Here is a 143,494-nt window from a genome sequence, read left to right on the forward strand (position 1 = left end):
GATTGGGGTGGGGGGGGAGAGAGCAGAAAGGTTTTTAGGGAATTCCAGGAGGCATACAAATTTGAAATCAGATCTGCAGAGAGACAGAGAGTGCAGTATGAGGGAGGTAGAGAAACAGAGTGCAGTATGAGATATCCAGGGAGGACAGGAAAGACAGGAAGGGAAGACTGCAGGAAGACGCTGGAGAAGGCAAGTGTTTTTACAGACAAAGGAGATAGAGGAGATAGAGTGTTTCCTTACAAACGCTGTCAGAGAATGGAAGGAAACTAAAGGCAGGAGTCCCTCTTCCATTTTGCACTCTGTTTCCCTGATGGAAAATACCATGGGTGCATCTGAAATCGCACCCTATTCCCTATGTAGTGCACACATTTTGACCTGAGCCCATAGCGTCAAGAGAAGTGGCCTATAGGGTGCCATTTAGCAGACTGAAGTCTTACAATGATAACGTCAGGTATGCTAATTGCAATATAATAAACCCATTACAAAGCTTACCTTATTGTAAAGTGTTGTCTAACTGAGTTCTGTGTGACAATAATTCATCCTATCATCTTTAAATGAGAGAGCTAAGGGACAGATTGAAATGTACTCGGGGGAGGGGCTGGTCCAACTCAAGGTGTGCTGAAGAAATGCATCCCCCGCCCCAACATTAAAAGATTTTCACATGACCCTCCCACTGAACTGTAAAATAAATTGAACCCCCCCCCATAGAATTAACTCAAAATAATGTTTACGACCGAAAATAACAATAACTGTAGCGACCCTGTGTTTATGAACGTGGATATCGACTTTGCCACTATTTGTGGCACAGTCGATGCCAAGCAGGGCTACGAGTAAGAAGGTTGAGGGTTCGCCGACCAGCACAGACGAGCTCAGTCTCCCTACCTGTTTAATTACACTACGATCAGAGCCGGCTGCAGGCAAAGATCAGCTAGGGGGGAAATCACATTTTCAGCATTTTGATACCATATTTTTTATTATATGAAATATATGCAACACATTTTCCACCAACAGGTTTCTGTGCCAATGCACCACACAACCAATAAACAAAGCATAACTTCGGGCACTTCAATATCATGGTTTGCGTTTTCAACACCACCGTGAATAGACTATGTCAATCTGGACAAACAGAAAATGCATTCCTCTCTACCTTGTAGGTTTACCCAGTATCAAAGGCTTGGTTTGACAATCTCCAAATGTCACCGTAACAGATGTTTTGTAACAGATGTCTCTTTCCATTCATCAAATGGCTGCTGCACAGTTTGGAATGATTGATTTGATTTGATTTGTCCGTTCAAAAGATAAATGAATACACAAAGATTTTTAAAAGCGACTGGGACTGCACAATAAAGTCAAAAACATTCTCAACCTCCAGATGAGTATGAAAGGGGAGTTTAGGTACAATTCTTACAAGCTTGTTTGGCTGGTAGCTTATTCTTTAGATGTTTGGAGCTGCTGGTGAACCACGATGTGCAGCCATAATAAAGTGACACTGGACCAGCGCACTTGCCAGAGTCTTTAGGGTGTCTATAGCTAGGTTTTCATGTGAATATTCAAAGAATCTTCATAAAAATAATATGCCATTTCAGAGTTTCCTTTAGAAAAAGTTACCGCCGGACAACATGACGGGGAAGATTTTAATTTACCGGACGTTTGCGAAATTTAACGGACGTCCATATGCATTCAGATCCGACCTGGCGCAGCCTGCGCCACCAATAAACGAGGGATGTTGGCCAAATGAGCCACATTTACGTGTCCTTAAAAGATAAGCAAGATATTGTTCGATTATAGGAGTAATTCTGGTAGGCCTGAAACAGACTTCCTCAACTCAGGTTCAAATGTCGGTGTCAGTTGGAGCGCCGGGGCGCGCTGTCTTCATATCATAGACCCGCAGTAGCTTAATAATAACCCCACCAAACCTTATCAAATGTTTCTAAACTTTATTAGGGTAGTATCAAAAGTAGGTCAAATCATTGTTTATTAGGAAAATACGAGCAGAAGAACAAATGTAAAACGGGGGGAAAAAACGTACTATCCTTCCCTGTACCCAGTAAAAAAACACCCAACTCTCCCCAAAGCAAGAATAAAAAGTTTGACAGCCCTCCTTTTAATATTTTTTTTTAACCTTTATTTAACTAGGGCGACGCTGGGCCAATTGTGCGCTGCCCTATAGAACGCCCGATCACGGGCCAGTTGTGATACAGCCTGGAATCGAACCAGGGTGTCTGTAGTGACGCCTCTAGCACTGAGATGCAGTGCCTTGGACCCCTGCGCCACTTGGGAGCCCCCTTTTGGACTAACCCTCCCCCTGAGTAAATTTCGATCTGTCCCTAAGGGGGATCGAATGACAGCAGGTGTCAAATTGAGTCATTGAAAGCACAATGCATACCTCATTATTTTAATGCTATTCAAAACATTATCTCAGAGGAAACAGGCTATTATATGAACAGGAGGCCTCAGTGTTTTGTGATGCACACCTGCAGGGACTGCAGCTCAGGGGCTCTGCATTACATTAGCATGTAAACAGTGCTCTCTTTGGCATGGAGATCCCATGGCCTGATATAGGCTTAATTCAATTGTCTAGGAAAATGTCTATTGTTTTCTCTCTATCCACTTAAGGGATAGCGAGGGGGCAGGGAATGGTGCTAGGCACAACTCAAAGTACCTGATTCAAATTTGAGCCAGGGTAAGATATTATTTTGTAAGTTCTTAAAAATGATTCCGTGTTTATTGCACTTTAGCTGGGCTTTCTGGAGACGGATAGAGGAGAGGTAGCATGGGGCGGATGGTGTCACTCATTCACTCTCTCGTTCTCTCTCGCAGAGCTGGAATGAACGGCCGGGTGGCTGTGGATGTTTGACTGTGTTTGTCATTCACGCTCAACTTCTACCTCTGTCACAGCAGATGGGAGGCGAAGGGGGAGGAGCACTTTGAGAGGGGGGACCAAAGGAATCTCATTTCCCACCTGTGTGTGTGTGTGTGTGTGTGTGTGTGTGTGTGTGTGTGTGTGTGTGTGTGTGTGTGTGTGTGTGTGTGTGTGTGTGTGTGTGTGTGTGTGTGTGTGTGTGTGTGTGTGTGTGTGTGTGTGACCACCCCCACCCACTACTACCCTTCCCTGTAGCTTCTCACCCCTCCCACCATTAGCATAACACCTCTAGCCTGAGCCTGGTGTTGGTCCTCCCCCCAAGTGAGAACACACACACACACACACACACACACACACACACACACACACACACACACACACACACACACACACACACACTAGCCACGAGGAGCCCCCACAGCAACAGACGTCATCTGACTGAGAGACGGTAAATAAACACAACTAGATAAACAGGACTCTGTGGAGACGCCAGAAAGAGAGAAAGAGACAGAGAGAGACGAAAGAGAGAGGGCCAGACCATACAGACATGTTATAAATAAGAAGATGGCTACTCATTTTCCAACGCAGAGTTGAAGGAGTTTATGGAGACTGATTTCGATAAACTGTAAGAAAACCTGCTGGCCTTGTCAGTCCAAGTGGAGCAGCAGCCTTCTCGTTAGAATGCCAGGGATATTAGCTGATCATTTAGAGAGACTCGCGGTTTCCCTGTCTCCTCTTTGGGACTGGTTATGATTGTTCTCAGCAGACAGAGAGTGATGCGTCCCAAATGGCTCTCTACATCCTATTTAGTGTATAACTTTGCCATTTGGGACATTGTTAGTGTTGTCCTTAGCCTATGGGGCTGAAAGCAGCTGAGGCAGGGCAATGTGGTACATCCATATCGTGTGTCAGCCCTCAGGCCATGGAAGGCTACTGTGCCAGCTGCATGGAACTCTATCCTGTACACCTGTGGTTCTAGCAGTTCTATATCAGCACAGGTGTCTGAGCCAGGTGTGAGAATATTGATATCAATGTTGCTTTATCTCTCTCTCTCTCTCTCTCTCTCTCTCTCTCTCTCTCTCTCTCTCTCTCTCTCTCTCTCTCTCTCTCTCTCTCTCTCTCTCTCTCTTCAATTCAAGGGCTTTATTGGCATGGGAACCATATGTTTACATTGACAAAGCAAGTGAAATAAATATTTAAACAACAGTGAAATAAACAACAAAAAAAGGAACAGTAAACATCACACAAACAAAAGTTCCAAAGGAATAGAGACATTTCAAATGTCATATTATGACTATGTACAGTGTTATAACAATGTGCAAATAGTGGAAGTACAAAAGGGAAAAATAAATAAACATAAATATGAGCTGTATTTACAGTGGCGTTTGTTCTTCACTGGTTGCCCTTTTCTTGTGGCAGCACATCTTGCTGCTGTGAAGGCACATTGTGACATTCCACTCAATATATATGGGAGTTGATCAAAATTGGATTTGTTTTTGAATTCTTTGTGGGTCTGTGTAATCTGAGGGAAATATGTGTCTCTAATATGGCAATACATTTGGCAGGAGGTTAGGAAGTGCAGATCAGTTTCCACCTAATTGTGTAGGCAGTGTGCACATAGCCTGTCTTCTCTTGAGAGCCAGGTCTGCCTATGGGGGGGCTCTCTCAATAGCAAGACTATGCTCACTGAGTCTGTACATAGTCAAAGCTTTCCTTAATTTTGAGTCAGTCACAGTGATCAGGTATTCTGCCACAGTGTACTCTCTGTTTAGGGCCAAATAGCATTCTAGTTTGCTCTGTTTTATTGTAAATTCTTTCCAATGTGTCAAGTAATTCTCTTTTTGTTTTATCATGATTTAGTTGGGTCTAATTATGTCGCTGTCCTGGAGCTCTGGGGGGTCTGTTTGTGTTTTTGAAAAGAGCCCCAGGACCAGCTTGCTTAGGGGACTCTTCTCCAGGCTAATGTCTCTGTAGGTGATGGCTTTGTTATGGAAGGTTTGGGAATTGCTTTGTTTTAGGTGGTTGTACTTTAACAGATCTTTTCTGACTTTTGATCATTAGCGGGTATCGGCCTAATGCTCTGCAAGCATTATTTGGTGTTTTACGTTGTACACTGAGGATATTTTTGCAGAATTCTGCTGCAGTCTCATTTTGGTGTTTGTCCTGTTTTATGAATTCTTGGTTGGTGAGCGGACCCCAGACTTCACAACCATAAAGGGCAATGGGTTCTATAACTGATTCAAGTATTTTTAGCCAGATCATAATTGGTAGGTTGAATGTTATGTTCCTTTTGATGGCATAGAAGGCCCTCCTTGCCTTTTCTCTCAGCTCATTCACAGCTTTTTGGAAGTTACCTGTGGCGGACGCTGATGTTAAGGCCGATGTATGTCGATTTTTCTGTGTGCTCTAGGGTAACAGTGTCTAGATGGAATTTGTATGTGTGGTCCTGGTAACTGGACCTTTTTTGGAACACCATTATTTTGTCTTACTGTGATTTACTGTCAGGGCCCAGGTCTGTCAGGGCCCAGGTCTGACAGAATCTGTGCAGAAGATCTAGATGCTGCTGTAGGCCCCTCCTTGGTTGGGGACAGAAGCACCAGATCATCAGCAAACAGTAGACATTTGACTTCAGTGAGGCTGGGTGCTGCAGACTGTTCTAGTGCCCTCACCAATTCGTTGATATATATGTTGAAGAGGGTGGGGCTAAAACTGCATCCCTGTCTCCCCCCACGGCCCTGTGGGAAGAAATGTGTGTTTTTTGCCAATTTTAACCGGATACTTGTTGTTTGTGTACATGGATTTTATAATGTGGTATGTTTTCCTACAACACCACTTTCCATCCATTTGTATATCAGACCCTCGTGCCAAATTGAGTCAGAAGCTTTTTTGAAATCAACAAAGCATGAGAAGACTTTGTCTTTGTTTTGGTTTGTTTGTCAATTAAGGTGTGCAGGGTGAATACGTAGTCTGTCGTATGGTAATTTGGTAAAAAGCCAATTTGACAGTTGCTCAGTACATTGTTTTCACTGAGGAAATATACAAGTCTGCTGTTAATGATAATGCAGAGGATTTTCCCAAGGTTGCTGTTGAACGCATATCCCACGGTATTGTGCATTCAAGTAAATATATGTGCATGCTCTGGGCATGATGTCCCATCCGGAGTGGTGCAGCGGTCCAAGGCACTACATCTCAGTGCTAGAGGCGTCACCTCAGACCCTGGTTCGATTCCAGGCTGTATCACAACCGGCCGTGATTGGGAGTCCCATAGGGCGGTGCACAGTTGGTCGGGTTAGGGTTTTTCCGGGGTAGGCCGTCATTGTAAATAAGAATTTGTTGTTAACTGACTTGCCTAGTTAAGTAAAGGTTCCATTTTTTTTTTAAAGAACTGAACACACACTAGGCTGATGCTGACACAGTCGAGGTATTTATGACTCCAGGCCTGTGAACGCCATGGCATCCCGTTCCAGCAGGCTACTCTTCTCTTCTCTCTCAGTGGAGCAGTGGGGATCCACAATAGCTCCCTGGGAGAGAGGGCTAGAGGGAGGGATGGAAGGAGGGAGGGAGACAGGGATGTAGGGAAGTAGAGAGGGATGGAGGATGGGAGAGCGGGATGTAGAGAGGAAGTGAAAGAGGGAGGATTGTAAGGGGAAGCCACACACACACACACTCTCTCTCTCTCTCTCTCTCTCTCTCTCTCACACTCTCTCACATTCTCTCACACTCTCTCACACTCTCTCACACTCTCTCACTCTCCTGTGACCGGTAGTTGAACCTACTGTTTCTATACCCAGCACGTGTTGCCATAACACAGGAGCAAAGCCTTGATCTGCCTGTCAAGCTGACTAAATAAGAAGGTCTGGGGTCAAAGCTTTGCCATTTAAAGGGTTTCATTCCATTAGGCCTTTCTTGTGTGAACCGTTGAATTCCAGGCTTTATTGAGTATTAATTTAGAGCTCATTCAATTCGAAATTCAGCGTTCCAGCTTCATTTGAAATTGATTTGATTCGAAATGTTCCTGTTTAGCGGAGACTACATTCACGGTAAGCGTAGTCTCTCGGCTCAATAGGAAATGACCTTTACATTTCTGGTGAGCTATCTGTAACACTTCAGCAGTACAGATTGAATAGAGCCCTTTCTGTTCCAGAGATCAAGCTGTTCTAAGCCTTTCACAGCCACAGTGAGGTGCCTCGAGTGAGTCTCTGAAATCACTCTGCTCAAACACACTGACATGGAGCACACCATTTAGAATGCAACTTCTGGTAAGAACAGGGGAGCTTATGTGTGTGCCTGCTTGTCTGCCTGCCTGCCTGTCAGAAAAAGAGAGAGAGAGATCAACCAAAGATGCCATGTCCAGATGATGTCTTTACTGAAGCCTGCCTGGTAGTATCTCTGTGTGTCTTCTGCCCTAATCTCTAATCCCATCTCTGTCTTCTGGGGGAGGTGGAGAAGGTGGGAAGTTCCTGGGCGTACACATCACACACAAACTGAAATGGTCCACCCACACAGACAGCGTGGTGAAGAAGGCTCAACAGGGCCTCTTCAACCTCAGGAGGCTGAAGATATTTGGCTTGTCACCCAACACACTCACAAACCTTTACAGATGCACAATCGAGAGCATCCTGTCGGGCTGCATCACAGCCTGGTACGGCAACTGCTCCGCCCACAACCGTAAGGCTCTCCAGAGGGTGGTGAGGTCTGCACAACGCATCACCGGGGGCAAACTACCTGCCCTCCAGGACACCTACACCACCCTATGTCACAGGAAGGCCAAAAAGATAATCAAGGACAACAACCACCCGAGCCACTGCCTGTTCACCCCGTTATCATCCAGAAGGCGAGGCCAGTACAGGTGCATCAAAGCTGGGACCGAGAGACTGAAAAACAGCTTCTATCTCAAGGCCATCAGACTGTTAAACAGCCATCACTAACACAGAGAGGCTGCTGTCAACATACTGACTCAATCTCTAGCCACTTTAACAATAACAAATTGGATGTAATAAATGTATCACTAGTCACTTTAAACAATGCCACTTTATGTAATGATTACATACTCTACATTACTCACCTCATATGTACAGTTGAAGTCGGAAGTTTACATACACCTTAGCCAAATACATTTAAACTCAGATTTTCACAAATCCTGACATTTAATCCTAGTAAAAATTCCATGTCTTAGGTCAGTTAGGATCACCACTTTATTTTAAGAATGTGAAATTGCAGAATAATAGTAGAGAGAATGATTTATTTCAGCTTTTATTTCTTTCATCACATTCCCAGTGGGTCAGAAGTTTACATACACTCAATTAGTATTTGGTAGCATTGCCTTGAATTGTTTAACTTGGGTCAAACGTTTCTGGTAGCCTTCCACAAGCTTCCCACAATAAATTGGGTGAATTTTGGCCCATTCCTCCTGACAGAGCTGGTGTAACTGAGTCAGGTTTGTAGGCCTCCTTGCTCGCACATGCTTTTTCAGTTCTGCCCACAAATTTTCTATTGGATTGAGGTCAGGGCTTTGTGATGGCCACTCCAATACCTTGACTTTGTTGTCCTTAAGCCATTTTGCCACAACTTTGGAAGTATGCATGGGGTCAATGTCCATTTGGAAGACCCATTTGGGACCAAGCTCCTGCAGCAAATCACCCCCACAACATGATGCTGCACCCCCGTGCTTCACAGTTGGGATGGTGTTCTTCAGCTTGCAAGCATCCTCCTTTTTCCTCCAAATATAACGATGGTCATTATGGCCAAACAGTTCTATTTTTTTTCTCCAAAAAGTACAATCTTTGTCACCATGTGCAGTTGCAAACCTTAGTCTGGCTTTATTATGGCGGTATTGGAGCAGTGGCTTCTTCCTTGCTGAGCGACCTTTCAGGTTATGTCGATATAGGACTTGTTTTGCTGTGGATATAGATACTTTTGTACCCGTTTCCTCTAGTATCTTCAAAAGGTCCTTTGCTGTTGTTCTGAGATTGATTTGCACTTTTCGCACCAAAGTACGTTCATCTCTAGGAGACAGAGCGCGTCTCCTTCCTGAGCGGAATGACGGCTGCGTGGTCCCATGGTGTTTATACTTGCGTACTATTGTTTGTACAGATGAATGTGGTACCTTCAGGAGTTTGGAATTTGCTCCCAAGGATGAACCAGACTCTGGTTTTTTTTTCTGAGGTCTTGGCTGATTTCTTTTGATTTTCCCATGATGTCAAGCAAAGAGGCACTGAGTTTGAAGGTAGGCCTTGAAATACATCCACAGGTACACCTCCAATTGACTCAAATGATGTCAATTAGCCTATCAGAAGCTTCTAAAGCTATGACATCATTGTCTGGAATTTTCCAAGCTGTTTAAAGGCACAGTCAACTTAGTGTATGTAAACTTCTGAACCACTGGAATTGTGATACAGTGAATTATAAGTGAAATAATCTGTCTGTAAACAATTGTTGGAAAAATTACTTGTGTCATGCACAAAGTAGATGTCCTAACCGACTTGCCAAAACTATAGTTTGTTAACAAGAAATTTGTGGAGTGGTTGAAAAACAAGTTTTAATGACTCCAACCTAAGTGTATGTAAACTTCCGACTTCAACTGTATATACTGTACTCTATACCATCTACTGCATCTTGCCTATGCCGCACAGCTGTCACTCATCCATATATTTATGTGTACATATTCTTATTCATTCCTTTACACTTCTGTGTATAAGGTAGTTGTTGTGAATTTGTTAGATATAATAATTTTTTTAATCTTTATTTAACTAGGCAAGTCAGTTAAGAACAAATTCTTATTTTCAATGACAGCCTAGGAACAATGAGTTAACTGCCTTGTTCAGGGGCAGAACGACAGATTTTTACCTTACTGCACGGTCGGAACTAGAAGCATAAGCATTTCGCTACACTTTCATTAACATCTGCTAACCATGTCTATGTGACCAATAACATTTGATTTGATTTGGATCCCAACCCCTGCAGCTCAGAGGCCCGACACCCTGCAATCAGCCCTGTCTCATCCTCCAAACATCTCCTTCTCCACCTCCACCATGAAGGTAGTGATGGAAAGGTATGGTAATCTCATTGGTAAAGGAATGAGCCAGTCATATTTCTTCTCTCAAGGGAATCACATCCCTGTGTGACTTTCACACCAAATAAATGCCACTGCAGTATGTGTTTTATATAAACACATGTAAACTCAGCTAAAAAAGAGATGTCCCCTTTTCAGGACCCTGTCTTTCAAAGATAATTCGTAAAAATCCAAATAACTTCACAGGTCTTCATTGTAAAGGGTTTAAACACTGTTTCCCATGCTTGTTCAATGAACCATGAACAATTAATGAACATGCACCTGTGGAACGGTCGTTAAGACACTAACAGCTTTCAGACGGTAGGCAATTAAGGTCACAGTTAGGAAAACTTAGGACACTAAAGAGACCATTCTACTGACTCTGAAAAACACCAAAAGAAAGATGCCCAGGGTCCCTGCTCATCTGCGTGAACGTGCCTTAGGCATGCTGCAAGGAGGCAAGAGGACTGCAGATGTGGCCAGGGCAATAAATTGAAATGTTCGTACTGTGAGACGCCTAAGACAGCGCTACAGGGAGACAGGACAGACAGCTGATCGTCCTCGCAGTGGCAGACCACGTGTAACAACACCTGCACAGGATCGGTACATCCGAACATCACACCTGCGGGACAGGTACAGGATGGCAACAACAACTCCCGAGTTACACCAGGAATGCACAATCCCTCCATCAGTGCTCAGACTGTTCGCAATAGGCTGAGAGAGGCTGGATTGAGGGCTTGTAGGCCTGTTGTAAGGCAGGTCTTCACCAGACATCACCGGCAACAACGTCGCCTATGGGCACAAACCCACCGTCGCTGGACCAGACAGGACTGGCAAAAAGTGCTCTTCACTGACGAGTTGCGGTTTAGTCTCACCAGGGGTGATGTTCGGATTTGCGTTTATCGTTGAAGGAATGAGCGTTACACCGAGGCCTGTACTCTGGAGTGGGATCGATTTGGAGGTGGAGAGTCCGTCATGGTCTGGGGCGGTGTGTCACAGCATCATCGGACCGAGCTTGTTGTCATTGCAGGCAATCTGAACGCTGTGCGTTACAGGGAAGACATCCTCCTCCCTCATGTGGTACCCTTCCTGCAGGCTCATCCTGACATGACCCTCCAGCATGACAATGCCACCAGCCATGCTGCTCGTTCTGTGCGTGATTTCCTGCAAGACAGGAATGTCAGTGTTCTGCCATGGCCAGCGAAGAGCCCGGATCTCAATCCCATTTAGCACGTCTGGGACCTGTTGGATCGGAGGGTGAGGGCTAGGGCTATTCCCCCAGAAATGTCCGGGAAGTTGCAGGTGCCTTGGTGGAAGAGTGGGGTAACATCTCACAGCAAGAACTGGCAAATCTGGTGCAGTCCATGAGGAGGAGATGCACTGCAGTACTTAATGCAGCTGGTGGCCACACCAGATACTGACTGTTACTTTTGAATTTGACCCCCCCCCCTTTGTTCAGGGACACATTATTCAATCTCTGTTAGTCACATGTCTGTGGAACTTGTTCAGTTCATGTCTCAGTTGTTGAATCTTGTTATGTTCATACAAATATTTACACATGTTAAGTTTGCTGAAAATAAACGCATTTGACAGTGACAGGACGTTTCTTTTTTTGCTGAGTTTATGTGTGTGTCTGCGTGCATCTCTCTCTGTGTGTAATGAATAGCCAGGGAGAAAAAGGTGTAGATTCACACGCAGATCGCGGCAGATGTTTATTAAGCCTTCGCAGAAGGCAGGAATCGTGGTCACAGGCAATGGTTAAACACAGGTAGGCAGTGAAAAAAAAAACAATACCTCACAACCATACAAACAGAAAGAACTGGACTAAAGAGGGAGCTGATGAGACCAGGTGAGAAATGAACACAGGTGAAATCAATGAACAAAAATGGAAGACAGGACTACGTTCCAGAACACAAAGAAACAGGGCTACGTTCCAGAACACAAAGAAACAGGGCTACGTTCCAGAACACAAAGAAACAGGGCTACGTTCCAGAACACAAAGAAACAGGGCTACGTTCCAGAACACAAAGAAACAGGGCTACGTTCCAGAACACAAAGAAACAGGGCTACGTTCCAGAACACAAAGAAACAGGGCTACGTTCCAGAACACAAAGAAACAGGGCTACGTTCCAGAACACAAAGAAAAAGAACACATGGTTGACTAAGAAAAGAAAAGCAGAACCTTACACTGTGTGAGGTGTGTGTGTGTGTCGCTCTCTCTCTTTGGTGTGTGTGTACGTGTGTGTATGTGTGTGTGTGTTTATGTCCACATTCTCGCTTGAACTGCATGTAAGGGTGGGTGCTTACATATCTGTGCATCCTCAGTCCATCAGCCCAGAGCAGCACAGAGAAGCCCAGAGAAGCCCAGCGCAGGCCAGAGGAGCCCAGAGCAGGTCAGAGAAGCCCAGAGCAGGTCAGAGCAGGCCAGAGCAGGCCAGAGTAGCCCAGAGCAGGCCAGAGCAGCCCAGAGCAGGCCAGAGCAGCACAGAGAAGCCCAGAGCAGCACAGAGAAGCCCAGAGCAGCACAGAGGAGCAGCACAGAGAAGCCCAGAGCAGCACAGAAAAGCCCAGAGCAGGCCAGAGAATCCCAGAGTAGCCCAGAGCAGCACAGAGAAGCCCAGAGGAGCAGCACAGAGAAGCCCAGAGCAGGCCAGAGAATCCCAGAGTAGCCCAGAGCAGCACAGAGCGAAAACTGTCCAATTAATAACCCTGTAATTGTCCTAACCTTGTGTTCCTCTTCACTAGATGTGTGACCACTTTCCTAGCGGAGGCTAGCTGTTGTCCTTGCTAGTCCATGTCTGCAGCTCAGACAGTTCACACACTTCACATACTTACAGTTTATGTATCATTCTTCCTAAAGTAGAGTAGTGACTTGGGAAATGTTGTTAGCTGCGGCATTGTTAGCTGCTGTCATGTGCTCTTCTCTATTTCTGACCCCAACTAAAGACGAGTACTCATCACCACAGATGTGTGTACTCATCATCACCATGACAGTTCAGTGCAGAGATTTACAGCAGTGTTTAGGTTGACTCCGACCGGACACATCCTCTACTCCCACTGAGCTTTATCATGCCACTAATGACCATGTGGTCAAGTTGCTTGTATAGAAACAATTGGCCGTTTGAACATCCTCCACACCCCCTTACCCCTCTCCCCTCCCCCCAGCCAGAGGTCTATGTTTAGGTTGCCCTACCCTTTTGAGCCCCAAGCCTCTACCCCTCTGTGCCTGTGGGAGGATGAGGGGAGAGGGGAGCGGGGAGCGGGGAAGAGGGGAAGAGGGGAAGCGGGGGCAGCTAGTAATGAACCCAGGGCTATTTCTGGGAGGACAGCTCATGTGTTTTGCCTAATGGCGCGTTGCGTCTGCTTAGACTGTGATTGGCTGCACTCAGGGCTCCCTGGCACATTCCTCTGTCCATCCACTAGACAGACAGACAGACAGACAGACAGACAGACAGACAGACAGACAGACAGACAGACAGACAGACAGACAGACAGACAGACAGACAGACAGACAGACAGACAGAAAGGGAGACAGACAGGGAGAAAGGGAGACAGACAGGGAGAAAGGGAGACAGACAGAGAGGTAGGGAGACAGACAGAGAGGTAGGGAGAAAGGGAGGGAGGGAGAGAGGGAGACAGACAGAGAGGTAGGGAGAAAGGGAGACAGACAGAGAGGTAGGGAGAAAGGGAGGGAGGGAGGGGGAGAGGTTTAGGAGGGTCCTGAAACTGCCCCATAGCAATATGGGTTACAGTTAAACATAGAGCGATACAAGGCTTATTTTGCAATGGCAGCTGAAACTTTAAAATGGATTCTCAATTCCTCCCTCCCTCTCTAAAACTCAAACCACTCGAATTCCAGCCCCTTCCTCTCTCTCTCCTCCTCTGGCATCTCTCTTGGTGTGCTGAGTGTGTTGCTCTGCTCTCTGCTTTCTCACACAGGGGCGTCTCAGTGCCATGACTAGACTCACACTGCGAGTGATCAGGCGTCAGGAAGCCTCTCGTGTTCCCTCTCCACTCAGAGCTTAACCCAGTCACTCACACAGGAGGAGACTGTGCCTCCGGGAGTCATAGACACATACATGGCAGCCACACACTGATAAGCCGTCTAGACACACATTCGTATCAGATAGAAATGATTTGCATGTGTTACCTCCCAAGGACTAACTCCCTCCCAATAGAAAATACATACCGGTACATCAAGGCACCAAATTGAAAAAGAATAGGGATGGAAGAAGTAAAAATGAAGGCCTGAATTCAGTTGGAACATGAACCCTGTTCAACTGAGGAAGTAACAAAGATTTATTGAGAAGGGAGGACACATCTCCGATTTCAGAAGACGGAGGAGAACAGAGAAGAAAGAGAGAAGAAAGAGAAAAGGCTGCTCTGCTCTCCCTCCAAAATGGCCACTGCACAATTCAGTCAAAGCCTCTACCCATGACCCTTTGACCCCCAGTGACCTCTGCGGGTCAGCAAATGATGCAAAAATCGAGAAGTGTTTTGTCGTGCATGAACTGTGGCCATTGCCTTGGGGCAAACATCTATAAAGAAAACAGAGGGGGGAAAGAGAGAGGAGGCGGGGAGAGAGAGAGCGAGTGAGAGAGGACGGGGTTTGGCTACAAAATTTGCCAGAATCTGAACTTCAATGGGAGAGGGTGTTGACTGATAAATATTGATGAATTTGGGGACACTTGTGGTGTTGTGAGAGACTGAGGTTTGTTTGTGTAAGATGAGTCAGTAGGATAAGTGGAGAACTGAACAGAGGAAAAATACAATTAAAATCTCTGTGATTTACATGAGACTTTACAGTATCCTTATTACTATTACTAATTAATTACATACATTTCATTCAAGAGATATTAGCAATACTAGTTGTATTAGCGACTCTTGAAATCAAGTAAAGATGGTCTGTCATTTGAGTTTGTGTGTAAACAGTGCACGTGAATGCATATACAGTTGGACCAGTTGGCAACTTTCTCCATAGAACCGTAGTTTATGTAACACAATCTCAGGGTGCTATAGCTCTAGATGCCTTTCAGACCACTTTTCAGTCTGCGTCTCTCCCTCAAGTTAGTCCGCCCACTCAAACTCCTCTTTTTTGTATCCCCTGCACTTTCTCTTTGTCCTGCTCTACCCTTTTCCCTTACACCAGCCCTACTTCTTTCTCCCTCTTTCTCTCTTCTCTCTCTCTTTTTTTTCCTTCTCCTCTCTATTTTTCTCTCCTCCTCCCTGTGACTGACCTGTGGGAGGAGCTCTATTGTCCGGGGTATCCCAGGGTGCACTGGGCCCCCCTTCAGGCAGCTTGTCATGTTAATGTGTGTGAATGGGATGGTAATGGGATGTTAATATCATGTGCTCTTTAACATACCATCAACAGTGCAGGAATCCCCAGTACCCTTCCTGCCCTTGTTACAGAATATCTTTTATTTAATTTCAAAGACTTCGTGGCATAAAAGGTGCTCTCTGAAAATCTGACAATAGAGAATCTTAGAATGTCTAGAGAGGGTGTTGGGTGGATGTTTGTAGCTGGGGGTGTTGTTGTCACTTTCACCCACGAGGCACTCTGTTTAATTCCTCAATATGTGAAGGTTAATGGAGCCAATGTGTGGGTTGAAAGCACAACTTTCTCCATATTCTTTCATCTTATGAAATCAGAGATCAACGATGAATAAAGCCAGAAAATAAAAGTCCCCTCTGCGATCGTATAAGTCATTATGAGATTGACTGATCTGTGATCGTGTCGCAGGGTCTTGTCTTTGATTATATTATCTTTGGTAATTGAACTCCGGTGATGTCATGTCAGTGTCACAGTCTACTGGCTTCATTTCAGCTCGTTGCATCAGCTTCTCCGACAGGGCCAAGAGCCTCACACATTGTCTGTGACAGCAGTTGATTCTGTACACGCACTACATTCCGTATCCACTACACCACGGTCTGTAATACAACAGTCCAGTCAGATGACATCAGAGGGCCACAATCAGATGCACCCTTTCCACCCTAATGAAAGCTGGATGTATAATTACCAGCAAGCAAGTAACCCCGTTATTAGTGTAATCATCGGAATACGACCATGTCACTGCTACAGCATTGTAGCAATGGTGGGGATGAATAAATTGGGTAAATGTGTCAGAAAATAGAGATCTAGATTCTAGGGGATCATCCAAATCACACGTGACACAGATCATTCAGAAGCCTTGTTTAAGCCGGTTACAATATGGTTCATATCAGTGGATAAACCCATTTCTGAAGACAAAAGCCCTGACTTTAAGTGGTTGTTTGAAGCGGTGGTTATCAGATTTGAGACGTACTGCTGTTTCTTCCTCAGAGCCACTCTCCCATATCTAAGCTCTCCTCCTGAAACAGTCCCCTGGGAACCTTCACAGAGCGGGGCATCAAGGGGATGAAGAATGGGCTAAAAGAGGAGATAAAGGTTGACTCTTTCTTTCACTTCATCCATCTGTCTGAGGCGGTCGACGATATCATGTGACCAAGCAAGACCTGTGGAACGGCAGGAAAACACATCATCAGCTGAGCAACACCGACACAGCCGGACCATAGCGCTGCTGTGCTGGGAAACCAGTCCACTTCTCCCATAGGTAAATCATCCTCTGGTTCTTGTAGACCTCTGGGTCACTGCATTGCACTAGCAAATCCAAAGAGATGCTCGTTGACTTTTCCAGGATCTCTACCAATTTCACATAGAATGCTGTATCAGTCCTGAGTTACACTTCATAGAGTTACTCGAGTCTTCTGGATGTGTATTTAATATCATGAAATTGGCGAAAGCCATTATCTATCTGAGATCTTTATGTTGGCTCATCTCTGGGATCTTTATGTTGGCTCATCTCTGGCTGTCGTTATGGGAATATTAGCTGTGAAAGAGCTTTGTGGCTCAGGGGCCCTTCGCTCTCACATCTGGCAAACGAATCAGAGAGACAATGGATAGCATACATCCCAGTCTGATATGTGATCCAGCAAAGGGAGCCTACAACTCCCATTAAACAACTATTATAAACCGGGTAGTTTCAGTCCTGGATACTGAAACAGCATTCCAGCCGTGTGTATACCAGACAACATACCATGGTATGACACAACTTGTTTACTGTTATATTCGATATATAATAGCAATATGGCACCTCGTGGGTTTGTGACATATGGCCAATAAACCACTGCTAAATGCTGTATCGAGGCACTCCGCTTCGCATCATACCACCCTTAGGCTTGGTATATTTAACCAATAAGGCACGGGAGGGGGTGTGGTAGATGGCCAATATACCACGGTTAAAGGCTGTTCTGCGTCGTGCCTAAGAACAGCCCTTAGCCATGGTATATTTGTATTTGTACTTATTATGGATCCCCAATGGCTGCAGCCGAAGCAGCAGCTACTCTTCCTGGGGTCCTGCAAAACTAAGGTAGTTTATACAATTTTAAAACATTACAATACATTCACAGATTTCACAACACACTGTGTGCCCTCAGGCCCCTACTCCACCACTACCACATATCTACAGTACTAAATCCATGTGTATGTATAGTGTGTGTGTGTGTGTGTGTGTGTGTGTGTGTGTGTGTGTGTGTGTGTGTGTGTGTGTGTGTGTGTGTGTGTGTGTGTGTGTGTGTGTGTGTGTGTGTGTGTGTGTGTGTGTGTGTGTGTGTGTGTGTGTGTGTGTGTGTGTGTGTGTGTGTGTGTGTGTTGTGTTTGTGTTGCTTCACAGTCCCCGCTGTTCCATAAGGTGTTTTTTTAGTCTGTTTTTTAAATATAATTTTACTGCTTGCGTCAGTTACTTGATGTGGAATAGAGTTCCATGTAGTCATGGCTCTACGTAGTACTGTGTGCCTCCCATAGTCTGTTCTGGACTTGGGAACTGTGAAGAGACCTCTTGTGGAACATCTTGTGGGGTATGCATGGGTGTCCAAGCTGTGCACCAGGAGTTTAGACAGACAACTTGGTGCATTCAACATGTCAATACCTCTCATAAATAAAAGTAGTGATGAAGTCAATCTCTCCTCCACTTTTATTAGCCATATACCACACCACCTCGGGCCTTATCGCTTAAATATACCACACCACCTCGGGCCTTATCGCTTAAATATACCACACCACCTCGGGCCTTATCGCTTAAATATACCACACCACCTCGGGCCTTATCGCTTAAATATACCACACCACCTCGGGCCTTATCGCTTAAATATACCACACCACCTCGGGCCTTATCGCTTAAATATACCACACCACCTCGGGCCTTATCGCTTAAATATACCACACCACCTCGGGCCTTATCGCTTAAATATACCACACCACCTCGGGCCTTATCGCCCAAATATACCACACCACCTCGGGCCTTATCGCTTAAATATACCACACCACCTCGGGCCTTATCGCTTAAATATACCACACCACCTCGGGCCTTATCGCTCAAATATACCACACCACCTCGGGCCTTATCGCTCAAATATACCACACCACCTCGGGCCTTATCGCTTAAATATACCACACCACCTCGGGCCTTATCGCTTAAATATACCACACCACCTCGGGCCTTATCGCTTAAATATACCACACCACCTCGGGCCTTATCGCTTAAATATACAACACCACCTCGGGCCTTATCGCTTAAATATACCACACCACCTCGGGCCTTATCGCTTAAATATACCACACCACCTCGGGCCTTGTCGCTTAAATATACCACACCACCTCGAGCCTTATCGCTTAAATATACCACACCACCTCGGGCCTTATCGCTTAAATATACCACACCACCTCGGGCCTTGTCGCTTAAATATACCACACCACCTCGGCCCTTATCGCTTAAATATAACATCTATACAGATCCTACGTAATCTGTGAGGTTATGGTATCTCTGAGGTGGGCAATAACATAGGCCTGATGACCTCCAATGTGTGTGTAGGTGTGTGTGTGTATCAGAGGGAGGAGAAGGGGAGATGGAGACACAGAGAGAATGAGGGCGAGAGAGGGACAGAGGGCAAGGCAGAGAGAGGGAAAGGGAGATAGAGAGAGATCTGTTGGAGAGGAGAGGCCTGGTTTTTCTCAACACCACTTTCTCTGGAATTCGGATGACGGGAGGATAATAGAGTGGGGGAGATGAAAAGATGGAAAGAAGGGAGAGAGAGAGAGAGACTGAAAGAGTGAATGAGAAGGAGAGATATGCTTACTGGCAGGAGGAACGCAGGTTACAGGGGTCCAGTTTGTGGGAGTAAGAGAAGCACTAATTAACAATGATTACTGACTTTAGTTTAAATAGTATCTGTCACTATGACTGAGTAGTAACAGGCTGAATTCAACATGAGCCAGCCAGAGCGGTGTGGCTGCTAGTGCTGCCTCAGAATATAAATGTATTTTCATTCGCTTTTATCTTCCATACTGAGAGTGGTGAGTAAGTAATCGCAAGACTCCCCTAGAGACTGACCCCCCCTTAGCCCCCTCCCTCCACCTCCTCCCCCCCCCCCGCCCATCCCCCCATTCAGTTATTTAATCCCTGTTCTCTACCCTTGTCACTCCATCGCCCTTGTAACTTGTTTTAGCGTTCTCTCGCGGTTTCTTCTACTAGTATGTTTCACACATACTGTACATGTGTGCATGGACACACACACACACACACACACACACACACACACACACACACACACACACACACACACACACACACACACACACACACACACACACACACACACACACACACACACACACACACACACCACCTTGTTGCTGAACCCATGGGGTGCACTGGATTGATGTTCACAGGTGTTAACCCACAGACATACTGTACAGTACATCACAGTATGAGCTGGATAACACACATTTAACACAGACACACAATCTATCATCCCCAGGTTAATGTAAGCTTAAATCCTCAGCTGTCTCAAGCAACCCTATGTTTATAAAATCCTCCATCTAGACCCGAGGCACAGCTAGTTTTAACAGAGCCAAACTCAAGAACCTCAGTGGGGGTTTCTCTCTTCATTTTGTTGTGATGAATCCAAGATGGCTGCCTGACATACCACTTAGTTTACACAAGGATTGTAAGACATCCAGTCACTGCCCTCTGCACCTCACACCCACGTACATTTCCAGTCGGAAATATCACTCATTTTTTCAGCTTTTAAAATGTTTTATTTTATAAATGGGGTTAATGCGTGGAGCATTGTGTGTGTGTGTGTGTGTGTGTGTGTGTGTGTGTGTGTGTGTGTGTGTGTGTGTGTGTGTGTGTGTGTGTGTGTGTGTGTGTGTGTGTAAATGGGGTTCATGCATGGAGCAGCCATGCTTCATATTTGTTAGTAATAAATCATTCTGTCATCACCACTTTTTCCCGGGCCCCTGGTTGTTCCCAAGTGTGTCCCAAATGACACCAAATTCCTTATTTAGTGTACTACATTTGAGCAGGACCCATAGGGCTCTGGTCACAAGTAGTGCACTATATAGGGAATAGAGTGCTATTTGGGATTCAACCCTGTGCTTTGGGAAGGAGATGTACACCCTTGCCCCTGTACTGCATGGGCTCTGTACACTGTAGAGGGATTTGGGCCAGCTGCACTGAACCCACCACTCTCTTCTACATTCTCAACTCAATCAATTCATCACTACCAACACTCTACTAACCAGTCCTATGAAGCATGTACAGTGAGGGAAAAAAGTATTTGATCCCCTGCTGATTTTGTACGTTTGCCCACTGACAAAGAAACGATCAGTCTATAATTTTAATGGTAGGTTTATTTGAACAGTGAAAGACAGAATAACAACAAAAAAATCCAGAAAAACGCATATCAAAAATGTTATAAATTGATTTGCATTTTAATGAGGGAAATAAGTATTTGACCCCTCTGCAAAACATGACTTAGTACTTGGTGGCAAAACCCTTGTTGGCAATCACAGAGGTCAGACGTTTCTTGTAGTTGGCCACCAGGTTTGCATACATCTCAGGAGGGATTTTGTCCCACTCCTCTTTGCAGATCTTCTCCAAGTCATTGTTTCGAGGCTGACGTTTGGCAACTCGAACCTTCAGCTCCCTCCACAGATTTTATATGGGATTAAGGTCTGGAGACTGGCTAGGCCACTCCAGGACCTTAATGTGCTTCTTCTTGAGCCACTCCTTTGTTGCCTTGGCCGTGTGTTTTGGGTCATTGTCATGCTGGAATACCCATCCACGACCCATTTTCAATGCCCTGGCTGAGGGAAGGAGGTTCTCACTCAAGATTTGACGGTACATGGCCCCGTCCATTGTCCCTTTGATGCGGTGAAGTTGTCCTGTCCCCTTAGCAGAAAAACACCCCCAAAGCATAATGTTTCCACCTCCATGTTTGACGGTGGAGATGGTGTTCTTGGGGCATTCCTCCTCCTCCAAACACGGCGAGTTGAGTTGATGCCAAAGAGCTCCATTTTGGTCTCATCTGACCACAACACTTTCACCCAGTTGTCCTCTGAATCATTCAGATGTTCATTGGCAAACTTCAGACAGGCATGTATATGTGCTTTCTTGAGCAGGGGGACCTTGCGGGTGCTGCAGGATTTCAGTCCTTCACGGCGTAGTGTGTTACCAATTGTTTTCTTGGTGACTATGGTCCCAGCTGCCTTGAGATCATTGACAAGATCCTCCCGTGTAGTTCTAGGCTGATTCCTCACCGTTCTCATGATCATTGCAACTCCACGAGGTGAGATCTTGCATGGAGCCCCAGGGCGAGGGAGATTGACAGTTCTTTTGTGTTTCTTCCATTTGCGAATAATCGCACCAACTGTTGTCACCTTCTTACCAAGCTGCTTGGCGATGGTCTTGTAGCCCATTCCAGCCTTGTGTAGGTCTACAATTTTGTCCCTGACATCCTTGGAGAGCTCTTTGGTCTTGGCCATGGTGGAGAGTTTGGAATCTGATTGATTGATTGCTTCTGTGGACAGGTGTCTTTTATACAGGTAACAAGCTGAGATTAGGAGCACTCCCTTTAAGAGTGTGCTCCTAATCTCAGCTCGTTACCTGTATAAAAGACACCTGGGAGCCAGAAATCTTTCTGATTGAGAGGGGGTCAAATACTTATTTCCCTCATTAAAATGCAAATCAATTTATAACATTTTTGACATGCGTTTTTCTGGATTTTTGTTGTTGTTATTCTGTCTCTTACTGTTCAAATAAACCTACCATTAAAATTATAGACTGATCATTTCTTTGTCAGTGGGCAAACGTACAAAATCAGCAGGGGATCAAATACAGTTACAAAACCATGTAGCTGTATATGGTTTTGTAACTGTATATGCTTGAATTTGTGTTTATGCTTGTATTGTATGCTGATATGTTTAAGCTAGATATAAGGAGAGAGAGAAATTGAGAGAGAAACAGAAAGAGAGAGGGAGGGAAAGCTAGAGATAGTAATTGAGGGAGATATTGAAAGAGAGAGAGAGAGGTTGACAGATCCGCACCAGCCTGCTGCCTCTATGCGCTTGATGCTGCAGAGCCTTCCACAATGTTTTGCCTAAAAAGGTCCTTTGCGGTGGGGTGTGTTTGGGTTAGTGGCATGGTGTGTTTACGTTCCCCGCACATCTCCAGCGGTGAAACAACGGCAGGGTTGTGAGATATCCAGGGTCAGACGTGTCCTGCCGACAGCTGGCCTCTTGAGTTAAAAAAACAACTGGAGAGAGAGAGAGGCAGAGGATAAAGAGAACGAGAGAGAGAGAGTGAGAGGGAGAGAGAAAGAGCGTGTGTGTGTGTGTGGAGAGAGAGAGAGAGAGAGAGAGAGAGAGAGAGAGAGAGAGAGAGAGAGAGACTGTACAGCAACACAATTAAACCCAACCAAATTACGAGAAAGCAAAACGATAATTATTTGGCACACTGAAAATAATGAACAAAAAAACTTAGCAAACTATAATACTATCTGGCCCCAAACAGAGAGTACACAGTGACAGAATACCTGACCACTGTGACTGACCCAAAAGCCTTGACTATGTACAGTCTCAGTGAGCATAGCCTTGCTATTAAGGGAGGCTGCCAATGGCAGACCTGGCTCTCGAGAGAAGACAGGCTATGTGCACACTGCCCACAAAATTATGTGGAAACTGATCTGCACTTCCTAACCTCCTGCCAAATGTATGACCACAGTAGATATACATATTTCCCACAGATCCCACAGACCCACAAATAATTAGAAAACAAATCAAACATTGATAAACTCCCATATCTGTTAGGCGAAATACCGCAGTGTGCAATCACAGCAGCAAGATGTGTGGCCCGTTACCATGAGAAAAGGGTAACCTGTGGAGCACGAACAACAATGTAAATACCACTAATATTTGTCTGTTTATTTATCTTCCCCTACTTTTCATAACAACACAATGTCTTTATCTTTTTGAAACCTTTGTGAGTGCAATATTTACTGTTAATTTCTAATCGTTTTTTGTTGATGTTGTTTTGTATCTTTTCACTTTTGTTTATTGTTTATTTCACTTGCTTTCTCAATGTAAACACATGATTCCCAATAAAGCCCCATTGAAGAGAGAGCGAGAGAGAGAGAGAGAGAGAGAGAGAGAGAGAGAGAGAGAGAGAGAGGAGTGCTAAGAGTGAATCCCAATACAAAGACTGATGGCATGACACCCCCTGAAAAAATGTTCCATCCCGTTTTTCAGCTGCATACGAAGCAGTATTTGTGGACGTGCCATGAGTTAGATCAATAAAGCAGGAGGATGAGGAGGCAACGTTGGTTCAAAACATTCCAGATGTCCATTCGAGAGCCCTGACCAGGTTATCAGTAGAGTGAGGGAAGCAGTGTGACCCCATGACCCTTCCATGACCCTACATACCCCAGATTCCCCCTGGCCACAGGTTGGGTCTGAGAGGAGCCCTGCCGCTGGTGAAAGAAGCGAGGGAAGAGTGGGAAGAGTGGGGGGTGGGTAGGGTGTTGTCTTAATTCGCTAATTAAAGCCAGAGTTGAGTCCCTAACCCCCATCCTACCACAAGGATAAGCAAAGATACTCTCCCCCGACAGCGGACCCTTGGTAGCATTTGCAAAGGAGAATTCTAATAAGGGAATATAATATTTAGGCCAGAGCATCAATAATTGTGCTATGACACAGGTGGAAAGAGAATTATCAGTCAAAGGTCAATGGAATTTGTGAGCAAATCAAGGTCAAATGTTCTCTAGTACGCCTCAGTGTTATCATCTAATATACCGTACCATGAAGACAATCAGATTGAATAGGAACGGACTGTTTCACAGATCTATTTCAGTGGGCCAGAGTGAGACACACAACTGTCTTATGTATGAGACATTAGGGAGTCATCCTCCTCCTGAACAACTGCCATCTCCGATGAAGCTCCAAGCTGCTCCTTCAGTTGAAACCTTGGTGACCCAACTCGGTGCAGTACTCTGTATGCAGTTCAGATACATCTATCAGGACCACTGGAAACGAGTCAGTGTCTTATATTGTACATAGCTACCTCACTGAAGTGTTGATCTCAGGAGGTATGCTAAACCTATTTGAGCAAGGGCTGAGAGAAAACTGAAAGAAACAAAAGGCAAGAAAATGGAACTGGTAGAGAGAAAGAGAAAGAGTCAGAGAGAGAGAGAGAGTCAGAGAGAGAGAGTCAGAGAGTCAGAGAGAGAGAGAGAGAGAGAGAGTCAGAGAGAGAGAGAGAGAGAGTCAGAGAGAGAGAGAGTCAGAGAGAGTCAGAGAGAGAGAGAGAGAGAGTCAGAGAGAGAGAGAGTCAGAGAGAGTCAGAGAGAGAGAGAGAGAGAGAGAGAGAGAGAGAGAGAGAGAGAGAGAGTCAGAGAGTCAGAGAGAGAGAGAGAGAGAGAGAGAGTCAGAGAGAGAGAGAGAGAGAGAGAGAGAGAGTCAGAGAGAGTCAGAGAGAGAGAGAGAGAGAGTCAGAGAGAGAGAGAGAGAGTCAGAGAGAGAGAGAGAGAGAGAGAGAGAGAGAGAGAGTCAGAGAGTCAGAGAGAGAGAGAAAGAGAAAGAGTCAGAGAGAGAGAGAGAGTCAGAGAGAGAGAGAGTCAGAGAGTCAGAGAGAGAGAGAGAGAGAGAGTCAGAGAGAGTCAGAGAGAGAGAGAGAGAGAGAGTCGAGAGAGAGAGAGAGAGAGAGAGAGAGAGTCAGGAGAGAGAGAGAGAGAGAGTCAGAGAGAGAGAGAGTCAGAGAGAGTCAGAGAGAGAGAGAGAGAGAGAGAGAGAGAGAGTCAGAGAGAGAGAGAGAGAGAGAGTCAGAGAGTCAGAGAGAGAGAGAAAGAGAAAGAGTCAGAGAGAGAGAGAGAGTCAGAGAGAGAGAGAGTCAGAGAGTCAGAGAGAGAGAGAGAGAGAGAGAGTCAGAGAGAGTCAGAGAGAGAGAGAGAGAGTCAGAGAGAGAGAGAGAGAGAGAGAGAGAGAGAGAGTCAGAGAGAGAGAGAGAGAGAGAGAGAGTCAGAGAGAGAGAGAGAGAGAGAGAGAGAGAGAGAGAGAGAGAGAGAGAGAGCAAGCCCCGGGACAGCAACACAATTAGACCCAAATTATGAGAAAGCAAAAAGATAACTATTTGACCCAGTGAAAAGAATCAAGCAAAACATTTAGCAAATTGGAATGAGTTCAAATGGCCATTCCCTTTTTGGCCCCCTAGGCTCTGTATGATTGATGTTGGGAGCTCAGAGTGAAGTATACTCACCTCTCTCCGTCTCCAAATTTACATGGAGAACGCAAACGTGCTGCTGCTATACTAACTATGATCTATTTTTTAAAACCCACTCCAGAGGTAGGCCGGGAAAGGTTTTTAATTCATGGAATACTGTAAATTAATCAATAACCGAACAGCATCAGTCATTGATGATGAGATCTAAGACATGATTAATTGATTGATGGGTTAGATTTGCATAGATATCTTGCTGTGATGAAACCCTGCATGGTTTGAAGTGCAGATAGTGTTGCATACTTCCTTAACGAAGTCTCCTCTCTGTGAAACTTCAGTTAGTGTCATCAGTTCTTCAGTTCAGCTAAACTTAATCTCTCCATTTCATCAGATGGCTATTTCTTTTTCAGTTTACTTTTTTCATAACTACACTACTGGTCAAAAGTCTTAGAACACCTACTCATTCAAGGGTTTTTCTTTATTTGTACTATTTTCTACATTGTAGAATAATAGTGTAGAAGTCAAAACTATGAAATAACACATATGGAATCATGTAGTAACCAAAAAAGTGTTAAATAAATCAAAATATATTTAATATTTGAGATTCTTCAAATCGCCACCCTTTGCCTTCATGACAGCTTTGCACACTCTTGGCATTCTCTCAACCAGCTTCACCTGGAATGCTTTTCCAACAGTCTTGAAGGAGTTCCCACATTTGTTGAGCACTTGTTGGCTGCTTTTCCTTCACTCTGCGGTCCGACTCATTCCAAACCATCTCAATTTGGTTGAGGTTGGGGGATTGTGGAGGCCAGGTCATCTGATGCAGAACTCCATCACTCTCCTTCTTGGTCAAATAGCCCTTACACTGCCTGGAGGTGTGTTGGGTCATTGTCCTGTTGAAAATCAAATGATTGTCCCACTAAGCGCAAACCAGATGGGATGGCGTATCGTTGTAGAATTCTGTGGTAGCAATGCTGGTTAAGTGTGCCTTGAATTGTAAATAAATCACAGACAGTGTCACCAGCAAAACACCGCCACACCATCACATCTCCTCCTCCATGCTTTACGGTGGGAAATACACATGCGGAGATCATCCGTTCACCTACTCTGCGTCTCACAAAGACACGGCGGTTGGAACCAATAATCTCAAATTTGGACTCCAGACCAAAGGACAAATGTCCACCAGTCTAATGTCTATTACTCGTGTTTCTTGGCCCAAGCAAGTCTCTCCTTCTAATTGGTGTCCTTTAGTAGTGTGTTTTTGCAGCAATTCGACCATGAAGGCCTGATTCACGTAGTCTCCTCCAAGATGTGTCTCTTACTTGAACTATGTGAATCATTTATTTGTGCTGCAATTTCCGAGGCTGGTTACTAATGAACTTATCCCTTGCAGCAGGGGTAACTCTTCCTTTCCTGTGGCGGTCCTCATGAGAGCCAGTTTCATCATTGCTCTTGATGGTTTTTGCGACTGCATTTGAAGAAACGTTCAAAGTTCTTGAAATTTTCCGTATTGACTGACCTTCATGTCTTAAAGTAATGATGGACTGTCGTTTCTCTTTGCTTATTTGCGCTGTTCTTGCCATAATATGGACTTGGTATTTTACCAAATAGGGATGTATACCCCCCTACCTTGTCACAACACAACTGATTGGCTCTAACGCATTAAAATTAAAGACATTTCACAAATTATATTTTAAGGCACAACTGTTAATTGAAATGCATTCCAGGTGATTACCTCATGAAGCTGGTTGAGAGAATGCCAAGATTGTGCAAAGCTCTCATCAAGGAAAAGGGTGGCTATTTGAAGAATCTCAAATATAAAATATATTTTGATTTGTTTAACACTCTTTTGGTTACTACATGATTCCATATGTGTTATTTCATAGTTTTGATGTCTTCACTATTATTCTACAATGTAGAAAATAGTACAAATAAAGAAAAACCCTGGAATGAGTAGGTGTTTTAAAATGTTTGACGAGTAGTGTATGTATTGTTGTGGTTGAATGGAATTAAAATACACTGCTTGAACAGTGCGCAAGAAAAACTATTGGCAAGCTCTGACATACTCTACATTGATCAATAGAGACAAAGGCACTCTCACCAACATTTCCCATCAATGTTTCAAGATTTAGCAGCGAGATATTCATTCTCACTCCCTGGTAATAATCAACAGTCACAGGGTGGCAAAAAGGAGAGGCCACCTACTTAGGTTCTGTAGCAGCCACAGCGATGTGTTAAGTATAACACACTGTTGCCAGTAAAGCAGAGCAAAAACAGAGCTTTCTAAAGAAACCCATCACCCAGACCTGGAGTCTGCATCACAAATGGGCCCTGGTCAAAAGTAGTGCACTATATAAGGAATAGTGGTGTAGCAATTAGATATCATTATAATGACACCCAGCATTAGATTATCTGGTGAATAAAACCCAATAGATTGACCTTCCACAGAGTGAATCAGCATGCGTGTGTCCCTAGATATGGCGTATTATGCAGGTCCCAATGACTGTATCTGTATAGTCATTCATAACAGATTACAAAGACTGTATCTGTATAGTCATTCATAACAGATGGAGATTGGTGTTAAGGTCTATAATGTGTTCATATAGGAGAGGGAACAGTGGTAGTCTTTAGGCTAGTAGGGCCCATTGAGAAACTGCAGTGACAGTTGAGGTATAAACACACACACACGTCCGCCCACCGCGCCCGCATGCGCACACACACACACACACACACACACACACACACACACACACACACACACACACACACACACACACACACACACACACACACACACACACACGTCCGCCCACCCGCCTGCACGTACACACACACACACACACACACACACACACACACACACACACACACACACACACACACACACACACACACACACACACACACACACACACACACACACACACACACACACACAGAGCTCTCTCTTTTTCAACGCAGCTTGCTTTCAGCCCTGAGTCAAAAACATTCCCATATGGTTTGCTGCATAGATTCAGGGGGATGGTATAAATACATAGCTGTACTTGCAGACCTCGGGGGTTGTGTTCTGCTGGTCTCTCTGAGGGGAACGGTGGGAGGATGGGAGGGGTAGTACGGTATGGCTTTCTCTGCTCTGGGAGCCTCGATTGAAAAACAGAATGTAGAAGAAATAAAGGAGAGAGAGAGAGAGAGAGAGAGAGAGAGAGAGAGAGAGAGAGAGAGAGCAACAGCGAATCCATATGCTGGATGGGAAACATCAAGCCATTTCCTCCCTATAAGCTCTCCCAATGCAGTGGACCACCATCTCTACAGAAAACACACAGTCATTATATTACACACACATTACAAAACAGTAAGCTTCATGAAAACCATGTAGAGAAAATCTAGACCCACACTCTTAGAAAAAAAAGATTATATCTTGAACTTAAAAGGGTTCTTTGGATGTCCCCATAGGAGAACCCTTTGAAGAACTCTTTTGGGTTCCATGTAGAACCCTCTGTGGAAAGGGTTCTACATGGAACCCAAAAGAGTTATCCTATGGGGACAGCTGAGGAACCCCTTTCAAACCCTTTTTTCTAAGAGTATAGACTACTACTATGTAACTACATAAATGATACATCACATGGTTACATCATATAGGCTATGTGCTGCTATCTCATGATAATCACTGTTGTGGGTGTGAAGGTGACCAATCAATAGGAAAATATGAAAAATGTTTAGGAATAAGGAGAGGCTACTGTTTTTATAAACAATTAATACATTACCATACAATAGGGTACAATTGTCACGCCTGCTCCCGCTCCCCCTACCTGGCGCTCGAAGGCGCCAGGCTCCCCAGCATTACTCACCCCTGCCACCATCATTACGCACACCTGCCTTCCCCCCGTCAAGCACGTCAGCGATCACTGGACTCACGTGGACTCAGTCACCTCTGTCATTACCTCCCCTATATCTGTCTGGTTTCCCGCTCTGTTCCCGGCTTCAGCATTAACTGTCGTTTGTCGCTGTTTACCCATGTGCTGACGCTGTTCCTGTTTTGTTACCTGTCTGTTCCTGAATAAATGTTGAATCCCCCGTACCTGCTTCTCATCTCCAGCGTCGTTCATTACAACAATAGCAGCCCATTAGTTTGACTCACTGGCATGCAAGGCCAGTGATAACACCATCCAGAAAACGACCTGACATCCATCCTTCATTATAAGGACATGTTTGTTTTGAAAAACTCAACAAACAAACAACTTAAAATTATATTTGATGAATAAGCCATGGGCAAAATTCTATAACATACTTAATGGAGATTCAAGTCATGAGTAAAATGCTCTTGGCTGCCTAACAGTTTCTGCAGTCCACAAACCAAGATGATTTACCAGAAACTATAGGCTCCACTCTGAAATTAACAATACCATAAATATAACAATTATTGCTCTACTTTGTCACAGGCCTGGCTTACGAGTTTAACCCTGGACACTTTCCTGACAAACAGAATGAGATATAAGGCATGCAAAATAACATAAATTACTTCATGTAGGTCTAAGAAGCTGTAAAGAGTAGGATAGGTGGTCTTATGTTATTTTTCAACTTTTAATGCTTGAATGTCTCCTAAATTATCTATAGCCCGCTCCCAACATAGAATATGAAACATTTACATTCTACACCATTTTAATTGAGTAACAAATCAGCTTAGAAAAAAACTCATCCAGGTTATCGCTGAATATAGCGTAAAACTCCACCCTTTTCACTTCACTCCAATCAATGACGAGATGGGAGAGAAAACAAATCATTCAATTGGTGGAGAAAGTGTGGTTTCAAGGCGCCCCTAAAAAGACGCATGTGTGGGCACCAAGAAACCGATCAAACTCAGTATGGTGTGGGGAATCAATCTTGCAAGTTTCTCCAGACAGGCAGATCACGGTCTTAGCGGTGTGGGAATAATTAGTTTGACGAGTAGTATACATTTTTTTTTAAGAGATTTGACTTTTACTACAGACTTTGAGCCGGGTTAATTGTAGTACATAGCCTACTAATGCGCCTCGAGCAGAACATTGGCTGAGTTGTAAGGCGAGATGGAAAACCATGAGGTTTTGCAGACTTCAACTTTGCTTCAACCTATAATGTGATGTAACAAAGATTTGTGGGAATCTGGAAGAAATTAGTCTACGCATTACAGTTTCAAGTCATACGGTTGTTTCCAATACGAAGACGCAGGTCAGTAAATGAACGAACTGCAAAAAAAACGACTCGTTATTGGAATTTCCCAGGTTCTCAGTGGTTTGATTGGTATAAAAAAAATCCCTCACCAGCAATCCTCCATTTTCTTGGAGAGTTCTGTGAACACTGGAATAAGGAATGTGGGGAGAGCGACCGAGGGCATTTTTCAAGCATTTCACTTTGTTTTAACTTCAGGCTCCTCTCCCATTTTATATAGACGGAGAAGAGAGGACATTTCAACCTTTTTGTGGACTGAGTTTGATTTTGGCTTTTTGCAGCTCCGGAGTAATATTCTTAAAACACTTTTTGTTGTTGTTCTGAACACAGGGGCTGCTGTCATGGCGGTAAGGATAACCTGTGAGTGGATTTGGATAACGGGGTGCGCGCTGGTGACTGTTTGCCTTCTGCTGGAGCCGTGTACCGGTCAGTATCATGGCGAGAAAGGCATTTCTATACCAGAACACGGTTTTTGTCAGCCAATTTCCATTCCCCTCTGCACGGACATTGCCTATAATCAAACCATCATGCCGAATCTTTTGGGACACGCAACCCAGGAGGATGCGGGGCTGGAGGTCCATCAGTTTTACCCGCTCGTGAAGGTCCAGTGTTCCATGGACCTTAAGTTTTTCTTGTGTTCCATGTACGCACCGGTGTGCACAGTTCTAGAACAGGCCATCCCCCCATGCCGATCACTGTGCGAGCGCGCACGCCAGGGCTGCGAGGCGCTCATGAACAAGTTCGGGTTTCAATGGCCAGAGAGACTCCGCTGCGAGAACTTCCCCGTCCACGGCGCTGGGGAGATCTGTGTGGGTCAAAACACTTCAGACACGGACATCGCTACCTCGGACCCCACTCTCAACCTGCCAGAGCTCATGACCTTACCCCCAAACATTGGTCGCCCTGCTGCCCAGCCCTTCTCCTGTCCCCTACAACTTCAGGTCCCAACCTACCTCAACTACAAATTCCTGGGGGTGAAAGACTGTGGTGCTCCATGCGAGTCCACCAAGCCCAATGGACTAATGTATTTCCGCGAGGAGGAACTGAAATTCGGCAAACTCTGGGTGGGCATCTGGTCTATCTTGTGTTGTGTGAGTACACTGTTCACTGTGCTCACATACTTGGTAGACATGAGGAGGTTTCGCTACCCGGAGAGGCCCATCATATTCCTCTCAGGCTGCTACTTCATGGTGGCGGTGGCCTATACAGCAGGCTTCTTCCTGGAGGATAAAGTGGTCTGCATAGACAAGTTTAAAGAGGACGGTTACAAGACAGTGGCCCAGGGCACCAAGAAAGAGGGCTGCACCATCCTGTTCATGATCCTCTACTTTTTTGGCATGGCTAGCTCCATATGGTGGGTCATCCTGTCCCTCACCTGGTTCCTGTCTGCTGGTATGAAGTGGGGTCACGAGGCCATCGAGGCCAACTCGCAATACTTCCACCTAGCGGCTTGGGCGGTACCGGCTGTCAAAACCATCACTATCCTGGCCATGGGGCAAGTGGATGGGGACCTTCTCACAGGGGTGTGCTACGTCGGCATCTACAATGTGGATTCATTACGGGGGTTCGTCTTGGCCCCCCTGTTCGTCTACCTCTTCATCGGAACCTCGTTCCTCCTGGCCGGTTTCGTGTCTCTGTTCCGCATCAGAACCATCATGAAGCACGACGGCACCAAGACGGAGAAACTAGAGAAGCTGATGGTGAGAATCGGAGTGTTCAGCGTCTTGTACACCGTCCCCGCCACCATCGTCATCGCCTGCTACTTCTACGAGCAGGCCTTCCGCGACCAATGGGAGAAGACCTGGCACATGCAGACGTGTAAACGCTTCGCAGTGCCGTGCCCGGCCAACAACTTTGCCCCGATGACTCCGGACTTCACGGTGTTCATGATCAAGTACCTGATGACGATGATCGTGGGCATCACGTCTGGGTTCTGGATCTGGTCAGGGAAAACATTACAGAGCTGGTGCAGGTTTTACAAACGGCTTAGTAACAGCAACCAAGGAGAGACGACCGTATGAACTTTCTAGAAGGTTAACGTGGAGGAGTTATACATGTTTTTTTTATGAAACCGACTGAGCATATCCCTTCCCATCTCCTATTGGACATAGGACATTTTGAACTCTGAAAGAAGTACTTTTATTTTGAGAATGTCCCTCCTGACAACGTTATGAGCCATTGACTGAACATTTGTTCATTATTTGGGGGGGGTTTAACTTTTCAGTAACCCCCATAATTTTTAAACATTCTATAATCTCATTTAAACCACAATGTGCCACCCAGTGATGTAACAGCAGCAACAATGATAGTGTCTGTTTTGCCATGACCTTTTCAATGTCTTCAACTATTTTGTATTATGAAGTGAGTTTCTCATCCAAGGAGCAACAAGGATACAGGGCTAATGTCTGACAAGACCAATGTATGTTTTGCAAGGAATTACAAAGGTTTCTGGAATCTGCATTCCATTCCTTGCTTCTGTACTTAAAAAAAATATATGTATGCGCCCGTTTTTGTTACGTGTGGCTGATGTTACTTTTAGACTAACTTGCAGACATCTGAGAACATTCATCCTGGCACAGAGAGAAATGTCTAACACACTCACTTTTTTGTTGTGTATGGTGTTATATGTCCCAAATGGCACCCTATTCCCTATATAGTGCACTGCTTTTGACCAGAGCCCTGGTCAAAAGTAGTGAACTACATAGGGAAGAGGGTGCCGTTTGGGACGTGGTCTAGCTGTAAGCTGTTGCTATTAAATTGCCATGTTACAGGCCACATTTTGTAATTATTCACTCTTTTTCAAAAGAACATATGTATTTATAAGAATTATAATCTTGCTGTTTCTACTTGATGTTTCTTAATGCAACATGGCTTGTATCTTGTACAGTTTCACAGAATAAAATTATGTTTTTAACCTGCTGTCACTTGAAGGTCATTGCTGTTCATTTTGGATGCTTTAAGCATATGTTTGTCTAAAACAAATCCTTGAACGAGGCAATGTAAAACCAGCGAGATTGTGATGACTTCCTAAAACGTATCCAATGAGTTGAAAGAAGGGTATACTCTAAATGAAGGCCTTGAGATTCTGTTTTATCATTTGGAATATCAACAATTCCACACCTAACGTCCTCAATTACTTTTAACATCTGCTTGCACAATAAGGCTGTAGTGTGGACACATTACCATGTTATACAGTATGTTGCTATTTAGTTTCTCTGGTCGTCTCCTGTTCTATCCTCCAGGTCTAACTTCTACTCACTCTGCCTGCATGAGGAATAGTATCTCTCCAATGGTGTCAGGTCAATATATCAGAGCCAGTGATAAAGATATGGTATTTCTGTAGAAAAAAAAAAAAAAACTAGCACGATGAGTTAAAGGGGGATTTGCCCTTAAAGCTAACGAACAGGAAATCTCAACACACTGCCTTGAGCGGATCTCCTTTCCTGCTGAAATGTGAGATCTCCTTTTTGGCTTTTCTTGTTTTGAGTTCACCTCTCCCCTTTTTGTTTTGGTTGTGTGTCCTAGACAGGGCGGAGTGTAACAAAGAAATTTTTTCTAGACAACATTTTGTGTATATATTACGTGTTGTGTTCAACTGGAGTGGCAGTAGGCCTCCAATAATGACCTGCACGTGCGTTGTACCGATTTACTGTTGCATTTGTTCAACGGAAACGAGAGTACTTAATCCAACAAGCGGACATGATTTTGTTGAACAATATGAAGAATGTTTGGGGGAAAAACATACTATCGCTATCTTATTTGCTTTAAAACTGTTGCAAAGACCAAAATGATATTGCAGTCTCCAATCAAGGACAGATGCCTGCAGTCAACGTAATCTGATTGAAAGAGTATGGACTTTTTGCACATTAACCTGACAAAACATTAAGCTAATTATAGGTCATTATCTCTTGCTGTGTTTCACATTTTTATAAGGTGATGTAACTGGTCAGGGTTGGGTGTGTCAGGATCCACAAATTTGAGTAACTTTCAGTGTTCTGCAAGCACAAGCACAATGGCATAAGCATAAGGCTGTAACTGAGTTGATATTGCATTGAGAAACGTTCACTCTTCATATCGTGAGTTCACACACCATCCCCTCCCCCCAGTCTCCTGGCTGGCCCACATCTGGTAGTGTTTTGCCACTGTGAGGTATCCCAGGTTTAGAAACCAGATCTCCTCCAGGCAGTCTTAACCCAGGGCCTGGACCCTGGGACTGATACACACACAGTTTACTGACCTGACCCTTAGTCTCTCTCTGCCTGCCCCCCCGCACTCTCTCTGCTTGCCCCCCCTGCACTCTCTCTGCTGTTTCTCTTACCCTGTCACTGGTCAATGACTCTACTCCCCCACCTCTTCCTTTCCCCCCTTCAAACTCCACGCCATCCTCCCTTCCCTGGGCCTCCATGAAATCGGACGCTTTACAAATAAATATTCGCTCCGTCTGCAGCGCAGTGATGTACACATGAGGAACCTCCCTCTCTACAGTTCCACACTTGCCTTTTCCAGTTAAGATAGTGAGTAAACATACATTGAGAAGCATTACTGCTACATATTGGAGTAAAAGTAACATTTCCAACCAACATTCATTTAATAAAAAAAATCACAACCAACCCCACACTGGACATTTCTTTTAAGACTATCGTTTCGCTTTTCCATTGTCCAAGGCCTTGAATGGAGGACAGGCAGCGCTGTAAATTCCCTCTGCATGTGACTATGTACATGGCCAAAGTTGTTTTCATAATGTATCACAATGTGAGATGTCAAATAAATACTCACTCACTCAAACATGGCGAGAGTGCACTCTGGTGGACAGGAACCCAACCTGCAGTCCTAATTCAGAACATTCTTGCTTGGTCTGCAATGGTAGACACGTGTCAAAATTGGAAACTAATCAGTCCTGTTTTTGTTAAACATTTTATTCAAAAAAAGAAACGTTATCTGCTTCATACCATCCGGATCAATGCCTCCATAAGGAGTCATTTGTTGCATTGACATTACTATGTGTGGCTACTGTTGTGGTTCAACACAGCAAGACATATCTTGATAAAAAGGACAGACAAGAAAAAAATATAGTCCAATTAGAGGCCAGAGATTAAACAGAGTGAAACTTTAACCCCTTAATTATCTGAACTTGAACATAATTCAAATAGAAATAAAAAGAACACCTAGGAAAGGCATCAACTAGATTCAGCCGCGGGTCGATTTATTTTCTTGGGACGGGTGTTCAAGGGGCCAGAACATAATTACAAATCATTTGTAGACTGCAAATTGACCCCAAGAAGCCCAGATATATTTGACTAAAACAATCATTTCAAGCCTTGCTTACATTTGTATATGATCACATATCTCTCTTTGAAACAGATATCCAAAATTAAAAATCACTTGTAGCAGGCTTGCTGGTGTTTTTACAGTCTTATGTCCGAACAATTAAAAATGTTTTTGGCCCGCGGGCAAATAAAATCACCCGCAGTCCAAATTCATCCCACCAGTTGGGGGACCCCGACATGAATAATTATTACACACGTACTGGATGCAAAATATACATCATGATGATAAAAACATTTTATATTTTAAATATCATCAGACCATATCCATCAATGGTAGGAAACTGGGATTGTTGAACAGATTCAAAACAATGCTTTAGCATTCATAGGTGGTATATTCCAACTTTAGGTGCGAAAGAGGCATGTGTAGCAGAGTCTAGAGAAAACCAGACATTGTATGCGTGTCATCTCTCAATAGGGGACATTCAGCTATGACACTGTCTGCACTACAATGTTACCTGCATTGTAAAGGAGGGAGAAGAAATGATTGTGCGAGGTGTTTAAAAGGAGAAAGAACAGATCGTCTATCTATTCTAACACAGTCGTTCTTTGTGCCCTCACACATGGAAGCCCCAATAGAGTGTGTGATCCAGATGGTGCAAAGCACAAAAGCAAAATACATACAAAATTCAAAATGAGAAAAAAAATATAGCAAGTCTAATCATTCCAAAGTCCACCGGTCTGTTCCTGATACACTTCAATGACATCCTCATCTTCCATTCCAAGCTGGGGAGGGAGAGAAAGTCAGACAAAGATGCAGGGGAAAGTTTATCTGCAAGCATGTTCAAGGTTCACAGAAAGCAAATTGAAATGTCACCTCAAAAAAATGTAATAAATTAGAAAATGATTATTTTAAGAAACAGTGGTGGTTGTATAACCTGGGTGCCAGTCTGTTCATGTTTAGAATTCCCATTCCATAAGGGTTTGGCAAGAGAAACAGCCTGGCACCCAGGCTAGTGGTTGTATGGATGATACAAGGGAAGAGGGATGGGTTGGGTACCTCTTTGGGGGTTTGGTTGTCTGAGATTCTCTGTCCTTCAAAAAGAAACCTTAGGGTGTTCATTGGTACACCCTGCAGGAAGGAATCACACATGGTTGCATCAGATACTGGGAACATGATGATATTCATTCTGAAGTTCTGACCCGCATTGTCAAAATGAGATGGGACAATCGTTTGGCTTCATAACTATACCACTCTACCTGTCTTTGACTGTACGATTCCTTTAGCTTCTTTAGATGTGTTGTCATCTTCACTTTGAAGTGAATTTCGCTGTTGTCCTGAAAGTAAAGATAGAATTCAGCCTTTTTTTCTGCCTAACTGGTGAACACAACTCCCAGTCTTGTGTGTCAGGCTTCTAGGGGCACTTTCCCCAGACACTATCAGGGGTGGGCAATTCCAGTCTTCGAGGACCTGATTGGTGTCACAGTTTTGCCCCAGCCAACACACCTGACTCCAATCACCTAATCATGATCTTCAGTTTAGAATGCAATTTGATTAATCAGCTGTGTTGGCTTTGGATGGAGAAAAGGTGTGACACCAATCAGGCTCTCGAGGACTGGATTTGCCCACTCCTTCACTAGATCCTAGTACACTAGTCCCAGACTAAATAGCAAGATCAATGTAGAATTCCCATTTTAAAATGCTTTTAAGTCCAGGATATGGCCTTATCTCAATTGGTTTTACTCAACTCCTGCATCCTCTCCTCCGTCCTCCTTTTGAAAAAGGTCAAAGGTAATCGAGGAGAGGCGGCGAGGAGATGGAAAGTGGACGAAAATGCACTTGTATGAAATGAGACTTCTCCAATGGTGTGTCATCAGGCAAATTACATTTACAGCGCGGAATCCCAAAATAAATGTATAAAGTCATAAAAAATTTTTTTTTAGCTAGTTGTGAAATACCTTTTATAGATAAGGATAAGTAGCATATGGTTTAGCTAGTTGTGTAATACCTTTTATAGATATAAGGATAAGTAGCATATGGTTTTTAAATGTTCGCATGATTTTCTCCTTTGAGAAAACAATAGCTGATTCAAAGGGGGTGTGGCAGATTTCAAAACTCGTCCTCGAAGGACTCAGGTAGGATACACTTGCCACAGAAAGAACAATGAGCTAATTATAAAAAATCTTTGCTTGCGCTTACTTGACAAAAGGAGGCTATCGAGGAAGGGAGGACTAACAACTAACAAATTGACACTCTCCTAAACCACATCAGTTTCCGAGGAGAGAGGGCGGAGGAGAGAGGAAGTACAGAATTTTGCCCAAATGAGAAAAGGCCTATGGCTCCCCCAGTGTCCTTTCATATTAAACACATATAGCAAAGGAATAGAGGCAAGGAAGAGAACTCTCCTGTCTGAGATGCATCCACACTTCTCCATATTCTCTTACCTGACCAATCACCTTCAGTTTAATGTACTCCCCATCCTTCTTCTCACTTCCATCTCCACTTGAGGGTTTTGTCTCCTGGAATATACATAAATGAACAACTTTAGACTCCTGTAAGAAAAGTATCCCATTGACATGTACATACAACATTACATCAGCAGCCAGCCTACTCCACTGCACTGTCAACATGTCATGAATCCCTCCATGGTTGCCAAATAGAATAAGTTGTATTACATTTTTTTTCTTCCTTTATTTAACTAGGCAAGTCAGTTAAGAACAAATTCTTATTTACAATGACGGCCTACCAGGGAACAGTGGGTAAACTGCCTTGTTCAGGAGCAGAACGACAGAGTTTTACCTTGTCCGCTAGCTAGATAGCTTGTGTTAGCAAACAATACAGTTCTTGGCCCACATAGCGGCTAACGTAGCTAGCAAGCATTACTCAACCATTATTGTCTCTTCAACCAATTCAGACACGCAAGACGTTAGTTAAACCGTGCCCCTACCGTGTCTGACATGGTATTGCTCTTCTGAGTTTATTTTATTCCACAAAACGTTTAGTTAAAAATGTAAACACTGCCTCGGGATTCTTGCTGTTTTGAGAAGCAGGTACCATTAATAAACTGACCCGGAAAGTGAATAGTCTTCTTTGTCTGTGGTTTTTATATGGCGGTTGGGAACCAACTTTAAGGTGCTTTACCGCCCCCAGCTGGACTGGAGTGTGGACCAAAGACAGGGAAGTGCTCAATTCTACCAATTATTCTCGTCTCCTTAATTTTAAGGAAACTAAGTACATAATTAAACACTACACCTCTGAAGATTTTCTTAGCAGTTCACTTAAGCTTGGCTCTTCAACACCATTACTCCTTAAATATAATTACTCCCCTTTCCCTCCCATATTGCTGGCACTGAAATAGCATGTGTTCCACTGTCTCCATGTTTTCCTGACTGTGTTTACACCTCCCAGTTGGATGTTTTCCTACCAATTTCAATGTACTGTTGAGCCTTGTGTGTCCCAGTCTCAGCTTTGTGATTACACTTTCCTCCCTTCTTCTCAACCTGAGGACATACCTGCCCTACCTTTTCCTGGATCTTATACAGGTTTCTTCCCTTTCCCTCCCTGTTCCACATTGCTTGCCATTTCTTTTTATCCACTGTTCTTATTAACACGTATCTTCTGCTTTACTGATTGACATGTCCATATGAACATTAGGATGTCAGAGAGCCTGCTTGGTGAGAACATCCACCTCCTCATTCCCCGCTACTCCTACATGAGCTGGTACCCAGAGGAACCTCACATATAACCCCCTCTGTCTCACCCTAACAGGCACTGCAAAATCTCATACAATACATCTTGTCTGCTTTGTGACAGAAATTAATTTCAACTCATCAGTGCTGTACGAGTCAGAGCAGTTGACTACCCTGTCTGGCCTCACGTCCTCCACCCACTCTGCAGCCAAGGGTATGGCCAGCAACTCCATTGTCTATACGGATAAATGATCCGTTGCTCTTTTTGTCACTGCCACCTGAAACTCAGGAACACTAAAATCTGCACCTGTCCTCCCTGTTTTAGGGTCCTTAGATCCATTAGTAAATAGAGTATATTCAAGGCAGTATAGTACCCCCAACAGGGGGGCTGAACTCCTTCCCAAACAGTCCCACCTCCTCTCACTTTGCCCTTACCTAACCACTCAAAACTTGTATTCAGATCAGGTTTACCTTCTTTTCCAGCAGGATGTGTGACCTTATGTCGTTGAGGATTTACCCAATATGTCATGGTTAGTTGTTGTCTTCTCAACTTTAAAGGCATCTCTCAAATCAAATCAAATGTTATTGGTCACATGCACATATTTAGCAGACGTTATTGCGGGTGGTTGTGTTCCTAGCTCCAACAGTGCAGTAATATCTAACAATTCACAACAATACCCATGTATCTAAAGTCAAAGAATGGAGTTAAGAAATATAGAAATATTAGGACGAGCAATGTCTGACTGCTCCACAACATATTCTTAGAGCTTGAGCCTGGATTACATCTAGCTTTTTTTTAAAGATGTCAGAGCTGCTGATGCATATGCTACACTACCATAGTCCAGTGATAACCTTGATATTGCTATATATAACGTTTTTAACGCCATTCTATCCGACCCCCCCACACCATTCCTGACAGACAACGCATCACATTCAATATTTTATTTCCTTTGATAACTTCTGTGTTAATATGTTCCGCCCATGTCATTTGAGTGTTAAATCAGACCCTCAGGAACCTAATCACTTCCACCGTCTCCACCTTCCTCCTGTAGAGCTTCAGGTATATTTCCTCCTGAACATTCCTTCTAGTAGAAAACCCAGTCTGTGTTTTCTCAACGGAGAACTTGAAGCCCCACCTGAGAGACCACTGCTCAACTTCTCTGATCGCTTCTTGAACTCTCTCGGCTGTATGGGGAATTTTTCTCCCTCTCCTCCACAGCGCCCGTCATCCGCAAACAATCACTTCCCAATATCTGATCTCACCTGATGAATACATCATCAATCATAATGGAGAACAACAAAAGACTAATCACACTTCCCTGGGGGGTACCATTATCTACCTCATAGCTTTCTGACATGCAGCTCACCACCCTCACTTGTATTGATTGTCCAAAAAGAAAGTTCTTCATCCAGTTAAAAACCCTTCCTCCAACCCCCATGCTATCCAGTTTGATAAGCAACAATTACACACATTTCACATTATTTAAGTACTGTAGTTAATTTGTATTGCCCAAGTGTGAATGCCAGTGTTAAATTGCAAAAACGTTGGGAGATTGAGATTGGAGGTCCATAGCAATGCATTCTGACCTATTATGAATCAAAACTGAATAATGTGAGATTTCTATAATTATTGTATGGACATTTTAACTATGAAGTGCAGGACTAGGAGTGCAAGTTATTAACAAAGATATATATTCAAGGGGTAACCTTGAAAAAGAAGAATAGAGTATATATATATATATATATATATATATATATATATATATACTCTATTCTTCTTTTTCAAGGTTACCCCTTCTGCCTGTGTTATTAATCTGACAGCCAAATCGAACGACCACATATTTTGATGACGAAACCAGAAGCACACACACATTTCTCTGACATCAACAAACTTGTGTTGTGGTTGGACTCTTCCAACTAGGCTTGCTGTTATTATTGGGGTAAGATTGCAGCTGAGCTGTGTTGGTAGAACCGTTTTCACGTAGCTAGCTTTATAAATCAAACAGAAGTGTGGATTAAGTTTTTGTCAACGGATAGATATTCAAATGCTTGTTTTAATTAGTTCACATCGCTATCGTCAGTTTTCACGTCGAAGAACATCTTGCACAACACAAGCGTTAGTGATATCTTGGCCTGAAACTCCGGGCCTTGGACTCAAGTAAAGTTCGAAGCGGACTCTAAACTTCTGCTTTCTCAAAGACCGCTATCCGCGGGGCCGGGGCTCTTGTCGCTGGCCCTGTGGATGAGGAAGTGAAGATACAGAATCCACCCAGGTAAATTAGAAACATTTTTGTTAACCGTTACAATTTACAGAAAGAAAGTACTTGACGAATTGATTTGCACGATGTGTGTGGCTCACGTCACGTAGCTAACTAGCTACGTACCGGTAGCAAGCAAGTTAATCGAGGAAAACATTAGCTAGCTAACGTTAACCAGCTAACTCGACAACTTCCCTGTCAGGCGATGTAATCTAACGTTAGCCATCCTAGTTAGCTGTCGTTTGCAAACTGTTGATTTATCAAATAATCAGTTTGCTAGCACAGATGCATGTCTCCGTCGATAACCAACTAACACGTTTGCTAGCTGTCAACTTCTGTCATGAACCGACTAGTTAGCTGTGCACGCTAGTAATTTAGGGTGTCATGTGTTGATTTGGATCGCAGTGTTTAGTTAACTAATGACCATAGGCATAAATCCGAATGTTATAGCTCAATTAGCTAGATAAGCTTGCATTACTAAATAGCTTGAACGACAGCCTCATATGGGTTCGTTCCATTTGATTTCAATCACTTTTTGACCGCACCCCATTTGGTTTGAATGACACTTTCTATATTTGCCAATGGTAGAGGTGGTTTAATGCTAAAACATTTAGTAGGTAGAGGGGTGCTCAAAATGGACAAATGTTGCATACGGGCAATTACACTGTAACAGTGACACCGAGACTCAGATTTGTCTGACTCAGAAAGGACTAACGTTAGCAACTTTTAACAATTTCCACTGAACGTTTTACAAAAACACATTCACTTAAAAAACAGTGCAGATGCAAAGTTTAGTAACAGAATGGTGGCACAAACCGTCATTCTGTTACCAAAGTTTACATATGCACTGTTCTTCAAGTAAATATGTTTTTGTAAAATGTTAAGTGAAAATTAAAAGTAGTCATTGTGCATAAAGTTCTATGGTTTGTTTAGCTTTGCAATTATTGTTTTTTGTTTGACATTTTTAATGTGAAAAAGTCTGTCACATTGTTATTGTGGAATTACACATACCCCTACATTGCCTAATAAATCAGACTGATACCAATTATTGGTATACAGTCTGAAACAAAGTACTGCAAAATTGTGTACATTTTCCTTACAAGCCAGAATGTTGAACAAAATTATATTTGAACTTACTCAACCGGTTATCTGTGTGGTTGGACTTTCAGCTGCTCAAATTTTTTGTTAAAATATCCACATGAAAGTATTGTTTACCAAACTTACTGAAGTTGAATTTTCTATAACCTGCCACGTGCAAGACCATGTAAAGACCTGTTAGTATGAATGAGTGCATGTGCTTCCGTCTAGTGCACGTGCCTTCGGTCATAAGCAAACACATTTTGATTGCCACACACATAGACCCATGTTTTGAAGTCTGTTTAATAGTACTTTCCTGTGGATATTTTGTCAAATTTTGACCAGCTGAAGGACCAACACCACTGGACAATCGGCAGAGAATGTAATGAAATATAATTTTATTCAACATTTGTTGGCAGAGAATATAATGTTAATTTCTCTATCATAAGCCGCCTCCAACATCAATTTAGAGAATTTGGCAGTATCTCCAACCGGCCTCACAACCTCAAACCATGTGTATGGCGTCGTCTGGGTGAGCGGTTTGTTGATGTCAACATGGTGGGGATATGGTATGGGCAGGCATAAGCTACGGACAACGAACACAATTGCATTTGATTTTTAATTTGAATGCACAAAAATACCGCTACGAGATCCTGAGGCCCATTTTTTATATATATATTTTTTAATTTATTTATTAAGGTATATGTCACCAACAGATGCATATCTGTATTTCCAGTCATGTGAAATCCATAGATTATGGCCTGATGAATTTCTACTGCAGAAAAATATAAACCCAAAATGCAACAATTTCTAAGATTTTACTGAGTTACAGTTAGTTCATTTAAGGAAATCAGTTAATTGAAATAAATTCATTAGGCCCTAATCTATGGATTTTGCATGACTGGGCAGGTGGCTTGGAGGGCATAGGTCCACCCGCTGTGGAGCCAGGCCCAGCCAATCAGAATGAGACCGATACTCCCCAGTTTTATCAGCCAGTCCGGATGGCTGGTCTCAGACGATCCTGCAGTTGAAGAAGCTGGATGTGGAGGTCCTGGGCTGGCGTGAATACACATGGTGTGCAGTTGTGAGGCTGGTTGGATGTACTGCCAAATTCTCTAAAATGATGTTGGAGGTGGCTTATGGTAGAGAAATGAACATTAAATTCTCTGGTAATGGCTCTGGTTGACATTCCTGCAGCCAGCATGCCAATTGCATGGTCCTTCAACTTGAGAAATCTGTGGCATTGTGTTGTGACAAAACTGGTTGATATGCCACACCTGTCAGGTGGATGGATTATCTACGCAAAGGAGGAATGCTCACTAGCAAGGATGTAAACAAATTTGTGCACAACATTTGAGAGAAATGTTTTTTGTGTGTATGGAACATTTCTGGGATTTCTTATTTCAGCTCACTTTACATGTTGCGTTTATATTTTTGTTCAGTATATTTCAATTGACTGATTTCCTCATATGAACTGTAACTCAGTAAAATCTTAATTGTTGCATGTTGCTATTTTTTTTGCATATTTAGAAATTAATTTAATCTTTGAATTAAAAATTAAAAATATTTTTAACCTTGAACATCAATGATCAAAAAACAAGTAAAATCTTTTTTTTTTCTTTTCTCCCCATTTTCACATATGTTGTAGCTTAGACCCTATTTTACATTTGAGGTGTTTGTGTTGTGCCTGCCTTCGGTTGATACACAACTTACTCTTGAATACAGGGTGGGTGTCATGTCAATCATACATTTATAATTCATACCCCTTCAGACCACTGCAATTTAACTGGTGCATCATTGGTATTTAAATTGAAATTACATTTTTACTTCCATTTACTGCCACAAAGATGGTAGCTGGTCCACCCACCGTCGAATGTCGGTTCTATTATCTATATTTCTGTGATTTCAATAGGTTTCCTATGGAGGACTGACAGTATAATTTAAAAACAAATTATATTTCCATTAAAGTCAACATTCTTTGATGTGTGGACCTCCAATCATCTTTCTGCTACCATTTTGAAACTTGAAAATAAAATGTTATTCCCATTTTAGTACATTTTATCACACCCACCCTGTATTCAAGAGCATGCTGTGCCTCACCTGATGGCGGGCACAACACAAACATCACAGATGATGTAAAATACAAGTTTTTAGATAATTGACATTAAAGTACGTACATTTTATTAAACTAGTTTGACAACCCTGTTTGTAAGCTTTAAAATGTATATCAAACTGAACCGTTTATCTTTTCCGGTGATGAAGAAATGGATGTCTCATGGTAGGGTGGGGATGTGCAAAATGGCTCATCTTTAAGCACCTTTATCTCCTCAATGTTTCGGCATTCAGGTCCAAAAAGTTACTTTCTGACCACTTCTACCATGGGCAAATATGTATAGAAAGTTTCATTCAAATGAAAAAGAGTGCGGTGAAAAAGTGAATGAAATCAAATGGCACGACCCAATGTAAACAATATTTAGCAAGCAATGCAGAATGATTCTAGTTTGTATCAGTTTGCTAGTGAGTGACTAATTCTGTTTGTGTGCAATACTCAGATTTTACAGGAGAAAGGAACCCCTTTGATGGGAGAATCCTCTATCCTGGACTCCTGGGTGAATCAACGTGTCAAAATGAGTATGTGTACTTTCTCCCAACACATACACATAGTTGTAATACATAGGAACTGTCATGACATTAGGCCATATCTGATCATTTAAGGTGCCCTGGGAATGCTTTGCAATACTGTCTGTTCTATGGCTAAGAACAGAACATCAAACAACAGAGAATATTCTATGGCTTCTATTCTGTGTTTTCTGTTCTGAGCTTTCTACCTGCCCCAAACAGATGAACAGGAGGCGCTGAACTCTATAATGCAGGACCTGGCCGAACTGCACCGCTCTAGCCGCCCTGCCATGACCCTATCTGACCTGGGAAAACCCAAGGCCTCTTCACCCAAAAATCAGGTCTGTCCACCTGCCTCCACTTGGCACTCATTAGAGAATAGTCTCAATACAATGAATGGCATTTCTCTTTCTCATCCCCTTTCCTCTCGTGGATGCTGGTGTGTTGTGTGTGTTTTACAGAACGATGTGCGAGTGAAGTTTGAGTTCAAAGGGGAGAAGAGGATCTTGCAGTTCTTTCGCCCAGTCAGGCTGGATGACCTGGGGAACAAAGCCAAAGTGGCCTTTGGTCAGGCCATGGATCTGCATTACACCAACAATGAGGTACTTATCACGATAACATCATCACCAAGTCACAGTGGGGCTGGGTGGTATACCGTATTTTACGATGTACTTGTATTGATGCACAGACTAGTTTGGGTTTTAACTTGACCTTCTATAACGGTATTTGAATGTTTGGTTTGTGATACGCCGTGTGTAACGCCCATCGTTATAGTTTGCTACTTGAGTCATCTCTCTCTGCCGCTTTCCACACAGAGCTAGCCCCTGTCACTGAAGGAGCGCATTTGTTGTTCCTCAACCACAAGACACTTGCATGTGTATTTGTTTTGTTCATAATAATAATACAATAAAATGCAAAAAATAATACAATAAATCATGAGACACTTGCGTTCAGTCTGCATGGTCAATGCAGCACATGCTACAATCATGTTGATGACAGCTATGATGTTTTCACTTCGCTTCTTAATATAAATCCACTAGTGTTCTATAATTACACTATTGGTTTGTGTTTCTTACATCTGCAAACAGCTAGTTTCTTTTGTTAGCAAGTTGGGCCTAAATCGTGTTTGCTGCTAATGGCTAGTTAGCTGGCTAGTACATTTATTATGTTTGCCGCTAATGGCTAGTTAGCTGATTCAGTACATTTATTCGCTAGCTAGCGAATAAATGTACTGAGTCAGAGCAAACGTAACTAGCTATACAGCCTGATAATACTAGTGACGGTGTAGACCTAAATTAGCATGGTTGTGCAATAGTATCTTCTAAATAAAGAGGAATACCCAAAGCATGAATGTTAGCTACATGAAGTAGCGAAGAGGGAACATTTAATGTAGCCAAAGATTATAGGGTCCCGTAGAAAACACTTCGGTTCCTACCCTGTCACAATTACTTCTCCGTGGCATTTTGTCACGTCAAACACTGTATTCAAAGTGCCAACTTTGCGGCAGGTAGCCTAGTGGTTAGAGCGTAGGGCCAGTAACCGAAAGGTTGCTAGATTGAATCCCCGAGCTGCCAAGGAAGAAAACTGTCGTTCTGCCTCTGAGCAAGGCAGTTAACCCACTGTTCCTAGGCCGTCATTGTAAATAACAATTTGTTCTTAACTGACTTGCCTAGAAAGGTTAAATCAAATTAAAAAAAATGTTACTCTAAAATTAGAATGATCATTCTATTTCCATGATTCCAACAGTTCACACAAGTGTTTGGCTTTAAATTGCAAATCAGATCACAATTGCAACATTTGGTTAAAAATAAAGCCTAGATTGTTTGTCCATATTGTGCAGCCCTACGTGGCAGTGTGGAGATCTCAAATGAGGGCAGGAAATGCAGAAATTGATTAAAATGCAGGAAATAATTTTTGGTTGAATTGAACAGATTGGAGAAAAACAAATTGAAATCACTTAGAATGTATGTGTTGCCACTCTAGGGTCATAAAGAAAATGTAGAACTTTTATTGTTCATAACATAAAATACCATCCAATATTTTTTTTAAATACAGTGATATGATATTTGGGCCATATAGCCCAGCCCCTAGTCACAGTGTTGGTCTCTGGTAGTCAAATAAGCACCAAAAGCCAATCATCAACATGTGTGAGCGAGAGAATGAATTGTTCTGTGAGAAACTACCAATACCTTTCTTTTCTATTTCACTTCCTTCTCTTGCTGCCGTTTCTTCCTCTTCTTCCAAGCTGATCTGTCTGTTTCCTTCTCTGTGGTTCTCTCCCCTCCTCCCTCTCAGCTGGTGATTCCTCTGACCACTCAGGATGACCTGGACAAGGCCGTGGAGCTGCTGGATCGCAGCGTCCACATGAAGAGCCTGAAGATCCTCCTGGTGCTCCAGGCCTCCTCTCAGGTTAGGACCAGGCAGTTCACGGCCCATATTCACAAAGCACCACAGAGTTAGGAGTGCTGATCTAGGATCAGTTTAGCCTTTTGGATAATAATGAATAAGATTACTTGGACAGATCCTAGATCATTACTTCTACTCTGAGAGGCTTGGCGGATATGGGCCCAGACCATATCACAGCACAGTGACTGTAGGGAATCACACACAATCCATAGCATACTACTGTACTGGCTGATTGACCCATCAACAGCTCACTATGTTCAGCACACTTTCTCGAGTATTTACTTTAATGAATCATCTTGAGACCTTTGTTTAAGCTGACATAAAAGCATTGTTTTATTCTGTAAAAGAAACGGCTGTATAGTAAAACTGTTTTGATATGGATGGATGGTGTTTACTTTCTCCTCTCAGACCTCCACGTCCAGCATGGACCTGCTGCCCCCACACGAAGACCTGGACAACACCCGTTTCAGGGCCACAGACAATAAAAGCATGCTGGCTTTGATAGGTGGGTCATCAACTCAGTGGTGTTTTCAATGACAACTATATCTGTGTGTGTAATTCATTTAATTAAATCTGTGAAATTGTCCTTCTAGTAAATACTTTCCATTTCTTTCTTTCTCCAAATCCATTTGCTTCATGGCATTAGACACATCCAAAACACCTTGTCTTTCACCACCAGTCTAGTAGTAAGTCTTCAGCTAGAAATGTTTGTAATTCTCTTTCATCCAGGGTCCCACTCCGGGGACCGCAGCTCTCCCCCTCCAGGCTACATTCCCGATGCCCTCCAGCAGGTTGCCAGAAACGGCTCCTTCACCAGCATTAACAGCGAGGGAGAGTTCATTCCAGAAAGCATGGACCAGGTAACCTCACCTATAGAGGACTCTATCCATCTAACCAGTTAACATTGACATTTAGGGCTTCCACCATTTTTAAAGTAGTCAACTGTTTGGGGATTCCTATGGGTTGGGAGCGATCAGCCAATAATCAGAGCATTGTCTTCTTCAAATTGGGTTGCCAATGGTTTGTAAATGGCTTTTAAGCTAAGTCACGGCCATCTAGTGGCTATAATAAATGAATGACACACACAATTTTGTCCAGGACTCCAGCACTGTAGGTGGCGGTAAATCACAAATTAGCCTCACACTTTTTTTTAATACACAAAATAAGAAAATTGACTACATTAAAATGGAGATGGCCTCAATGGCGATGCCCAAGCTGTCACAGACGCCATAATGGCACAGCTACAAAGATGAGTCCTCTATCTAGATCGAGACAGGGGCCCAGATCAGGAACAGTCATACTAAGGCCTAGTCTCAACACTCTTGCCTACTCGTAACTGTCCTTCATTACCGCTGTTATGAACATTTTTATTAACATGTTCAGAGTATGACAAATAACAGCAGAGTCACAAACTCAATCTCTCCTTTCTTAGATGCTGGACCCTCTGTCAATGAGCAGTCCAGAGAACTCTGCATCGGGGAGTTGTCCCTCACTGGACAGCCCACTGGACAGGTGAACATCCAGCTAAGAACTACATAGCCAGCATGCATTGTGGTAACCTTCAACATTTCATCTTCTGACTCGAACAGGTTTTTTAAAACATGTGTTCCTCCTGTATTTCCTTGCAGTGATAACTATCCTAAGTCACGTATGCCCCGGGCACAGAGCTACCCAGATAACCACCAAGTTTACCCAGAGTATGATATTCCAGTGTTTGAGAAGTCGGGGAAAGGGGGCACTTACCCACGGCGATACCACATTTCCTTTGGCCTTCAGGACTACAGTGATGGTAAAGGAACAAACAGAAACACACCCTCTCTAAAACAAAAGTCATATTCAATTCAACCTTAAACCTGGGTGTCCCGATTTCTTTTATTTTTAGAGTATCACAGAAAACTATTGTTGTTTACCTTCAATCTCCCTCTCCCATCCTCCCCTGCAGGCGTAAGACGTTCCCTCGAGCGCGGCGCACCCAGGTCCACGGTTTCCATTCCCCGGTCAGTTTCAGCCCCACAGAGCAGTCTCCCAGCACCAGCAGTGGCAGCAGCATATTCACCCCAGACCTGGAGGAGCCTGGGGGTCGCAGACGCAGGGGCAGTGACATCGAGCCCAACCCCACCCTCTCTGTTATGGACATCAGCCCACCCAGCCGCTGTGAGTAGAGCTAGATGGAGGGAGACAATAGGAAGGGGGGGGGGGGGAAAGCAGAGATTGAGATGGCAGAACGTTCAGGTGGAAGGATAGCTGGTCTGGCCGGGTAGCTGCTAAGCACTTTTGCACCCAGCGTTTTTCTTATAAGCGCACACAAATGACCTGATTTGATTTCCCCCATGTCTGTCCAGCTCCACGTGCCCCTACTAACTGGCGGCTAGGTAAGCTGCTGGGTCAGGGTGCGTTTGGCCGGGTCTTCCTGTGCTACGATGCAGACACGGGCAGAGAGCTGGCTGTTAAACAGGTCCAGTTTGACCCAGAGAGTCCCGAGACCAGCAAGGTGAGTGGAACAGAGATTGTGTGTGTGTCGAGAATTGTGTACACTGTGTACTCAATATATCTTGTCTATCTGCAGGAGGTAAGTGCCCTGGAGTGTGAGATCCAGTTACTGAAGAACTTGTGCCATGAACGGATCGTCCAGTACTACGGCTGTCTACGAGACTCCAACGAGAGAACTCTGTCCATCTTTATGGAGTACATGCCCGGGGTAAGTGTGTGTGTGTGTGTGTGTGTGTGTACGTTTGAATAACTGGACTTAGACCAACTCAAAACTGTCTCCGTCCACCAGTGTGGCGACGTCGGCTGTGTTCCAGGTTGTATTTGTTTCAGTGAAGTTTCACAGCTGATCGGCACGACGCTGCTGCAGTAAAGATGACCAGGAACGGACGTGCAGGTTGCTTGAACTCTCACCCTCTGTCCCCAGGGCTCCATCAAAGACCAGCTGAAGTCGTACGGGGCCTTGACGGAAAACGTGACGCGTCGGTACACCCGTCAGATCCTGGAGGGAGTGTCCTACCTACACAGCAACATGATCGTCCACAGAGACATCAAAGGTACAGAAGGAGGGGGGGATAAATGGATGGAATATTGGAATACAATGTTGCTGGATTCTGATAGGAAGGACCATTATCATGACTCATAGAGTTCTCATGTTCTGGTTCATGTAGTGCTTATGACAGAATGTTGATGGATATTGAGGGGAATGTTGCTGTAACTCAAGTAGTGACTTCTGGGTAATGTAGTTTCTTATGAGAGAATGTACCTTAAAAGCACCTCCTTACCTCTTCCTGTCCCTCCCTCTTTTTCCTCCATCTTTCTCTCCAGGGGCCAACATTCTGCGGGACTCTGTGGGAAACGTGAAGCTGGGGGACTTTGGGGCGAGCAGGCGGCTACAGACCATCTGTCTGTCAGGAACAGGGATCAAGTCAGTGACTGGTACTCCCTACTGGATGAGCCCAGAGGTGATCAGTGGAGAGGGCTATGGCAGGAAGGCTGATATCTGGTAAGACGGATTTATTACTGAGGCAGACTTATCAGCAAAATTGTTTCCACCTCCTTGTCTCCTTCTCTTTCAAACCACTGGCTGAGACTTAAAGCCCACATGCAGTCTTTTGTAATTTTTTTAATCATCACTGTATGCCTAATAAATCAATGTTTATTTAATGAAAATAAGTCATATTTATTATTATTTGTTTCCCTGAGTTTCCTTTCGCCCTTGCTCTGTCTGATCGTGTGGGTGTTAGGGAACACACATTTTTAAGATATTTATATAGACAGCCCTGATTGGCTAATAGGATGGTCTAGAGCCCACCCCCTTACTCAGATGAACTGTCATTGGTCTATTATAATCAGATCCCATTGTCATAATGTGGGCCAAAAGTTCCATCCCACCTGAACAGGCTGAAATTCCAGGCATTTTTTTCAAACAGCTCTTACACCAAAAGCTCATCACAATTTGTACAATTTCAGACTGTTATTTTGACCTAATAGTGTGGAAATATAACAAAACTGCACCATTAAGAGGTGTTTACCATATGATGAAGTCTCTTTAAATTAGTGGTCAGAAAGGATAGGGGATCTGGATAGGAGGCAATGGTAGATGAGTGTAACAGCCACTGAAAAAAAGTGTCTCCCTTTTTTTGTAATGTAAATCTTGGTGAGATGAGAACCAATAAAGATCTTGATGTGTTGAGTGGGATGCTGGTGGGAATGGCTATAGGAGGACGAGCTCATTTTAATGTCTGGAATGGAATTAATGGAACGGAGTTTCCATATGTTTGATCTGTTTGGTACCATTCCATTCCAGCCATTACAATGAGACCGTCCTCCTATAGCTTCTCCCACCAGCCGCCGCTGGTGGGATTTCTTGTCAACTGTTGATGATGTTGGCTAATGTCAGTGGTGTCCTCTCCAGGAGTGTGGGTTGCACGGTGGTGGAGATGCTGACCCAACGGCCCCCGTGGGCCGAGTTCGAGGCCATGGCGGCCATCTTTAAGATCGCCACCCAGCCCACCAACCCCTCGCTGCCCGCCCACGTCTCCGACCACGGCCGCGACTTCCTCAAGCGCATCTTCGTGGACACCAAGCTGAGGCCCTCGGCCGACGACCTTCTGAGGCACATCTTTGTTCACTAGCCCCTTCCCCCTGAACTGCCAGAGATGGCCTTAGATGATTCGCTGTCCCTGCCTCTGACTCCCCTGAACTCCGCCCTCCCAGCTCCAGACAGAAAGCCCCCATTGGACCAGAGAGGACTTGGTGGGAGGTATCCATCTGGTGATTGGATGAGGTGGGGACTACAACTCCTGCGTCTCTGTTTTTAGGAGACTGGCAAGGAGGAATTAATGAATGAACTCATTTAGAGAAAGAAAGTTGCACCTTAATTTCAGAAATAGGGTAAGTTTCCCAACCGAGATGACAAAATAACCTTTTTTTAAATGTTTTTATGATTAATATCTCCTGCTTTTGATTGTGGAGTGGGACTCAGTCACTCTGTGCTTAGCTCACTGAGTCAGTCGGTGTTTCTGATCTGGACCTTAGTGGAGATTTGAGGTGACGATCATGATAATCTGGGCCACATTTAGTAGGCAAACGTTGTGGACCGTTGCAAATAGAAATGGCATGACTAGAGCCGAAACGATTCCTTACTCTACACGTCTTAGAGGCGGGTTTGTTCTACATGCTATATCCATCTGAACGTTGCACAACGGCGTGTCCTGCTGAACGCACCCCTGGTGGTTAGTGTGGTCCTGACTCGACCCAGAATGTACAGCTGAAAACCCATAGCACGCTGCTATCGAATCCACAACCAGAACACCGGGTGAGGAGAACACTCCTACCCCCCCACGCTTCTTGTCACACTGCTGCCTATGTTGCTCCCCCCTCACTTGCACATTCACAGTCCATGTAGAACATCCAGAACTCAACGGTTCTTCTTACTTATACTGTAGACATTCTATGATGAAAAAAATAATTTTGTTGCTAGGATCCCTCGCTTTACTCCTGTCCTGCGACTGTCTGTCTTGTCTGCTGTGTCAGTCAGGTCCCCCGTCTGTCAGGGTCTGTTGTCAAATCCCCTCCCAGTCTGTCGTTCTTTGCCGTGTGCCTTTTTAGCCGCGTAGGCACGTCTTTGGTTGAAACGTTTTCGCTACGCATCAGACAGGTACCAGCCTATTTACGGTTTGGATCATATCCAAGTGTTTCTATCAGTGTGGTTCAGCCAGTGGTGCGCCAAATTGGTCTGCTCTCTCTGATCTGCCTTTTTTTCTCTCTGTATCAGACTGGTGTTAGATCAGTTGTGGCACTGTTCTCTGCCTTCTCCTCACCAGGGGTCATAGGTCTCTTACTGACCCCAGATCAGATACAACTGAGACACACCAAAGCAGAAACCTAGAGTGCTCATCATAATGGGTTTGGTGCTTCAGTTCTTAACAGAAATACACCGGAGCTCTGTGATTGGCCGTGTTGTACTGATGCCAGTTGATTGCTCAAAGTTTAGGCAGGCCTTAGTTGATTGGTCAAATGTACATTATGGCATTTTAAAACAGGAAGAGTGGAGAACCGCTAGCCAATTAGGATGCTTGTTACTCAGTTGTAGGCATACTGTATGTTATTATCAGGTACTACTTTGCGCTGAAGCACTCTCTACGTTAGCCAGTTTACATCTTGATTAAGATACTACTGCACTGAACAGTACTCAGCAATTATGCCAATATCAATACTCGACAGTGCTGGTGAATACTCAGTTATACTCCACAGTGTTGGACACCATCTGGTACTATTATGCCCTCTTGCCCTACTATGCCTTGGGAAAGAAAGTACTGGTATGTTGTAGTATGTGTTGTTTAATTTCTCCTCTCAAACACTCCTTTAGCATACACACACACCAGAGCAGTTTTCAGTATGTTTCAGTTGGGGATGGGCTCGAGTACTCGATTCTAGATTTGTATTGGAAATTTGCAAATGCAACTGTTTAGCAGGTTCAAATGACATTTCAAACTTTAAGATGTGTTTTTATTGTTTTGGAGTGTGTCAAGTGCACTGAAAACATAGCATTAAAAAACCATGAATTGAAGCAATCGATAGCATACTGCAAATTAGTTTTGCCTTCAGCCCTGTTTTGTGCTTGAATACGAGTACACAAAATGATTTGCATGAGCGTACTCAGACATTTTTTTTCAATGTCCATCCCTAGTTTCAATGCTGTACTCAGCCACACACCTCAACATTACTAACAAGTAGACTTATCTAAAATCACAGCAGTGCTAACTGTTTTGTTGCTGCCAGGTACAGAGAATGTCAGATATATTTGACCCATATTTTGTAGATGCAGTAGGATAGGTGTTTTTTAATTTAATGATGGAAGTGGCTGTCTATTTGACTCCAGGAGGTGTTGTTGTGATTGCCTGTAAGCTAACCCATAGGTACTCAAGGTATGGAAACACAAGCTCTTTTGTGTGAGGGGTTCGGGAAACCGACTGATCAACTAGCCTGAAATATGATGGCGCATTTCTCCCATCGCCTAGGCACTTTCTCCCCTTAACCATAGCACCACAAGTTACTAAATCCTGTCTCTCTCGTGCGCCGAAGGAGTGCTTGTTAAGCTGGTTAAGAGAAACAATGGTCATTGACTCCACTGTTCTGGACTCTGTTTTCTTTTAGTCTGAGAAGCAAAACGGCGACCCGTGCGTGTTATCAGCTAAGCTGGTCCCCAAGAAGTTAGACCCCTTCCTTACCCTCCTGCATTGCGTTGCCTGTCAAAATGAAACTGAACATTTCCATTGGCACTGGGACTCGCTGTTATCAACTCAACAGAAATGAGTATGCATATGCACTATTTAAAACTGGTACATAATGCGTTCTCCACCGCTCGCTTCTTCAAGGTTACTCATTGGACGATGGACTTCTACTCTGTTGAGCATAGTCTGTCTTGTGTTTCTGTTGTTAGCGATGAACCTTTTTTGCACATTTTTGAAACTATACAGATTTTTTACACTGATTGTAATACTTTTGCTTCTGTGTGTGGGTGTGTGTGTGCGCGTGTGTTGTATATGATTGACTCAGTGTGGTTGTGTTGCACAAGGATCTTACAGTCAGGAATGTAATGTTTCATTCTCACCACCAGGTGGCCTCATTCACCATTGTGGATTAACACTCCCCTGTTGAAATAAGAAGTCAAGTCTATTCGAACTCTGAACAGACTGGGTTTAACTACACCTCCCCACTCAGAGGGACTGTTAGTGATGGTAGACGAGGCCTGAATCCCAAACCAATCAATCCCTAGCCCCTGCTCCCTACTTGTGTAGATCTGAGAGGATTGGGCAGGTTGGTTTGGGATTCGGGCAAAACTATTTAAAGTAATAGGCAGTGAAGTGAAATACGGTATGATAAGTCACCACATGGTATTCCCCTGCTTCTTGAAAACCAACAAGATACAGACCAATATGGTCCAATATGTGCTTTTTATAAGCCACTGCTGCCACTCCAAGGTGCTGTAAGCACTTCTCTCGTGTGCGTGTGTGTGACTGTGTGCGCGACTGTGTGTGTACTGCAATTTGTGCTCAAAGGACACTGGGGGCGCCCAAAATGCCTTGCGCATTCGGACTGTAAAAAAAAAGATAGAATTGAAGAAGAAAAAAAATGTACAAATGTATACATTTTGAAAAATGTACCCCTTTTAAAAAGAACGATTACACTTATATCCCTCACATTTGTTTTCTGTGTATTGTAAAAGAAGCCATGTTTATAATTCTATTTGGTTTGTGACCAATAAGCCTGTTTATATCAGAACTGTATATCAGTGGTATGCATAATTTTTTAATATATATTTTTATTTTTAATTTTTAAATGGGAGATTTTATGCATGGTTGGATCCTGAGAGAGGTACAATGGTGGCAGGAGGCCCATTGCTTTTAGCCTGAGTGCCAGTCTGTTTGTGCCATCATGCTAATTCCATCATGCTAATTCCATGTCACTCATTGTTTGGCTTGTTAAATGACAGCGATGGAGTAAACAAGAACATCTGGGACCAGGCTAAAGCTCATTGGCTCCTGTAAATGAATGCTGAAGAGAGGAGACCTCTTGATGGAAAAGGGTCGGGAGACTGTCAGTCTGTTGGCACTTTGATGTGTTAATAATTATGATGACAATGAAAATAATAAAATATATTTATTTCACCTGTTTTTCTAAGATTTACTTTTTATTCATTTTTTTTTTTTACCCACCAAAAAATGATTTCACCTGTTTTGTGTGTGAGATTTGTGAGCACAGTCGATTATTTTGTAAAGGCAGTGATCTTTTGGACAGGCCTACTACAGGTCTGATTGCATCATGCAAGCCTTTTAGGAGGGGCATGTTGTTGACAGGCAAGTATAAGCAGTTTTTCTAGTAATGGACAACAGTGAAACTTGATAGTTTATCAAACTATGTATTGTTGTCTTCTTGGCTCCATGTGAAGTGTATGAGCTATTAGCAGTGTTTCCTGAACTCTGTTCTGTGTACCTCAAGGGGTGCATGTTTTGGTTTTTGCCCTAGCACTACACAGCTAATTCAAATAATTAACTCATTTAAGCTTTGATTATTTGAATCCGCTGTGTAGTGCTAGTGCAAAAAACAAACGTAGGGCCGAGATTGTGAAACACAATTTAGTGACAGGTCGCACACCCACACTGCCCTGACTCACCTAGATAAGATAAATACCTATGGTGAGAATGCTGTTCATTGACTACAGCTCAGCGTTCAGCACCATTGTCCCTCTAAGCTCGTCACCAAGCTTAGGACCCTGAGACTGAACACCTCCCTCACATCGACGGGACTGCAGTGGAGCGGGTTGGAAGCTTCAAGTTCCTCAGTGTCCAAAACACTGAAAACTTCAAATGGTCCACGCGCAGTCGTGAAGAAGGCACGTCAGCGCCTCTTGCCCCTCAGGTTGAAAAGGTTTGTCATGTACACTGAAATCCTCAAAGTTCTACAGCTGTAACATTGAGAGCATGACATAGTTCTTGATAACTGCATTGTGGTTAGAGCGTTTAAGAAAGGCATTTCACTATATTTGTGCATGTGATGTTGAAATGTGAAACTTATGGGCGAGTCCCAATGTGCCGCAGGGCAAACTGTACTAAAAAGCCACAGTTGGCAGAATGCGCCTTTACGCGCTCCACTCAACATGTGTAGCCCTGCTGCGGTGACCAGGACGCTCAGGCTCACAGTTCACCACGGCCAGACACTGTCAGTGACCCTGGACGGTTTTGTGTCTGGTGGTCGGAGGTTCAAGTCCGGAGCCAGCAGACACGTAGGACAACATTTTCAGACAACAATAGAAACAGCTCCGGAGAAGTACAAAACAATAGACGATCTACGTGGACCTAGTTTGGCCACGACGGTGTATTGGCTGTTCGTGAAGGGATATGCAGATAAGAGCCATGCGATGCAGGTAAAATTAATCCCACAGTGCCTCGCTTAATTTCTGCTGTATGACTAACTGCATACGTATAGTGAGTGCACGTTATCGAGCGAATTAAGGAATATCGACGTCATTTTTAACGATGTAGACCAGGGGCGAAAATCTGGTATCAACTTTGGAGGGGACAATTACATGACATTTTCTCAAGAGCAATTCCTGAGGGGGACACCAAAAGTAGTGCTGTAATACATAGCCTACATTGTAATATGGTAAATGTATATTGAGGAACCAAAGAAATAAGGTGTTTGCCGTACTCCTAACTACCGGTACCCAAAACTACACAACTAATCACAACAGCAATACCATTGCCTTTAACAAATCATAGTTCAGTCACCAGTTTAAGTTGAGAGTGGTCTAGTCTTTGAGATATTAGGCTACTAGGGTTCTTACTATGCGTTTTGGTGTATTGAAAAATACTCTGATGTCCGTCTTTTATTTTTCTGCCATTTTTCTACCTGGCTGGCTACACACACAGTGTGTAGGTTATTTACAGTAGGAGATGGGCTTCTATCATCTTCAATCATTCTATTTGGGCTTCGATCTAAAAGGTAGCTAGCAAATGTGAAACGGATTAAAATGACAAGAGTTGACAGCTGTTATGAGTTCACCATTTACACAACATATGCTGCAACCTTTTGTAATTTTAATAGTTTGTTTCATATTGGCTGGCTTCCAACAATAGCTGAATTTGCAAAGCTAGCGAGCACCAATTCAGTTTCAGTGGTGTTTGCTATAATCTTTGCTACCCAGGTTAAATAAAGGTGAAATAAAATAAATAAAAGTTCACTTGCGACAATTTAGCTTTTGCAACGAGACCATTAAATATATTTAAGACAATGGTAGATGAGTGTAGTTCTGTTCAGTTTGGATTTCAGTTTATCGCTAACCTTATCACAGGGACTTTGAAGCACTAACTTACATCATCTGCATGCTGATTCCATCTTTGACAATGCCACATAAATGGAATAGGTACTAGCTAGCTTAATAGTTAATATTTGCGCGCTAGCTCTGCATATTCAGCTAGTGTGTGTGCGCGATTGACTGGATTAACCTCACGTCAGTTACGTGCATTGAGTGCCTTTCAGACAGTAGATACGACCCCTCTGTTACATTGCCAACTAAGGAACTGGCAGTGGATCAAACCATTGTGAGGCAAAGGGTGGGGGGGGTTGCAATCTTTTGAAACTTAAACGTGTTATTAAATGTCTATAATCAGCACAATTGCTTTCATTGCGTATTATTAATATTATTTAAATTACATAGTTATGTTTCAGTGATATATTGGGGGGGGGGGGACAAATATTTTTCCCAGGATGGGGGGGTCGTGTCCCCCCGGGATTTCCGCCCCTGATGTAGACTAAGAAGTTTAGATTATTTCGCAAGAGAAAAGGTAAGTCACTTAAACTATCCAGATCATTTCCCGTCAATGGATGTTGATGTAACTTGGTTAAACTGGTTACCAACGTAATTAGAACATAATATATATTTTTGGGTCATTCCCGTGGTACATGTTCTGACGTTATTCTGTGGCAGATGTAAAGACTACAAACAGTTATAAAATGGCCTATTTGCGAGATTTACTTATTTCAATAGGCATAGGCTACTGACTAACATCTGGGTTTATAATTGCAATTCAATGTTGACATGGTTTGCTGAGCTAGATGCAGCCCCCTGATAGGCCAACATCTAATTTCAGGGAAAAGTCCACAATGAAACTGACAAATGTTAGAGCTGTGACCATGATCACAATTGATAACTGCAGCACTCTCAACCAGAGCACCCTTTTTCAGTCTCACCTCTGCCAATTACATGAATGTATACTATTGTTACACACAAATATGGTATAAGAATACTCTGTACTCATCAAGAAACCGCACATACAAACACCAGTACCTGGTTTCCCTTACCAATTGAAATCAAGAAGAAGAAAATAATAATGAAATAGACCAGTATACTGCTGTGCAATGTCACATGTACTGTGTCTATATCAATAAAGACTAGGATGGGCCAATTTATTTTGTAGATGTTGTTAACTGAAATAAAAGATCAAGGTGATTCTGGAAGTATTCTCAGGGTGATTATTGGGTTGTATAAACATGAGTGCTCCACCCCCCCCCCCCCACACACACAATGCTGGCCTTCAAATGTGTTTCTAAAGTCAGGCAAGACTGCCTCTGACTGGAGAGATAACAGGCTGTGTATCCTACTAGAAACCAGTTCTTTCAAAGGTCATAACACTGTCTTGAACTTACATAGTTGAGCCTAATATAACCGTTACAAATGATCCGTCATTGAGAAATAGGGCTCACATGCGAGATGTCCCTTCGCAATAGAAACGTTCTCTATTTGAAAAATATCCTTTTCTACAATTCTTATTTGTACTTATGAATTTACCATGTTAAATATAACTGTATTTATTTATTTGTTAAAAGTTAGCTCACAGAATTAAGGGTTTTCAAGCCTTGTACACCCCCCCCCCCTTCACAAACCATGGGCCGGACCAAACCGAAGGCATAATTGGCAGCAGGGGGATCCAATCATAATATTTGGAATTGAGTAGTACTGTGTAGAAAGTCAGTACATATGGTGGTTAAATCATTTGACATCCATCAAATTTATCATAGCATATTATTTAGGGGGTCAAATTGGCTCTGATATTTGTGGGATCATAAACCCCCCCTAGCTTCATGGTTTATTTAGGTTGATTTATGACAAATTAGGTTAATAAGTATTTTATATACTGTTATTTGTTAGTAAATATACACTGAACAAAACATTTGGAGCACCTTCCTAATATTGAGTCCACCACCCTTTTCCCTCAAAACAGCCTCCATTTGTCGGGGCATGGACTATAAGGTGTCAAAAGCATTCCACGAGGATGCTGGTCCATGTTGACTCCAATGCTTCTTACAGTTGGGTCAAGTTTGCTGGATCTCCTTTGGGTGGTGGACCATTCTTGATACACAACGGAAACTGTTGAGCATGAAAAACCCAGCAGCATTGTAGTTCTTGACACTCAAAGCGGTGCGCCTGGCACCTACTACCATACCCCGTTAAAAGGCACTTAAGTCTTTTGTCTTGCCCATTCGCCCTCTGAATGGCACACATACACAATCCATGTCTCAAGGCTTAAATTTTTTTTTTTTACCTGTCATATTCCCTTCAGATACACTGATTGATGTGGATTTAACAGGTAACATCAATAAGGGATCATAGTTTTCACCTGGATTCATCTGGTCAGTCTGTCATGGAAAGAGCAATGTTCCTAATGTTTTGTATACTGGGAGTATATTTTGTGAATCATGAATTCATATGAAATATTAATAATATTGGACTGTCTCACTGTACATTTCCAGAATCAAAGATCTTTTCTTTTCCCCCAACCCAGGTTGAACACAAGAAACTGTACGGGCCCATCTGGCGCTCGCGGTTCGGCCCGTTTGATGTGGTGAACGTGGCGTCTCCAGAGCTTATATCCCAGGTGATCCGTCAGGAGGGCCGCTACCCGGTCCGGACAGAGCTGCCACACTGGAAGGAGTACCGCGATATGAGGGAACAGGCCTATGGACTCCATGTGGAGTGAGTGGCTGATGAAGCACATCAAGGACTATTCCTAGATTGGGTGTAGGAAAGGGAATGGATAATACTTACACCCACTGTTCCCTCAAATGTTGGGGCACTGAGGACATTTTAGTTCTTGTGAGCGGAACCTTTAATGTGAGAATTTTGTACAACTTCCACCTCACGTTTACAGTAAACCCTGCGGCTGTACCATTGCAGTTTTAGATAGTAGCCAATAGGCTATTGTGGCCATTTGAGCTTAATGTAGGTCTACTGTACCAACAAAACCAATGGAGCAAATCCCATAACATTTTCACATGGAAATAGCTTTTGATTTCTGTGATATAGCTTACAGTAGCCTATATGTGGTGTTCAATGCAGGCCTATATTGCATTCGATTTTTAATAACGTTTTTACATTATGAAACGCTTGATATTAATGTTTTACTTGGTCTAACACCATGGGCCAAATAGTTGACTGTAAATTGCATTGTATTATATGATGCAAGAAACCACTTTACAAAATAAAATGTATTATTACCATACAGAGAATTAGACAATGTAGGATATTCAAGCATGTCTCAAAATACAACACTGTCCCTTTAATTAAGATGTAAGCTTTTTACCTGATTAGCTTTTCAAAGAGAGCTTGAAATGTGGCCTATAATAACTCCCCATTGCTGATCTACAGTGCCTTGCGAAAGTATTCACCCCCTTGGCATTTGTACTATTTTGTTGCCTTACAACCTGGAATTAAAATAGATTTTTTTGGGGGGGGGTTTGTATCATTTGATTTACACAACTACCACTTTGAAGATGCTAAATATTTTTTATTGTGAAACAAACAAGACAAAAAAACAGAACTTGAGCGTGCATAACTATTCACCCCCCCAAAGTCAATACTTTGTAGAGCCACCTTTTGCAGCAATTACAGCTGCAAGTCTCTTGGGATATGTCTCTATAAGCTTGGCACGTCTAGCCACTGGGATTTTTGTCCATTCAAGGCAAAACTGCTCCAGCTCCTTCAAGTTGGATAGGTTCCTGCTAGTGTACAGCAATCTTTAAGTCATACCACAGATTCTCAATTGGATTGAGGTCTGGGCTTTGACTAGGCCATTCCAAGACGTTTAAATGTTTCCCCTTAAACAACTCGAGTAGAACCCAACCCTGATCTGTACTTCTCCACAACTTTGTCCCTGACCTGTTTGGAGAGCTCCTTGGTCTTCATGGTGCCGCTTGCTTGGTGGTGCCGCTTGCTTAGTGGTGTTGCAGACTCTGGGGGCTTTCAGAACACGTGTATATATACTGAGATCATGTGACAGATCATGGGACACTTAGATTGCACACAGGTGGACTTTATTTAATTAATTATGTGTCTTCTGAAGGTAATTGGTTGCACCAGATCTTATTTAGGGGCTTCATAACAAAAGGTTGTAATGCAAAAAAATAGGAAAAATGCCAAGGGGGTGAATACTTTTGCCAGGCACTGTATATTTAAGCAATAAGGCACCTCGGGGTTGTGGTATATGGCCAATATACCACAGTTAAGGGATGATCTTATGCATGACACAACGTGGAGTGGCTAGATACAGCCTGTCCGAAAAATCAGCATTCGGCTCGAACCACCCAGTTCATAATTTTGATACGATCACAGAAAAAGAACGTTAATCTATATAGTGCAAACTAATGCGGCAAACTCAGTAAAGTTCAATCTCTTGGGTCTCTGCATGGCATTTCTTCAGCGCGGCAGTCCTGGAGGAGGTGCGCAGCTTAGAAGGAACATTGCTTACACCCTATGCTTCAAAGATACACTATGACTGTTATTGGTAATAAATCATTGCCTTGGGTAAAAGCAATATTGGTCTGGTTTGAGGAAACTATGGTCCTACAGGTAAACTTGTTTCAGTAGTACCTCCACCGTAACATTATCCATCTAACCTACAGGTAACTGCCAAAATAAAGGAAACGTCAACATAGCGTCTTAAATGGGGCATTGGGCCCCCACTAGTCGCCAGAAACGCTTGAATGCGCCTTCGCATAGATTCTACAAGTGTCTGGAACTCTATTGGAGAGATCTGACACCATTATTCCATGAGAATGTAATCGTTTTGTTGATGGCGGTGGAAAAAGCTGTCTCAGACGCTGCTCTATAATCTTCCATAAGTGTTCAATTGGGTTGAGATCTAGTGACTGACGCACACACTTTAAACCCCATTTGCTCCATTGAGAACCCTATTTCAAAGTCACTGAGATCTCTTCTAGCCACGATAGCCAAAATAATAGGCAACTGGGCATTTTCAGACATGACCCGAAGCATGGTGGGATGTTCATCGCTTAATTAACTCAGGAACCACACCTGTGTGAAAGCAGCTGCTTTCAATATACTTTGTATCCCTCATTTACTGAAGTTTTCCCTTTATTTTGGCCGTGACCTGTAGATATACCTCCACCCCTTTATTCTGAATATCTACTGTAGATTCACTGTCTGTCTCCTGTCCTCTCCTCTCCTACAGTAAAGGCCTACAGTGGTACCGTATCCGTAGTGTCCTGAATCCAAAGATGCTGAAGCTAGCGGAGGTGTCTGTGTATGCGCCTGTCATCCACCAGGTGGTAGGGGACCTGCTACAGAGTATTGAGAGGCTCCGCCTTCGCAGTCAGGACCACACCACCGTACCAGACCTCACCGCAGAGCTCTACAAGTTTGGCTTTGAAGGTGTGATACCATTGGTTCATTCATAATTTTTGGATGCTTTTAACCCCTTCAGAAACACACACACACCCAGTGGGGTTGGAAGCAAGGGTCTGCCACAGTGCCTCTAGAACAGCTTAGGTAAAGTGCCTTGCTCATGGGCACAGCGGCATGAGATGGCATCTCGGATACCTAGAATCTCTGTGTAGTCCTCATTGTTGACTGTGTTCTCTCCGTCCCTGCAGGGATCTCTTCCATCCTGTTTGAGACGCGGCTGGGTTGTCTGGAGGAGGAGATCCCTAAGGACACGCTGAAGTTCATCGCTGCAGTCAACGACATGCTAACCCTGTCTGAGACCGTCCTCTTCCTCCCGCTCTGGACACGCAACGTCCTGCCCTACTGGAAACGATTTATCCGAGCCTGGGACGACCTGGTGAATGTAGGTATGTTTGTAAATAATGTTAGGGGCTCCTTCTATTGAGTGTCAAGCGGACTTAAATGTGTAGGTGGAATGGTTGTTTCTATTGCCCTGTCAATTGCACGTCAGCCACTAAGCACTGTTGAGAAGTGTCAGAAATCACAGACCTATGTGGGAACTTTGTTAATGTGGGAGGCAACCCGTCTGCCTAGGGAGACTAACTGTTGAGCTATGTTCACTATTGAGACTCATTTTGTGTTTGTGCGTGTCCACTACATGAATGTGTGTGTTCAATGTATTTCTATATAAACCCTCAGCTCAGCGTCTGATTGACCATAAGTTGGCGCAGATGGATGCCCAGGTGCTTGCTGGGAAGCAGGTGGAGGGGATGTATCTCACCTACCTGCTGTCCTGTGATAAACTGACCCTGGGAGAGGTGTACATCTGCATCACAGAGCTGTTGCTGGGCGGAGTGGACACGGTGAGAGAAAAGGGTCATGGGAGGTCATACAGAGAGGAGGGTGGTGCCATACACAACAGCAGGTTCACGTTCAGTAGGGTACACCGTAAACAAACCTTTTGAAACAGAAAATGACATTGGGAAAATGCTATTATTTCCTCTACATTTCAAAGTGTTTTCTTCTGTTTTGTGCCTCCTGGACACGTCCTAGGGAATGGGTGGTGGTGTATTTTGGCTTTAAGATTACATGATTCACCCCAGGCCATAAATACTGAGACCATTTCCTTTAGTTTGTTGACATATATATTTGCAGTGTAACTTTTTTATTTGTTTTAGAGGGTACAAAATGTACTCGTACACAAACGCATGTAACCACAGAGAAACACACAGTAACCATACAAACACAGCAGGACCTGCCAGACTGCATTCCCTGGTGCAGTCTGGGCTTGTCTTTGTCAAGCGCCACTTGCTGCTCTCTGGGATCTGTTGCTGAGTAAAACACAAGCCTCGAGCTCTATTTATTCCACCTTTATGTAACGTCAGAGATGAAAATGTGTTTTGTTCACTGAAAATCAGTGTTCTCGCTTTTATTCAATGACTAGATGTCACTTGAAATGATCTGATGTTCCAAAGTAATTTCCTCAGCTGCTTTAATGTTGATGTCAATAAATGTTGATGATCACTGATAACTTGTCTCTGATACAGCCTCCACCACTCCCTCAACTTTTCATCTTTTTTTGGTGTTGAAACATCAGCATTTAAATTGTCCAAGTCAAATTTCCCCTCAGGGACAATAAAGTATACTGAACAAAAATCTAAACGCAACAATTTCAAAGATTTTACTGAGTTACAGTTCATTTAAGGAAATCAGTAAATTGAAATGTATTAATTAGGCCCTAATCTATGGATTTCACATGACTGGGAACACAGATACGAATCTGTTGGTCACAGATACCTTAAAAGAAAAAGTAGGGCCTGCCAAGTGGCGCAGCGGTCTAAGGCACTGCAGTGCTTGAGGCGTCACTACAGATCCAGGTTCGATCCCGGACTGTGTCGCAGCCGGCCGGGACTGGGAGACCCATGAGGCAACGTATAATTGTCCCAGCGTCATCCGGGTTAGGGGAGGGCGCATGTACTCTGACACGGTCGCCAGTTGTACGGCGTTTCCTCCGACACATTGGTGCGGCTGGTTTACGGGTTAAGCGAGCAGTGTGTCAAGAAGCAGTGCGGCTTGGCGGGTCATGTTTCAGAAGACGCATGGCTCTCGACCTTCACCTCTCCCGAGTCCGTATGGGAGTTGCAGCGATGGGACAAGACTGTAACTACCAATAGGGCTAAAAATAATAATAAAATGAGAGAAAAGTTGGGGCATGTACCAGAAAACCAGTCAGTATCTGGTGTGACCACCATTTGCCTCATGCAGCGCGACACATCTCTTTCACATAGAGTCGATCAGGCTGTTGATTGTGGCATGTTGTCTTACTCCTCTTCAATGGCTGTGCAATGTTGCTGCATATACATTTACATTTACATTTAAGTCATTTAGCAGACGCTCTTATCCAGAGCGACTTACAAATTGGTGCATTCACCTTATGATATCCAGTGGAACAACCACTTTACAATAGTGCATCTAAATCTTTTAAGGGGGGGGTTAGAAGGATTACTTTATCCTATCCTAGGTATTCCTTAAAGAGGTGGGGTTTCAGGTGTCTCCGGAAGGTGGTGATTGACTCCGCTGTCCTGGCGTCGTGAGGGGAGCTTGTTCCACCATTGGAGTGCCAGAGCAGCGAACAGTTTTGACTGGGCTGAGCGGGAACTGTGCTTCCTCAGAGGTAGGGGGGCCAGCAGGCCAGAGGTGGATGAACGCAGTGCCCTTGTTTGGGTGTAGGGCCTGATCAGAGCCTGAAGGTATGGAGGTGCCGTTCCCTTCACAGCTCCGTAGGCAATCACCATGGTCTTGTAGCGGATGCGAGCTTCAACTGGAAGCCAGTGGAGAGAGCGGAGGAGCGGGGTGACGTGAGAGAACTTGGGAAGGTTGAACACCAGACGGGCTGCGGCGTTCTGGATGAGTTGTAGGGGTTTAATGGCACAGGCAGGGAGCCCAGCCAACAGCGAGTTGCAGTAATCCAGACGGGAGATGACAAGTGCCTGGATTAGGACCTGCGCCGCTTCCTGTGTGAGGCAGGGTCGTACTCTGCGAATGTTGTAGAGCATGAACCTACAGGATCGGGTCACCGCCTTGATGTTAGTGGAGAACGACAGGGTGTTGTCCAGGATCACGCCAAGGTTCTTAGCGCTCTGGGAGGAGGACACAAGGGAGTTGTCAACCGTGATGGCGAGATCATGGAACGGGCAGTCCTTCCCCGGGAGGAAGAGCAGTTCCGTCTTGCCAAGGTTCAGTTTGAGGTGGTGATCCGTCATCCACACTGATATGTCTGACAGACATGCAGAGATGCGATTCGCCGCCTGGTTATCAGAAGGGGGAAAGGAGAAGATTAATTGTGTGTCGTCTGCATAGCAATGATAGGAGAGACCATGTGAGGATATGACAGAGCCAAGTGACTTGGTGTATAGCGAGAATAGGAGAGGGCCTAGAACAGAGCCCTGGGGGACACCAGTGGTGAGAGCGCATGGTGCGGAGACAGATTCTCGCCACGCCACCTGGTAGGAGCGACCTGTCAGGTAGGACGCAATCCAAGCGTGGGCCGCGCCGGAGATGCCCAACTCGGAGAGGGTGGAGAGGAGGATCTGATGGCTCACAGTATCAAAGGCAGCAGATAGGTCTAGAAGGATGAGAGCAGAGGAGAGAGAGTTAGCTTTAGCAGTGCGGAGAGCCTCCGTGACACAGAGAAGAGCAGTCTCAGTTGAATGCCCAGTCTTGAAACCTGACTGATTAGGATCAAGAAGGTCATTCTGAGAGAGATAGCAGGAGAGCTGGCCAAGGACGGCACGTTCAAGAGTTTTGGAGAGAAAAGAAAGAAGGGATACTGGTCTGTAGTTGTTGACATCGGAGGGATCGAGTGTAGGTTTTTTTCAGAAGGGGTGCAACTCTCGCTCTCTTGAAGACGGAAGGGACGTAGCCAGCGGTCAAGGATGAGTTGATGAGCGAGGTGAGGTAGGGGAGAAGGTCTCCGGAAATGGTCTGGAGAAGAGAGGAGGGGATAGGGTCAAGTGGGCAGGTTGTTGGGCGGCCGGCCGTCACAAGACGCGAGATTTCATCTGGAGAGAGAGGGGAGAAAGAGGTCAAAGCACAGGGTAGGGCAGTGTGAGCAGGACCAGCGGTGTCGTTTGACTTAGCAAACGAGGATCGGATATCGTCAACCTTCTTTTCAAAATGGTTGACGAAGTCATCCGCAGAGAGGGAGGAGGGGGGAGGGGGAGGAGGATTCAGGAGGGAGGAGAAGGTAGCAAAGAGCTTCCCTAGGGTTAGAGGCAGATGCTTGGAATTTAGAGTGGTAGAAAGTGGCTTTAGCAGCAGAGACAGAAGAGGAGAATGTAGAGAGGAGGGAGTGAAAGGATGCCAGGTCCGCAGGGGAGGCGAGTTTTCCTCCATTTCCGCTCGGCTGCCCGGAGCCCTGTTCTGTGAGCTCGTAGTGAGTCGTCGAGCCACGGAGCAGGAGGGGAGGACCGAGCCGGCCTGGAGGATAGGGGACAGAGAAAATCAAAGGATGCAGAAAGGGAGGAGAGGAGGGTTGAGGTGGCAGAATCAGGAGATAGGTTGGAGAAGGTTTGAGCAGAGGGAAGAGATGATAGGATGGAAGAGGAGAGAGTAGCGGGAGAGAGAGAGCGAAGGTTGGGACGGCGCAATACCATCCGAGTAGGGGCAGAGTGAGAAGTGTTGGATGAGAGCAAGAGGGAAAAGGATACAAGGTAGTGGTCGGAGATTTGGAGGGGAGTTGCAATGAGATTAGTGGAAGAACAGCATCTAGTAAAGTTGAGGTCAAGCGTATTGCCTGCCTTGTGAGTAGGGGGGGAAGGTGAGAGGGTGAGGTCAAAAGAGGAGAGGAGTGGAAAGAAGGAGGCAGAGAGGAATGAGTCAAAGGTAGACGTGGGGAGGTTAAAGTCACCCAGAACTGCGAGAGGTGAGCCATCTTCAGGAAAGGAACTTATCAAGGCGTCAAGCTCATTGATGAACTCTCCAAGGGAACCTGGAGGGCGATAAATGATAAGGATGTTAAGCTTGAAAGGGCTGGTAACTGTGACAGTATGGAATTCAAATGAGGAGATAGACAGATGGGTCAGGGGAGAAAGAGAGAATGTCCACTTGGGAGAGATGAGGATTCCAGTGCCACCACCCCGCTGGCTCGATGCTCTAGGGGTATGCGAGAACACGTGGGCAGACGAAGAGAGAGCAGTAGGAGTAGCAGTGTTATCTGTGGTGATCCATGTTTCCGTCAGCGCCAGGAAGTCTAGGGACTGGAGGGTAGCATAGGCTGAGATGAACTCAGCCTTGTTGGCTGCAGACCGGCAGTTCCAGAGGCTGCCGGAGACCTGGAACTCTACGTGGGTCGTGCGCGCTGGGACCACCAGGTTAGAGTGGCAGCGGCCACGCGGTGTGAAGCGTTTGTATGGCCTGTGCAGAGGGGAGAGAACAGGGATAGACAGACACATAGTTGACAAGCTACAGAAGTGTTGTTTCTTGTATTATTGTCTCCTGTGTCTTTAGAGAACTGTTTCACTTTGATATCCTTTTTCTTCTGTCCTGATTTTCCCTTTCTTTTCTTCTGTTAACTAGATGTTCTTTGTTGTTCTTCGTTAGCTAGCTAGCTTCTTCCAAAAAAGACATTTTCAGCTCCTGGGAATTGTGTACAGATCCTTGCGATATGGGGCAGTGCATTATCATGCTGAAACATGAGGTGATGGCATCGGATGAATGGCACGACAATGGGCCTCAGGATCTTATCACGTTATCTCTGTGATTTCAAATTGCCATTGCTAAAATGCAATTGTGTTCGTTGTCCGTAGCTTATGCCTGCCTATACCATAACCCCACCGCCACCATGGGGCACTCTGTTTACAATGTCGACATCATCAAACCGCTCGCCCACACGACGCCATACACGTGGTCTGCGGTTGGGAGGCCGATTGGACGTACTGCCAAATTCTCTAAAACAACATTGGAGGCGGCTTATGGTAGAGAAATGAACATTCAATTCTCTGGCAACAGCTCTGGTGGACATTCCTGCAATCAGCATACCAATTGCACGCTCCTTCAAAATTTGAGACATATGTGGCAGTGTAGTGTGACAAAACTGCACATTTTTAAAACAGCCTTTTATTGCCCCCAGCACAAGGTGCACCTGTGTAATGGTCATGCTTTTTAATCAGCTTCTTGATGTGCCACACTTGTCAGGTGGATGGATTATCTTGGCAAAGGAGAAATGCTCACTAACAATTGTGCACAACATTTGAGAGAAATAAGCTTTTTGTGAGTATGGACAATTTCTGGGATCTTTTATTTCAGTTCATGAAACATGGGACCAACACTTTACATGTTGCGTTTATATTTTTGTTCCGTATATATCATATCACTTCACCTTAAGTACACCCCTCTTTCTTTCTATCGTCCTTCTCCTTTCGCCTCAGACGTCCAACACCTTGTCGTGGGCATTGTACCTCTTGGCTCGCGACGCCGCGTCCCAGGACAGGCTGTACCGTGAGATCATGTCCGTGTGTCCGGGAAGACAGCAGCCCAGATCAGAGGACCTGAGCAGGATGCCCTACCTGAAGGCTGTCATCAAGGAGACTCTAAGGTGAATACACATGCACGTAAGCACAGATGCATGTACACACATCCAGGTTCTGAGGTGAACACATACACACACACACACAAACACACACGCACCAAGAACAGCGACCTGCAACTGGTCACTTGTTTTGCGCATGCCTGGTCAAAGAGAGATTGTGTGCTTGCATTTCCCTTATTATACTGATAATGACTGATAAGTGAGTGCAGAGGGTCAAGGTCGAGGTATTGGACATGTCCTTATATAACCTGAATGGTGTGTTCAAATGTCATAAAGAACAGGTGTAAACTAACAGTGAAATGCTTACGGGCCCTTCCCAACAATGCAGAATACAATATTTTTTTTAATAAAAAACATTAACACAAGGAATAAATACACAATAAGTAATGTTTACTTGGCTATATACACGGGGTACCAATACTGAGTCGATGTGCAGGGTTATGAGGTAATTGAGGTAGATATGTACATATCGGTAGGGGTGACTAGGCAACAGGATAGATAAGACAGAAGCAGCAGTGTATGTGATGAGTGTGGATGTGTGTACGTGTTATCTGTGGGTGAGTGTGTGTATGTGTCAGAAAGAGTGTGCAAAAAGGGTCAATGCAGATAGTCCAGCTAGCTACAGTTGAAGTGGGAAGTTTACATACACTTATGTTGGATTCATTAAAACTCCACACATTTCTTGTTAACAAACTATAGTTTTGGCAAGTCGGTTAGGACATCTACTTTGTAGATGATAAGTCATTTTTCCAACAATTGTTTACAGACAGATTATTTCACTGTATCACAATTCCAGTGGGTCAGAAGTTTACATACACTAAAGTTGACTGTGCCTTTAAACAGCTTGGAAAATTCCAGAAAATGATGTCATGGCTTTTGAAGCTTCTGATAGGCTAATTGACATCATTTGAGTCAATTGGAGGTGTACCTGTGGATGTATTTCAAGGCCTACCTTCAAACTCAGTGCATCTTCGCTTGACATCATGGGAAAATCAAAAGAAATCAGCCAAGACATCAGATTATTTTTTAGACATCCACAAGTCTGGAAATTGCTCCCAAGGATGAACCAAACACCTGAAGGTACCACGTTCATCTGTACAAAGAATAGTACGCAAGTATAAACGGCATGGGACCACGCAGCCGTCATACCACTCAGGAAGGAGACACGTTCTGTCTCCTAGAGATGAATGTACTTTGGTGCGAAAAGTGCAAATCAATCCCAGAACAACAGCAAAGGACCTTGTGAAGATGCTGGAGGAAACAGGTACAAAAGTACAGTGAGGGAAAAAAGTATTTGATCCCCTGCTGATTTTGTACGTTTGCCCACTGACAAAGAAATGATCAGTCTATAATTTTAATGGTAGGTTTATTTGAACAGTGAGAGACAGAATAACAAAAAAATCCAGAAAAACGCATGTCAAAAATGTTATAAATTGATTTGCATTTTAATGAGGGAAATAAGTATTTGACCCCCCTCTCAATCAGAAAGATTTCTGGCTCCCAGGTGTCTTTTATACAGGTAACGAGCTGAAATTAGGAACACACTCTTAAAGGGAGTGCTCCTAATGTCAGCTTGTTACCTGTATAAAAGACACCTGTCCACAGAAGCAATCAATCAATCAGATTCCAAACTCTCCACCATGGCCAAGACCAAATAGCTCTCCAAGGATGTCAGGGACAAGATTGTAGACCTACACAAGACTGGAATGGGCTACAAGACCATCGCCAAGCAGCTTGGTGAGAAGGTGACAACAGTTGGTGCGATTATTCGCAAATGGAAGAAACACAAAAGAACTGTCAATCTCCCTCGGCCTGGGGCTCCATGCAAGATCTCACCTCGTGGAGTTGCAATGATCATGAGAACGGTGAGGAATCAGCCCAGAACTACACGGGAGGATCTTGTCAATGATCTCAAGGCAGCTGGGACCATAGTCACCAAGAAAACAATTGGTAACACACTACGCCGTGAAGGACTGAAATCCTGCAGCGCCCGCAAGGTCCCCCTGCTCAAGAAAGCACATATACATGCCCGTCTGAAGTTTGCCAATGAACATCTGAATGATTCAGAGGACAACTGGGTGAAAGTGTTGTGGTCAGATGAGACCAAAATGGAGGAGGAGGAATGCTGCCTATGACCCCAAGAACACCATCCCCACGGTCAAACATGGAGGTGGAAACATTATGCTTTGGGGGTGTTTTTCTGCTAAGGGGACAGGACAACTTCACCGCATCAAAGGGACAATGGACGGGGCATGTACCGTCAAATCTTGGGTGAGAACCTCCTTCCCTCAGCCAGGGCATTGAAAATGGGTCGTGGATGGGTATTCCAGCATGACAATGACCCAGAACACACAGCCAAGGCAACAAAGGAGTGGCTCAAGAAGAAGCACATTAAGGTCCTGGAGTGGCCTTGCCAGTCTCCAGACCTTAATCCCATAGAAAATCTGTGGAGGGAGCTGAAGGTTCGAGTTGACAAACGTCAGCCTCGAAACCTTAATGACTTGGAGAAGATCTGCAAAGAGGAGTGGGACAAAATCCCTCCTGAGATGTGTGCAAACCTGGTGGCCAACTACAGGAAACATCTGACCTCTGTGATTGCCAACAAGGGTTTTGCCACCAAGTACTAAGTCATGTTTTGCAGAGGGGTCAAATACTTATTTCCCTCATTAAAATGCAAATCAATTTAAAAATTTTTACATGCATTTTTCTGGATTTTTTGTTGTTATTCTGTCTCTCACTGTTCAAATAAACCAACCATTAAAATTATAGACTGATCATTTCTTTGTCAGTGGGCAAACGTACAAAATCAGCAGGGGATCAAATACTTTTTTCCCCTCACTGTATCTATATCCACAGTAAAACAAGTCCTATATCGACATAACCTGAAAGGTCGCTCAGCAAGGACGAAGCCACTGCTCCAAAACCGGCATAAAAGAGCCAGACTACGGTTTGCAACTGCACATGGGGACAAATATCGTACTTTTTTAATAAATGTCCTCTGGTCTGATGAAACAAAAATATAACTGTTTGGCCATAATGACCATCGCTATGTTTGGAGGAAAAAGGGAGGCTTTGAAGCCGAAGAACACCATCCCAACCATGAAGCACGGGGGTGGCAGCATCATGTTGTGGGGGTGCTTTGCTGCAGGAGGAACTGGTGCACTTCACAAAATAGATGGCATCATGAGGTAGTAAAATGATGTGGATATATTGAAGCAACATCTCAAGACATCAGTCAGGAAGTTAAAGCTTGGTCGCAAATGGGTCTTCCAAATGAACAATAACCCCAAGCATACTTCCAAAGTTGTGGCAAAATGGCTTAAGGACAACAATGTCAAGGTATTGGAGTGGCCATCACAAAGCCCTGACCTCGATCCTATAGAAAATTTGTGCGCAGAACTGAAAAAGCGTTTGCGAGCAAGGAGGCCTACAAACCTGACTCAGTTACACCAGCTCTGTCAGGAGGAATGGGCCAAAATTCACCCAACTTATTGTGGGAAGCTTGTGGAAACGTTTGACCCAAGTTAAACAATTTAAAGGCAATGCTACCAAATACTAATTGAGTGTGTGTAAACTTCCAGCCCACTGGGAATGTGATGAAAGAAATAAAATCTGAAATAAATAATTCTCTATTATTCTGACATTTCACATTCTTAAAATAAAGTGGAGATAATAACCGACCTAAGATAGGGGATTTTTTTACTAGGATTAAATGTAAGGAATTGTGAAAAACTGAGTTTAAATGTATTTGGCTGAGGTGTATGTAAACTTCTGATTTCAACTGTATTTGGTTTACTATTAACTAGAAGCTGTTCAGGAGCTTTTTGCTCCCAGACTTGGCGCTCCTGTACCGTTTGCTGTGCGGTAGCCGAGAGAACAGTTGATGATTTGGGTGGCTGGAGTCTTTGACAATTTTTAGGGCCTTCCTCTGACACCACCTGGTATAGAAATCCTGAATGACAGGCTTATAGAAGGACATTGGCCCCCTCCACCTCTTCCTATATGGTCATAGCCATTTCTCCCATGTGCCCTTGATTTTCTAATGATTCAAATGCTCAATAACAGCATCTAGGTCAGAATCACAACCTGCCATTGCCAACTCTCTCTGGTGTTTAGGTGTATTAAAACTTTACCAAATACCAATGCTAAGTACCTTAGTACCTTACTGAACATTCCTAGCCACACAAAGGTTTATTTAAGGCAGTCCTACAGAGGCTCCCATGTTGCTAAAGCTGTTCTCTCTGCAGGATGTACCCTGTAGTTCCAGGGAATGGCCGTCTAACCGTAGACAATGACGTTGTTGTGGACAACTACTGGTTCCCAAAGAAGGTAGGGGCAGGCGATGACGAGAGAAAGATATCAACACTCCTCTCTTTCACTTTTGTCAATACTTAAGAAATCTCCATTTTTTTTGTCCGAAGGATGTGATGTAATATCCATGAAATTCTGTCAGTCTCTCTTTACTTCCTATATATCTACTTCTTCCTATTCCCCTCTCCCAGACCCAGTTCCATCTGTGTCACTATGCTGCCAGTCATGACGAGGGGGAGTTTGTGGATGCAGAGCGTTTCAGGCCTGAGCGTTGGCTGCGAGGGGACCCAGAATCGTACCAACATCACCCCTACAGCTCTATACCCTTCGGGGTGGGCGTGAGAGCCTGTGTGGGCAAGAGAGTGGCAGAGCTAGAGATGCACTTTGCCCTCTCCAGGGTGAATAAGAGAAGAATTTCATTGAGATTTTCAAGGAAGTATTGAGTAATAAAAAGCCATCAGTGCCAAAATGATGTTACCGGACGGTTGGAGGTGATTGTTGTTGGATGATTTTGTCCATCATCTGTGGTGATTTTGTTAATTGTAAATCCCCAGAAGCAATCGGAGAGAGTGTGGGAACTTAAGTGTGCAACACTTACAACAGGGGTGACGAACCCCATTTTTATGAGCGGCGCAATATTCTGGTTTTACTGTCCCATTTGGCAAAAATTTGGCGTGGGACATTATAAAGACTTATTTTTATGGTTGTAAACTGATTCTCTGGCTAGAGAGATGTCAGATAACCACATGGCTCATTAACACTGAACTCTTGTCCCCCCTCTACAGCTGATGCAGCATTATGAGATCCAGCCAGAGGATGGGGCCCCGACCACAGAGCCCAAGACTAGAACACTGCTCATCCCGTCCAAAGCCATCAACCTGCGCTTCCTACCCCGAGCCTGAGGAGGGTGCCAGGGAGTTATAGAAAGGGATTGACAGGAAGGTCTGGTGTTGTGCTGTGGTAACCTCCATTCCCCTAGATCCCCTTAAACATAGCTGCAGGAAGTAGTTTGGGGGGGGGGGTGGGCACTGAAAAATAAAGTTTGCTCGTGCTACAGACAGCTATATCGGTCCGCTAATACAGGACCAGTAAAGGCCCAGTGCTCTACTTTTGTGAAAAAAAATCATATTTTCAAAAATATATTTTTTTTTATGATTTTTTTTAATGCAGATTTTTTTTCAGGGGGTGCAGCAGCACCCCTATTTCCTGTGGCTATGCCCTCAAATCAAATATGATTCATATCAGGCATATCAGAGGTGTATGACTGGGAGCTTTGTTCTGTTGACCTTTACTACGACGCTAATACTTACAGATTGATCTGCCCCTTAATGAATGCACATTGGTGTTGAGGAGAATTGTATCACTGTGTGTGTGTGTGTGTGTGTGTGTGCGTGTGTGTGCGTGAAGGACATTATAATATCATTAGATGCTAATACACTTTGAATATTTGTCTAGGGTATTGGCCATCAACCTTTTACTTCATTAAAAGTCTATGAAATGTGAACTTATGTGCCCACATTGTATCCCTATGTCCTATATTAGCATTTAACAAGTGCTGGAAACTCTGTGGTCCATACAAAGATGAAAAGATGGGTTTTATTTACGTTAAATATTCGTTTGTATTGATATTTATTAGATTTAACCAAAGGGGAAAAGTAAGTTGTGTTTAAATAAATACAGTAGGTTGCAACTTGAAATATAGGTTTGTTAATAATCAAACATAACAGTTGGCGTTGAATCATATATTTGGTTTCAACAAATGTACTTTTTTTATTTAGAACCTAACAAATGTGTAACTTGTTGAAGCAATTTTTTACATTACAGGCCACATAGGCACCAATACTGTCGGCAGTTTTATGGATGATTAGGCCTACAGTTTACATCTCACACGTGGGCTATATTATAGGCCCATAGCCAACCTAGACATATTAAGTCGCCTATGGACCACAGCCACAGCTACGTAGCAACTCAGAACACTGGATGTATTTAGTTAAATATTCATATTTATTCGATGTTTAGAATAGTTTAAAAACAAATTGTATGCAGAACATCTCACATGGGTCGGGCCCACTGTCCTCCATATTTTGTCCTGTAGCGCTCCCTCCGTCTTATCCTCATCCATCCAGCCCTGCACTTTTCCCTAGAATGGTATGCCCCGGCATGAGCCTATTGAGCCTGCTGACGCGATATGTCTCCTCTGTACACCCTGGACGCTCATATGATTTTTGTCGGCACTCTGCAAAGCCTCGAATGTGGATTGGACGAAGATGTAGGATACATCTCTAAAATGTTGCTATACAAATATAGTATATGTTATATCATGTAGACTAGTCACTGTATTTGTTTGAATTAGGCTACAGTTGTTATGTCTGCCTGGCTACGTTGGATTAACCGGAGTAGCTAGAATCATCGGTCGCGCCCTTGTGGGGCTTTGACTGTCTATCCTATTCATTGGGAGTGAGTAACACAATGAGGGATGCTGAAGGAGTCGTTTTTGGACAAGATGCGGACAGAATGGTCGGGGCAGTACTTCGTAGGATGCTGAGGCTTTTCGATGGTGAGTTGCCGCAGACGGGTCGACTCTTCATTTGTTCATCATAGGAACCATTCGAATGGACATTCCATGCCGCGGGCATCCCAGGCCGAACCGCTTTCCACTGGCCTAACTACTCAACGGCTGCGATTACAATTGGTTCGCTATGGTTCGGTCGCTAATGTCAAACGAAAGTTGTTTTTGCATTATTTGATCCTACGGAATGATTGTTTACGTCTAATTAATTAGGTCAGACCTCTACAAGTCCGACGGTACTATAGCATCAATTCCACCATCATTTAATTTCTGCATTGTCCATGATGTCCACAAAGCACAAGTGTGCAAAGATTCCATTCCAGTCAATGGTGCTTCTATCACGGGGTCATTGGCAGTTACATTACAAAACAAATGTGGTGTAGACGCTTTGGGTAGTCAACCTAGCGTAATCTATTATAAAGCGCAGACCAGGGAAATGCCACCGCCGTACATCCAGTCTAAATAGATAGGTAGGCTAAGCCTGTGTGAGTGACTGACTGGGTTTCAGCCCAGGTCGTCTGCGCACCTCTGCTGTGGAATAGCCCACTGAGCGAAAGCCTAGGCTATTAGCTCAGGGAAACTAAGTCTTTAGGTCTCACTGGTGTGTCGTGGAAAGAAAGCGTCCAGTTGTCACTGAGTCACAGGGTAAACACATTGAAGATAATACTACCTGCTCTGTCGCCTAACAGACAGGATATCACTGTATGGCTGTCTGTGTATTATTATTCTAGTGAGGCAGTCAATCTGTCAACCCCACAGCCTTCATGCCGTGAGGGTTTCCTTAGCCTGTTGGTGGTGCACACTGGTTTGACTGATCCTAGAGGGGAAAACAAACAGACAGCATCTTGAGCCTTGTTGACAACAATCTGGCGTCTGTGTCTCTCTCGTTTCATATCTCTCGCTCTTTCTTCCGATCTCTCTATCTCTCTCCATATTTCTCATGTTTTGTGTAGATTCTCTCCTAGTGTAAACATCTGCCTTCCAGAGAAATCGCAGGCTATGATAACACATGGACATGTTTTCTTTCTCACGCACACTGAAAGTGTGTGTGTGTGTGTGTGTGTGTGTGCGCGTGCATGCGTACGTGTTTGTCAGCGGTGGCGATAAAGCTGCACGTTGCCCATTGATTTCCACGGCAGCAGTGGAACAGCCGTGCCCAGACACTGATCCAATTGGAAAGCTGAACCACCCAGGTTCCACTTCATTATCCTGACCTCTGACCTGTCCTGTTCCAACCCCTTCTCAGAACAGGCCAGGCAGCGCCAGTCAATGTCAATGGACCTACATAGGAACAACCGCTGTGGCTGAGTGACCATCTAATTAGCGCTGTCTATCTGTCCTCATCGTGACCCTTTATTGGCATCCTAACTGTCACGTGTTGTCATATCGACCAATGGAAGCATTGTTCTTTTAACAGCAAAAACAAGTCCAATTGAATGGATTTATTCCATTCATTAATCACTGTGTTGATTGAATTGCATGATAGCTCCATCGATGAGGGAGTTCATGAAGACGATTGATTCATGACAGAGGTCGTTGCTGTGTTGCTATTTGACAGTGCTAGTTTAGAGGTCAGGGGTCATATGAGTGTGCAGCCTGAACTAAGGAACTGAAAAGCAAAAGTCCTTCCTAGACATGCACACAAACAGGAATGTGGTATCGCTTATCAGACAGGTGTTTTGTTTTACATTCTGAAATCCTCCTTTGTGTGACCTTTTTGTACACAGATTTATGGAGATTAAGGAATTCGTTTTAATTATGGAGATGAGCGTAGCTATGATGCTCTAATACCATGTCCTGATGAGCTGCTGAGATATTTTTTAGATTATGTTGCGTTAAATGAAATAACTTAATTCGGAGAGAGAGAGAGATATCTTTATTGCCTTACTGTGTGTGGTCGAATGATGGCTAAGTGTCAGGCTGCCAGTAGTTTAAGTGCACGACTTCCTCTCATTCCCTTCCCATCATCGCCTCTGAATTCGAGGAACAAATCACCCAGTCATTCATTTCAAATCATTACGCAGCAAAGATACAAGGAGAGGAAACATTGGAGAGTATAGCGGGAGGAGGATGGGGCGAGGGGAATCGTTACGCAGCAAAGAGACAAGGAGAGGAAACATTGGAGAGTATAGCGGGAGGAGGATGGGGCGAGGGGAATCGTTACGCAGCAAAGAGACAAGGAGAGGAAACATTGGAGAGTATAGCAGGAGGAGGATGGGGCGAGGGGAATCGTTACGCAGCAAAGAGACAAGGAGAGGAAACATTGGAGAGTATAGCAGGAGGAGGATGGGGCGAGGGGAATCGTTACGCAGCAAAGAGACAAGGAGAGGAAACATTGGAGAGTATAGCGGGAGGAGGATGGGGCGAGGGGAATCGTTACGCAGCAAAGAGACAAGGAGAGGAAACATTGGAGAGTATAGCAGGAGGAGGATGGGGCGAGGGGAATCGTTACGCAGCAAAGAGACAAGGAGAGGAAACATTGGAGAGTATAGCAGGAGGAGGATGGGGCGAGGGGAATCGTTACGCAGCAAAGAGACAAGGAGAGGAAACATTGGAGAGTATAGCGGGAGGAGGATGGGGCGAGGGGAATCGTTACGCAGCAAAGAGACAAGGAGAGGAAACATTGGAGAGTATAGCAGGAGGAGGATGGGGCGAGGGGAATCGTTACGCAGCAAAGAGACAAGGAGAGGAAACATTGGAGAGTATAGCGGGAGGAGGATGGGGCGAGGGGAATCGTTACGCAGCAAAGAGACAAGGAGAGGAAACATTGGAGAGTATAGCGGGAGGAGGATGGGGCGAGGGGAATCGTTACGCAGCAAAGAGACAAGGAGAGGAAACATTGGAGAGTATAGCGGGAGGAGGATGGGGCGAGGGGAATCGTTACGCAGCAAAGAGACAAGGAGAGGAAACATTGGAGAGTATAGCAGGAGGAGGATGGGGCGAGGGGAATCGTTACGCAGCAAAGAGACAAGGAGAGGAAACATTGGAGAGTATAGCAGGAGGAGGATGGGGCGAGGGGAATCGTTACGCAGCAAAGAGACAAGGAGAGGAAACATTGGAGAGTATAGCGGGAGGAGGATGGGGCGAGGGGAATCGTTACGCAGCAAAGAGACAAGGAGAGGAAACATTGGAGAGTATAGCGGGAGGAGGATGGGGCGAGGGGAATCGTTACGCAGCAAAGAGACAAGGAGAGGAAACATTGGAGAGTATAGCGGGAGGAGGATGGGGCGAGGGGAATCGTTACGCAGCAAAGAGACAAGGAGAGGAAACATTGGAGAGTATAGCGGGAGGAGGATGGGGCGAGGGGAATCATTACGCAGCAAAGATACAGTTCCTGAATGGTCGAGAGCGGGAGGTCTTTGGATTTTAGCGAACTCCTTCCTCGGGGTGCACAGGGAGAGAGAGCGTGTAGGGGTGCAGTGAGGGGAAGTGTTGTGAACACCGAGGGGCCTATACTGCAGGAGCATCATGAAGACGGTGTGGAGACGGAGCCTTTGTTGGTCAACTGTCCCAGTGACGTAACAATGACAACGCTAGGTAAAGACTAATAACAGCGTCCACACTCAAAAGGAGCGGGGGGACATGGAGGGAGAAGAGTAGAGGGAATGTGGAGAAATGATAGAGTTGGGGAATGGGATGTACACGAATGAAGGAATGATAGCAGAAGACGCACTATAAAAGTTGTGGGATACAGACAGAGGTGGAGAGAGTGAATAAGGGAAAGGGAGGTGAATTGAGGAGAGGTGAAGCGTGTATGCACGAGGGGTGTGAATGAGATGGGATTGTAATAGCATTAATCCAGCCCTCTGCTGTCCTTCCCCCAGGCTACAGATAGCAGGTCTCAATCACATTATCTGTCTACGTTCAGAACAACACACACACACACACACACACACACACACACACACACACACACACACACACACACACACACACACACACACCAGATCAGACTGACACAGACTGGGACTAACTGAATCATAAGTATGAAGGGCATAAACAGTAATACGCTGGATTTAGTTTTACAACTGCCTAAGGTCTAGCCCTTGTTTCTGGACCTCAATCATTTGTCCTAGGGAATAAATGAATAAATACAGGTGAATCGATTCAATTAGAAGAGTCAGTAGAGAGAGAGACTCTTATATGTGAATAATAAACCACTGCAAGTCACCTCTAGGTCCACACACAGAAGGAATTCAACTCCCTTAGATTCCCACTAGACTGCCTTGGTCTCTTGAGAGATGTGTTAAGTGGTCTGTTCAGTTCATTAACGACTTCAAAGGAACTCCATTCCAGAGAGAGTGTGTGAGCTGCAGCCTCCGCAGTCTGCTGGGGAAAACAATTGGTAGCATTCATGGCCATGTCCGCTGACACACAAAGCTCTCATAGATAAACCCATCGTTCTCTATCTGCCCCCGGATCCACCCCACCATCACCACCAACCCCTTTTATGGGCAGAATGAAGAGATTTCTAGTCCATCCAGTCTGATGGGCTAGCTGACCCATTGATGAGCGCCAATTGGGTTTACGTGACAGTTGCTGTCACTATGCCATTATCTGCTATGCCAGGCAGGATTTACTGAAGTAGAATCATTTTTATTTTGCCCATTATGTGCCACCTTTGGGCCACCGACAGTCTAACTAGGTGATCCCCAGGCCAGACATCCTTGTCTAACCCAGGTCCACACCGCTCTGCCTGGGCCTCCACGGAGAAGCTCTGCCTGGTCCTAGTATCACAACCAGAGCCAGAGGACAAATAAATAGGCCAACGATGAGCCTGAAGCGGCCAAGTCTAACACCCTGTCTCCTTTCTCTGGTAGGATTTGACATTTTAGTTGAAACACATCTACCGCCCCCTCAAGTGTTTCTCAGTGTCCCTATGGTGCCCCAGCACAGCAGCCTGGCTCTTACGGGACTGTGTGTGGGGGAAACACATGAGACTGTCTCTCACAGTGCCCTCTCTATGGTGTTGACATACACACCAATGATCTTTCTTGCCACCACAGCTGTCCTAGTTACCACGGCGGCGCAGCCTGTCACGTTTCCACAGCGACCACAGTCAGTCAGACATCAGTGATGGATATTGATCGACATGTGCGGGCAGCTTTAGAGGTTGAACTGAACAGCTATATTGATTGATAACTGTCACTGTTATCGCCGCTAAACCCTTGCGTCCATTCCACAAGTTTTTACAGCTCTTCATCGGAAAGTGGCTCTGATAGGAAGTGTGTGATCTAAATCTGTGACCAGTCTGTCACTCACCTCACGGAATTCTATCAGTAGTTCATTGGCCTTCCTTCAGTTACTTCATACTCGTCGCCAATCCCACTGGCTCCAGGTCACCTACAAGAAAGACCCTGCGAGGTAAAGTCCCTCCTTATCTCAGCTCACTGGTCACCATAGCAGCACCCACCTGTAGCACGCGCTCCAGCAGGTATATCTCTCTGGTCACCCCCAAAGCCAATTCCTCCTTCGGCCGCCTCTCCTTCCAGTTCTCTGCTGCCAATGGCTGGAACGAACTACAAAAATCTCTAAAACTGGAAACACTTATCTCCCTCACTAGCTTTAAGCACCAGCTGTCAGAGCAGCTTACAGATTACTGCACCTGTACATAGCCCATCTATAATTTAGCCCAAACAACTACCTCTTCCCCTACTGTATTTATTTATTTTGCTCCTTTGCACCCCATTATTTCTATTTCTACTTTGCACTTTCTTCCACTGCAAATCTACCATTCCAGTGTTTTACTTGCTATATTGTATTTACTTCACCACCATGTCCTTTTTTGCCTTTACCTCCCTTATCTCACCTCATTTGCTCACATTGTACATAGACTTATTTTTCTACTATATTATTGACTGTATGTTTGTTTTACTCCATGTGTAACTGTGTTGTTGTATGTGTTGCACTGCTTTGCTTTATCTTGGCCAGGTCGCAGTTGTAAATGAGAACTTGTTCTCAACTAGCCTACCTGGTTAAATAAAGGTGAAATAAATAAATAAATATGTGGGCATCGTACATTCATCCTAGCCTGGCTGGTCCCAGATCTGTTTGTGCTCTTGCCAACTCCTTTGGTGTCATTGTCAAGCCAAACACGTTTGGCATAACAATTCCATAAGGAGTTGGCAAGTGAGCAGAAACAGATCTGGGACCAGCCAGGCTACATTGATCTCAAAACGTTCTACATAACCTCGTGGCTGCTGCACTAGGTTGTTTCTTTTGATTATGCCCTTAATTCAATTGGGGAGAGAACAAGAGATAAGACCGGCGAACCCAAAGATATCTGTAGCTACCAATAGGGGAAGGGAGACGGGCGAGACCGAGGAGACGAGAGAAAGAGAGAATGGAATGATGCAATCTTACTTGATCAGACTACTGATTATGAAGTTGATGAAGGAGGAGATCAGAAGCAAAAAAGGAAAGCGACCGGCAACACAGCCACCATTTTGTATCTGTGGGATTGGACATAAAAATATAATTACACCCGATGGAATAAATAGAACGTGAAAGTGTATATTTCCTGAAGAAAATGTGTGCGCTTGCTTCATTGTAATTTTTTGAAAAGCACACTAATTGTTCTCCTATCTCCAAAACAGTGAGAGAACATCTGGGCGACCCTATGAAGACATTCAGTAGCAGCGACAGACCAGAAGCCCACAGCAGCAATAACAGTGAGAAATCATCTGATGAAGTCGATAAAAGACATTTAGTAGCAGCGACAGACTAAAGCCCACAGCAGCAACAACACAGTAACACAGTAACATAGTGAGTAATCCATTATGAAGGGGTTATGTAAGCAAACACTGGGGAATGGGGAGCCCATTGGTAGATCTGGCCTATCTTTCTTTTTCTTGTTCTCCTTTTTCACTCTTATTCACCCTTTCTTTTCTTTCTTCTGTGTGTTCTCAGGTCTCATCCATGTAATTCACTTCCTGCTCTCACCCCATGTTCTTTGTCAACATGTCCCTTTGAGATTGGGAAACGCTACAAAGAGTGTATGCGGGGTCGTACATATGAGAGTTATGCTATATGGCTCCCGAGTGGCGCAGCGGTCCAAGGCACTGCATCTCAGTGCAACAGTCCCCGGTTCGAATCCAGGCTGTATCACATCCGGCTGTGATTGCGAGTCCCATAGGGCTGCGCACAATTGGCCCAGCGTCGTCCGGGTTTGGCCGGGGGTAGGCCGTCATTGTAAATAAGAATTTGTTCTTTACTGATTCGCCTAGTTAAATAAAGGTTAAATATGGTTGGTATTGGAAGCCAAGCCTGTGCTGGATATCACACGTGTCACAGCTATTGCTGTTGCCCACTCACTACAGTGGGATGATCATACACGGTGACATGTCCACTGGTGTTCTTCTCACGACACTGTGTAATTGTGAGAAAGAGACTGGCATCTGTAGTGACACATTTGTTTGTATTGACAAGAACACTGAGATGACTAAATAGGTTAGTGCAATCTGCTAATGGAGTAATGGAGGCAGCCACTCTCACACACACGCACATATTCCCCCCCCACACCAAGGTACATACTGTCCTTAAACATATATCAAAATGTGTCTGTGGAGCCGTAGGAGGATGAGTATTATATTATGTCTGCGTACCAAATTACACTCTATTCTCTATTTAGTGCACTGGGCTCAGGTCAAAAGTAGTGCAGTATATTGGGAGTAGAGTGCCATTTGGGATGCAGCTGATGTCCTGCTGCTTGTGTGTGTGTGGAGACTGGAGCGAGTCCAGTTCCTGTACGGTGGGGTTGTGGGTAGTCACCAGTCAGCATGGTTACATCTTTGGTTACATCACCTCCAGACTGCACTGCCAGGCTGTAGCACGACAACAGCTTTGCAGGAAGAGGAGGAGGCTTGGGTGGGCTGTGCGGGGGAAGGAGGGGGGATCTGGACTGTGTGTGTGTGTCAGCGTATCGCCAGTCATTCACTGGGCTACTTATTTGGTACACGCTTTGGCTAGGCGTCAGTCACGATGACTGTGGCGCAGACGCAGAAACATAGTCACCCACATACACCATTCGGTACTGATCATTGTTGCGTCTAAATGAGACTGACGGAAGACTTTGTTAGAATTCTCACCCACATTGTTAGTCAGAGCCTCTTCTTGAAGGCTTTGATGACATTTATACAGAAGCACTGACATTTCCATCCTAAACATACAGTCACGTCACTGTGGTGCCACACATCAATCAATCAAATGTATTTATAAAGCCCCTTTTTACATCAGCCGATGTCACAAAGTGCTGTACAGAAACCCAGCCTAAAACCCCAAACAGCAAGCAATGCAGGTGTAGAAGCAGCTAAGAGCAACTCTCTCAGAGAGTACTGGAGAGATTGGTCCTGGTCGTGAATGAGGCTTATGAGCATTGCAGACACACACACACACACACACACACACACACACACATTCATCTCCATGTTGCTAAGAGCTGAGGCGCTCAGCAAGATGATCTGGGGCTGACTAAAGCCATGGCTTCCTGTCCCTCCTAGCCCCTCTCTTTCCCCTCTCTTCCCCACCCCACTAGAATCAATCAGAAATGGCAGGGCTATTGTACTGAGAGATACCACCCCTTTCACTGTCATCCCTCTGTACAGACACAGACACACACATATGTATATATATATATATATACAGTACCAGTCAAAAGTTTGGACACCTACTCATTCCAGGGTTTTTCTTTATTTTTACTATTTTCTACATTGCAGAATAATAGTGAGGACCTCAAAACTATGAAATAACACATATGGAATCATGTAGTGACCAAAAAAGTGTTAAACAAATGTAAATATATTTTAGATTGTTCAAAGTAGCCACCCTTTGCCTTGATGACAACTTTGTACACTCTTGGCATTCTGTCAACCAGCTTCACCTGGAATGCTTTTCCAACCATCTTGAAGGAGTTCCCACATATGCTGAGCACTTGTTGGCTGCTTTTCCTTCACTCTGCGGTCCAACTCATCCCAAACCATCTCAATTGGGTTGAGGTCGGGTGATTGTGGAGGCCAGGTCGTTTGATACAGCACTCCATCACTCTCCTTCTTGGTCAAATAGCCCTTACACAGCCTGGAGGTGTGTTGGGTCATTGTGCTGTTGAAAAACAAATGATAGTCCCACAAACCAGATGGGATGGTGTATCGCTGCAGAATGCTGTGTCTATGCTGGTTAAGTGTGCCTTGAATTCTAAATAAATCACGGACAGTGTCACCAGCAAAGCACCATCACACCTCCTCCTCCATGCTTCACGGTGGGAACTACACGTGCAGAGATCATCCATTCACCTACTCTGTGTCTCACAAAAACACGGCGGTTGGAACCAAAAATCTACATTTGGACTCATCAGACCAAAGGACAGATTTCCACTGGTCTAATGTCCATTGCTCATGTTTCTTTGCCCAAGCAAGTCTCTTCTTCTTATTGGTGTCCTTTAGTAGTGGTGTTTTTGCAGCAATTCAACCATGAAGGCCTAATTCACGCAGTCTCCTCTGAACAGTTGATGTTGAGATGTCTGTTACTTGACCCTTGAAGAATTTATTTGGGCTGCAACTTCTGAGGCTGGTAACTCTAATGAACGTATCCTCTGCAGCAGAGGTAACTCTGGGTCTTCCTTTCCTGTGGCGGTCCTCATGAGAGCCAGTTTCATCATAGCGCTTGGTGGTTTTTGCGACTGTATACGTGGTTTTTGCGTCAGAATTCTGTATACCACCCCTACTTTGTCACAACACAACTGATTGGCTCAAACACATTAAGAAGGAAAGAAATTCCACAAATTAACTTTCAAAAAAGGCACACCTGTTAATTGAAATTCATTCCAGGTGACTACCTCATGAAGCTGGTTGAGAGAATGCCAAGAGTGTGTAAAGCTGTCATCAAGCCAAAGGGTGGCTGGAATCTAAAATCTGAAATGTGTTTTGATTTGTTTAACACTTTTTTGGTTACTACATGATTCCATGTGTGTTATTTCATAGTTTGTCTTCACTATTATTCTACAATGTAAAAATAAAGTAAAACCCTGGAATGAGTAGAGAGAGAGAGAGCACAAACCCTCAGTCTGGAGGTGATTATAGCCTGAGCACAAACCCTCATACCGGCTTTCCATGCCAATAAAGCCCTTTGAATTGAATTGAACTGAATTGAGAGAGAGAGAGGGAGCAGGTTTGACCAGAGGAGAGGTGCAGCTGGGTGTGTGTGTGATATATATATTACACACACACACACACACACACACCTCCCTCTGGTTAAACCTGCTCTCTCTCAATTCAGTTCAATACAATTTATGAAAACTAAAATGAGCTTTTTGGTCTTAATTTAAGATGAGGGTTAGCAGTGTGGTTAAGGTTAGGATTGGGTTTAAAATCAGATTTCATAACTTTGTGGCTTTGCCAAGCTAGTGACCACTCTGCAGAGCTGCCTCCAGAACAACATTCATGATGAAAAATGCTGCAGAAAGTAGTGGCATAGGAGTAACAAATGTATCAAAACGTATATATTGTGCCTTATGAAAATTCATTTGTGAGTAGAAGTGGGAGTCAGGTACAGTATAATGTTGTCAACATGTCGTTTTCCTATGACAAGGTTGACCTGTAAAGCCCACAGTCCATTCAGTGAGGTCTCTAATTTGTCCACACCAGCAGACACCACATAAAGGGGGTTCACAGCAGCTATATTAATGCTGTCTGTTAACATATGGCTGAGAAGATTTGAGCATCTGTCAGATGAGATGTCAGCAAGTACAGCTGTCTGCCCCACTGGCTGAGGGGAAGTCATAGACAGTACAACACACACACACACACACACACACACACACACAGGCCCGTTGGGGATTAACACAGGCTGGACTAGAACATGATGCTGCTGGGCAGTGGACAGATTCCACCCATCTCACAGGATAGGCTGCTACACTTCACAGCACCTACAGTGTATATATACCATGGTTTTATCCACACCACATTGCCCTCTATCATATGATATTCTTAGATCCTGAGTTTGCCCTGAACCTGTGACCTTACCAGGAAAAAAACCCAGTTACTAGAATGATTCTGCTCTAAAAAAGATATGTGGAAAGCGATTCAATGAGTGTGTTTGCAGTTTCCACCCTGTCCAGATAATCACCAGTGTATAGACACTCCATATGGAGCTTAAATGGCTGGGCCTAAATTTAGGATCTAACACTATTCCACACCAGCCTCTAGTTTTAGCATCGGCTTAAAGCCGATTTGATTAATAAAGTTCAAACAAAGTCCATGGTTAGCACGTGCCTTGGTTCGAATTAATCAAATGTGGTCTAAAGATGGAATGGTCGTTTGTAGAAAAATAATTAAGAGGAATTGTTATGATCTTCCCTGTGCTAAGTAGACTAAATATGTAGTTTAAAATGTATCGGGCTGAAAGCTAAGGTTTCTCATTATCAGTGAAACAATTGCTGCCTACCTGTGTTGATTTCGACCATAGCTAGGCATATAGCCTAGGCAGGCTACGGCTGGATAACTTGAGGTACTCGGATTTCAAGAGAGAATACTGTTATGTAGAAAGAACGAGACTTATCTAGTTCTTTATAAACGGCTCGGGTTTCCAAGCTACAACTCTCCCCACGTTCGTGAGCTAGCATACGCTACGTAGTGTATGTGAATTGACGCTCGCTACTCTCGCACACCAATTTCACGCCGTTGACGGACATCTCCCCGTGTGATTCGGGGCTCACACTGTCACATGGCACTCTAGTCTTTTGTCACAACTAGATGAATGTGAGGCAAAAGAATCCAGCAAGGCCACGATGTGTGTGTTCTGTATCTTGAGTCATTGTTTACATCTGACATGAGGGGGGGGCTTGTCAAAGGGAGAGAGCTGAAAGGCTGTGAACAAGTAGACAGGAGAGGACGGAGAGATACTAACCAACAGAGAGGAACAAGCCAGACAGGCACTGATTGGCTCTCTGACTGTTGCTATGGTGGTTTAGGCAGTTCTCCCATTGGTCAGACAAGCAACTTGGACAAGGACATGCTCTGAATCCAAACATCCTCCTGTCGTCATGACAATAGACAGGAAGTAGGAATTTGTTATTGTGGAAGAATGCCAAGCTGTTTTCAACTGAACTGTGGTTTTCAACAGATGATCTCTTGTGAACATAGAAACTCTCTATTCTAACCCTGGATCTGCTTCTAGAACAGCTTAGTGGCGTTCCATTCCGCTCTCGGGTGTTCAGCAGAGATGGAGTAATCCACACGGAAAGATGATTATTATTATAACATGTTTGGATGAGAGGAGAGCGGCTAGGGGCTAGATGTGACTTATGGGTTTGGAAGGATTTAGTCAGCGTCAGAAGACAGCGGGATCCTATTCTCCTTGTCCACTTCCGTCTGAAATAGCAACCCTACTAGACATGTTTCTTAATGTAATAACGTAATAGCTAATCATGTCGTCTACACCTACTGCATACATAGAGTCCTGTCCAATCCTGTTTCAGCGCAGTACATGTTGGCGTAGTGCAAAAGAGAAGGCCTCCAACCCAATTCTATTTTTAATCCATACCTCAGGGAGGATTTCATAAATCCAAGTTGATACTGTAGAGTCAGCCAGGGATCCATTGATGTTTCACTAGGTTCTCTCCCAGAGCTCTCCCTTACTCCTCCTATTCCATCTTTAGAGGACGGTAGACACGGTATCCCACAGAGACCTATTGCAGCTTCAGTTCATTCATATCAATGTGTTTACTCTGCCTCAGACAACCTCTCCCTTCAGGTGGATGGTACATCACTTCAGACACACAGCTTCATGCTGGGCCATTGATCAGGCCTGACACTGGCACTGAGCCATATAGAGCACACACACACACACACACCTGGCTTTCTGGTTGATGCATATGCAGAGGCCTTGGTAAATGCTGACATGCTAATACTGTCTACCCAAGCAGCATCTTCACCTCTATGATGTTTAATGGTGTGAAACCTGTTTGCAGTAACCCCATAGCTGTCAGAGCCACACCTTCTGGGAGAGAAATAATGAAACCTGCCATGGGAAAGGGAGAGAGAAGGAGACGGAAGGGGAGAGAAAGTTGAGGAAAGAAAGGAAGGAGAGAGAGAGAGAGAGACGCAAGGGGGGGAGGGGTGAAGTTTAGGTGAGGGTGAGCGATAACGAGGTGTCGGGGAGGTGAAGTGATGTATGCTGGGAACAATATGGAGCTCATGAATATCTCACCAGCTCCAGTGAGAGTCAGACTAGCTCGCTAACACACACTGGGCTCCTTATGTAACCCAACATCTGACCCAGAAACCTCCTCGCACAGAAGGCTGGAAAGACAGAGAGACGGGGAGAGAGAGAGAGAACAAAGGAGGAAGAATGGGAATGAGGGGAACGAGGTCGTTGGGTGTGAGCTTTAATGAAGCACATGTCGGTGTCTTTGTGTGGGAGTGAGTCAGTCACTGTTCAAATAGAAGAACATGCGTGTAGAGCAATACGACTGTGTCTCTGATGTTTGTTCCACTGTGTTGAGAGATGATATTCATACTTAAATGCCTGATCCAAACACGAGGGAGCCTGTCCTCTGTAACTCTTGATCACTGCTCTACTTAACACCTGTGTGTGTGTGTGTGTGGAGGTTTTTGCAACAACTATAGTAAATGCATACATGTCTAACGTTGTCCTTCTCTCGCTGTCACTCTCTTTCGCTCTATCTCTCGATCTCGCTCTCGCTCTCTTTCTCTCTCTCTCTCTCTACAGGTGTATTCTTGTGGATGGGAAATGCTCCCTAATCTTCCCTGCCCTACTCCTCCCTCTCCTGAAAACCCCAATCCCTCCATCTCTCGTTCTCACTTTCTCCATCACTCCATCACTCTGTGGTCGCCATGACGTCCACGCTGCAAACCCTGGGGCTCAAGCTGGCCCCGCCCCCTCAGGACCTAAACCCTGAGCGGTTGGACGGCTGCGAGGAGACGGGCCGGCGCTACAAAGTGGTTCCCTCCGTCGTGTGCTCCATGTGTTGCCTCTTCGGCATCATCTACTGCTTCTTCGGTGAGCAAAAGGGATTCTTTGTAGCGGTAGTATGGTCATAGTTCCTTCCTCCTTGGAAACACTAAGGGTTGTTTCACTAGTCTCAATGGTAATGTTCATCTGTCACTGCTGCAGAACCTCTCTGACACTATGGTAAACAGGGATTACAAATGAAGCGCAAGTGATGATATTATGTAAGCAACACTGGGCTAATATTCTGGAGAATTTAGCCGCTCCGGGGCTATGCATAGGGTAATCATCTCCGCTCTCTCGCTCTCTCTCTCTTTCTCTCTCTCCCCCATCTCTCTCTTTCTCTCTCTCTCAGATAAAAATGTGTCTCCCGCTTTCCCAATCCAATTTAATTGAGTAAAACTATTGACTTGGTACATGTATGTACATTGCCAAGGTAAACATATGACAGAGATGGTCAAACAAGACAATCTCAAGACCGCAGAATTAAATGGAACACAATATGGTGGATCTCTATGCTCAAGACAGAACTCCCTGTCTCTCTCTCTCCTCAGGGTACCGTTGTTTCAAGGCGGTGATGTTCCTGACGGGCCTGATGTTCGGCTCCATCGTCATCTTCATGTTGTGCTATAAGGAGCGCGTCCTGGACACCCAGCTCAGTGTTGAGGCCTCTGTGGGCATCGGCCTGGGCATCGGCACCCTCTGTGGCCTGGTCACCATGCTGGTTCGCTCCGTGGGTCTCTTCATGGTGGGTCTCCTCCTGGGCCTCTTGGTGGCTGTGGCTACCCTGGTGGGCATGGAAGAGCTGTCGAACAGCCCCCCGAGGTCGGTCTGGGTCCCCCTGGGGGTGCTGCTCGGCCTGGGCATGCTGTTCGCCGTTCTCACCCTCCAATGGCAGCGTTTCTTCACCACCGTGTCCACGGCCGTGTTCGGGGCGGCGGTGATCACCGTGGCGCTGGACTACTTTGTGGAGCTGTTTGCCCTGGTGCTGTACCTGTATGAGAGGGTGAAAGCGGCGCCCAGAGGGAGACCCGTCTGCTGGATCACCTGGGTGGTGCTGGGGGTGTGGCCTGCTCTGACGCTCCTGGGGGTGCTAATACAGTGGAAGGTGACAGCAGAGGGATACTCCCACACCAAGGGTGAGTCTGAGATCTGGGGCTGGAAAGGTTACACTGATGTCAATGCTAAAGGTTGTGGACTTTTTATTTTGAGAGTGACAGAGCTATTTATTAGAGAGAGAGAGGTGCTTGAAAGGAAAAGGGGATACCTAGTCAGTTGTCCAACTGAATAAAATTCAACTGAAATGTGTCTTCCGCATTTAACCCAACCCCTCTGAATCAGAGAGGTGCGGGAGGCTGCCTTAATCAACATCCACGTCTTCGGCGCCCGGGGAACAGTGGGTTCCCCGGGCAGAACGTCAGATTTTGAACTTGTCACCTTGGGGATTCAATCCAGCAACCTTCCGGGTTAATGGCCCAACGCTCTAACCACTAGGCTACCTGCCGCCCAAATGTAAGCAAAGATGAGAATAAGAGTGAGAAACAAAGAGAAAAAGAGAGGGAGGGGGAGAGACAAAGAGCAGGTAGCTTAAGGGGAAGAGAGAGAGAGAGAGAGAGAGTGAAGCAGATTATTGCTGGGTGAACTCCCTGGCTGCCAGATGGTGCCTGGCTCTGCTTGTCTAGTCTAAATAAAAAGATGAACACAATCAGAACACAATCATGTGGAGCAGGGCAACTGTCAAAGGGCGTGTTGGGTCGTTCTTGTCCGTGTTTTAAAACATCTGTTGCCTAGCTGCACGGTGGCATTGCGTGTGTATGTGTGTTTTTGACTGTGTGTACAGTATGTGTGTGTAATACCTGATCTCCGTCTTCCGTCTCCCTCTCTCAGTGATAATCAGTCGTCAGCAGCGGCGGGTCCAGCTGATGCGTATCCGTCAAAAGGAGGAGCGGAGGGACCGCAGCAGGAAGAGGAAGAATAAGCAACAGAGAGACTCCACCCACAGCTCTCACCCTCCCAAACCCCTGCACCCCGAGCCCGCCTATCGCAGGAAACCCAACCCTATACGACGCTTTGACGGGGACGTCCTATCGCCTGTGAGTGTACAAGTGTTCTCTCTCTCTCTCTCTCTCTTTCTCTGTCCATTCTCCTCATCTCTTCTTACTCAGTGTCTTATCAGCATTCATCACATTTTTTTTCTCTCTCTTTTCCTCTCTTGCTCCCCTCTCTCTCACTTTATCCTTCATCACTGTTCTAACATGCAATATTAATCTCTCTGTCTCTCTCTCTCTCTCTCTCTCTCTCTCTCTCTCTCTCTCTCTCTCTCTACAGAGTTACATCCAGAGTTTCCGGGACAGGCAGGTGGAGGCTAGGCCGTATCCTGGAGGGGGCAGACTGATGGGGGGAGGAGGGGCTCACACCAATGTGGATGTGGACTATGACTGTGGGTCCACCACGCCCCTCACTGCGGCTGCAGGCCCCTTACTTCGAGTCTGAACACTCCCCTTACCACTGGTCCGACCACACCCCCCAAAACCTGTACAGCAGTATGAATCTGGCAGCCACATCACACCCCCAAAAGGTGTGACCACACCCCCGTAGGCCTGTATTGCAGTTTAGGTCTGACTGACCACTCCCCCACCACAATGCTGGAGCCAATCAGAGTATGTGAATAGCAAAGGCCTGAACGCCTTTTTCTGTTTCACTCGCACACCAGCCACATGCATGAAAATACTGTACACACATCCACAAACACTGCAGTGGAACTGGATCTGGTGAAAAGAGAAAGAAACACAGGGGCCTCTAACCGTTACCCGGGGCTTCTCTCTCTCCAGCCGGTCTCCATCAGGACACAGTTTAAAGAAGCATGGCTCAGGTTTCAAACGAGGCATCGTTTTACCATGGACACCGGATTACAATCCTCTCTCTTCAGGATTTTAAAAAGATTTTAAAGTGTGTCTACCACTTGGCAGTCTTAATTCTTCAAATCATTCTCTGTCGTCAACAGGCAGTTCCTTTGTACTGCATTTCTACGGTTCCATCCTTCTATGGAGTTGGGACCTTCTGATGAGAACTGACTAGTAATAAATACTCCTGCTCTGTGCCATTCCAGCCCAACAACAGGTCACCTCCTGGGAAGGAGGAGAATATGTGTCTTTTAAGATGAAGCATTATGCATTCTTGGTGCTGGACGATATCCTTCTTTGGAAAGCAGTTTGAACTCCCCCTTCTTTAACTGAAGTTGGGAGATCCGGTGGATTTATGGGTGCCTTGTGATTGCCCTTACTTGGACTGTACCATTCAGCGGTGGGATAGGGGTTACTGGCAGTGGTCACTGACTGAGAGATGTGAGAGACTATATGATAACATGATATATTATTATAGTGACAGACAACAAAGTTGTTGCGATAGGAATGAGGGTAGGCCTATGTCTAGCAGAAGAACAACAGTGAACCAATCAGGGAGCAAGCAAGGAAACAGTGGATGGCGATTGGTCTAACCTGCCCGGGGCTCTACCAAAAGGAACACTACAGGAAGTCAGTACGGGGTCAATAAAGAGTTCAAAACAGAAAGGGGTCAGAATAAAAGATCAACCAATACAACGACAGTATTGACCACTCCCCATCCACTCTACAGAGAGGACCATTCAGGTCACAGGCCTAACAAAGAACCCCTACATAATGTGCATTGGTGTTTTGAATATGGGTCATAACATTCTGTCTATAGTGTATCAGTAAATTACATGACGTCTATGGTTTATTATTGTCTTTGACTCAGACTGTGAAAGGGACTGTGATAATATAATACCGGCTTGATGTTATTATTATTATTATTAGGATTGCCCCATTGGGCTGTGGGTCAGGACAGGGTATAAGAATCAAAGTTCCTTTCCCAGAATCTTCCAGGGGAAACCTACCTGGCTGCATGACTCAGTGGTTCCTTCCTGTTCCTGTCCCCCTCTCTTATCTGTCTCCTGTGGCATTGTCCTTCTCACCTCACCAGACAATGGTTCCTATCCCCTCTAGCCTGATCGCCCCACATCTAACAACCACGTGAATAGTTCGTAACACTTCTCATGAATGGCTTCTTAATAATGCATTATAAGCACATGTATAATGCCTTATGAGCTATGTATAATGCACTTTAATGCATAGAGATTAAATTGATATTCATGAGCACTTACTATGCGCTTATTATACATTATGAAGAGCGTATTCATAGGAAGTGTTAGCAAATTAGCCTGAGTGCCAGTCTTGTTTAAGCCATCATGTCAACACCTTGCCACTCAATGTCATGTCAAACATGCTTAGCATGACAATGAGTGACAAGGAGTTGGCATGGTAGCACAAGCAGATCTGGGACCAGGCTGTTACAGAGATGGCGGTACAGCACAAACAGTAGAGATGTGTAACTCCCCACTGTCTCCCTCCGGTGTGCATTCTTCTGACCTTCTGTCTTGTACATAAACAAAACTGTTACTGTACTTTTATCTTTCCCTTGTATTTCTTGCTTAATTTGATTGTTTTAGTTTTTCTCATGGATTTATTTTAGGATACTTGATTTTATTTATATGAAATAATGTGTCCTTTCTGAAGTACTGTATGTATATTTATTTATCAGGTCATTTATTGACATTATATTATTGCCATCTTTTGACTTCAGGAGTGCAGCCTCATAAATGTAGGCCGGTGATATTCCATGCCTCTTATTAAAAGTATAATTATGAATACTGTTATTATTATTATTAAAGCATGTGTTTTTATGGGCCTATATATGATAAACAAAGTGATTCTACAATGTCTTTGGCTGTTAATTCAACACACACACACAGAGAACATGATAGACAGGTACAGAGACTGGCAGACTGAATCTGGTGACCTTGTGTCGCTGTTTGTTTTATTTGTTAACCAACCTATATGCCCACCATTCAGAACAGCATAAGCGATTGTCAGCCTCACTCTCATTCCATATTCCCTCTTTCCATCTTTCATTTTGTCTACCCTTATCACCTGTTTTAGCCCCCATCTCCTTTTCCCTAGACACATCTCTCCCTTCTCACCCCTCTCCTCTGTCTCTCTGTCCATTCAGAACCCTCCTCATACTAACGTCAGCCTTGTGATAGAACGTACAGTATCATATACAGTCATAAATAAAGACAAACGGTGCACGTAGATGTAGTAGGAAATTACAAACAGGTCGGCTCGTACTTGAAGTCACCCAGCTTTTTGACTATTTAATTTGAGGGAATGACCGTTGTGTCTTTAAAGACTTAACGCCTTTGAAATAAGAACAACTAAGGGCCACCGGGGTGAGTTGTTAAAGTCCTTTTAGTTTTTATTTCGTCTTGTCTTCCCGCGGTCTTCAGCTTCTCTTCTGTTGTCTGTTACATGATATCCTGCTGGTGCTGTGTTGACTCAGAGACCACCTGTAGGGGGAGACAAAGGAGACATTTACTGTAACGTGAGGAGAAGAAAGCCAGAGATTGGTGTATCAGAAGTGAGATAAAAAGCCTGTTATACTATTAGGAAAGATACATGTGCAAAGTAAAGTTACAATGTGTGTTGGTCGAACAGTATGGCTTGTGAGAACTTGAGTCAGGTGGAAGGGAAACCTTAGGTGGATTATATTGTTGTCAGCGCGGGAGAGGAATTTTAGATGTTCTCTCAAATACAAGTCTGTGGGTGTGTTAGTGAGCTATCTCTAGGTTCACACTACAAACAGGTGTACCTCTGTCAGGGTGTGTGTGTGTGTGTGTGTGTGCTTGCGTGCCAGTGTGTGTTACCTCTCCGTCGCGGGTCTCGATGGTCTTGATAAGGACACTTTTCTTTGAGTGTGACTCAGCAACGCGATGATGATGCTCTGGGCTCGTTTCTGTCCAGACAGACAACCGTATAATTAATATTCATCTTCTTTACAACAACTCTGTTCACCTTTTTAATTTCTTAAAATCAATTCATGAATGGTTCTATTTATGCATCAGCAGTGAGGGGTCAAGTGAGGATCATTTGAAGTTCCATCCTGTCACTTTTGATTTCTGCTGAAGTCAACTGCACAAGATTTAGCTACCTGTTTCAAGTGTGCCCTCTTGTGGTGTGATGCTGTAACGCATCTTATTTTGCTGCAGTTTTTGACAAATGCAGTGTGTGTGTGTGTGTGTGTGTGTGTGTGTGTGTGTGTGTGTGTGTGTGTGTTGTTCTTACCACGGAAAGTCATGGTGGAATAGTTCTGTATGGGCAGGGAAATCCTACAGAGGGAGAGAAAAGGGGAATGTCAGTTTCTAGCAGTGATACCAAATACCATTGTCATACAAGATAATTAATCACCTCTCTGTCCTCAGCCCTCTCCTCCTTTCTCCTCGCTGTATTCCTTCAGCCCTCCTTCAACCCCCTGCCATTGTCTTCTCTTTCTTCCCCCTATCTCCTGCCCTCCTCTATCTCTCTCTCTCCATCTCTCCTGCCCTCCTATCTCTCCATCTCTCCTGCCCTTCTCTATCCCTTTCACCTCTATCCCTTCCTCTCTCCTGCCCTCCTCTCTCTCCATCTCTCCTGCCCTCCTCTATCTCTCCATCTCTCCTGCCCTTCTCTATCCCTTTCACCTCTATCCCTTCCTCTCTCCTGCCCTCCTCTCTCTCCCCATCTCACCTGCCCTCCTCTATCTCTCCATCTCTCCTGCCCTTCTCTATCCCTTTCACCTCTATCCCTTCCTCTCTCCTGCCCTCCTCTCTCTCCCCATCTCACCTGCCCTCCTCTATCCCTTTCACCTCTATCCCTTCCTCTCTCCTGCCCTCCTCTATTCCTCTCTCCTGCCTCCCTCCTCCTGCTTCTCTGTCACCTACCCCCACTCCTCCCCCATCGAACCTGCTCTCCTCTCCTCATTCCTCTCTCTCCTCTTCTCCCTCCTCATACCTGCTCTCCTCTCCCTCCAGCAGTTTCCTGTAGGTTGCTATCTCTACGTCCAGGGCCATCTTGACGTTGAGCAGGTCCTGGTACTCTCTCAGGTGCCTGGCCATCTCATCCTTCATGTTGGAGATCTCAGCCTCCAGACGGGAGATGGTGTCCTGGAACCCGCCGGCCTCCCGCCCGTGGCGCTCCTCCATCTCTCTCATCTGCCTCATCAGAGACTCGTTCTGCAGGGAGGGAGAGGGGGTTAGGGGGAGGATGGGAGAGTGGTAGGAGGAGGGGGGGTGAGGTGGAGGAGTTGAGAGGGAGAAAAGGAGGGGGAGAGAAATTAGAGAAAGAGATTGACGTGGAGAAGTGTGCCGTCATGTTTCTTGGAAGGGAACTTGCAGACCAGGCAAGGTCAAAATGAAGAAAATGAGAAGGAGAGGAATGAAAGTGTGGTGGTATGACTTATGAAAGGACAGAAGGATTTGAGGAGGTATAAAGGGTGTCGTGAGAATAGTATTCAGACTGAGAGACTTACGGTGCCTTTAAGGGAGTCAATCTCACAGGTGTAGGACTGGAGCTGGTGTCTGAACTCCATGGTCTCCATCTTGGCCTGTTTCAGAGCCTCGTTGTTCTTGTTCACTGCCTGGTTCAGGTCTGTCACCTACAGGAAGTACATCACTTTGTCTGACATCACAGTAATTGCGCCGCCCCCACAGCGCCAGAGACATGTTCTTGTAAATCAAAGATTTTGATTGATCTCTCTCTCTTTCTCTTTCTCTCTCTCAAATAAAATGTATTTATATAGCCCTTCTTACATCAGCTGATATCTCAAAGTGCTGTACAGAAACCCAGCCTAAAACCCCAAACAGCAAGCAATGCAGGTGTAGAAGAACGGTGGCTAGGAAAAACTCCCTAGAAAGGCCAAAACCTAGGAAGAAACCTAGAGAGAAACCAGGCTATGAGAGGAACCAGGCTCTCTCTCTCTCATTATCTATCTATCTATCTATCTATCTATCTATCTATCTATCTATCTATCTATCTATCTATCTATCTATCTATCTATCTATCTATCTATCTATCTATCTATCTATCTATCTATCTATCTATCTATCTATCTATCTATCTATCTATCTATCTATCTATCTATCTATCTATCTATCTATCTATCTATCTATCTATCTATCTATCTATCATCTATCTATCTATCTATCTATCTATCTATCTATCTCCCAATTCCCTCCCCCCTCCCCCTTTCCCCCTTTCTCTCTGTCTCACCCCCCCATCACCTTAGACTTGTACCACTCCTCGGCCTCCGAGATGTTCTTGGCTGCAATGCCCTCGTACTGGGCCCTGATGTCCCTGAGGGCAGCTGTCAGGTCCGGCTTGGACATGTCCATCTGGATCTGCACCTGGGTCTCCTGCATCTGGGACTGCATTTCACGGATCTCCTGCAGGTGAGGCGTGGGGGGAGGTGGAGGGGGGGAGAGGTAGAGAGGAGGGAGGGGTGAGGTGAAGTAGAGAGGAGGGGGGAGGTGGAGGTGGGGAGAGGAAGAGAGGAGGGAGGTGAAGTAGAGAGGAGGGGGGGAGGTCAATAGGTTGAAAGTGGAAGAAGGCGGAGGAGGAGAAGAAGGAGGAGGGGGAGAGATAGTTGGAGAAGGAGAGAGCGTAGGAGAGGTCAATAGGTTAAGGTTTCTGCAGATTTCTCTTCCCCATTGTCTGTTAAGACGCGCACACACACACACACACACCAATAGTGTTTGTTCACCTTTTATAAGACAGTGTGAGTGTCTGCTAAATAGTTAGTCTATGTAGCTATTGGTTAACTATTTAACTATCTGCATTGACCCTTTTGTCTCATCACATATGCTGCTGCTACTGTTTATTATCTGTCCCTTTATTCCTACTTATATGTACATATCTACCTCAATTACCTTGGACTCGGTACTGGTAGCCCTTGTATACAGCCAAGTTATCATTACTTATTGTGTTTCTATTATTACGTGTTTGACTTTTCTGTTATTTCTCTATTTTCTTTCTCTCTGCGTTGTTGGGAAGGGTTGGTAAGTCAGCATTTCACTGTTAGTCCACACCTGTTGTTTACAAAGCATGTGACACAAACCTTGATTTGATTTGGTTTGTGTGTCTCCACTCCTGTCTCAGAGAGTAATGAGTCTGTTGTAGGAGATTACACAGACCTCATACAGCAGCCCACAGGCCCAGTGCCAACTGCCCACTGCGCCTGCAGTGTGTGTGTGTGTGTGTGTGTGTGTGTGTGTGTGTGTGTGTGTGTGTGTGTGTGTGTGTGTGTGTGTGTGTGTGTGTGTGTGTGTGTGTGTGTGTGTGTGTGTGTGTGTGTGTGTGTGTGTGTGTGTATATGTGTGTGATGTGTGTATATATGTATGTGTGTGTGTGTGTGTGTGTCTTTGTTCATTCCTACCATAGAGAGACAGACAGATGGAATGACCAATGACTAGATGTGTTGACAGACAGACAGACAGACAGACAGACAGACAGACAGACAGACAGACAGACAGACAGACAGACAGACAGACAGACAGACAGACAGACAGACAGACAGACAGACAGACAGACAGACAGACAGACAGACAGACAGACAGACAGACAGACAGACAGTAATAACACATAGCAAACTAAAATCCACAGACTGAGTAACGTACCTCCTCGTGAATCTTCTTGAGGAAGGCGATCTCCTCCTGCAGGGTCTCGATGCGTCTCTCCAAGTCTAGACGGGCCAGAGTGGCAGCATCAACATCCTAGAACAGACAGACGTTAAGAGTAGATGAATCTGACAGACATCTCACTGGGCAAAAACTGATTGAATCAACATTGTTCCCACGTCATTTCAACCCCCCCCCAAAAAAATTTGATGATGTTGAATCAACGTGGGACACTAAGGGCATTTCGTATTTTTTTCACCCAACTTTTAACCTAAATCCAATGATATAGTGATTTCTTTGTTGATTTAATGGTAAATTCACATTAGCTGACAAATCCCAAAAATCTTAACGTTGAACCGACTGACGTCTGTGCCCAGTGGTGTGGCAGTTCAAATGACTATCCAGTCTACATTTAGATGAAAAGGGAGGAAAATACTAGTAGTGAGACATGAAAATGTTATCATATTCATCATCTGTGTTGATTAATAGTGTTCAACTCACAGCTCTGAAAGCAGCCAGGTTGTTCTCTGCATCCTCCCTCTGAAGGATCTCTTCTTGCAGTCTGGATACACAGTCGAACAAAGAGATGGAGTGAGACCCGATCACAATTGTGTCTTTTACGTGTCCGTCCGTACCTTTTATTTGTATTTGTTTTTTTTATTTAACATTTATTTAACTAGGCAAGTCACCTGTCTAATAACAAGTGATTTGTCATCTGAAAATAGTATGATATGGACTTTAAGACTGCCGTGTGGATATAACGTGCAAATGTGTTTATAATCCAATCCCAGGTCCCATTTTGAATACCAGCTGTAGACGTCAAGAGGCCGTACTGACAGATAGCCGAGATCTGGATTGTATCTGTCTGAATACAGATGTTTTCATTCCTGGCCTTTTATAGAGTCGGACCGTGGCGCCAGTAAGCGACGGTAAGGACATGCCTCTGTAAGGGCTAGAGGCTTAGACCATACCTTAATGTGAGAAGGAGGCTGGCTCTAGTCCTTCAGAAGGAGGCTGGGTCTTTCAGGGGTTAGGTGGTGGATGGATCTTGTTGACTTAATTAAAGGTCCACTGGAGTTGGGACAAGACTATCCCACTCTGCACTTGTGTGCATCTTTCTTTCTTCACCAGTCTTTATTAATCCCTAGTGCTTCTCTCCTATTTCATGGGTTGAATGAGAATGTCATGGAAGATTCTGTGCTGCCGCTCAACTCCACACATACACTGCATATTTAATATGTCGTCTAGGCCTACACTTCAACAGCAGGGGAGGCATGCTGATCTCGCAACTATGCAAATGGAAGTAAGACTATCGCACATTTGAAAAACCTGAAGCGGAAACACTCGCTATTTTACTTGCAGTAAGAATCCAAATACACGTCGTCTTCAACAGCACCTCACAATCAGTCCACTTGTACTGAGCGATATGACCAAGTTTAAAAATACTTGCCGTAACCACAACAAACAAACCAGCTAAACCACTACAGCTAATCGAGAGGCGCTGACTGAAATCCCAGGGGACTGTATGCATGAACCAGCCGTGATATCAGTGCTGCTTTAGGTAGCTGAAATGTCACGCTTACTTTATACTAGGATCTACACTTCTAGAGTTCTCCTCTCTCTAATCCTACCCATGATCCTCTCCTTCATCCACTTATCCACCAATCAGAAACTACACCCCTGCAGTCTAACATCAACTGAGCAATTAATCGATCAATCAAATGTATTTATAAAGTCCTATTTACATCAGTAGTTTTACAGTAACTTCTAGTTGCCATATTTCTCCCCTACTGTTCCTCCTTCTCCCCTGCTCTTCCTCAGTCTCCTACCTCCTCCTTCTCTTCCCCTCCCCCCTCATCCTGCTCCTCTCGCTTCCCTTCCCCCCTTCCGCCCCTCTTTCCTACCTGAGTTTGAGTTTGTCCAAGTCTTCGCCCAGGTTGTCCCTCTCCACCTCGACGCGGCTCCTCTGATTGGTCAAGGCCTCCACCTGGCGACGCAGGTCCCTCATCTCCTCCTCGTACAGGTCGGCGATGCGTGTGGGTTCACGCCCCCGCAGCCTCTCAATCTCCACCACCAACGTAGCGTTCTGCTGCTCCAGGAAGCGAACTTTCTCGATGTAGCTGGCGAAGCGGTCGTTCAGGTGCTGCAGCTCGACCTTCTCGTTGGTGCGCGTGTGGAGGAACTCCTGGTTCAGCGCGTCGGCCAGGCTGAAGTCCAGCGTCTCCCCCATCCCCGCGTAGGACCGCGAACCGTGTGCGGTCGATGACATCACAGGTCCCCCGAAGTGAGACGAGGTGCGGTAGCCGGAGTAAGAGGGCGAGGCGGAGGTCTTGGTGACTTCGTAGACCCGGGAGGAGATGTGCCCGGAGCCGCCATGCCCGAGTCCGAGGCCCCCGCCCGAGCCCCGGCTACTGTAGAGGGAATGTGACATGGCAGGGCTGTACCCTGCGCCAAAGGTGCGGCGGTAGGAGGAAGAGCCAGACTGGGCCGACTGAGCAGAGGAGCGGTAGGAGCTCATGGTGGCGCAGGAGAAGGGTCTGGGCTGGAGCTGAAGAAGGGTCTGGGTTGGAGCAGGCGAAGGGTCTGGGCTGGAGCAGGAGAAGGGTCTGGGCTGGAGCAGGAGAAGGGTCTGGGTTGGAGCAGGCGAAGGGTCTGGGATGGCTGCTGGAGTGGACTAAAGCAGGGAGGCTGACTGAGGGACACACAGGACTCACTCTGGCTATTTGTAGTACCTACCCCCTCATATCCCCTCCCTCAAATCCTCTATATACCCTCCCCTCTTTGCGTCTCTACCCATCTCTTCCCTTCTCTGTCTGTGTCTCTGTCTCTCCGTCTCTCATCCCCCCTCCCTCCCTCTCCAGAATCGGCTGTCACAGGTCCTGGTGTGGGGTCTGGTATTTGGTTCAGATTGTGTTCCAGCGTGAGAGGAGAGAGGGTTCTGGGAGGCTGTGTCCACCCTGACCGTCACAGCAGCATGACTGAGCTCACAATGGCCAGCTAGACCTCAGCTCAGCTTCATGTCCACACCCCAGCTCAACCCTAACCTTAGCCTCAACCATAACCCTAACCCTAGCTTCATGTCCCCTCCCCAGCTCAACCCTAACCTTAGCTTCATGTCCACTCCCCAGCTCAACCCTAACCCTAGCTTCATGTCCCCTCCCCAGCTCAACCCTAACCTTAGCTTCATGTCCACTCCCCAGCTCAACCCTAACCCTAGCTTCATGTCCCCTCCCCAGCTCAACCCTAACCTTAGCTTCATGTCCCCTCCCCAGCTCAACCCTAACCTTAGCTTCATGTCCACTCCCCAGCTCAACCCTAACCCTAGCTTCATGTCCCCTCCCCAGCTCAACCCTAACCTTAGCTTCATGTCCCCTCCCCAGCTCAACCCTAACCTTAGCTTCATGTCCACTCCCCAGCTCAACCCTAACCCTAGCTTCATGTCCACTCCCCAGCTCAACCCTAACCCTAGCTTCATGTCCACTCCCCAGCTCAAACCTTCTCTAGCTTCATGTCCACTCCCCAGCTCAACCCTAACCCTAACTTCATGTCCACTCCCCAGCTCAAACCTTCTCTAGCTTCATGTCCACTCCCCAGCTCAACCCTAACCCTAGCTTCATGTCCCCTCCCCAGCTCAACCCTAACCCTAGCTTCATGTCCACTCCCCAGCTCAACCCTAACCCTAGCTTCATGTCCACTCCCCAGCTCAAACCTTCTCTAGCTTCATGTCCACTCCCCAGCTCAACCCTAACCCTATCTTCATGTCCCCTCCCCAGCTCAACCCTAACCCTAGCTTCATGTCCACTCCCCAGCTCAACCCTAACCCTAGCTTCATGTCCACTCCCCAGCTCAACCCTAACCCTAGCTTCATGTCCACTCCCCAGCTCAACCCTAACCCTAGCTTCATGTCCACTCCCCAGCTCAACCCTAATCCTTGGGTTAGAAAGGGGTCTATACTATATCACTCAAAGCAAAGCTAGGATTATATCAATGCCACTCTTTCGCTCTTTCATTTCTAAATGGGTTTGTAGAATATCATTTGTAGGATTGTTGCTCTGTTTGTTGTAGTTTGATGGAGCTGATTGGTTGATTCAGACATGCTCCAATGACTCATGTTCTTCAGAACATTATGTTGAAGGTTTACTGCATAGCTAAATACGAAAGCATAGTCATTCATTGACAGAATTTAGTACACAATACATCAATTGAAGTGCTTCTGCAGGGAAGACCTGGCTTCACTGACTTCACGACTGAACAATTTAACGATGGTTTTAAATGCTGCATCATCCACACATGGTTAGGCAGAGTGTTCCTCTCGATGCGGTAGGTTAGGCCAACCTGCCTTAAAAAGGAAAAGCATCCCAAAGAGAAGAGAGGTATGTGCCTGGCCTGCACTCTCTCCTCCAAGAAAAGAGCAAGAGAGCCATCATTGTTCCTGAGCAAAACGTGGCCTAAACAAAGGGCGCCATTAATGATGATGTCATCATAAACATCTGTCACAGCTCTCACTGGCTGAAGGAAGGGGGCTTTAACTTTCTAAGGACATCGTATGGACTATGGATGCCATGATGGGATGAGAGGGAAAAAAGCACTTCTCAGGAGACCCCATCCACTCAGATTACCCCAGACTCTACTGCATTTTATTGAGAATTGTATGCATTGGTGAAGTCAGACGACATACTATCCTACGAGATGCTTTGGGTTTGGCCCTTGAGGCTCACATTGTTCCTAGGGGCTGAGTGTGATAAGCCACTATCTACCTGGAGAGCGGGGTGGTACTATACCACTATAGAATTATCACTGAATTATCACAGTGAATTATTGTAATGTTTGTTTATTTGTCAGTTAATCCCATAAGGGATGGGTTGCCAATTGGTGATTTGACACGAAAATTAAATATCTTTAATTCATTTGTCATTCATTCATTAATTCACCAGTAGTATCACATAGGTAAAACAACCTACCCCAGAGGCCATCACTGTTGGGCCCAATGCGTGAGTGAGGTGTGCAGTGATTGCTCCTCCCCTACCCAGGCCTGGTGGTGTCAGAGATATATATAGATCTACCAGACTGAACACTGTGATCACAGTGGAAAAGACCCAAGCAGAGCAGTCTCTCTGGGCTTCCTCAACACTCAGCAGAGAGAGAGAGTCAACTTGACAAGACGTGTAAACAAAGAGCAAAGTGCTACCTCCCTTCCTCCTTCCTTTCTTTCTACTCTCCCCCTCGTCTTCCATCCCTCGCTCTCTCTCTGTCTGTTTCCCTCTCTCGCTCTTTCTCTCTCTCTCGCTCGCTCTCTCTCTCTCTGTTTCCCCCTCTCTCTCTTTCTCTCTCTCTCTCTGTCTCTCTCTCTGTCTCTCTCTCTTCCCTCTCTATCTTTCTCCTCTCTCTCTCTGTCTCTCTGTCTCTCTGTCTCTCTCTCTCTCTCTCTCTCTATTTCTCTCTCTCTCTTTCCATCCTTCTCATACTCTCTCTGACAAGGCATGTAAACAAAGACCAGTGCTCTGTCCTTCCTTCTTTTCTTTCTACTCACCTCCTCCTCTTTCATTCCTCTTTCGCTGTCTCTCTCTATCGTCCTCCGCTCTGTGCGTCCCAGCGCTATATAAGGCCGGGTGCTGCTCTGTCTGATGGGGGTGGTGTTTAATGACCAGCATGAAGACCAGCAGATGGAGACTCATATGAATGAGAAGCAGAGCAGGGCAAGACCATGTTTATGATCTCTGTGTGCTTTGTTAAGATGACCTCAGAACAGAATGATGGGCTAGTTTTCATTCCAAATGTTCAGATGTTTCCACTGTATTGGTTATTGAACTTGTGTTGAACCTGTTTGACACTTCAAACCATCAAGTAGCAGAACAAAGGAGATGGACTGAGCCGGAGAAAGCCTGGACTGAGCCAGAGAAAGTGCATGGGCTGCTGGATCAAGACGATCTGATCGTCCTTCCAGTTATTATCCTGATTTTGGTTACAGGGCCAGGCCAAAGGGCCAGGACATAGGCACAGTTGGCCGTCACCAAGAAGGTTAATCTCCCTTTTAAAAGCCTTTGGACTGATACTATGTGAAATATGCTACTTTTATTGAGATGGTTGAATGGATTTTTGCACTTCCAAACATTACAGACAGTAGGGTGATTCTTTTTTTTACCACTGTTAGATGTTCGTTTACCATACTATTTGTATTTATTGAGGATCCCCCATTAGCTGTTGCCATGGCAGCAGCTATTCTTCCTGGGGTCCAGCAACATTAAGGCAGTTATATACAATAAAAAGTATTACATGACATTACATTTCATAACACTTTCCACAACACGTTAAGTGTGTGCCCTCAGTCCACTACACTACTACCACATATCTACAATACAAAAATCCATGTTTTACGTGTGTGTAGAGTGTGTGTCTTATCATGTGTATGTGTGTCTGTGCCTGTGTGTGTCTCTCTTCACAGTCCCCGCTGTTCCATAAGGTGTAAATACTGAGGAGTATTTCTGTCTGTAATAAAGCCCTTTTGTGGGGAAAGACTCATTCTGATTGGCTGGGCCTGGCTACCCAGTGGGTGGGCCTGGCTCCCATGTGGGTGGGCCCCTGCCCAGTCATGTGAAATCTATAGATTAGAAACTAATGAATTTATTTCAATTGACTGATTTCCTTATATGAACTGTAACTCAGTAAAATCGTTTAAATTGTTGCATGTTGCGTTTATATTTTTGTTCAGTGTACTTCTCTTCCCTGTTTAAGGGTTCTATGTCTCCATTTTGTCCCTTTAACCTGTGCACACCTTTGTTATATCTACCGCACCCTCTTCAGGTGACACCATTGTGCGTCTGAGCTTTACGTTGCTGGGCGACAGGATCCCTGTTCTCTCACACTCTAAAATAAACACACAGCAGAATGGGAACAAAAGCCCTCAAATGCTTCCAGGCAGCGGCATTCCAGTCAGGCTGCGTCAGGGGGGAGCAAGTTCCTGGTAGGTCTACTGTACACTGAGTGACCAAAACATTAGGAACACCTTCCTGATATTAAGTTGCACCCACTTTTGCCCTCAGAACAGCCTTAATTCGTCAGGGTATGGACTCTACAAGGTGTCAGAAGCGTTCCACAGGGATGCTGGCCCATGTTGACTCCAATGCTTCCCACAGTTGTCATAAATTGTCTGGATGTCCTTTGGGTAGTGGACCATTCTTGATACACACGGGAAACTGTTCAACGTGAAAAACCCAGCGGCGTTGCAGTTCTTGACACACTCAAACCGGTGCGCCTGTGACCTACTACCATACCCCGTTCAAAGGCACTTAAGTCTTTTATCTTGCCCATTCACCCTCTGAATGGCACACATACACAATCCATGCCTCAATTATCTCAAGGCTTAAAAATCCTTATTTAACCTGCCCGCGCCCATCTACACTGATTGAAGTGGATTTAACAAGTGACATCAATAAGGGATCATAGCTTTCACCTGGATTCACCTGGTCAGTCTATGTCATGGAAAGAGCATAATATTCATCATGTTTTGTACATACAGTGTAACCAGGTGAAAGCTATGATCCCTTATTGATGTCACTTGTTAAATCCACTTCAATCAGTGTAGATAAAGGGGAGGAGACGGGTTAAAGAAGGATTTTTGAGACGTGGACTGTGTACGTGTTCCATTCAGAAGGTGAATGGATAAGAGAACATATTTTCGCCATAAAATAATTATGAAATAATGAAAAATATTAAGAACATTCCACCCATGAGGCCACTAGGTCATTTGACTGCAGGAAAGGGCTACCTATAAGTTACTTTGAAAAAAGTGGTTCACTACATCCAAACTACTTTGTGATAAATTATCAGATATAAATCTGAAATGTCATAGACTGCAGTTGGCAAGGTCACTTTGGGGTCGTACAGACGTAGGATCTCAATCTAAGCCAGTTTGCTACAGCAGGAAAAGAATCATGCAGCAACAGGAAATGTGAATTACTATGTCAAATTAACAGAATGTATCATTTTGCATATTAAACTTGAAAACGATGTTTCAGGTGAGAATTAGATAGGTCTGATGCAAAGAAAAAAAAGGAAATGTTTGCCTGCTTCACCCATATTTTATTTTCTTGCAAAAAAAATGTGTGTGTAGTTCCAGTAGTTAGCTACACCTCTACACTGCAAAAAAACACAACCTACATTTGAATTGAGTTCATTTACCACCAAGCTCCTGCAAAATACAGTTAAATTACTAGCTGAACTACATCTAGTTCACTACTCCCCAACACCGTTGAGCACTACACTATAATGTTGATTAAGTGCTCTAAATAAATGCGTTACAAGTAAATCTCAACCAGTAGATGTCAGTCATGTAACACGTGTGAATGTGGGCTTCATTCATGTTTCTTCTATCAATCAACACGCCCCATTCCGTTGATCAAAAACGAACTAAAGACATTTCGTGAAAGTTTCAGGGAAAAAAAGGCATGTTTGGTCTTAGATATCTAAAGACCACATGATTATATATGATAGTCCACCAGAGAAGTGCTACAGGGACTCCTAGGGATATAGGACCCACAGTACCGACCACCACAGATCTCTCTAACCCCTGCTGAACCCCAGAGAGGTTCAGTTTCCTTGTTTTCCCCCAATCTGTCATAGTACATTTCATTAACCCCCAAGGAGCACCAGGCTCTTTTTGGGGTTGGGGGGGTCATCTAACACCCGCAGCTCAAACAGAACCACTCTGACCTTCAACCTACTTCCCCAGCCTGCAACAAAATGAAACAGGCTCCCTGTTGTGCTGAATCCCTCATCCTCCATTTGGGGTCTCTGAACTCTCTGTCTGAGGGATGGGAGAAGAAGTGTGTGTGTGCTTGTGTGTGTGTGTGTGTGTGTGTGTGTGTGTGTGTGTGTGTGTGTGTGTGTGTGTGTGTGTGTGTGTGTGTGTGTGTGTGTGTGTGTGTGTGTGTGTGTGTGTGCCCGCCAACGTGCGAGCAAGCGTATGTAAACGTGTTTAACTATACTTGTGGGGACGACAAGTCCCCACGAGAATAGTTAAGCAAAGAAAAATTTGACCAACAGGGAACATTTTGTTAGTCCCCACAAGGAAAAAAGCTATTTCTAGGAGGTTTAGGGTTAAGGTTAGAATTCGAGGGACAGAGCTGGTCATGAGGGACAGAGCTGGTCATGAGGGACAGAGCTGGTCATGAGGGACAGAGCTGGTCCTGGACCAAGGTAAGGTTTCTGTCTCCCTGGGAACATGTGCATCCAACACGGTTCTTAAATGCTGATTTCTCGCATAGATGCACACATTCGTTCAGGTTGTAGACCATGTAACTAGGCCTAGGACCGTGTAGGCTACAGTAGTTATGGGTTTCGTAACAGTGAGTGTGTGACAGATTGCGCAATCATCCCAAATCCTCCCTGGCTCTCTTGGCTTCGTTTCACAGTGAGCATACGGTGAACTGTTCAAGTCCTAGTGTCCCAGCAATTGTAATGCGAGTTTTGCAGGCACATACACTAATAACATCCACATGTGACATAAAGCTGTAATCTCTATATTTATATTCCATAGTAAACAATACCTATTGTGATTTTTCAGACGTAAATGAGACGCTGCTTCCCCCCCCTAAGAGTTGCAGATGAGTCTGTGCCCTGAGACTGTATTACTCATACGCCATGACTCACTTACTGTGAAAACACTTTTAGTACCAAATAGTATGGCGTAAACATAATAATTCCTAGTATTAGGCATCAATTTCCATGTTTGTGTCTTTGATTGCCAAGAACTTTGTTTCCATGGTATTATGCTAAATACATTTCTAAGAACAGCAGCTCCAAAAAGGGGAAGAAGGATGAAAGGTATTTTCCTGGTGAAATGTTAAGCTTAAACTCAATGCTTTCTATGGCAGGAAGTGGTGTCCATATAAGGAGCATAAGATGCTTTCCTGTTACAGTTTTTGTTCAATCATGGCTGATGTTTCAAAACTCTAAGCACATTTTAAATTGACTGAGTACAAACACACAAAATCATACAGTCACTTTTTCACCAGACTTAATCAGTGTTTCATCTAGAAACACATGTTTCACATTGCAATACATTTACATTTAAAGCAATTGCTTTTTACAATGCAATGCTCCCAGTACTTTTGATATGATTCTCTTCTCTTTTGTTAAAATATTTCATCTGACTGCTCTTAATTGATGACCACTTAAATGTTTGGTAACCTATAGATTTGACATGCATACTGGTTTGTCTACTGCAGATTTTGTGAACCACATCATGGAAATGTCTGTAAAGTAGAAACATAAAAAGTATGACATATACTCAAATGTACTACTATGATGATGACTATTCTGACTTCGCAGTAAAGAAATAAAACATCTGATACTGACGAGATCAGATATATGTAACGAATCAATTCAAATCAAAGTTTATTGGTTGCTTAAACAGATTATCAGATGTTACAGCAGGTGCAGCGAAATGCTTGTGTTATGTGTTTCTAGCTCCTACAGTGCAGTAATACAATATTAATACAATGCAATACCAATATGCAAATAAAAACAGAAAGTCCAAAACAAGAATGAATGCATCCCCATACAAAATGAAGTTGCTGGGGTCTGACAGGCTAAGTACAAAAAAGTGCTGTAATTTCTAAACCGTTCACCCGATATGGATGGAAATACCCTCAAATTAAAGGTGACTGTCTGCTCTTTAACTTCATAGTCACTGTATATAGTTTGATAACTGATGAACACTGTACATTTCTATATTTGTACCTCAAATGTATCAATTTGACATCAGTTTATGTTGGAAGACGTGGCTGTAAATACTACATCATTCTCCATCAGCCAGTCTGCTTCAATTGGACAAAGTGGAACGAGTCGCTCTCATGTCCTACCATTTTGGAATTATAGCATAGTATCCAATGCACTGCTGAAATACCTGGGTTGTATATAACAATATATTCCAGTCATTATCTGAATTTCATTGATAACCTGCTAGCTGATGAATTTTGTCAAGCAGAGAGGCAGGCGATAATGTATCAGTTGACAAGTCACATAGAAAAGGTGATCTTGTACATTGTTACATGGGGCAAAACATACAACGCCGAGCTATGTTTTTTCAGTAGCCAACTGCTTTCCAATCCCTCTATTTCTGATGATTTGTCCTACGTACTGTATGTACTGTATAAGGATAATGAAAATGTCAGACTGGATTGAAATGTGCATGTCAAGTTATAGTCAACTACTGTAGGGGAAATTATATTTACCATCTACTATTCTTTCTATTTAGCACTTCAAAAATAACAGTTTTCAAATCGATATTGGATTAAATGGTAGTTAAAAATGATCAAGCCTATCATTATCTGATGTCTTGGTGACTAAACAAAATATGCTGATGGTATTTCACAGAACACATGGATTGTGCATGAATGACTCATGGGTGAAAGATGTGTTAAAACCCTCATTGCACAATCAAAGGTTCTGAACTTAAAATAAGGGTGTCACGCCCTGAGAGAGACGTTTTATTTCTCTTTTTTATTTTTTATGCTGGCCCCCTGTGGGAATTGAACCCACAACCCTGGCGTTGCACACACCATGCTGGCGTTGCACACACCATGCTCTACCAACTGAGCCACAGGGAAGGCAGGTTGTCTCTGATTGGGAATCATACTTAGGCAGCCCTTTTTAACCTCCTTCAGTGTGGGATCTTGTTTTTGTACATCTCAGTAAGCCTGCGGAACGTGATGTTTGTTTTTCATTATTTTGATTTAGTGTTCTGAGTTACAATAAAGTAATATGAGCACTTACCACGCTGCACCTTGGTCTACTCCTTTTGACGATCGTCACAAAGGGGCAATACAAGTGTTATCAGTTTAGAGTTTTGACTCACTAAACACAAATGCTTTGTTTATAAATTATGTCTGAGTGTTGGAAAAAATGATATAAGTAATTTGAAATGATTTATACTTTTACTTTTGATACTTATTGTATATTTTAGCAATTACATTTACTTTTGATGCTTAAGTATATTTAAAACCAAATACTTTTAGACTTTTCCTCAAGTAGTATTTTACTGGGTGACTTTCACTTTTACTTGAGTCATTTTCTATGAAGGTATCTTTACTTTTACTCAAGTATGACAATTGGGTACTTTTTCCACCACTGTATACCACTTACTGTACATATGAAAAAATGTGTCAAAGTGATTGAAAGGAACAGAAACTGGATGGCCTATAACACAGTATTCTGCACCACAATGTGGGTGTGTGGTTTAGTTTAGTTTAGTCTTTGAACGGGGTATTGTAGTAGGTGCCAGGTTCACCGGTTTGTGTCAAGAACTACAATGCTGGGTTTTATCCTCGCTCAACACTTTCCCGTGTATACATGGTCCAGCACCCAAAGGACATCCAGCCAACTTGACACAACTGTGGGAAGCATTGGAGTCAACCATGGGCCAGCATCCCTGTGGAACGCTTTTGACAGCTTGTAGAGTCCATACCCCGACATATTCTGTTCTGAGGGCAAAAGGGGGTGCAACTCAATATTAGGAAGGTATTCTTAATGTTTTGTACACTCAGTGTATATAGGAAAGACACCAAGAGACAACAAAAATACTAATTACACATTATTCATACAGACATGTAACATTAACAGTTACATTTCATCTTTAGAAAGAGGAGCTGTGATACAAGATCCGTTTTGTAAAAGCTAAACCCGCTTTCCGCCTGAGTAACCTCTGGTGGAAGAGCATTCCACGATGACATGTCTCTATGCATAACTGAGTGACGCATTCAATCTGTTTTTGGTTTGGGTACCTTGAAGAAACCCATGGTGGCGAGTCTGGTGGGGGTATGTACGTCTGTTTGAAGTGTACGCAAATAGATAATACTATTGGTTAGGCATTTTTCAACACAAATGTTTCTTGAGAAGAATAAAAGACAAGTAGTCCATTTCTCCTCAACCCTCAGCCATGAAAGACTATCATGCATGTGGTTGATGTGTGGTGATGCCTGTGTGGGATTTCCCAAGCATTTCTCAGCATTCCATTTGAAGGGCTCACAACCACAGAACTGGGTTAGTGCAGTCCCATGCAGTCCCATATCCTAACCGATAGACTGAGAAGCCTAAAAAGCCCAAAATCCCTACGTACTGTAGAACATCAATGACATGGTACTACTTCTTCATATATGGGTCAGTGAATTAATGAGATTGATGGATGAATAGTTGGCAAACGATCAATATGTGCACGTAAATGGCCTGTAGATATTTCAAGATGTCTTGCTATACCTGAGAGCAAAGTAACATTCAAACGCAAAGAGCTGTTGATGGATGGCCGTTTTTGTTAACTACCAATAAATAAGCAGGATTTAACTACTAAGTATAAAAACATACCTTCTTCATTGTGGCAGCCGTAGATTACCCTTTAACCAGATAAGATTGAACCTTTCACTTGCTTGGACACATTAGAGGCTGCTGTGTAACCTGATCTGACCGTGAAACCCTAATACAGGCCGCAGAGGAAATGAGGAGGAAATCTGATGCCGTAAGAGCCTCTGAGTAGCTCTGTCCTAAATGGATTTGGGCCTGTCTAGCTGCTATAGTCCTCCTAAAGGAGAAACACACAGACTACCACAATCTGTAGTCTATATGGATGGTAATAAAAACACTTTGAAGAATAACAGATATTTGTATACACCAGTGATGCATTTCGAACTTTGTTACATGGGCTATGTCTGTTTAGTGTTCTATTGTATAGTTAAGTGCCACGACAATGACACATTCTTCTTTATTCATTTTCTTTATTTTTAATGGTTTAATGACGGCTGGCCCTCATGTGCTCAAGTAAATTGAGTTAAATCTATTTATTTCCTCCTACTTGATGTTTGTTCCCTGACCACACTATCATCTTTTAGTTTCTCTTACGAGGTCCTTGAGTTTGTTATATGGACTGGTCTGTTCCCTTTGTCCTGTGACAAACGTATTGGTCAAAAGCTCTTATACTGTGAATAAAATGCTCCTTTGTCTCTGGTAGGTCTACAACCGGATGTGGCATTTCCTTAGCTGTGTTCTCTGTGGTGAGTGTTGGGTAATAGCCATGTCCTCTATGGTATGTGAGTAATGCAAACTCCCCTCTTTCCTGCAGCAGGAATGCTGGCTATGCCAGACGCCAGACCCACCAGACCCACCACCGTCTCCACACCCCACCAGGCCCCCAGCCCACCCAGCCCTGCTTACACACCATGATCATACACACCAGATGTAGTAGTGGGTAAACCCAGAGTGTCGTGGATAAATAGGTAGGTAAATCCTTGTGCAAAAACACTTCTCTGACTTAATATGTGGGTTTACGCTTATCACAAAATTAAAAGGTGCTCGTTTACTTCCGTTGACTTGAGTATAGCCCCCCTCCTCTATATCACTGATTCACAGCCAAAGATCAAAGGCCAAATGCCAGCAAAGCCCCTCTCAAACAGAAACTGGGGAAATAGTAAATGTGTGTTCTTGTGTTGCTTTGAAGTAACCTTCTCCTTTTGTACGATCATAATACTGTAAGAACATACATGCATGGACTTAGTTGCAGTATTGTTAGGTAAGTCTAGGGCGAACTGGGAATTGGGAAGTCAGAACATAGGGAAGAGAGTTTGCTTTGCTGATTGAGGAATGGACAGACCAAATCTACAGATCACATTTCAGAGGTCCTGGGCCAACTATCTCAGGAATTATAATTGGCAACAAAAACAAGATAGGAAGGAAGTTCTTCCTCGATACATCCAAACTAATTTTGACCAGGATTATGGATCGGAGATGGTTTGATTTAAAAAATATTAAGAGTTATGGAACATAGCTGAACTCCTTCTCCCCTCTCCCTGGTGGACAATGACTGACTACTTGCCCTACAGTACAGAAACATCATTTACTTTAAGTTAACTAAATAGAAATGACTCAAGTTAACTTAGTGAATTGAATTTAGCTGCTGAGGCCTAGAAAAAAGAACATCATGTGCCAATCAGAATTCTGTTCACACCAAAAGGCAGAGGTTTAAAGAACTACTACTGTTGTGTAGTGTGGATTTACATTGGATACTACGTCAGTTCTAAATTGTATGTTCTATCAGAATCGTTCACTTTTCCAGCTCTATTGTGGATCTCGTATTCTGTTACAAGGAACGTTGCTACCAACACAAAGTAGGAAACACAGATTGAGTGAGTGGCTGGTTCCTATCAGACAGCTGCTAATGGAATCCAAGCGGCACATGATAGTGTTGTTGTAATGTTTGAAGGGGTGGACTAGGAAAGGAGGGGGGTTTCCACTGGCAGGGCCTTACAAGGTCGACTGTACATGTACAGTCCATGAATAACACACACATATATATATATATATACAGTATATATATTTACAAAAACATATATGGGGGATTGGAAATTATGCAGACAATTACATTGACAGAAGCCACAATCTATCTGCAAGAGTAAAGCTGATCTACAGGTGTGGCATATATATATATATATATATATATATATATATATATATATATATATATATGCCAGGTGGATGAATTATCTTGGCAAAGGAGAAATGCTCACTAAAAGGGATGTTTTAGGTTATTGTCCTGCTGGACGGTGAATTCACCACCCAGTGTCTGGTGGAAAACAGACTGAACCAGGTTTTCCTCTAGGATTTTGCCTGTGCTTAGCTCCATTACGTGTCTTTTTTATCCTGAAAAACTCCCCAGTCCTTAACAATTACAAGCATACCCATAACATGATGCAGCCAACACTATGCTTGAAAATATGGAGAGTGATACTCAGTAATGTGTTGTATTGGATTTGCCCCAAACATAACACTTTCTATTCAGGACAAAAAGGGAATTGCTTTGCCACATTTTTTGCAGTATGACTTTAGTGCCTTGTTGCAAACAGGATACATGTTTTAGAATATTTGTATTCTGTACTGGCTCTGTAAAAGTCTGACTAAAATACCTAAGAACCTGTGTGTGGAATAATGGGAATGTACGTCCTTTGAAGACTGAGAAAAATGAATTGGCGCACCAGGAACATGTCATTTTGAGAAAATGGCCGATAAAGATAGGCTAATGGAATTAAAATGTATTTTCCATAAATATGACAATTTATGTCACATTAATTAAACTCTTATTCATATATCACGTCTAAACTGACAAATAAACATCAAACATACCTTTTACAAATAAATTAACACGTTTAATACATTTGTTTCAAGCAATAGAGCATATGCTTTGAATAAGAGTCTGTTGGGCAAATATGGCGTTTTGGGCAAATTCTCATATCACTTTGCTCAATTTCTCAAATACAAGGATTTTGTATGGCTGCTAAAATGTGCAGAACATTAACCAGCTATGCCTGTCCCATATGTAAGGCCCTCTTTGAGTTGTTGCTGGTGACTCTTAACTTTCTTGACTGTGTCATGGGACCTCCGCCTACACTTGACACACTCCATTGAAGAAGAATCAGCTCTCACAAATTCCTTTCTGATTGCTCCAGTTGTCACCAAAGTGCTGTAAAGCCAAAATGTGTTCATCACATTTGTTATAGCAGTGGCTCCCTCGTTGAACGTGGCTACTGCCATACTGGCTGCTCCGTCAATGCGGCTTTTGCCCACGAAGACAGTTTTGGGACATCGCGACCATATTACAGAGTTCAGACATTAATTTGCATTCTGGGTTCCTCTGTGCTACATTCTTTTGAGGACGTTATCTTTTGACATCCTATGATATACAGGTACCATTTTCGGTGGAACCTCTCTATTACATTTTTTTATGGCCTCCAAGGTTTTTGTGACAGGGTGGATCTTCATCATTTTCTATGACTCGCTGGTACCAGCACCAATGCACACACCTATCCCGTAGTTGGAAGTGAATCCTCTCTTGTGCCAAGTGTCATCAAAGGATACATTAATGTCTATGACGGCATCCTCATCCTCCTTCAGCAACTCTGCTATGTCTCGCTCTATTCTGCGTATGCTCTTCTAATTAGCTTCACAGCACTCTCCATTGACTGTTGCCCTCTCTGAATCTCTGCAACTAAAGTGGGGGAAAAGTACATCAAGTAAATACATGCTAATGCAAATATTTACATAAGGTAACATGCTGATATTTAGTCCTGCAGTTATGTCTGTAATGTCGACAGACATAACTGCAGGACTAAATATCAGCATGTTACCTTATGTAAATATTTGCATATTAGCGTGTATTTACTTTATGTAAAGCTAATTTCCCACTAATCACATTAGCCTACAGCCCTATGACACTGTAGGCTTACGTGACAGTCCCATTGTATAGTTATGTTTTCCTATCACTCTGTTTAGTTAACTTTGAATGCATTCGCTGGAGCAAGGAAGTAAATATTATTTATACACAGCAAGTCACCTGACAATAATGGGCTACTCTCCCTTTTGATTTACCTGTCATGTCTCTGATATGAGCTGAGAAGCAAGGAAGGAATCCCTAGGACTTTGCTTATTTTCTTTAGAGGTGCATAACCAAGTCCAAGTTCGTGGGTTAGAAGAACCATCCTCGCATTTATATCAAATGCCACATCTCCCCTGGAGCACTCCTGCAGCCTGGAGGAAGTGTAAACAGTCTTCCTAAATGCATCACGATCACCTTCACAGTCTGCACATTCTATCATGACAGAATTACAGAATCACTGATTGGTGAAGTCTGTGGTGATTTTCAGTCCAGTGTTTAGACACTTAGGGCAAATCAAATCATGTACAAGTTGGTTTATTTGAGACATATGGAATAAAAACCACTGTTGGCTGTTTGCTGTCTGGTTGATCGCTTCTAGTTGTCATCTTCGTCTCAACGCGCTGCTGCGGGCTACCTCCTTTTCCTCATCTATCTGTACTGCCACTGCCTCGATCGGCGGATCAGACACATTTTTTATTTAATTCACTGCTTTTCTCGCATTGGCTAACTGAGATCGCCTATTTTTATTCACATACTGTAGGTATATTCTTCGAGATTTTCTCATTTTGTCTCTCTTTACTTTGATTCTTCGCGGGAGATATTTTTAAACAAGGAAGTGCTGCGTGAGGCTTTTTTAACCAATCAAGTTGTCGGAAAGGGCCTTTAAATGCCAGTAACCAATCGCATGTCAGGAAATAACTCATCTTTCATCACGAAGCACTACGTCTACAAACGAAATAGCCATATATGGACTAGTTAACGATATGCTCGGGAAAACAATCTTTTGAATGATATATGATTCAACATGGAAAGTTTTAAAAATAGCAGTTGAGTTTTACATGAAACATGCTATCAAGAACGACATTTATGGTAGGTGTAGTTGACGGAGTTGGGATAAAATGATACAAAGATACAAATAAAGTATTTATATACATTATTGTCAATGTATTGTACATTTTATGAAAGTATGGAAGTTATAGTTGCAAAATCATTGAAAATAAGAATTTGTTCTCAACTGACTTGCCTAGTTAAATAAAGGTAATATATATATATATATTTTAAAGTTAGTCATTCACCAATCATGTTAAACTCTTTTATCGCACACAGAGTGAGTCCATGAACTGAGCTGCAACTTATTATATTACTTGTTAAGCAAATGTTTAGTCCTGAACTTATTTAGGCTTGCCATAACAAAGGTGTTGAATACTTATATTGACTGATTACATCTCAGCTTTTCGTTTTTAATTAATTTGTCATAATTTCAACAAATATAATTCCACTTTGTCATTATGGGGTGACAAAAACATATATTTTTAAATTCAGCCTGTAACACAACAAAATGTGGAAAAATACTTTTTGAAGGCAATATATGTGTATATATATTTTTAGGCAATCTCATCAGAACAAATTCTTATTTTCAATGACGCCTAGGAACAGTGGGTTAACTGCCTTGTAAGGTACAACAGATTTGTATCTTGTCAGCTCGGGGATTCGAACTTGCAACATTTCGGTTACTAGTCCAACGCTCTAACCACTTGGCTACCCTGCCGCCCCAATATACGCATGTTAACATACATGAACGAGACTGTCTACAACAAAATACCACTGAATGGTACAGATATTGTTGTATATTCAAAGAGGCAGTGGTGTAAAGTAACTAAAGTAGCATTGAAGTACTACTTAAGTAGTGTTTGGGGGCATCTGTACTTTACTGTATTTTTTATATTTTGGACAACTTTTACTTTTACTGCACTTCATTCCTGTAGAAAAAAATTATTTTTTTCCTCCCATTCATTTTCCCTGAGTCGTTACATTTCAGATGCTTAGAAGGACAGGAAAATTGTCCAATTCACGCACTCATCAAGAGAACACATGGTCATCCCTGCCTCTGATCTGGTGGACTCACTAAACAAATTATTTTTAGTAAATTATGTCTGAGTGTTGGAGTGGCTATTTGTAAATAAACAATTACAAGACAATCGTGCCTTGTAATTTATAGCGTTTACTTTTAATTTCATACTTAAGTATATTTAAAACCAGATACTTTTATACATTTACTCAAGTAGTATTTTACTGAGTGACTTTTACTTGAGTCTATTAAGGTACTGTAACTTTACTTTTACTCAAGTATGACTATTGGGTACTTTTTCCTCCACTGCAAAGAGGCTTATTGTTGATAAATATAGCCTAGTAAATCATTCAAGGTGGTCTGAGCGCAGTGAGATCTGAGGTGGATATACCCTCCCATTACAGATTGGACTTTTAGAGTGCACTTTTTAGTGATCATAGATCAGTCTATATTTAGTTTCTACTCCCACCGTCCTTAGGTCTACATCGTCACAGGAGCTGGAGGAAATAGCCTACAATAGATCACAATTTCTAACCTATATCCTTCCTATGTCTATCCCTGTCCCTTTGTAAAAACACCCTAGACACGCACGGCCTTGTCTTGACTATTCATGTTGGTGAGGCACAAACCAATGACATGTTACAGTATTTTGCTTATCTAACTGAACCGCCTATCCTTTACATCCTGACCTGTCAATTCTCATCTCTCGCTTTAACCATTGGACTCCGGGAGGGGAAGGGAGTCAATGGGGGAGGGGGTAAAGAATGTATGGTATGTGTGGGCGTCAACAAAACGCGGGGTATGGGGAACGACAAATTGATACAATGTATTAATTTGCGTATTACATGTATCTTTCGTGGTAGTGACTAGTTATATGTTGATTGTCAAACATTTAAACGTGTTTTGTGTTCAGAATATTAATACTAACCGTACTCAATAACAAGGTTATTTGATTATATCTTGAAACGCACCTCTATTGTATGCGCAATGGTTTGGTCTGTAGTAGGTGGGACTCAGGAGTGGTCAGCAGGACGTCGTAGATCAATGAACTGAAATGAGTTTTGATGCCTGGGTTGGACGACACTTTGGTGGGATTAAACCATATAACCTACGCAGTGTAGCCTATGTCAGGTAGCCTACAGATGTGACAACGCGACAAGGAAAATTGAATCAGGATCGAAAACGGAAATATCGGAGTTTATTTCTAACCCGGTCGATATGCGGATTTTTTCCAAATAAACCCACTGGATTTTAATAAACGGGTCTGCATGTAGCTTTATTTTTTGGGGAAACAAGCTTTTTGTCTCGGAATAACTGGAATAGACTATCCAGAATGATCTTTGCAAATACTGCCAACCCGTTGAAGAGCACATATCGGAAGCAGGTAGGCCAAAAAAGCCCTGGCTGGGATGGTCCAAAACGGTGCCATAAGTCCCTTGAACCCATCCAATTCGAATGTGCGTACGGCCCAGCTGTCTTATCACCTCAGTTAACACGGTCACGAGAAGCGACAGTCGTTATTATAGTGTTATAACACCGCTCACCGACAGTCAGGTTGCAAAGTGATGTAGTGTGACTGTCCGTAGCTCGCTACACTACATTTTGGTCAAGTATGTTCTGTGCATTAGTGTCCATTTTATATTATCGGCTTTGTCCTTGAATTAGCATTACAGAATTGCCTATCTAGCAGCTTTTATTGTATTAGGCCCTAATGGCTTATAACAACTGTCATCCAAATAGATTGATTCCCTAAATAAGATAACATTTTTAACATTCAGATACGCATCGAATTGCCCATTCAGAACGTAACTGATGAAGGAATAGGCCTATATGATGTATGATGTAATTACGCATTAATTGACTGGAGGACAGAGGAAGAGGGAGAGAGAGAGAGAGAGAGAGAGAGACCCTCCGTATGGTCCAGGTAACCCAGGTTTAGATGCTGAACATTTGTTAGGCCTACTGCTATAATAACATTGCTATAATGTTCACAAGAAGAATCACCTATACACTGACCATACGCCGTTTTATTTCCCCAGTTTTTGAAATGTAGACCTACGATATTATATCTCTACATCCCCAAGTCTTGGAGGAGAAATACATTATTTCTTCAGCATGTTTTTCATGAAAATAGGCCACGCAGGTCACACAAATGTATGGCATTTAAATTGTAGTGCATATGTCCCATTTGTTCGATTCCTTTCAGGATTGAATAGAATAGCAATAGAATAGAACAGAGTAATATAGAATAGAATAGTTATGATGATGCATAGCTACAGAAGGCACTGTAGGTCTATTACATCTTAGATTCCTTGTTGGTATTGTTAGAACAGAACATGCTCTGTATAGGCCGACTAGTGATACAGTAGGCCCTGCTCCACCACCTGAGTTAGTTCGGCCCAGTAGGCCTTCTAGTGAGTGGCGTGCTCAGCTTCTGCCTAATGTGGGTCAGTGTGCTGGAGTGAACATGGGTGTTCATGCATCTATAATGAGCCTTTTCAGGTGTAGCTACTTATGCAGTGGTTCTGTACCACTGCTCTGTTGTAGTTCACCACTGATTCAGCCACTTAGTCAACAAGATGGAGGTGATTGCGATTTGTAGCTATATCCGCCCTGAATGATTCCAATAGGCCTAATGATCCAGTACCAAGTCAATGTGCGGGGGTACAGGCTAGTTGAGGTAATCTGTACATGTAGGTGGGGGTGAAGTGACTATGCATAGATAATAAACAGCGAGTAGCAGCAGTGTAGAAACAAAGGGGGGGCAATGTAAATAGTCCAGGTGGCCATTTGATTAATTGTTCAGCAGTCTTACAGTATGGCTTGGGGGTAGAAGCTGTTAAGGACCTTTTTGGACGTAGACTTTGCACTCCGGTACCGCTTGCCGTGCGGTAGCAGAGAGAACATTATGACTTGGGTGACTGGAGTCTTTGACAAGTTTTTGTGTCTTCCTCTGACACCGCCTATTATATAGGTCCTGGATGGCAGGAAGCTTAGCCCCAGTGATGTACTATGTTACGTCTAGTCTATGAGACCGGGCTGCTGATTCAACCATCTAGTCCACAAGAGGTGATTGTGTGTAGATTCTGTCGGTAGGCTTAGTATATCTCCTCCCGTAAAGATATCCATAGGCATAATCATCTGTTGTTAATCTGAATTAGTTATGCAATGGTTCTTCATTCTTTGCTTCGTCAAAGATTCTAGTCCACAAAATGGAGGTGATTATGTGTGCATTCTGTGGGTAGACTTAGGATATCTCCAACTAAAACGATATCAGTAGCCCTAGCCCTAATTCAATGTGGTGGCCATCTTAATGTAATTTAGCTCACCATTTTGTTTTGGTAAATATGTTTTCAAATGGTGGAAGGCAGAACATGTTATTTCTTAATTCACAGATGAATTGGTCTGCCGCATGCCATTCTAGATTTTCCTAGAGTGGCTTTTGCGGGGTTGGAGCTATTTTAATGAGTAAGAGGAAGGAAATGCCTTGCAGAGGAGGGCTCTGGTTTGCCTCAGAGAATGTGTGGTAGGTTCCCACTGACACACCAGACCAGACTGTAGTACTAGGAAGGAACCGTGATGGAAGGAGTGTAGACAGCACCCCACGCAAGAATGTCACCAGGGAAATAGCCTAGCGGCAGGTAGGCTAATGGTTAGAGCATTGGGTCAGTAACCAAAAGGTTGCTAGTTTGAATCCCTGACCTGAAAGTGTGACAAGTCTGTTATTGTTCCCTTGAGCAAGGCACTTAACCCTAATTGCTGTGAATAATGGGGGAGTTGGGATATGCAAAAAACACATTTCCAATTCACACATATAAGGACAAATATAAGCACCCATTATTATAATAGCCTATAGTGCATTCTGCAATGCATAGAACCAGGGTGAGGATTTGTTCCTGACCATGTGACTAGGAAAAACTCCTACCCCTATTCATCTCATTATATTTCACTGCCGACATTCTGGAGCTTGGTGAAATGGAAAAACTCCATGCTAGAAAATTCTAGAAAGAACAGTAGTGCTGAATGTCTTTTCACCAGGCATAATGGGACCCATGTCGTCCAAAAAAGTTAGACTTTTAAATAATCTGTCCATAGGACATTCTTCCGAGAGTCTTGATGATCATCCAGGTGCTTTTTGGCAAGCTTGAGTCAACTTTTTGGATGAGATGGGTCCAATTATCACTGGTTAAACCTAACACTGCATTCTACAGTAAGAACCTCATACCAACGGTCAAGCATGGTGGCTGTCGTGTTATGGTTTGGGAATGCTTTGCTGCCTCAGGACCTGGACAACTTTCCTTAATAGAAGTAACCATGAATTCTGCTCTGTATCAGAGAATTCTACAGGAGAATGTCAGGCCATCCGTCTGTGAGCTGAAGCTGAAGCGTAGCTGGGTCATGCAGCAAGACAATAATCCAAATCACACAATCAAGTCTACATGAAAATGGTTAAAAAGCAACACATTTGAAGTTTTGGAATGGCCTAGTCAAAGTCCAAACCTTATCCCAAATTGAGATGTTATGGCAGGACTTGAAACAAACATTTCATGCTTAAAAACCCACATATCCTTGAGTTAAAGCAGTTCTGCATGCAAGAGTGGGCCAAAATTCCTCCACAGTGATGTGAGAGACAGATCGACAACTACAGGAAGCATTTGGTTGCAGTCATTGCAGCTAAAGGTGGCACAACCAGTTATTGAGTGTAAGGGGCAATTACTTTTTCACACAGGGGAATCATTGGGTGTTGCATACTGCAACTGTGTTAATTAAATAAATAAAATAAATATAGATTTTGTTATTTGTAAAATCTGGTTCCCTTTATCTAATATTAGGTTTTGGTTGACGATCTGATAACATTCGGTATCAAAAATATACAGAAATAGAGAAAATCAGAAAAGGGGCACATACTTTTTCACGGCACTGTGTACCATAATTTCCGGACTATTAAGCGCACCTGAATATAAGAATTCACTGAATTAAAAAAAAAAGTATTATTTTGAACATAAATAAGCCGCACATGTCTAGAAGCCGCAGGTGCCTACCGGTACATTGAAACAAATTAACTTTACACAGGCTTTAACGAAACACGGCTTGTAACAAAAATAAATAGGCTTTAATGAAACACGGCTTGCAACAAAAATAAATAGGCTTTAACGAAACACGGCTTGTAACAAAAAATAAAACATTTGCAGTAAGCTTTAGTTGTCTTTTTGCACTGAGTCAATTCCTCACGCTGCTGTTTCAAACGTCGTATCATCGACTCATTAAGACCAAGCTCCCCTGCAGCAGCTCTATTTCCTTTTCCAACAGCCAGATCAATCGCCTTCAACTTGAAAGCTGCATCATATGCATTTCTCCGTGTCTTTGCCATGATGAGGGTGACAAAATGACTACCGTAATCAGAATGATGGGAAGTTTGAGAGCGCTCAATTTAATCTAAACAGTAAACAAAAAAGTTGTTTGACCTTAACCCGTTCGGCAATTTCATTGGTCTAATGAAAGCTTCATGCCGCCCAAAAACTGAGCACGTCACAGAATGTGTTTTTTGGAGAAAAAAAATTTGAAAGCGGGAAAAATCCATATATTAGCCGCGTCATTGTTTAAGCCGCGAGGTTCAAAGCCTGGGAAAAAAGTTGTGGCTTATAGTCCGGAATTTACGGTATATAACACTGAGCAAAAAATATAAACGCAACATGTAAAGTGTTGGTCCCATGTATCATGAGCTGAAGTAAAATATCCCAGAAATGTTCCATACGCACAAAAATCTAATTTCTCAAAAATGTGCACAAATTTGTTTACATCACTTTTAGTGAGCATTTCTTCTTTGCAAAGATAATCCATCGATTTTACAGGTGTGGCATATCAAGAAGCCAATTAAACAGCATGATCATTACACAGGTGCATCTTGTACTGGGGACAATAAAAGGCCACTCTAAAATGTGCAATTTCGTCACACAACAACATGCTAAAAATGGCTCAAGTTCTGAGGGAGTGTGCAGTTGGCATGCTGACTGCAAGAATGTCCACCAGGGCTGTTGCCAGATAATTGAATGTTAATTTCTCTACCATATGCCGCCTCCAACGTTGTTTTCGAGAATTTGGCAGTACGTCCAACCGGCCTCACAACCGCAGACCACGTGTAACCACGCCAGCCCAGGGCCTCCACATCCGGCTTCTTCACCTGCGGGATCGACTGAGACCAACCATCCAGACAGCTGATGAAACCGTGGGTTTTCACAATTGAAGAATTTCTGCACAAACTGTCAGAAACCGTCTCAGGGAAGCTCATCTGCATGCTCATCGTCCTCACCAGGGTCTTGAACTAAATGCAGTTTAGCGTCATAACCGATGGCCACTGGCACGCTGGAGAAGTGTGCTCTTCACAGATGAATAGCTGATGCACAAGCTCAGCAGATTACACAATCTCACCACTACTGTCAGTTGTAGCAGGGCCGTGTAGCGTGACTGGTGCTGTCAACTACTATATGCTCTCCAGTGGTGTAAAGTACTTAAGTAAAAATACATTAAAGTACTACTTAAGTAGTTTTGTTTTGCTATATCTGTACTTTACTAGTTATATTTTTGACTACTTTTACTTCACTACATTCCTAAAGAAAATAATGTACTTTTTACACAATACATTTTCCCTGACACCCAAAAGTACTCGTTACATTTTGAATGCTTAGCAGGACAGGAAAATGGTCCAATCACACACTTACCAAGAGAACATCCTTGGTCATCCCTACTGCCTCTGATCTGACGGACTCACTAAACACACATGCTTCATTTGTATCTATCTGTACATTTTTAAAACAAGAAAATTGTGCTGTCTGGTTTGCTTAATATAAGGAATTTGAAATGATTTACTTTTGACACTTAAGTATATTTTAGCAATTACATTTACTTTTTGATACTTAAGTATATTTAAAACCAAATACATGTAGACTTTTACTCAAGTAGTATTTTACTGGGTGACTTTCACTTTTACTTGAGTCATTTTCTATGAAGGTATCTTTACTTTTACTCAAGTATGACAATTGGGTACTTTTTCCACCACTGATGCCCTCGCGTTAGTGTTGGAGCTACAGTGATATGCATTGACCTAATATGTGACTGTGTGTAACTCACAGTGGTAAGTCAGTTGATTAGGGCATGAGTCAAATAATGCACACACATACAACCTTGCTATCTCCCTGCTGCACTCACACATTATATGCCAATACACATTAGAATGTCATCATGGTTTGTCTGTACAAAACCAGATGGGAAATGACTCGATAAGATGGCATAGACTGTACTTGAAAAAAAAACACATCGTGATGTGTTTATAGTCTATGTGAAATAGAATCTCAGTCTTACGTCACCAGCTAAGAATGGCACGCCAGCCTGTCATGTCATAAGCTTAGGTTGATTCAGTTATACTACAGACTGGCTTGTTTTGCCTTGCGTGTCAGGAAGGGGAAGCCAGGTATATATCCGAGCCTTGTTGACAGTCTGTGCTCAGTGTGCCGTGGGTCTTATCGCTGAAGTGCCAGCTACCTGCGTCTCATCTCGAGTAAAAGCATGAAAAACATCATGATGCTGTGTACGTTTCCTGCCAGGAATTGACATGACGGTAGACTGTTGTGTGTTCAGGAATCCACTGAGGCTGTTGTGTGCTGTTGGGGAGGGGGGATTTCCTAGATTCCAAGATGTATTTTCTGGGTGTGGCACAAAGGCCACTGGAGGCCATGTTTCATATTTCCGTAGGCAAGGGACACCAATTTGTCTCTGTATGTGTCTGTGTGTCTGTGTACGTGAGGGTGTGTGTGTCTGTGTGTGGGTGTGTCTTTGTCTGCGTGCATATATGTGTGTGTTTTTGCCTGCTTACCGGTGTGTGTGTTAAGTCAGTGACATTGTGTGTGCCTGATGTCCTCTCTTGTCTCTCTCCTGTGTAAATACCATATAACTACAAATGTGTCTGAGTTGAAACTCGTCGTAACTGGTTGAGGCACAAACACCGCTATTGACGGAGAACAACAGAGTGACCGTGTGTTTACTGTGTACCTGACAGTGTCTTGTCTCTTCCTTGCAGTCGTACCCCATGGCTCCAGCCAGCCCCAGCACGGTGAGTACCAGCAGCAACAGCAGCACCACAGGATGGGACCAGCTCAGCAAAACGAACCTGTACATCCGCGGCCTGCCTCCAGCAACCACTGACCTGGACCTGGTCAAGCTCTGCCAGCCGTGAGTACTGCACAGTACACACACACACACACACACACACACACACACACACACACACACACACACACACACACACACACACACACACACACACACACACACACACTCGTAGGCATACACACGTGTGTATAAACATGAAAGCACGCCACGCACGCGCACACGCACACGCACACACACACACACACGTAGGCATACACACGTGTGTATAAACATGAAAGCGCACGCACATACACACACACACGTAGGCATACACACGTGTGTATAAACATGAAAGCGCACGCACACACACACACACACACACACACACACACACACACACACACACACACACACACACACTCGTAGGCATACACACGTGTGTATAAACATGAAAGCACGCCACGCACGCGCACACGCACACGCACACACACACGTAGGCATACACACGTGTGTATAAACATGAAAGCGCACGCACACACACACACGTAGGCATACACACGTGTGTATAAACATGAAAGCGCACGCACACACACACACACACACACACACACACACACACACACACACACACACACACACACACACACACACACACACACACACACACACACATACACACAAGCACATGTACAAACATGAAAGCACACACACACACAAGTCTACACAAGCACTGACTGACTTACACACATTATTATGATGAATTAGAACAGCTTGCTCCAACTATATATGCCAATACCATATTCATGTGGACTATGCATGAACCAAGCATAGAGGCCACTAGCTAGCACCCTTCCAACCACCTAAACCATGGGAACTGTGTTTACATGATACTGTATCTGTAGAGACGAGAGATTAGGGAACGTGACTGTTTTCTACAGTATTGGGATTGGTGAATGCAGCAATTGTCATGTTTGGTTGGGTTTGTCTCTGTGTGCCTCTGGCCTCTGCTGGACCACAAGCATATGGAGCGAAGCATTCAACCATGTTACCAGGGGCAACAGCCGCTGTTGCTGTGTTGTTCACTTGTGTTTTGCTCCCAACGGTGGTCGCCTGCTCGCTGGCACAAAGCAGAAATGAAAGAGCCTTTCATTGCAACCAGGCTAATTTAGTTCAAGCGTTTAGTTCAACCAAAGCATGATGCACGTCCTTAAAATACCAGTTCCGCAAAACGGCTTGGCATCATTTCAACTCGGGTATTTCTGTCTGAGTTTGAGCATAGTTTATGACACAGGCTGTTTTTCAAGTACTGTGACATGGAGTGTTGACATGAACAAATAGTTAGGCTAGGCTATGCTAGGCATCTGCTGTTTAGTCTTTGGACTAGAGTTAGGCTGCTCTTTGACATAATGTAGGCGGTTATAGCAGTGTTTGTTTTCTCTTTATATTTCTACATCCCACCACACATATTTGACATATTATGGATGTTTGTAGCTAAGTCCCTTTTGTGGGGAGTCAATTTGTTATTTTTACAGTGCCCAAAGCTTTCCGAATTTTATACATATATTTGTATGCTACTGTGTAAATACTGCTATGTGTGTTCGCATGGATTGCATTAACCTCTTGTCTTCAGTCTGTTGTAATTATTGACCTCGTTCAGTGACTTGGGCAGAAGTGCCTTTTAGTATGCCAGTTAGTATGAGGGTTTAATTCGGGTTAAAGACACAATGTGGTTAAAGATACAATAATGAATTGATTCTCTTAAATGAGTCTAAATGAAATAACATGGTGTGCTGTGTGGTCATAAGGCTCAGTATGTTCCCTCCAAGACTCACAACCCGGTTGCCTCACCCGGCTTAAATTGCTGCCTTTTTTCTCAGCGATGATGTCATGCATTCTTGTGCAAGCCTAGCGTTCTGACTCCCGGACCTTGTTGTAGAAGTTTAGCAGTAGAGTGACACTCTGTCTGTGATATAGGGCATACAGTATTTTTTTTTTAGGAATTCATATATTTGAAGGTAAAATAGTGGTTGAAATGGTTGAAATGACGTAACTACAGCCATATTTGGGTTGTAAACTGATTGTATTGACATCATTTCAACCAGCTTTAACCATTGAACCTTCATAACACATACTGTACCAAATAAGAGAGGATCGGTAGATTGAAATATAGTTTGACCTTTAAAACAATAACGTATGCATATTGTAGTGTTAATCAATGCAATTAAAGGATAAGAGAGCAACATCCTGTTATTAACATTTGATTCTTCTTGTGTTCATAGATACGGCAAGATCGTATCGGCAAAGGCTATCCTCGATAAAACAACTAACAAATGTAAAGGTCAGTATCACGTATTCTAATATTTATCTCCTTTTCTCCAATTTATCGAAACAAATGATACATTTTACGGTTGTCAGATAGTATCACACACTGGTGTGCTACTAAGCAAATGCATTTGCAATGTAATGTAAAGCGAACTAATATCAAGTTGTAGTACTGTATATGACGGTTGTTTCTGTGCTCCTCCAACCCCAGGGTATGGGTTTGTGGACTTTGACAGCCCTGCAGCAGCCCAGAAGACGGTCCATGCCCTAAAGACCAGTGGGATACAAGCCCAGATGGCTAAGGTGAGAGGAACTCTGTGTTCTTCTGGTAGCAGAACAACAAACTGTCTGTCTCGTAGCACAGCAACTACTAATTTGTGTGCTCTGGGATAGGATAGTCCTGGTTAGCATTTTATGCTGTGTTATGAGTTAGCATATTATGCTAATGTTCCATTCCATTTCTCTGTTTTGTAAGTTACAATGACAGATTATTTGGAGCAGTAGACTGTGTGTGTGTGTGTGTGTGTGTGTGTGTGTGTGTGTGTGTGTGTGTGTGTGTGTGTGTGTGTGTGTGTGTGTGTGTGTGTGTGTGCAATGTACATGTACGTGCATTTGTGTGTGTGTGTGTGTGTGTGTGTGTGTGTGTGTGTGTGTGTGTGTGTGTGTGTGTATGTTTGTGTGTGTGTGTAAAGCAGAGCAGCAGAGTCAGTCACATGACCCCACATGGCTGTTCAGGCGGTGACCCCATTCACGTTCTCAAATGAAGCCAGATGTCCTCCCTTCCCTCTCATGCTCGCTGCCAAAAAACAGTCAGTCCACATGCACGCACAGAACAGGACGGACAGCTTTCTGCTGCTATGCAAATATTATGACTGTCTCGTAGCACAGCAACTACTAATTAATGTGCTCTGGGTTAGGATAGTCCCAGGTTAGCATTTTATGCTGTGTTATGAGTTAGCATGTATGCTAACGTTCCATGTCCAATTACTGATGTTATGCTTATTAGTTTGAATACTTCTTTGGTGAAATAGGGTGGTCTTTTTTTCAGCCTCAACCTATGATTTGAACAACTCCTCTTCTCCAGTGGTGGAAAAAGTACCCAATTGTCATACTTGAGTAAAAGTAAAGATACCTTAATAGAAAATGACTGAAGTAAAAGTGAAAGTCACCCGGTAAAATTCTACTTGAGTAAAAGTCTACATGTATTTGGTTTAGAATATACTGAAGTATCAAAAGTTAATGTAATTGCTAAAATATACTTACATTTACATTTACATTTTAGTCATTTAGCAGACGCTCTTATCCAGAGCGACTTACAAATTGGTGCATTCACCTATAATATCCAGTGGAACAACCACTTTACAATAGTGCATCTAAATCTTTTAAGGGGGGGGTTAGAAGGATTACTTTATCCTATCCCAGGTATTCCTTGAAGAGGTGGGGTTTCAGGTGTCTCCGGAAGGTGGTGATTGACTCCGCTGTCCTGGCGTCGTGAGGGAGCTTGTTCCACCATTGGGGTGCCAGAGCAGCGAACAGTTTTGACTGGGCTGAGCGGGAACTGTGCTTCCTCAGAGGTAGGGAGGCGAGCAGGCCAGAGGTGGATGAACGGAGTGCCCTTGTTTGGGTGTAGGGCCTGATCAGAGCCTGAAGGTACGGAGGTGCCGTTCCCCTCACAGCTCCGTAGGCAAGCACCATGGTCTTGTAGCGGATGCGAGCTTCGACTGGAAGCCAGTGGAGAGAGCGGAGGAGCGGGGTGACGTGAGAGAACTTGGGAAGGTTGAACACCAGACGGGCTGCGGCGTTCTGGATGAGTTGTAGGGGTTTAATGGCACAGGCAGGGAGCCCAGCCAACAGCGAGTTGCAATAATCCAGACGGGAGATGACAAGTGCCTGGATTAGGACCTGCGCCGCTTCCTGTGTGAGGCAGGGTCGTACTCTGCGAATGTTGTAGAGCATGAACCTACAGGATCGGGTCACCGCCTTGATGTTGGTGGAGAACGACAGGGTGTTGTCCAGGGTCACGCCAAGGCTCTTAGCACTCTGGGAGGAGGACACAAGGGAGTTGTCAACCGTGATGGCGAGATCATGGAACGGGCAGTCCTTCCCCGGGAGGAAGAGCAGCACCGTCTTGCCGAGGTTCAGCTTGAGGTGGTGATCCGTCATCCACACTGATATGTCTGCCAGACATGCAGAGATGCGATTCGCCACCTGGTTGTCAGAAGGGGGAAAGGAGAAGATTAATTGTGTGTCATCTGCATAGCAATGATATGAGAGACCATGTGAGGATATGACAGAGCCAAGTGACTTGGTGTATAGCGAGAATAGGAGTGGGCCAAGAACAGAGCCCTGGGGGACACCAGTGGTGAGAGCACGTGAGGCGGAGACAGATTCTCGCCACGCCACCTGGTAGGAGCGACCTGTCAGGTAGGACGCAATCCAAGCGTGCGCGGTGCCGGAGATGCCCAGCTCGGAGAGGGTGGAGAGGAGGATCTGATGGTTCACGGTATCAAAGGCAGCAGATAGGTCTAGAAGGATGAGAGCAGAGGAGAGAGAGTTAGCTTTAGCAGTGCGGAGAGCCTCCGTGACACAGAGAAGAGCAGTCTCAGTTGAATGCCCAGTCTTGAAACCTGACTGATTAGGATCAAGAAGGTCATTCTGAGAGAGATAGCAAGAGAGCTGGCCAAGGACGGCGCGTTCAAGAGTTTTGGAGAGAAAGGAAAGAAGGGATACTGGTCTGTAGTTGTTGACATCGGAGGGATCGAGTGTAGGTTTTTTCAGAAGGGGGTGCAACTCTCGCTCTCTTGAAGACGGAAGGGACGTAGCCAGCGGTCAAGGATGCGTTGATGAGCGAGGTGAGGTAGGGGAGAAGGTCTCCGGAAATGGTCTGGAGAAGAGAGGAGGGGATAGGGTCAAGTGGGCAGGTTGTTGGGCGGCCGGCCGTCACAAGACGCGAGATTTCATCTGGAGAGAGAGGGGAGAAAGAGGTCAAAGCACAGGGTAGGGCAGTGTGAGCAGGACCAGCAGTGTCGTTTGACTTAGCAACGAGGATCGGATGTCATCAACCTTCTTTTCAAAATGGTTGACGAAGTCATCCGCAGAGAGGGAGGAGGGGGGAGGGGGAGGAGGATTCAGGAGGGAGGAGAAGGTAGCAAAGAGCTTCCTAGGGTTGGAGGCAGATGCTTGGAGTTTAGAGTGGTAGAAAGTGGCTTTAGCAGCAGAGACAGAAGAGGAAAATGTAGAGAGGAGGGAGTGAAAGGATGCCAGGTCCGCAGGGGAGGCGAGTTTTCCTCCATTTCCGCTCGGCTGCCCGGAGCCCTGTTCTGTGAGCTCGCAGTGAGTCGTCGAGCCACGGAGCAGGAGGGGAGGACCGAGCCGGCCTGGAGGATAGGGGACAGAGGAAATCAAAGGATGCAGAGAGGGAGGAGAGGAGGGTTGAGGAGGCAGAATCAGGAGATAGGTTGGAGAAGGTTTGAGCAGAGGGAAGAGATGATAGGATGGAAGAGGAGAGAGTAGCGGGAGAGAGAGAGCGAAGGTTGGGACGGCGCAATACCATCCGAGTAGGGGGAGAGTGAGAAGTGTTGGATGAGAGCGAGAGGGAAAAGGATACAAGGTAGTGGTCGGAGACTTGGAGGGGAGTTGCAATGAGATTAGTGGAAGAACAGCATCTAGTAAAGATGAGGTCAAGCGTATTGCCTGCCTTGTGAGTAGGGGGGGAAGGTGAGAGGGTGAGGTCGAAAGAGGAGAGGAGTGGAAAGAAGGAGGCAGAGAGGAATGAGTCGAAGGTAGACGTGGGGAGGTTAAAGTCACCCAGAACTGTGAGAGGTGAGCCATCCTCAGGAAAGGAACTTATCAAAGCGTCAAGCTCATTGATGAACTCTCCAAGGGAACCTGGAGGGCGATAAATGATAAGGATGTTAAGCTTGAAAGGGCTGGTAACTGTGACAGCATGGAATTCAAATGAGGAGATAGACAGATGGGTCAGGGGAGAAAGAGAGAATGTCCACTTGGGAGAGATGAGGATTCCAGTGCCACCACCCCGCTGGCTCGATGCTCTAGGGGTATGCGAGAACACGTAGTCAGACGAGGAGAGAGCAGTAGGAGTAGCAGTGTTATCTGTGGTGATCCATGTTTCCGTCAGCGCCAGGAAGTCTAGGGACTGGAGGGTAGCATAGGCTGAGATGAACTCAGCCTTGTTGGCCGCAGACCGGCAGTTCCAGAGGCTGCCGGAGACCTGGAACTCCACGTGGGTCGTGCGCGCTGGGACCACCAGGTTAGAGTGGCAGCGGCCACGCGGTGTGGAGCGTTTGTATGGCCTGTGCAGAGGAGAGAGAACAGGGATAGGCAGACACATAGTAGACAAGCTACAGAAGAGGCTACGCTAATGTAAATGAGATTGGAGTGACAAGTGGACTACACGTCTCGAATGTTCAGGAAGTTAAGCTTACGTTGCAAAAATGTTATTGACTAAAATGATACAGTACTGCTGGCTGGTGGAGTAGGCTAGCTAGCAGTGGCTGCGTTGTTGACTTTGAACGTGTAGCTGGCTAGGTAACCTCGGTAGTTTCAGTACTACACCTTGTCATGATACAAAGCAACTTTGTAGCTAGCTAGCTAACATAACACTAATCAAGACGTTCCTTGTAGTGTATTTAGTTTCAACAATGCTGCTCGTCGGTAATAGTTGGCTAGGTTAGGAAAAATGCCGTCGCGGGGGACGGAAATAGCTGGCTAGCTAACCTCGATGGCTGGCTAGCTAACAATTATCAATTAACAATTATCAAGCTATGACAAAGACAACTAGGTAGCTAGCTAGGTAACACTGCACTAGTCAAATCGTTCCATTGTAAAGTATTAGTAACTACAGCGCTGCTAGTCGGTAACGGTTGGCTAGCTGGCAGTGGGTTAATGATGACTAGGTGTGTTGAGTAAGTCTGGCGCCGCGTCGCGGCTGGCTAGCACACCTCGATAATACTCAAACTCAAACTACACAATTATCTTAATATAATATTTAACTTTTATGAAATAAATGAAAAATAAACGTTTGGTTCCTCAACTGCGTTGCCCTCCAGTCGGCAGATGGCGATGTACGTCTTTTAGGTTCAGGCGATGCTGCCAGTGTAACGTATAATCTAGTGGACGGGACGCTCCTTCAACAACAACAGCTAGTCAGTATCAAAAGTAAAAGTACAAGTATGTAATTTCAAATTCCTTATATTAAGCATACCAGACGGCACCATTTTCTGTTTTTTTTTAATTTATGGATAGTCAGGGGCACACTCCAACATTCAGACATAATTTACAAACAAAGCATGTGTGTTTAGTGAGTCCACCAGGTTCCGAGGCAGAAAGGATGACCAGGGATGTTTTGTTGATAAGTGTGTGAATTTGACCATTTCCCTGTCCTGCTAAGCATTCAAAATGTACTTTTGGGTGTCAAGGAAAATGTAAGGAGTAAAAAGTACAGTATTTTCTTAAGGAATGCATTTTTGATGTAAGTACTTTAACATCACTACTCTCCTCCCTCTCCCAGTTTCACCAGTTCCACTTTTCCATATATATATTTCTCTCTGTCAGCACATTTCTGCTATCTCTCTCTCTCTCTCTCTCTCTCTCTCTGTCTCTCTCTCTCTCTCTCTCTCTCTCTCTCTCTCTCTCTCTCTCTCTCTCTCTCTCTCTCTCTCTCTGTCTCTTCTCTCTCTCTCTCTCTCTCTCTCTCTCTCTCTCTCTGTCTGTCTCTCTCTCTCTCTCAGGGGACCTGTGTCTAGCTAGCTCCTGTATTTCTGCCGAGGCCAGCAGAACACAGTGTGCCTGTATGGTAGCTGCATAACTGTACTGCTTAGCTGTTGAGCTCGTAATGGTAAAGATGGGAGAACTGAACCAGGTGTTAAATCTATGGAGAGGATGCATAGAAAATAGCAAAAAGAGACCAGTCGCCATTACGAGCAAATCAAGGGCCATAGAAACTCAAGTCCTTGATAACGCACTTACAGAGTTGTTGACTGAAGACCCCACATGACCTGGACGTGACCGTCACTAAGGCAACACACAACCGTCACTAAGGCAACACAAAACCCTAGCTAACTCATGTTCAGTTGTGTTTTTTGTTGTTGTTATGGCTTGGATATCCTGGCTTGGATATCATCACAGACTCAAATCGTGTCAACACATCATTTTAATCAGAGTGAAATGTTCATGTAATTGTCCTCGAATGCTATTGTGTTTTAAGTTGGTGTTGCTGTCCAAATTACCATAGATTCTTTGGAGGAAAATGATCCTAATACCTCTCTATTCATTTCTCTGTCCCTCTCTCTAAGCAGCAACAGGAGCAGGACCCCACCAACCTGTACATCTCCAACCTGCCTGTGTCTGTAGACGAGCAGGAGCTGGAGGGGCTGCTGAGGCCTTTTGGACAGGTCATCTCCACCCGCGTCCTCAGAGACTACAGCGGGGCGAGCAGAGGGGTCGGCTTCGCCAGGTGAGAACATCTCAATGCTCAGAAACAGTTTGACAAGAGGGCCATGTTGGTAACTCGAAGGGTTGTGGGTTCAAATCCTGCTACTTTTTCTAATTTAGGTCCCATTGATTCATGTGTGACTTATGCCTACTATTCTCAGGATGGAGTCCAAGGAGATGTGTAACTCAGTCATAGCCCACTTCAATGGGAAGTTTATCAAGATGGCGCCTGGAACTATGGGTAAGGTCTATTTTCTCTTATTTTCTCTCATGCTTTGGGCTGTGATGCTCACTTTTTGATTTCGCTAATGGTGAGGATGATGTGTTTTTTCCCTCTCCAGCTCCCTCTGAGCCCCTGCTGTGTAAGTTTGCTGATGGTCAGAGGAAGAGGCACAGCCACAGTCCATACATCCCCAGCGGTCGCACATGGCCCCGGGAGGGAGAGCTCAGACTTGTAAGTGCCTCTCTGTCCTTCTCATCTGTCTGGATGTCTCTGTGGGTGGACCCACAACTGCAAGTTTTCTCTCCCTGCCAGACTAATAAAGGCCATTTTAAGAATAAATGCATGACCTCATGTCTAGTGTTGACTGACTTGCCCAGCCCAGTGTTAATCCTATCCTGAGAGACCAGTTCATTAGAGCAGGGGTTCATTAACTTTTTCACTCGGGTCCCCCTTCCAGGTCCCCCTTTTACTTTTACTTGAGTCATTTTCTATGAAGGTATCTTTACTTTTACTGAAGTATGACTATTGGGCATTTTTTCCACCTCTTGTTGGTGGACTGAATTTTCCAGGTTTAAAGCTTATTTCCTGCAGTTCTACACAATTCTACCGGTGCCCCCCCTGCCGACCCCAGGGGGGCACGCCCCACAGTTTAGGAACCACTGCATTAGTGCATAGCCCAATACAGATCATGGTACTGATTTAATGGTTGGTATTGTGATGCTAATGTGACGGTTAGATGATAAGGATCTGGCTTTGTGTGACAGTTCTGTTTTGTCCTACCAGGGCGGGATGACTCTCACCTACGACCCCACCTCAGCTGCTATGCAGAACGGCTATTATGCCTCTCCCTACACCCTAACGGCCAATAGAATGATGGCTCAGCAAGCCATGTCTCCCTACATGTCTCCTGTCACCTCCTACCAGGTAGGCACATGATTATCCTGGAGTTAATTCAATATAAATGATCAAAAGATGATAGTCGCTTTGGATGAGAGTGCCTGCTAAATGACTAAAATGTAAATGTTATGTAAATATGAAGAATGTGGCATGAGGTTAACCCTACCCTTTCATGTGCCAGGTACAGAATCCTTCCTGGATGGCCCACCAGCCTTACATCATGCAACACCCAGTAAGAGAAATGAAATGATGTCTTTCTTACTCCACACACACAGTGCTAGAAATATGTCAGACTTCATTTTGCCACAAATGGAGTAATACCCTACCTTGGTACAAAAACACAGTGAAAGAAACTAATTCTCACTCAATTCATAGCGCTATACATGTAGACTACAGACATACTGCAAGTAAACATTTAATTGGATGATGTATACCATGCGTATCTCATACGTACGACTAATAATACAGTTAGTCGACTACTTCCCATATACAAAAACATAGTGATTTTTTTAAATATACATATATCCAGGGGCACAACTTTGGTTTTAGAAGTGGGGGGGACATATACACTACCGGTCAAAAGTTTTATAACACCTACTCATTCAAGGGTTTTTCTATATTTTACTATTTTCTACATTCTAGAATAATAGTGAAGACATCAAAACTATGAAATAACACATATGGAATCATGTAGTAACCAAAAAAGTGTTAAACAAATCAAAATATATTTTATATTTGAGATTCTTCAAATAGCCACCCTTTGCCTTCATGACAGCTTTGCATATTTTTTTTTTTCATCCAGTCTGAAAAACTCTCCAAACAGCCTAAACGACCGCTCGGAGGCGTCCTCTTGGTCCTAAAGCACACTGTTGTCATGTTTTGTATCACAATCCAATGATAAAAATGGGGGGGACAAAAATGCAATTTCAGAATGTGAAAGTTTCGCCCCTGTATATATCTTATTCCACTGATAGTATATGTTGAGAGGCTGACATATGACATGTTACCTCAGTTAAAAATACCCTGATTCAAAAACAGAATTTGTTACTTTAATCGGCGAGTTCTGCTGACGCTGCAGAATGCACACCCCCAAAATCTGTGTGGGAAGAGAACAGAACAGAACAAAACAGAGCCGAGCCCAGTTCTGGGAACCGGAACATTCCCTCATAATTCAGTGAGTGCGGAACAAATCAATTGTTTTGATTAGGATTTAAAGGGGAACCTCCCCGGTGAGTTTAAGCTCTTGAGCTCTTTTCCTTTTATCATCTGGATGTGACACGGTGGATTAAGGTCGCGTCTGAATTTGCACCCTATTCCCTATATAGTGCACTACTTTTGACCAGAGCCTGAGACAAAAGCAGAGAGCTCTCTTTTCCTGTAGCTAACTGACTCTGGGCTCTGGTCAAAAGGGGTAGGGGTATTCAACTCTTACCCTACTAGGTCCAGAGCCTGCTGGTTTTCTGTTCTGCCTAATAATTAATTGTACCCACCTGGTGTCCTAGGTCTAAATCAGTCCCTGATTAGAGGGGAACAATGAAAAATGGTCCAGAGTTGAGTTTGAGGGAATAGGGTGTAATTTGGGACCAAGATACGTCTGTGCCTCTCTGGCCTCTAGTTCTCTGCTCCCACTGCTGTATGGAGCCAACAGGAAATGCCTGCAGCAGACACGGTCTTATGACTGAATGATTTGCATCTCTCAGCAGATGGTTTCAAGTAGAACAAGTGTCTGTGTCTGTTTCCCCCCCATTTTGGCAAGGAAATGGTACATTCCCTCAAGGCCTTTTGGCTTATACGGATAGCCTAAGGCCTAAAAAATATGTATTTTTGAGGGGTGTTGAGCTTGTCTGATTAATCAAACTAACTTGAAGTCACAAGTTACACTTGGTTAGTGCTGAGCGATTAGTGCTTTTTGAGATGGTTTCAGTTTTTGTTAGATTATTACAAAATTCAAAAGGCACTCGCACATCTGGTGTCGTAGGGTGTAGACCAAAACGCAGCAGGAAAATGTATACTCATCTTTTTATTTGTGAAGAAGGGAAAACACAAACAACGTATACAAAAAAAAAACAAACGAACTAGACAGTCTCGTCAGACATACAGCAAAACAAGAAACAATCTCCCACAATTCCCAAAACAAACACACTCCTAAATATAGGACCTTCAATCAGAGGCAACGATAGACAGCTGCCTCCAATTGAAGGCCCCAATCCGCATACCTAAACATAGAAATACAATACCCTAGCACAGACATAGAACTAACAACATAGAACTAACCAAAAAACCCCGGACTAATAAATCAAATACCCCTCTACATGAACACATACTCAAACACACCCTGAACCACATAAAACAAATACCCCCTGTCACGTCCTGACCAAACTAATAAGAACAAATAACTCCTTTACTGGTCAGGACGTGACAGCAACAGTTGAACAAGATGAAGGAAAAAGGAAACAGCACACTGCTCTTGATAGTATCACTGATATTTAATAAGCTTACGTATCGGCCTTCGTCAGAGCTTTTGACGAAGGCCGTGAGGCCGATACGTAAGCTTATTAAATATCAGTGATACTATCAAGAGTAGTGTGCTGTTTCCTTTTTCCTTCATCTTGTTAGATTATTACAAAAATAATCACGGTTTTATTTGTATATATTTTGTATTTATTTTTACATTAAATGCACTATGCAGTATGTGGGTTGAATGCTGTAACAACACAGAATAAAACTATTATTGATGGTAGTGACTGACCATTACTGCTTATCACTTATTAACCATCATTTATTCACATTACTATAGTTTAATAAGATATTTTATTTGATGACTTTATTATTTTATTCCAAGTCATTATCTCATCTCAATAGAGCTGCTGCCAATGCTGTCTGACAAAATCACTATGTTAGTAGTTCTTCAAAGTAAATAAGGCCTACTTTTATGACTGCTGAATACCAACTATCAATCACTTAGATCCTGCATTTTCAAGCTCGCGAAGCAACTCCGTTCTATCCCTCTCGTTCTCTGTTCTCTGTCTCCATGTCTGCTCCTCACAGATCGGACAAGTTTAAACCGGGCACACAATGGATTATGGTCATTGTAGTTAATTACCATGTTTTCTTCGCTAAACTATGTAGAATATTGGCCTGTTTGAAACTACAACTCCCTACTATATCGGACAGTTCAGGCTTGATCTGATTTATCTCTACAGAAACTGCACATCGAGGTCACTAACAAAAAAAAATGAACGAAATGGAATTAAAATAGTTAAACCGATGTCGGTCAATTAGTTGTTTCATAAAAAAATAAATAAAAAAAATGTTAGACTTGTTAGTGTAATTAAGTGTAACCAGTCCCTGTTCAGCTCTGTACCGAATCAGTGTTATGAATGAGTTATTACAGTTAAACCTAACCACAAATTCCAATCATTTTAAAGCCAGATATTTTTACCTGTAGACCTTCCATTGATCCTCAATGGATTTGAGTATGAGGATGACCTTGTATTGATTCTAGAATTATTATCTCTCTCTCTTTCTCTCTCTCTCTCTCTCTCTCTGCTACAGCAGGCTGTAATGTCGCCCTCTGTGGACCACACCATGACAATGCAGCCCACCGCTGTCATGACACAGCAGATGGGCCATCTCTCATTGGGCAGCAGTGGAGCGGTGAGGGGGATTCTGGGGAAGGGGGAGGTGCAATTTAGTTAGTCTCATTTTACCTGATGCAAACTCAGATCTAAAGTGCACAGAGGCTAAGGAATAGGGGGTGGTTTGGGATTGGGTGAAAATGAGTTGGCTAACTTCTGAGGGGTACAGTATTTCTTAAATCCCGATTTGAGCTAATCTAATGTTGTTTTCCTTGTGACAGCAGTATATTTCCGCCAACGCTGCAGTCCAGGCAGCCTATATTCCTCAGTACGCCCACATGCAACAGACAGCCGTAAGTTCCGAGGTTCGTCTTTGCCATCTCATTGTGTTGATCTCCTCTCATTCATTCAATTCTCATCATGAGTTCAGCCATTTTACATACATTTTGACATCCCATACCATTACTTACTTGATGGTGCTAATACCAGATATTAAGATGTGAAGTTACACAGTTTTTCCCTCTTCAGGAAAATGGTTCACAGCAACAAATGGATTCGTCCAACAATTCGTCTCCCTACAGTCAACAGAGCAAGTAACGATAAGGTGTGTGCTTCCTTAGGAGTCCCTATATGAGATGGAAGTGATAGTTTTAATTGTACTGTAGCACTGCTAATAGTAGGAGTAGTGATCCTGATTGTGTTGTGTGTTGTCAGGTGACTTCTGTGAGCAGTAATGGATGCTGTGGGCGCTGACTCATGATGTCACAGTCACAGCCTCTCCTAATTGGACCAGACCAGACTTCAGTAAGAACTCTTTTGCACAGCTTCAACCAAACAACTGTGTATGATGGAACCAACAGCAATGATACGATGGTGTGTAAAACGAAGACAGAGGTGTAAAAATGGACAAAACCAACAATTATTCCCCCCTTCAAAACAGGAAAAAATGTTTTATTTTGATAAACGAAAAGACGTGTATTTTTTACCACGGATTCTCCAAGTGGATGCAATGGGACAAGTAGCCTACAGCGTGATGTTAAAAGATGCATGAGATTGATTCTTTTTTTGTGGAATCTGTTGACTTAAGGAAAAAGAGATTTCCAATGGGTTTTATAGGTAGTTTATTAGCCAAGATATATGATGAAAAAAATGTTGCTTGCAAAAAGTGTTCATTTGGTGAGGTGTTAGTGGTTTTTATTTTTGGTCTTTATAAGATATTATCATTCAATTAGGCTTTTAGGGTTAATGTCTGACATGATTTTCTGTATCAGATTAAATATGTAGAATTGGCCGTTTGGCAGCTGTCAATCAATCTATGAATAGAGAACTGATAAAGAAGCAGATTTTTTGCCAAATAGATGATG

General features: G+C 44.1%; 8 protein-coding genes across 19 annotated transcripts in view; 6 read left to right on the plus strand and 2 right to left on the minus strand.

Moving 5' to 3' along the window:
- The first annotated feature begins 30,327 nt into the window (after positions 1-30,327).
- LOC106574245 (frizzled-7-A) lies at positions 30,328-33,623 on the plus strand. The gene is made up of 2 exons (XM_014149975.2): positions 30,328-30,709; positions 31,040-33,623. The coding sequence occupies exon 2, from the start codon at positions 31,051-31,053 to the stop codon at positions 32,728-32,730; it is 1,680 nt and encodes a 559-aa protein (XP_014005450.1). The 5' UTR covers positions 30,328-30,709; positions 31,040-31,050; the 3' UTR covers positions 32,731-33,623.
- A 1,981-nt stretch (positions 33,624-35,604) lies between these two features.
- On the minus strand, positions 35,605-39,072 carry LOC106574244 (small ubiquitin-related modifier 1). The gene is made up of 5 exons (XM_014149974.2): positions 38,922-39,072; positions 38,419-38,493; positions 37,234-37,311; positions 37,034-37,105; positions 35,605-36,759 (listed from the first exon to the last, which is right to left on the minus strand). Exons 1-5 carry the CDS (start codon positions 38,931-38,933, stop codon positions 36,691-36,693), a joined length of 306 nt encoding a protein of 101 aa, XP_014005449.1. The 5' UTR covers positions 38,934-39,072; the 3' UTR covers positions 35,605-36,690.
- A 2,471-nt stretch (positions 39,073-41,543) lies between these two features.
- LOC106574243 (mitogen-activated protein kinase kinase kinase 2) lies at positions 41,544-56,686 on the plus strand. The gene is made up of 15 exons (XM_014149973.2): positions 41,544-41,936; positions 45,551-45,629; positions 45,840-45,958; positions 46,079-46,219; positions 47,913-48,026; positions 48,432-48,528; positions 48,753-48,883; positions 49,456-49,535; positions 49,652-49,812; positions 49,965-50,177; positions 50,366-50,514; positions 50,590-50,721; positions 50,938-51,067; positions 51,339-51,516; positions 52,429-56,686. The coding sequence occupies exons 2-15, from the start codon at positions 45,578-45,580 to the stop codon at positions 52,646-52,648; spliced, it is 1,917 nt and encodes a 638-aa protein (XP_014005448.1). The 5' UTR covers positions 41,544-41,936; positions 45,551-45,577; the 3' UTR covers positions 52,649-56,686.
- A 937-nt stretch (positions 56,687-57,623) lies between these two features.
- LOC106574240 (sterol 26-hydroxylase, mitochondrial) lies at positions 57,624-76,661 on the plus strand. Its single transcript, XM_014149969.2, has 9 exons — positions 57,624-57,942; positions 61,361-61,551; positions 64,046-64,245; positions 64,467-64,664; positions 64,957-65,120; positions 70,686-70,852; positions 75,094-75,175; positions 75,349-75,555; positions 75,943-76,661. Exons 1-9 carry the CDS (start codon positions 57,676-57,678, stop codon positions 76,057-76,059), a joined length of 1,593 nt encoding a protein of 530 aa, XP_014005444.2. The 5' UTR covers positions 57,624-57,675; the 3' UTR covers positions 76,060-76,661.
- A 659-nt stretch (positions 76,662-77,320) lies between these two features.
- LOC106574242 (transmembrane protein 198-B) lies at positions 77,321-96,479 on the plus strand. Of its 2 annotated transcripts, XM_014149972.2 has the most exons (6): positions 77,321-77,714; positions 84,323-84,491; positions 91,449-91,739; positions 92,243-92,827; positions 93,576-93,781; positions 94,017-96,479. In XM_014149972.2, exons 3-6 carry the CDS (start codon positions 91,574-91,576, stop codon positions 94,179-94,181), a joined length of 1,122 nt encoding a protein of 373 aa, XP_014005447.1. In that variant the 5' UTR covers positions 77,321-77,714; positions 84,323-84,491; positions 91,449-91,573; the 3' UTR covers positions 94,182-96,479. The 2 variants fall into 2 exon arrangements, with proteins under 2 accessions (XP_014005447.1, XP_045553571.1); XM_045697615.1 differs by lacking the exon at positions 84,323-84,491.
- On the plus strand, positions 79,631-81,096 carry LOC123727719 (glycine-rich cell wall structural protein 1.8-like). The gene is made up of 2 exons (XM_045696702.1): positions 79,631-79,652; positions 79,751-81,096. The coding sequence occupies exons 1-2, from the start codon at positions 79,631-79,633 to the stop codon at positions 81,094-81,096; spliced, it is 1,368 nt and encodes a 455-aa protein (XP_045552658.1).
- A 75-nt stretch (positions 96,480-96,554) lies between the features above and the next one.
- LOC106574241 (desmin) lies at positions 96,555-103,953 on the minus strand. Its single transcript, XM_014149971.2, has 9 exons — positions 103,155-103,953; positions 101,752-101,812; positions 101,251-101,346; positions 99,859-100,020; positions 99,108-99,233; positions 98,591-98,811; positions 97,886-97,929; positions 97,468-97,556; positions 96,555-97,110 (listed from the first exon to the last, which is right to left on the minus strand). Exons 1-9 carry the CDS (start codon positions 103,766-103,768, stop codon positions 97,069-97,071), a joined length of 1,455 nt encoding a protein of 484 aa, XP_014005446.1. The 5' UTR covers positions 103,769-103,953; the 3' UTR covers positions 96,555-97,068.
- A 17,433-nt stretch (positions 103,954-121,386) lies between these two features.
- LOC106574238 (RNA-binding motif, single-stranded-interacting protein 1) overlaps positions 121,387-143,494 on the plus strand; it is a 24,287-nt gene continuing 2,179 nt past the window's right edge. Inside the window, exons 1-13 of one of the 11 annotated variants that reach the window (XM_045697616.1) lie at positions 121,387-121,896; positions 128,587-128,738; positions 130,937-130,995; positions 131,191-131,282; positions 137,294-137,454; positions 137,594-137,673; positions 137,774-137,886; positions 138,439-138,579; positions 138,734-138,784; positions 142,108-142,209; positions 142,412-142,495; positions 142,644-142,734; positions 142,845-143,494. The exon at positions 142,845-143,494 is cut by the window's right edge and continues 2,179 nt beyond it. In XM_045697616.1, the coding sequence (XP_045553572.1) occupies positions 121,846-121,896; positions 128,587-128,738; positions 130,937-130,995; positions 131,191-131,282; positions 137,294-137,454; positions 137,594-137,673; positions 137,774-137,886; positions 138,439-138,579; positions 138,734-138,784; positions 142,108-142,209; positions 142,412-142,495; positions 142,644-142,727 (1,170 nt within the window). In that variant the 5' untranslated portion in view covers positions 121,387-121,845 and the 3' untranslated portion in view covers positions 142,728-142,734; positions 142,845-143,494. The remainder of the gene's footprint in view (positions 121,897-128,586; positions 128,739-130,936; positions 130,996-131,190; positions 131,283-137,293; positions 137,455-137,593; positions 137,674-137,773; positions 137,887-138,438; positions 138,580-138,733; positions 138,785-142,107; positions 142,210-142,411; positions 142,496-142,643; positions 142,735-142,844) is intronic. The other 10 variants (XM_014149960.2, XM_045697618.1, XM_014149963.2 and 7 more) reach the window with 10 other exon arrangements.

This window comes from Salmo salar, chromosome ssa16, assembly GCF_905237065.1.
Source record: "Salmo salar chromosome ssa16, Ssal_v3.1, whole genome shotgun sequence".
NCBI classification, from domain to species: Eukaryota; Metazoa; Chordata; class Actinopteri; order Salmoniformes; family Salmonidae; genus Salmo; species Salmo salar.

Excerpts from the sequence above, each read along its gene's own strand:
- LOC106574245 (XM_014149975.2), top strand. The coding sequence starts at position 31,051 with ATGGCGGTAAGGATAACCTGTGAGTGGATTTGGATAACGGGGTGCGCG.
- LOC106574244 (XM_014149974.2), bottom strand. Across the intron at positions 37,312-38,418 it reads AACTGAAGGTGATTGGTCAG|GACAACAGCGAAATTCACTT; the intron begins GTAAGAGAATAT and ends CTTTACTTTCAG. Across the intron at positions 37,106-37,233 it reads AATCGTACAGTCAAAGACAG|GGTGTACCAATGAACACCCT; the intron begins GTAGAGTGGTAT and ends TCCTTCCTGCAG.
- LOC106574243 (XM_014149973.2), top strand. The coding sequence starts at position 45,578 with ATGGGAGAATCCTCTATCCTGGACTCCTGGGTGAATCAACGTGTCAAA. Across the intron at positions 45,630-45,839 it reads GAATCAACGTGTCAAAATGA|ATGAACAGGAGGCGCTGAAC; the intron begins GTATGTGTACTT and ends TGCCCCAAACAG. Across the intron at positions 48,529-48,752 it reads AAGCATGCTGGCTTTGATAG|GGTCCCACTCCGGGGACCGC; the intron begins GTGGGTCATCAA and ends TCTTTCATCCAG.
- LOC106574240 (XM_014149969.2), top strand. The coding sequence starts at position 57,676 with ATGTGTAGCCCTGCTGCGGTGACCAGGACGCTCAGGCTCACAGTTCAC. Across the intron at positions 64,665-64,956 it reads GGACGACCTGGTGAATGTAG|CTCAGCGTCTGATTGACCAT; the intron begins GTATGTTTGTAA and ends ATAAACCCTCAG. Across the intron at positions 65,121-70,685 it reads TGCTGGGCGGAGTGGACACG|ACGTCCAACACCTTGTCGTG; the intron begins GTGAGAGAAAAG and ends CTTTCGCCTCAG.
- LOC123727719 (XM_045696702.1), top strand. The coding sequence starts at position 79,631 with ATGGCTAAGTGTCAGGCTGCCA. Across the intron at positions 79,653-79,750 it reads GGCTAAGTGTCAGGCTGCCA|CAAAGATACAAGGAGAGGAA; the intron begins GTAGTTTAAGTG and ends ATCATTACGCAG.
- LOC106574242 (XM_014149972.2), top strand. The coding sequence starts at position 91,574 with ATGACGTCCACGCTGCAAACCCTGGGGCTCAAGCTGGCCCCGCCCCCT. Across the intron at positions 92,828-93,575 it reads GGGATACTCCCACACCAAGG|TGATAATCAGTCGTCAGCAG; the intron begins GTGAGTCTGAGA and ends TCCCTCTCTCAG. Across the intron at positions 93,782-94,016 it reads ACGGGGACGTCCTATCGCCT|AGTTACATCCAGAGTTTCCG; the intron begins GTGAGTGTACAA and ends CTCTCTCTACAG.
- LOC106574241 (XM_014149971.2), bottom strand. The coding sequence starts at position 103,768 with ATGAGCTCCTACCGCTCCTCTGCTCAGTCGGCCCAGTCTGGCTCTTCC. Across the intron at positions 101,813-103,154 it reads TTGGACAAACTCAAACTCAG|ACTGCAAGAAGAGATCCTTC; the intron begins GTAGGAAAGAGG and ends CTGTGTATCCAG. Across the intron at positions 99,234-99,858 it reads AGGAGTGGTACAAGTCTAAG|GTGACAGACCTGAACCAGGC; the intron begins GTGATGGGGGGG and ends TACTTCCTGTAG.